The sequence below is a fragment of the Geotrypetes seraphini genome, chromosome 4 (genome assembly GCF_902459505.1).
Source record: "Geotrypetes seraphini chromosome 4, aGeoSer1.1, whole genome shotgun sequence".
Taxonomy (NCBI): Eukaryota; Metazoa; Chordata; class Amphibia; order Gymnophiona; family Dermophiidae; genus Geotrypetes; species Geotrypetes seraphini.
In genome coordinates, this window is record NC_047087.1 from 7,279,321 (window position 1) to 7,398,173 (window position 118,853).

At 45.4% G+C, this 118,853-nt stretch overlaps 1 protein-coding gene across 1 annotated transcript; it reads right to left on the minus strand.

Annotated features, from left to right (window-relative positions):
- Positions 1-15,033: 15,033 nt before the first annotated feature.
- DPEP1 (dipeptidase 1) lies at positions 15,034-77,871 on the minus strand. The gene is made up of 10 exons (XM_033943738.1): positions 77,495-77,871; positions 68,531-68,657; positions 67,766-67,898; positions 65,852-66,002; positions 63,792-63,861; positions 50,627-50,803; positions 44,867-44,951; positions 44,688-44,763; positions 18,953-19,088; positions 15,034-15,233 (listed from the first exon to the last, which is right to left on the minus strand). Exons 1-10 carry the CDS (start codon positions 77,611-77,613, stop codon positions 15,063-15,065), a joined length of 1,245 nt encoding a protein of 414 aa, XP_033799629.1. The 5' UTR covers positions 77,614-77,871; the 3' UTR covers positions 15,034-15,062.
- Positions 77,872-118,853: the final 40,982 nt, after the last annotated feature.

Sequence of the window (118,853 nt, forward strand, 5' to 3'; positions counted from 1 at the left end):
TCCCTCCCCCAACTAACCTTTCAATGTTGGTCAGCTGGATGGGTCTTGCTGCCGTCCAGCTGATGGGTCTGCCTCGTGGAAATGAGACGGCACGCCCCTTCCCGGCCCATCCCCGCTAAATCTAAGGCCTGATTGGCCCAGGCTAGGCACCTTGGCCAATCAGGCCTTAGGATTAGTGGGGATGGGCGGACCCACTATGCCTAAGGCCTGATTGGTCCAGGCTTCTACAGCCTGAGCCAATCAGGCCTTAGATTTAGCGGGGATGGGCCGGGAAGGGGCGTGCCGTCTCATTTCCACGAGGCAGACCCGTCGGCTGGACGGCAGCAAGACCCGTCCAGCTGACCAACATTGAAAGGTTAGTTGGGGGAGGGAGATTAGTTGGGGCGGGGGGTCGTTGGGCTTTCCGGCAGGAGGAGTTGGGCATCCTCCTGTCGGCGATTACGAGTTTGGGGGGGGAGGGGGTTCCGGGGTTCCGACAGGAGGAGTTGGGCATCCTCCTGTCGGCGATTACGAGTTTGGGGGGGGAGGGGGTTCCGGGGTTCCGACAGGAGGAGTTGGGCATCCTCCTGTCGGCGATTACGAGTTTGGGGGGGAGGGGGTTCCGGGGTTCGGGGTTCCGACAGGAGGAGTTGCGCATTCTCCTGTCGGTGATGGGACAGGTGGCCGCTATACTTTATTGCAGCAGGGAGATCCCTTGCCGCGATCAGTATAGCGGCCACGTCTACTTACAATGTAGACCAGCATTTTGCTGGCCTACATTTTAAGCGTCTCTTCCTCTACTAGGGAGACGCGTAGGGCCGCCTAAGTTCGCCTAAGGCCTGTAGGCGAGCTTAGGCATCTTGTGGGTCTCCCTAGGCTCCCGGAGGCGCCTTCAGGCCTGCCTGGGGAGCATTTTTTTAAAAAAAACGTGCATCCCGATTGGCTGATTAGACAGCTGTAGGACGTCTACAGCTGCCTAAAATCGGGACGCGCTTTTGGAGAATCAGGGCCACAGTGTACAAACTGTTTAACTGTTAACATCCTTCAAAGAAGTCTCAAATGCAGCTGATGGTATTCACTACCTTTCCAAGCAAACTATGGACAACCTGAGAGACTGTCCCTTGTCACACACTTTCAAATGTATATATTAGATTTCCAGTGTTTGTGGATTTTTGAGAGAAAAACAAATTTCCATGCTTTATGAATCAACCCTTGGCATATCTGGACAAGTTCCCTGATAAGGTATTGTGTCTTTGCATTATATTCTTAATCCTATAAATAAATAATGGAAAGATTGCTGGATTCTAGATGTAATTTACTTAGATTTCAGGAAAGCCTTTGATACGGTTCCTCATAGGAGGCTGTTGAACAAACTTGAAGGGCTGCAGTTAAGACCCAAAGTGGTGAACTGGGTCAGAAACTGGCTGTCGGACAGACGCCAGAGGGTGGTGGTTAATGGAAGTCGCTCGCAGGAAGGAAAGGTGAGTAGTGGAGTCCCTCAGGGTTCAGTGCTGGGGCCGATCCTGTTCAATATGTTTGTGAGTGACATTGCTGAAGGGTTAGAAGGAAAAGTGTGCCTTTTTGCAGATGATACCAAGATTTGTAACAGAGTAGACACCAAAGAGGGAGTGGAAAATATGAAAAAGGATCTGCAAAAGTTAGAGGAATGGTCTAATGCCTGGCAACTAAAATTCAATGCAAAGAAATACAGAGTAATGCATTTCGGGATTAATAATCGGAAGGAACCGTATATGCTGGGAGGTAAGAAGCTGATATGCACGGATCGGGAGAGGGACCTTGGGGTGATAGTGTCCGAAGATCTAAAGGTGAAAAAACAGTGTGACAAGGCAGTGGCTGCTGCCAGAAGGATGCTGGGCTCTATAAAGAGAGATGTAGTCAGTAGAAGGAAGAAGGTATTGATGCCCCTGTACAGGTCATTGGTAAGGCCCCACTTGGAGTATTGTGTTCAGTTTTGGAGACGTATCTGGCGAAGGACATAAGAAGACTTGAGGCTGTCCAGAGGAGGGCGACGAAAATGATAGGAGGCTTGCACAAGAAGACGTATGAGGAGAGACTGGAAGCCTAGAGGAAAGGAGAGACAGGGGAGATATTATTCAGACCTTCAAATACTTGAAGGGTATTAACGTAGAACAAAATCTTTTCCAGAGAAAGGAAAATGGACCAGAGGACATAATTTGAGGTTGAGGGGTGGTAGATTCAAGAGCAATATTTGAAAATTCTACTTTACGGAGAGGGTGGTGGATGCCTGGAAAGTGCTCCCAAGAGAGGTGGTGGAGAGGAAAACGGTGACTGAGTTCAAAGAAGTGTGGGATGAACACAGAGGATCTAGAATCAGAAAATAATATCAAATATTGAAGAACTAAGGCCTGTACTGGGCAGACTTGCATGGTCTGTGTCTGTATATGGCCGTTTGGGGGAGGATGGGCTGGAGAGGGCTTCAATGGCTGGGAGGGTTTAGATGGGCTGGAGTAAGTCTTAACAGAGATTTCGGCAATTTGAACCCAAGCACAGTACCGGGTAGAGCTTTGGATTCTTGCCCAGAAATAGCTAAGAAGAAAAAAATGTAAAAAAATGAAATTGAATCAGGTTAGGCAGACTGGATGGACCATTCAGGTCTTTATCTGCCGTCATCTACTATGTTAAAAGCCTTACTGGAGACCCAGGCTACCTAAACATTCAGGGAGGTGGTTTGGGGTAGGTCTGAGAATTCCTATCAAGGATAAGCATTTATGCCCTTTGGGGTCAAATCCGTAATAGCAGCTGAGGACAGGTGGTAGAAGCCTGAGATGCACTGGGAGGGGCCTAAATACCATTAGCCAATCAGCACTCAGATGCACCAAGCAGAGCTGCCATTTTGAAGAGGTGGGTCTTCAGGCCAGAGGGAGTGGGCATCCCTCCTGCCGATCCTGTTCTGTGAGGGTGCTTGGTGGAAGGGGAGACAGAGTTGCTTTTGTGTATCACATAGGGTTCGTGGTGGCTGTTACAATGATCGGTAGCAGCCATGGAGAACTTTTCTGCATCAGGAGGACTGCTTTCTGTGCCAGTAAGAGTGCTTTTGTGCATCAGAACCTGATTTGCAAAAGATATTGGTATTGTATATTTTTTTTTTATTTCTAGCTCTGGACTCCGCCCCCCTTGCTGGTACATGCACTATAAAAACATCCACTTTGCGGCGCACGCTATCTATCACTGAAGGCTTGGACACCTTGCACAGCACTTTTAGTTGTTATTATTTTAACTACTAAGTTACTTTTATCATTTTTATTGAAGTTATTTTACCTATGTTTTAATTGTTTTCTCCTACAGTTCCTTCCAAGACCCTTCTGCCGCCGCGCAGCGATGGCCCGCTCTGGACTCCGCCCCCCTTGCTGGTACATGCACTATAAAAACATCCACTTTGCGGCGCACGCCAAAGGAGCGCGCTTAAGGAGCATTTAATGCTCCTTAATGCGCTCCTTTGTGCGCTACTACAGTGCGCTTTTTTGAACCCTAAGACATCATCACTTTGGTCCACTGATTCTATTTACTTTCCTAAAACATTTCCCCTATCTTTAAGACCAAAGTCTACCTCTACTTTTGCTATTAATCATTTGGTCCCTGACTTAACTTTAATCAAAATGGACAATCTTATCTCTCCTATATCTGTTTTATGGGGTCACAGACCCTATAATACAGTCAATCTTTCAACAAATCCCCACTATCCTGAACTTAAGACAATTCCTTTAACTTTACCCAAAAACACTGTTTCTGACCATATTTCTCCTCCAACAGCTTCAAAAAGTTTGTTATTCAATATAGGATTAATTAATGTCCGATCAGTAAAAACCAAACACCATTTAATTAAAGATGTAATTTCTCAATACTCCTTTGACGTTCTATGCCTAACAAAAACTTGGCTCAAGGAAGGTGAGGAAGCCTACCTTTCTTATTGCTGCCCCACCGGATTCTCATATCTATTCAATCACCGTCATTACAAACGCGGCGGAGGATTAGCTGTTATTTTCCGTACATCTTTACTAATTGGTATTGATTATTCCTCTTCTAGCTCTCCCATTGAATACTTACAATTTTCCTTTCAAACCAAGCCTAAGCTTGATGTTTTACTTCTGTATTTGCCCCCCCCCCAGTCAATAGTGAAAACATAACACAATTACAATCTCTCCTATTTGACTTCGGTTCTTCCACTTTGAACCCTTTAATTTTAGGTGATTTCAATATCCATTTTGATGATCCCAATAACACTCAAACTAAAAATATTCTATCACACATTGATCATTTAGATTTGTTCCCTCTTATATTAGCTCCAACTCACTATTTAGGACACTCCATTGACATGGCACTTATTCCAATACTCCAAACAGACAACTACTCTTTTAATTTCAGCCAATCAGTTCCTTGGTCGGATCATTACTTGATATCAATATCTTATTTTCTCAGAGCTATAAAACCTCAAATTTATAAAAAAAACAATTAAATTTAGAGATCTCGATAAACTCTCGTTCGAGACTATTTCCACTGCATATTCTTCAGATTTTTCTGTCTTTTTCTCCTCTTCATTGGATGATTCTCTTCAACTTTGGACTGCGAACATTTGTCGTCTTTTAGATACAGTTGCACCTCTTCAAACTAAAACAATTCCAGCAAGGAAATCTACCAACCCTTGGTACACAGCAGAACTCAAACTCATTAAACAACAATTAAGATCTCTTGAACGAAAATGGAGAAAAAATAAATCATTGTGTAATTTAGAATTATTTAAAGATCATTCTAAATTTTATAAATCAAAAATAAATCAGGCTAAAACAAAATTTTATTCGGGATTGATTCAAAAAGCTACTAATTCTTCTACTCTCTATCGTATACTAAATTCTATCACATACTTTAACAAACGGAAAAATCATGAAGGTGAACTTAACCTCTCCGCTCAGGAACTAGCTACTTATTTTACCGAGAAAATTGATAAGATCAGATCCACTTTTACTTTAAATTCACCTGATCAAACGCAAATTGAGTCTAGTGTACTATCCTCAAAATGCTCCACTTTTAACATTCCTAATCTAACAGAGATAAAATCCACTATTAACTCTATTAATATAAAAGGTTCTCAAATCGACTCAGTTCCTCCTTTTTTTCTTAAGCGATTTTTTAGGATCCTCGGTCCTGCAATTCTTACCTTGGTTAGTGAAAGTCTAAAACAAGGCATCGTCCCCAAAATTTGGAAACATTCTATCATCTATCCTATTATTAAAAACCACAAAACTAGTGCAGAAGACAGGTCAAATTACAGACCTATTGCCAACCTACCATTTTTGTCAAAATTAACTGAGAAGATAGTATTTAATCAGATTTCAGACTTCATTGAAAAAACTAATATTCTCCACCCAAACCAAACTGGCTTCAGACAACATCACTCTACCGAACACTCACTAATAGGCATGTCTACTATAATTCATTATTTCTTAGACCATCATCAGTCTGTTCTGTTAATCTCATTAGATCTTTCATCTGCCTTCGACACGATCGATCATGAATTATTACTACATAGACTTCAATCAATAGGAATCACAGACCAAGTGCTCTCTTGGTTTCAATCATATTTTTCAGATCGTTCCTCTTCAGTTTGTTTTAATAACACTACTTCTAATACTTTCACTTCTGTAAATGGCGTCCCACAAGGCTCCATACTATCTCCACTTTTATTTAATATATTTCTTGCTCCATTATTAACTCTATGCCAATCAATTGGCTTTAATGTCTTCGCTTACGCTGATGACATTCAACTTTTACACCCCATAGATATTGATAACCCTTTAGATACTTCAGAGATTAATGCAAAATTAGAGAAAATACATTTTTGGTTAAATAATAACAGGCTTGCATTAAACATTAATAAATCCAATGTATTACTGTTTCCTTGGAAAGATAATCCAAAGCTTAAATTTCCGATCTCTATCAAGGACCATCCCTTACAAGAGGTAGACAATATTAAAATATTAGGCGTCATCTTTGACCATAAACTATCCTTTCATAACCATATCAGCAATGTCATAAAGTCATCTTTCTTTAGGCTTCGTCAAATCCGATCTGTTGCACAATTCCTTAACAATAATTCTCTTAATATTCTTATCCACTCTCTCATTATTTCAAAGATTGATTACTGTAATGCACTTTTTAAAGGCATAGCTCAAAAGGAAATCAAACGTTTACAGATCATACAAAATACTTCTATTAAGCTCATTTTCAAAGCCAAAAAATTTGACCATGTTACTCCACTCCTTAAGGAAGCCCATTGGCTTCCTGTTGTTCATAGAATCATATATAAACTTAGTTTGCTCACTTTTAAATCTCTTTCTTTTAAAACTCCGGCTTTTATTTATAAATTATTAATCCCTTACACAACGAATAGAACACTAAGATCTACTGAACAACATTTGTTGACAATTCCATCTCTTAAAATCATAAATACACGACGCCAATATATTTTTTCTGTTACTGCACCCCAAACCTGGAATTCCTTACCCTACCATTTGAGACAAGAAACCAACTTAGAAAAATTTAAAAGTAACCTGAAAACTTTTTTATTCATTGACGCCTTTATAAGTCAACAATAATTTCATTATAAAATAATTCCAAAACTTTGTTTTACCCCTGCCTTATGTACCTTCCCTAAATGTTTTCCCCATCTTTATATTATAATGTAACTTCTAACCCTTCTCTTTCCTAAGTGTTTCCAGTATTGTCAAATTTGTCATTAGTTTAGTCAATATTCTTTAATGTATCACTTTTTAATTTGTAATTTTATTATGTACATCGCTTTGAATTAAGATAAAGCGATTAATCAAATCTGAATAAACTTGAAACTTGATAGTATTTTCATGGGTTGGTCTCCAATAGTGCTCTGGATTGCAACAAGTTCTTTTTAAATCTGCTAACTCTTTAGTATGCCATGGAGATCGATGTGTATCGGATTTGGCTTTGCTGGAGCATCTGCTGTAGAACATACCAGTAATAAGGGATACCAATTGTCGAAAACAAAGGAACAATTGAATTCCAAAATATATAAGAATCAATCCTTTTCTGTATTAATCTAACATATATACATGTAACATTTGAAAGGCTATGTGCTTGAACATGAGCCTCACTATGTTCTTTGTATGGCTGAATACCGGGAGGCAGATTAGTGGGTCTCTGTTGGCCAATAATGGGCCATTCACAGGAACAATATCAATCCTAAAGAACAACTCTATTCTCTTCTGAAGGGGTTCAAATCCTTGCCTAATGCAGGTATAAAGTGGAGAAAAAAAGACCTCAGTAGCTACAGTTCAATGCTCAATTCGAGCAGAAGCTTGAAGTAGTCAAACACACATCCTTGAAAATAAGCGGAACCAGAAGACAGGATATGTTTTCGGTTATAGCACCTTTTCTCTGGAACGCCATTCCTCAATTTATTAGAAACGAAAAAGACCTTGTCTCCTTTAAAAAATCCCTAAAAACTTATCTCTTCAAAGACGCTTTTAATCTATGATTTCCTCAGCCAAATTTTTTTTTTCTCTCTCTTAACTGTTTAACTTACTATTTTAAAGTCCTATTTCCCCTTATGTTATTTTCCCTTTTATGTTTTTCAACTCCTTAAACAAAATTGTAACTTTTTCCTTCTTTCCTTCCCGACTCATGTATAGTCTTATTTAGTTTATCCTTTATTTGTTATTTTATTAGTTGTTATATTTTAATTTGTATTGTACATCGCTTAGGAAATTAAATAAGGAATTTATCAAGCATTAATAAAACTTGAAACTTGAACTTGAAACCTTAATCATAGGCCAAAAAAACCTCCAACTCTTTGACATTCTTTTCACAAGGCAGAAATTTGAACCTTCCACGAGGAACTTTGGTCAAAAACTCTCTCAACTCTACCAGTGTGGCAAAATATTATCCAAAAGTGCAAATAAAGCAGAGCACGATAGTATGAAGGGTCCCAACACGTTGTGATAAAAACATCACACCCAAAATGAGGCAATCCCAAAAAGAAATTTTCCAGTTCTGCTTTTTTCAAGCACAAAAATAAAACATTTCTGCACAAGCAAAATGCTACCAAATGCATACTCCTCTTATCCGTGTGTCTGTCCTGCAGGTTCCACACCCAACAACGTGCCACAATCCTCCAACAGCTTCAGCCTCACAAGCGTGTATACGAGCACTCTCCTCCAATGTCACCCAACCAGTCTCTGCGCTGCACCCCACAAAAACTCCAGCAATAGCCACACCAGCTTGACCAACTCCCTACAGCAGGACTGCCCAAGTCCAGTCCTCGAGATCTACTTGCAGGCCATCCACCATAAACATGCATGAGAGAGATTTGCATATCAAGAAGGCAGTGCAGGCAAATTTCTCTCATGCATATTCATTGTGGATATCCTGAAAACCGGGCCTGCCACTAGATCTCAAGGACCAGACTTGAGCAGCCCTGCCCTACAGGCTTCAGGGGAGAATTAATTAGAAAAAATACTAACGTGGCTGCTAACACTCACAGGAACCTCAACTTGATCTGGATGCTACTCTGGGATAATGAGAATTTTCATTTGTACTGTTACTCAAACTTTATAATATCAAAAGCTCTTCATGAAACCACAGAATCGCAGGAGTATGCACAACTCATTTGGGCTCCCTTCAACTGTTTTGGGAATATTCAGGAATTGACCCTTTGTGGGAAGCTTAAAGGAAGCTTACATTAGAATATGGGTCTCAGAGATGGATTACTGCACAAAGTGACTCAGTGATGGAGGTGCCTACCCACCCCTTCCTTAGGCCTTAGCGTATACAAGGGGTGGTCCTCACTAAAGAGTTTTCTAAGCAAGGACCACGTCAGGCCTGTTCAGTAGATTTCAACTACTGGAAAAGGAGGCAGGCACTAGGAAAGGTCCCCTCTTTTTTCTCCTGCCCCCAATCTAAAACATTTGTAATGAAACTCTTATGATATTGTAATGTAATGTAATTTATCCCAGGACAAGCAGGCAGCATATTCTTGACTGATGGGTGACGGCACCGACGGAGCCCCGGTACGGACAATTTTAGAGTGATTACACTCTAAGAACTTGGAAAGTTCAAGCAGGCCGCACCGCGCACGCGCGAGTGCCTTCCCGCCCGATAGAGGCGCACAGTCCCCAGTTTCTTAGTTTCCGCGGAGCTAAGAAGACGCACTTTCAACGGCTGTTGAAAACTTTTTTCTCATTCGCCTTCCCGCTCGCGTAAACCTTTTCGGAATTTGTATTTCCCTTTTTTCTTTTCTTTTTTTAATAATAAAAAAAAAAAAGAATTTTCTTTTTTTTTTCCTCTCTTTTTCGGGTTCGCCCCGGCGGGGCCTGCTGCCACCATCGAGGCCTCGGCCTTCGATTTGGCAGAAGCCGTTTTCACGTTCATGCCCCCCCAACCCGGTTTTAAGAAGTGCCAGCGGTGCGCAAGGCCCATTTCCCTCACTGACCCGCACAACTGGTGCTTACAGTGCCTGGGTCCTGACCATCGGGCGTCCACCTGCACCCGCTGTGCCACTCTCAAAAAGAGAACGTTAAAAAACCGCCAGATCCAACAGCAACTTTTATTTGGTACCGAGATGTCGGATTCGGCGGCACCGGTCCCGACTTCGGCCCCGACACAGTCGGCACCTACCTCATCGATGCCACGCGACACCGTGCCGGCGTCGCATCCCTCAGGTAAGCCGGCTAAGAAGCCTTCCCCGCTGGAGCGTCCTCCGGTCTCAGTGGCAGCGAGCCCAATCCTGCCGACCTCGAGGCGCCCGCGGATGCGCTCCGCTCCGATTGAGGTTAGCCCTTCGACCTCGGGTTCCTCTTCGGAGTGTAGAGCGGCACCAAAGGTACCGCAGAAGAAAAAAGCGGTACCGGTGCCTTCGCTGGACAAGCGAATTGCCGCCGTCCTGCAAATACAGCTCAAAGAGCAATTGCAGCAGCTCCTGCCTGCTCTTCTGACACCGAGCCTTCCAGTCCCGGTCCGGTCTGAGCTACCGGTACCGGCAGTGGAACAGCCTCTTTTATCGGCATCCACTTTGTCGGTACCGGTACAAACAGCTTCCTCGGTATCCATGCCATTTTAGCTCCGGAACCGAGGTCTTTACACCAGGCGGTGCAAACTTCGGCACCGGCACGCCCGATGACATCTCCCGGTACCGTTTCTCAGAGGTCTGGTAAGTCAACTCACAAAACTCGACACCTAGAACCCTCCACACCGGAGTCACGGGACCGTAGCTTTCAAGTGAGGGACCCTGATCTGTGGGGTGATTCAGAGGAGCCTTTCCTCTCTGAGGGAGAGTGTTTGTCAGGGGACGAGGATCCTTCTGGTTTAGATCCATCCTCCAAACCTGATGCAACTTCTTTCACCTCTTTTCTCAAAGAGATGTGCGACTCTCTCTCTATTCCCTTGGAGGCTGAATCCAAAAAATCCAAGGCATTTCTCGATGCACTGGACTTTGACCAGCCTCCAAGGGAATTCTTAAAATTGCCTCTCCATGATATTTTGCGAGAGACTTTCTATAAAAATCTAGAGACACCTTTGACCATTCCAGGAGCTCCTCGCAAACTGGACTCCTTATATAAGGTCATACCTATTCCGGGCTTTGACAAACCGCAACTCCCCCATGAGTCTTTACTGGTAGAATCTACTTTAAAGAAATCCACGGGGGCTAGTGTGTACGCCTCTGTCCCTCCTGGCAGAGAAGGTAAGGCCATGGATAAGTTTGGCAAACGGTTGTATCAGAATGCGATGCTAGCTAATAGATCTGGGAACTATGCTTTCTATTTTTCGTTCTACCTTAAGCATCTCATTCAGACTTTGTCAACTTTTGAGAAATACCTCCCTGACCGTAAAAAATCTGCCTTTCGCCAAACTTCTTCATCGCTCTTACAACTTCGTAAGTTCATGGTCAGATCAATCTATGATACCTTTGAGCTGACCTCTAGGGCCACGGCTATGTCAGTGGCCATGCGGCGACTGGCCTGGCTTAGAGTTTCAGAACTCGATGTCAATCACCAAGATCGCCTGGCCAATGCACCTTGCTTGGGGGATGAGCTGTTTGGAGAATCCATGGACTCCACTACCCAAAAGCTCTCAGCTCATGAGACTCGGTGGGACACTCTCCTTAAAACAAAAAAGAAAACCCCACCTACCAGGCCTTTTCGCCAACAGTCGGCCTACCAGCGTAATTTGTGGCTCTTCCTTTACCACAGGCCCCGCAGCAACCCAGGCGTCAGAGGCAACAACAGAGGCAAGCTGCTAGACCAGCACAGCAGCAACAACAGGTGAAGCCTCCCCCTTCACAAAAATCCACTCAACCCTTTTGACGTGGTTCTCCAGGACATAGCCAGTCTCCATCCTGCCGCCCACCTTCCGCAGCCCATAGGACGACGCCTTACTCTTTTCATAAGCCGTTGGGAAACCATCACCTCGGATCAGTGGGTCCTCAACATCATCCGCCACGGCTACTCTCTCAACTTTCAGACACTTCCTGCCCAAAGTCTGCCAAGAGAGTCTGCTTTGAACACTCCTCAGGTTTCACTCCTTCTTCAGGAGGTTCAATCCCTCCTCCTTCTGAACACCACAGAGGAAGTTCCTCTAGATCAAAAGGGGCAGGAATTCTACTCCCGTTATTTTCTAGTTCCCAAAAAAACAGGAGATCTCAGATCCATCCTAGATCTTCGCGATCTCAACAAATGCTTGGTCAAAGAGAAATTCAGAATGCTCTCTTTACCCTCTTCTCAATCAAGGCGAATGGCTATGTTCCCTCGATCTCAAAGAAGCATACACTCACATACCGATCAATCTGGCCTCCAGACAGTACCTACGCTTCATGATCAATCGTTGTCATTACCAGTACAAGGTGCTACCCTTCGGTCTTGCCTCCTCTCCAAGAGTGTTTACCAAATGTCTGATTGTGGTGGCTGCTTTTCTACGTTCCCACCACCTTCAGGTGTTTCCTTACCTGGACGATTGGTTAATAAAGGCCAATTCATCTCAGACAGTACTCCAGGCCACCAACCAGACCATTCTATTTCTATGTTTGCTGGGGTTCGAGATCAATCTACCCAAATCTCATCTCATCCCCACTCGGAGACTTCAATTCATTGGAGCAATCTTGGACACAGTCCTCATGAGAGCGTTTCTGCCGTCCAACCGTCTTCAAACGTTTCAATCTCTATGTCAGCAGGTGCTTCCACAACGTTCCATCTCTGCCAAGCAAATGATGATACTCTTGGGTCACATGGCCTCCACAGTTCATGTCACACCACTTGCACGTCTTCACCTGCGCACTCCTCAATGGACCCCTAGCTACCCAGTGGTCCCAAGCGATGGATCCTTGCTCACGTCACATATCTGTAACATCATCTCTTCGTCAGTCTCTACAATGGTGGTTGATATCCTCAAATCTCTCCAGAGGTCTTCTGTTCCATCTACCTCCTCATCAACTTGTCCTCACCACCGACGCCTCCCCTTATGCCTGGGGAGCTCATTTGAACGAGTTCCAAACTCAAGGACTTTGGACAGCTCAGGAAATGAAGCATCACATCAATTTCCTGGAACTCAGAGCAATGTTTTATGCCCTCAAGGCCTTCCAGCATCTTCTCTTTCCTCAAGTCCTCCTGCTGTGCACAGACAATCAAGTTGTGATGTACTACATCAACAAGTAGGGTGGGACAGGCTCTTGCCTCTTGTGCCAAGAAGCCCAGAAGATTTGGGCTTGGGCCACAGATCACCATCTATTCCTGAAAGCTATCTACATTCAGGGAGAACAGAATTCCTTGGCGGACAAGCTCAGCAGAATTCTCCAGCCTCACGAGTGGACACTCGATCCTTTAACTCTACAGTCCATCTTCGCTCAGTGGGGCACTCCTCAGATAGACCTCTTTGCAGCTCCTCACAATCACCAGCTGCCCCTATTCTGCTCCAGACTCTACTCTCCCCACCGTCTGGCAGCAGATGCATTTCTCCTCGATTGGTCCAATCTGTTCCTGTACGCTTTCCCTCCTCTGCCTCTCATGTTAAGAACCTTGTTCAAGCTCAAGAGGGAACGAGCCACCATGATTCTGATTGCTCCATGGTGGCCCAGGCAACATTGGTTCTCCCTTCTACTTCAACTCAGTTCCAGGGAACCTTTTCTTCTTCCACTGTTTCCTTCTCTGCTTACACAACAGCAGGAGACCCTTCTACATCCCAACCTCCAGTCTCTGCACCTGACAGCTTGGTATCTCTCGGGCTGACTTCGACTGATACTCTTTGTCTCAGCCCGTTCGCTCCATTCTGGACGCATCCAGGAAACCGGCCACTCTGCAATGTTACCTTCAGAAGTGGACTCGATTTTCTTCCTGGTGTCTTCTTCATCATTTTGATCCCACTTCCCTTGCAGTGGAGACGTTGTTGGATTATCTTTTTTCTTTGTCTGACTCTGGCCTCAAGTCTACTTCCATCAGAGTCCACCTTAGTGCTATTGCTGCTTTTCATGAGCCAGTCCATGGAAAACTCCTCTCAGCTCATCCCTTGGTGTCCAGATTCATGCGGGGTCTTTTCAATGTGAAACCACCTCTTAAAGCCCATCCTGTTATCTGGGATCTCAATATAGTTCTTTCCGCCTTAATGAAGCCTCCATTTGAACCTTTGGCTACCGCTTCTTTCAAGTTTCTCACTTGGAAGGTACTTTTCCTTATTGCTCTTACCTCTGCCAGGAGGGTCAGTGAGCTACATGCACTAGTTGCGGATCCACCTTTTACAGTCTTCCATCATGACAAGGTGGTTCTGCGTACACATCCAAAGTTTCTCCCTAAGGTTGTCTCTGAATTCCATCTCAACCAATCTATTGTTCTGCCTGTCTTCTTTCCAAAACCTCACTCGCATTCTGGAGAACAGGCTCTGCATACTTTGGACTGTAAGCGGGCTCTAGCTTACTATTTAGAGCGTACTAAGCCCCACAGATCATCTCCCCAACTCTTTCTGTCCTTTGATCCGAATAAATTAGGACGTCCTGTTACTAAACGTACGTTGTCAAATTGGCTTGCAGCGTGCATTTCATTTTGTTATGCTCAATCCGGACTGACACTGGAAGGTTCTGTCACGGCCCATAGAGTTAGAGCTATGGCAGCATCTGTGGCTTTCCTCCGTTCCACGCCTATTGAGGAAATCTGCAAGGCTGCTACATGGTCCTCAGTTCACACTTTTACATCTCACTATTGTCTGGATGCATTCTCCAGACGGGATGGACACTTCGGCCAATCTGTTTTGCAAAATTTGTTTTCCTAATGGCCAACCTACCTTCCATCCCTCTTTTTGTTAGCTTGGAGGTCACCCATCAGTCAAGAATATGCTGCCTGCTTGTCCTGGGATAAAGCACAGTTACTTACCGTAACAGGTGTTATCCAGGGACAGCAGGCAGATATTCTTGCGTCCCACCCACCTCCCCGGGTTGGCTTCTTAGCTGGCTTATCCTAACTGGGGACCGCGCGCCTCTGTCGGGCGGGAAGGCACTCGCGCGTGCGCGATGCGGCCTGCTAGAACTTTCCAAGTTCTTAGAGTGCAATCACTCTAAAATTGTCCGTACCGGGGCTCCGTCGGTGCCGTCACCCATCAGTCAAGAATATCTGCCTGCTGTCCCTGGATAACACCTGTTACGGTAAGTAACTGTGCTTTATTTCTTATATATCGCTAATCCGTTAGGTTCTAAGCGATTTACAGAAAATATACATTAGGGTGCATTAAAATTATAAGTAAGAAAGATACTTAGAAATTCCCTTACTGTCCCGAAGGCTCACAATCTAACTAACGTACCTGGAGAATAATAAAGAAGTGAAAAATAGAGATAGAGGAAAAAATAAGAAAATAAACATTCTAACAAGACTACATTGATCTAAAGTACTTTGGAAGGTTGAAGAGAGGAGAGAAAGGAATAGACGCAGAAGGGAGGAGCCGTTGAACAACAGAATGTCTTGCCCACAATGGTTAAAAGACTGGTAAACAGCATGGAGTCTATGACTGACAAGGTATTGGTCAACCAAAATGTTGCAAATGCTTTATTTTAAAATGAGGAGAATGTACAGGAGTGAGATTATGGGAAAAGTAGGCAGGTCATGTAAGCTCTTCCCTCCATCATTGTATCCATAGGAGGTTCGACATGACCCCTTGATTTGTTCATAGGAGATGGGTTCATCAGCGGCTGTGGTGTTGGCCAAGTCATTCTTCACCTATAAAAGAAATGAGAGTATTTGAGAGACTAATAAGAGATTGCAGGCATGCTGGAAAAAAAAAAAAAGTCTGTATTTCACACATCCAAAAAGGTAGTATGGTTTAATAGGAGGAAGACATGATCAAAGCCTCTTTTAGCAAATGGAAAGCAGACCCAAATGAAGAAAATAAGGATGAACAAGTTAGATGTTAAACAGTGGTAAGATAGGCTCAGAGAGACTCTGAAAAGCAACTTGCGTAAGGACACAAAAGTCGCTGATTCTCTATAGGATACCCAGTCTTTGCAGCCACCTAAGCGGCTTTTCAGAATCACACACAGGCATCCTATTATAGAAGTGCTTAACTCCGCTTAACCACCCCAATTCTCTAACTGGCATCCATGTCACAGATTGCAACTAGGGAATTTCCCTGCCATGATCAGTTGAGTGTCAGTGGCAGGGAACCCCTGAACCCCACGGCATGTCAGCTGGCAGAAGGGATGCCCAACCTCCCATTGCCACCCCTGAACCCCCCTCCCCCCCACACTGTCTGTGGCAGGAAGGATGCCCACTCCCTCCTGCTGGCACACCCAGACCCCCCATACCTTTAACAGGAAGGCTGGCCAAAGGGATGTCTACTCCCTCCGGCTGGCAGGCCTGCCTCTTCAGAATGGTGGGCCTTCCCCTTCCTGGCGCATCCTGGGATGCACTGGGGAGGGGCCTAAAGCCCTAATTGGCCCAGGCACCTGGCCAACCGGAGTCTTAGGGCCTCTTTCCAGTGCATTCTGGGATGCACTGGGAGTGGCCTAAGACTCCGATTGGTGAGATCCCTAAGGCCACTCCTTTCACTTTTCCTGCAATGACTTTAATCCCTTTGAAAAGAATTCTTCTGTTTGACCTTCAAACCAGGATGTCATAGCTTTCTTGACACCTTCATCACTTGAAAACTGCTGTCCTGGAGAGATTTTTTCAAAACTCGAAACAGGAAATAATACAAGGGAGCCAGGTCAGGACTGTAGGCTGGATGGTTCAGCTGCTGAAACCCACGTTCTCGGATGGCAAAGTGATCATTGTGTTGACATGTGGTTACGGTTGAATTGTGAGGCTTGAACTCCAGGAGCAAAAGTCCTTCATCATCCCAGAAGACAGTTGCCATTACTTTGCTTGCAGATTTTTCAGTCTTGAATTTTTTGGAGGTGGAGGGTGACTTGTGGTTCGACTGCATTGATTCCATTTGGACTCAAGATCTCTGTGGTAGACCCGTCTCGTTTCCAGTCACCAAACGATGAAAAAAGTTCACTTAGTCTCCAAGTCCTCCTGACAGCACTAGTGCCTCATGGCCTTCAGACATGGCATCAGCATTCTTGGAACCCATCTTGCACAAACCTTGGATATGCCCAACTTTCCATGAATTATTCTCCAAACCGTACCTGCCGAGATGCCCATTTCTTCAGCTATTTGGGAAACCTTAATTCATCTGTCTGACAAAATTAAATCCTCGACTTTCTTGCACATTTCTGTGGAAGTTGCTTCCACAGGCTATCCGGTGTGAGGGTCATCTTCAATTAACTCTCTACCCCACTTAAGCTGCTTGCTCCAAAATTTTACTTTGTAGGATAATGGGGACCATAAACTGCAGTCATACATTCATGGATTTCCTTTGGCTTTTTCCCTTCTTTTGTGAGAAATTTTATCACTGAACAGTGTTCCAAATCTAGCAGTTTCTTACTTGATTTGCATGCAGACTCTCCTGACATCCTCTCTCTTGGAATGTTAAGACTTGCACTGAGTCACAGCTATAATGCATGAGTAACCTTGAGACATGTCACAACATGCACAGACTTGTTTCAATATGCTTGCTACTTTCATACTAGAGAGCTGCACGGGAACGGGGATGACGGGAATCCCGCGGTTTCCCCCTTTGGGTCATGGGGATCCTGTGGGGACGCCCCCTAGGGTCGCAGGGATCCCGTGGGAACGCCCCTCGTGCTCTCAGGGATCCCGCGGGGTTCAATGCCTTTCCTATCTGCCCTGCTGCAAGGCCTCATCTTCCATTTTCTGCCTGCCCTGCTGCAGCACACATAGCCAATCGGAAGTCTTCCCCAATGTCAGCGCTGACGTCGGAGGGAGGGCTTAAGCAAAGCCCTCCCTTCATCCGACATCAGTGCTGACAACGGGAAGACTTTCGGTCGGCTGTGTGCGGCAGGGCAGGTAGGGAGAAGGCAGTGGCGTACCAAAGCGGGGGGCGGTCCGCCCCGGGTGCAGCCATGGGAGGGGGGGAGTGTGCACAGCCGGTCAGGTCCCCTTACCCTTGTGGCGCTTCCCCCGATTGACCGACAACAGGCTCGGCTGACAAACCTCCCTGTCCTGTCCGACCGGGCCTGTTCTGTTGTTGGTCGGGTGGGGAAGCGCCACAAAGGTAAGGGGCAGGGAGGGAGAAAGGGAGGAAAGGTGGAGTGGAGAAGAAAAGACGCTTAAGGGAAATGGGTAAAACTGAGGGGGGAGAAGGACGCTGAAAGTACTGGGGAAGACAAAGGGGTGGAGAAGGATGCTGAAAGGACATGGGGAGGACGGGAGGGGGGAGAAGGACGCTGAAAGCACATGGGGAAGACAGAAGGGGGAGAATGACCCTGAAAGGACATGGGGAAGAAGGACGCTGAAAGGACATGGGGAAGACAAAGGGGTGGAGAAGGACGCTAAAAGGACATGGGGAAGACAGGGGGGAGAAGGACACTGAAAACACATGTGGAAGACAGAGGGGGGAGAAGGATGCTGATAGGAAATGGGGAAGATGGGGGGGAGAAGGACACTGAAAGGAAATGGGGAAGAGAGAGTGGGGAGAAGACGCTGGCAGGGAAGAAGACAGAGATGCCAGACTATGGGGGGAGTGGAGGGAAGAAGATGGGTGCCAGACCAATTTGGAAGGGGGGAGAAAGGGAGAGGCACAGTAACAGAGCAAATGGAAGACGCAGAGAGAAGAGACAGTGGATGGAAGGAATTGAATGAGAACATGAGGAAAGCAGAAACCAGGCAACAAAGGTAGGAAATTTTTTTTTTTTTTTTTTTGCTTCAGGATAAAGTAGTATATTAGTTGTGTTGATAAAAATTTATAAACATTAGAGGCTCTGATAGAAACCCGTTTACAAAGTATGTATTCTTCCCAATTAATATTTCCAAATTAATAAAGTCTTTTTGCTTATTTTTAAATGGGTTTCTACCAGAGCCTTTAATTCAGTAGCATAATTAACTGAAATAACTATTTATGAAGTTTATAGGGATTGGCGGGGACGGAGGGGATTCCTCGCGGGGACGGGTGGAAGTCCTCACGGGGATGGGTGGGAGTCCTCACGGGGACGGGTGGAGACGAGTGGGATTTCTGTCCCCACGCAAATCTCTATTTCATACTCAGGTTGATAAATTATTGAACACCTCTCATACATATATGTTATACATTTATTTTTATGTTACCAATAAATTGTAACATATTTCCAGAATGTGGTCCTTGTTTGCCTCTATTACCAGGACTACAAGAGTCTAAGGAACACTTATGTGCAAATCATCCTCTAGACAAACTAGTTAGCCTATAACAAATAATTTGGGTAATTATATGTCCTCAAAGTTCCTACATAAGGGATTTTGCCTGGGATATTTAGTTCTCATTAGAAAGGTTTCCCTATAATGCCCACAGTGGCAAGCTGACCTGCTTTTTGTGACCCAAAAGCGATGATCGTACTGCTCACCTTCTCCACTGCCTCAAAGACACGAAGCAGGTTTAAGGCCAGAGCACCTTTGACTTCTTCTTCTGACCAGTTCCTACTGAGTAATTCTGCCACTAGATCGGGGTATTTGGAAACATCTTCCAGGCCCTCAGGAACACTGAAAAAAATTACACAGCCGCATCATAGAAACTACAGTTTAACAGTTTTATATACTGCAGATCAATAATCTTAGCATTTCACAGAAAGAATTAACTGTGAAGTGGAGGAGACCTTTTATTTACTAAACTCGATGGCTCACTGCACTGGGTAGCTTGAAGCAAGTAGCAAAATTAAAAAATACTATTAAACATCCAACTTATAATACCCACCTCTCACATCTCAATAGCATAAAGGGAATGGTAAAACCAGAGGACATAAATTGAGGTTGCGGAGTGGTAGACTTAGAAATAATGTTAGGAAATACCTGGAATGCCCTCCTGAGGATGGTGGTAGAGATGAAGATGATGTCAGAATTCAAAAAAATTTGGGGATGAACATAGAGGATCTCTAATTAGAAAATGAATTGATTAACATTAATTGAATAACAAGGGCCGTTACTAGGCAGACTTGCACAGTCTGTGCCCCGTATATGGCAATTTGGTTTAGGATGTGTTTTTCACTGCTGCTCCCGGTGTTATCTTCTGGCTGGCTCCCTCCTCCTCACTGACGCAGTGTGTACAAAGCCGCGGGCGATGGCTCCTCGCGCATCATCCAGAAGTATTCCCTCTGACACAACATCAGAGAGAAGGCTTCCAGTTCAGGCGTAGGATATGTGTAGGAGCCGCCACCCACAGCTTTGTACACACTGTGGCAGTGAGAAGGAGGGAGCCGGTCAGAAGATAACACCAGTGGTGACAATGAAAACACCGCATCGCACCGTGGGCCACATAAAACAGCCAGGCGGGCTGGATGAGTTTGACACCTGTGTCATAAAGCCTCATTCCACCAATGCCTAAGAGCCAACCTCATCAGTGATGTCATAATGGCTTCATTGTCCTATACTTGGCTAACATAAGAATTCACACTGTGCCCAATTCACTCTGTGCCCAACGGGACCCGTTTCGCCTTAGTAATGGCTTCTTCAGGGGTCTGAGGCTTCTATAAACACAGAGAATAATAATTTACTTCTACTTGCTAACATAAACATTTGCAAAACATTTTTAAAATTAGGTTTACTCACTGTGCTGTTCATACAGCGTCTTTGACAAAATGGCGTTAGCAAATGTAAGACACCATGCATGCGCTATAAAGATGCTTCAATTAAATAACATCTGTGAATCTTAAAGGGACATGTGTCAAATCAACATAATGTAACAGTTATTATAAGATCTAAAAGAAAGCACTCCAATCCATATAGCAATGTTACTTACCGTAACAGTTGTTATCCAGGGACAGCAGGCAGCTATTCTCACTAGTGGGTGATGTCATCCGACAGAGCCCCGATACGGACATCTTGAAAGCATGTCTTGCTTGAAGAAACTTAGAAGTTTCGAGATGCCCGCACCGCGCATGCGCCAGTGCCTTCCCACCCGATGTACCGGGCGTGTCTCCTCAGTTCAGGTAGCTAGCCTGAGAAGCCAACCCAGGGGAGGTGGGTGGGACGTGAGAATAGCTGCCTGCTGTCCCTGGATAACAACTGTTACGGTAAGTAACATTGCTTTATCCCAGGACAAGCAGGCAGGTATTCTCACTAGTGGGTGACCTCCAAGCTAACCCCAATGGGATGGTGGGAGAGTTGGCAACTTAAGAAAACAAATTTTGTAATACAGTTTGGCCAAACTGTCCATCCCGTCTGGAGAAAGTATCCAGACAATAATGAGAGGTGAAGGTATGAACCGAGGACCAAGTGGCAGCCTTACAAATCTCCTCAATCGGTGTCGATCTGAGGAAGGCTACAGAGGCTGCCATTGCTCTGACCTTGTGGGCTGTGACCTTACAGGGAAGGGATAATCCAGCCTGGGCATAGCAGGAAGAGATACAAGCCGCCATCCAGTTAGAGATGGTGCGCTTCGATACAGGTCGTCCCAACTTGCTTGGATCAAAGGAGACGAAAAGTTGAGGTGCAGTTCTGTGTGGCTTTGTGCGATCCAAGTAGAAAGCCAGAGCACGTTTACAGTCCAGAGTGTGCAAAGCAGATTCTCCAGGATGAGAATGAGGCTTTGGAAAAAACACTGGAAGCACGATGGATTGATTGATGTGAAATTCAGAGACCACTTTAGGTAAGAATTTTGGATGAGTACGGAGAACCACCTTGTCATGATGGAATACAGTGAAGGGTGGATCTGCCACTAGGGCCTGAAGCTCACTGACTCGGCGAGCTGACGTGAGGGCCACCAGGAAAACCACCTTCCAGGTGAGATACTTAAGAGGAGCCGTTTTGAGAGGTTCAAACGGAGGCTTCATAAGATGAGACAGGACAACATTGAGATCCCAAACCACAGGAGGAGGTTTGATAGGAGGATTGACATGAAAAAGTCCTTTCATAAATTTGGAAACCACAGGATGAGCAGACAAAGGTTTCCCCTGTAGAGGCTGATGGAAAGCCGCAATAGCACTCAGGTGGACTCGTATAGAAGTAGACTTGAGACCAGACTGGGACAGGTGTAGAAGATAGTCCAATACAGACGATAGAGAAGCTTTCTGAGGTTCTGTAGCATTGGAAATACACCAGGTCGAGAATCTCGTCCATTTTTGGGAATAGCATTGTCGAGTAGCAGGCTTCCTGGAAGCCTCCAAGACCTCCCTCACAGCCTGAGAGAACTGGTGAGGGGTTATGTTGAAAGGAACCAAGCTGTCAGGTGGAGAGACTGCAGGTTGGGATGAAGCAGTGAACCTTGATGTTGAGTAAGCAGTGAAGGAAACACTGGAAGAAGTATTGGTTCCCTGCTGCTGAGTTGAAGTAGAAGGGAGAACCAAGGTTGTCTGGGCCACCGAGGAACAATCAGGATCATGGTGGCACGGTCTGATCTTAACTTGACCAGAGTCTTCTGAATGAGAGGAAAGGGAGGAAACGCATAAAGGAAGCGATTCCCCCACTCCAGTAGAAAGGCGTCTGCCTCGAGGCGGAGAGGAGTGTAGATCCTGGAGCAAAACTGAGGCAGCTTGAAGTTGTGGGGGGCTGCAAAGAGGTCTATCTGAGGTGTCCCCCATTGTGCAAATATCTGATGAAGGGGTTTGGAATTGAGCGTCCATTCGTGAGGTTGGAGAAGACGGCTCAATTTGTCTGCCAAGACATTGTCCTTCCCCTGAATGTAGACAGCCCTGAGGAAGGTGTTGTGGCGGACCGCCCAATCCCAGACTCGAAGAGCTTCCTGGCAAAGGGAGGCCGAGCCCGTGCCTCCTTGCTTGTTTACATAATACATGGCGACCTGATTGTCGGTGCGAATTAGGACCACCATGTCGTGAAGGAGATGTTGAAAAGCCTGAAGAGCATTGAAGATGGCTCTGAGCTCCAGAAGATTGATTTGATGGAGTCGTTCCGCACTGGTCCAGAACCCCTGAGTGCGAAGACCATCCAGATGAGCTCCCCATGCATAGTTCGATGAATCGGTCGTGAGAACCTTCTGGTGGGGAGGAGAGTGAAACAGCAAACCTCTGGATAGATTCGAAGAGGTCATCCACCAAAGAAGAGACTGCCGTAGAGCAGGAGTGACTACAATGTGTCGGGACAATGGGTCGGAGACCTGAGTCCACTGAGATGCCAAGGTCCATTGAGGAATTCTGAGATGTAGTCTGGCAAAAGGCGTCACATGAACTGTGGATGCCATGTGACCCAAGAGGACCATCATGTGTCTCGCTGAGATGGACGGGCGAGAAGACACCGACTGGCAGAGTAGAAGAAGAGCATCCATGCGCTGAGGAGGGAGGAACGCTCGAAGTTGGATGGTATCCAGGACCGCCCCGATGAAGGGGAGAGTCTGGGTGGGCTGAAGATGTGACTTGGGAAAGTTGATCTCGAAGCCCAAGCTCTGCAGAAAACAAATCGTGGTCAAGGTCGCCAAAATGACCTCTGGGGCCGACGGGGCCTTGATGAGCCAGTCGTCGAGGTATGGAAACACCTGAAGACCCATGTTCCGGAGTGCAGCGGCCACCACCACCAGACACTTCGTGAAGACTCTGGGCGAAGAGGAAAGGCCAAATGGAAGCACTCGATACTGCAGATGTAGATGTCCCACCCGAAATCTGAGGAACTTGCGGGAGGCCGGATGAATCGGGATGTGAGTGTAGGCCTCCTTGAGGTCCAGAGAGCATAACCAATCGTTCTGCTCGAGTAGGGGGTAGAGAGAGGCAAGGGTCAGCATGCGGAACCGCTCCTTGACCAAAAACTTGTTGAGGACTCGAAGGTCCAAAATGGGACGCAGATCGCCCGTCTTCTTCGGAACCAAGAAATACCGGGAGTAGAACCCCCGGTTTTGCTGATCTACTGGCACCGGCTCGACGGCTCGAAGCCGAAGCAGAGCCTGCGCCTCCTGTAGAAGAAGAGCGGTCTGCATCGAGTTGGAAGGATACTCTCTTGGAGGGTGGTCCGGGGGGACCCGTTGGAAATGAAGAGAGTATCCCTCTCTTACGATGGTAAGGACCCAAAGGTCCGAGGTGATCGACTCCCATTGATGATAAAAATGGTGGAGTCGACCCCCGATGGGAAAAACAAGGGAAGACAGAACGTCGGTTATGCTCCCTGGAAGAGAGTCAAAAGGGCTGAGTGGCCTTGGGTGCAGCCGGCATCTGAGGCTTCTGCTGAGACTTCTGTGGAGGCTGCCTCTTCGCAGGCTGTCTCGCTAGGGGAGCCTGTCTTGGTTGATAACGCCTCTGGTAGATTTGAGGCGGTCTAGATGGACGAGACTGTTGAGGCTTAGGCTTAGGACGCAGAATGGATTGAAAAGACTTCTCGTGGTCCGAAAGCTTTTTAGTGACAGTCTCGATAGACTCATCGAATAGATCCGCTCCCGCACAAGGCACATTAGCCAATCTGTCTTGGAGGTTTGGATCCATATCAATAGTGCGAAGCCAGGCCAGGCGACGCATGGCGACTGAGCAGGCCGCAGCACGTGCCGAGAGCTCGAAGGCATCGTATGAGGATTGCATCAGCTGCAGCCGCAACTGGGACAGGGTTGCCACCACCTCCTCAAACTGGAAACGAGCTTCAGCATCGATGAAAGGGACGAACTTGCGGAGGACCGGCAAGAAGAAATCCAAATAAGAAGAGAAGAAGAAATTGTAATTGAGCACTCGAGTCGCCATCATCGAATTTTGGTAAACTCGTCTACCAAACTTGTCCATCGTTCTCCCCTCCCTGCCCGGAGGCACAGAAGCGTAGACCTGGGAAGGGTGAGAACGCTTGAGAGAAGACTCGACCAGCAGAGACTGATGAGAAAGTTGAGCTCCCTCAAACCCCTTGTGGTGAACGATGCGGTATCGAGCATCCAGCTTGCTGGGAACCGCAGGGATAGAATACGGTGTCTCAAAACAGCGCATGAAAGTCTGGTCCAGCAATTTATGCAAAGGAAGCCGAAGAGTCTCCGCCGGAGGGTGAGGCAAATGCATCGTATCCAAATACTCTTTAGAATATTTAGATCCAGTATCCAAAGTCACATCTAAGTCATCCGCCATCTGTCGGAGAAAAGATGAGAAAGACAATTGGTCCGCCAAGGCCGGCCGCCGAGACGGACTAGACGAAGTGGAAGCCTCCGGGTCTAGGGAGAGCTGAGACCGGCATGGAGAATAAGAGGTAGATGGTTCCTCATACTCTGGTCCCTCCGGTTGGGAAACATCGGACGATGAGTATCCCAAACGTTGCATCTTTTTCTGTGGGGACACTTCCGAATGACGTGAGGAGTGTCGAGATGAATGACGAGAACGATGCCCCTCCCGGTGCCGGGATGGGGAGCGAGAACTTCTGTGCATCGCACGATCCCCCGAAGCCTCTAAGGAATGGATGGGGCTCGAAGCGGTGGATCGCAGAGGTGGCAAGGACGCGGACTCACGCAGCGCCACCCAAGTCTGGTATGGAGTGCGGAAGAACTCTTCCTGCGATGCAGTATGCCCAGGACTCCGAATATCAGGGACCGTCCCAGCGCCCTGTTGCCTTGGAGGAGTAATGGGCTCTAAAGGTGGCATATCAGGAAGGGAAGCCCTCCTGGAGGCATCCGCCGCCCTCCGCCGATCCCCCTCGTCGAGCAGCGAGATCGAACGGCGAGGGGGAGGGGGAGGGGGCGGACCGCCCTCAGGGACCGGTGCTCGGACTTCACCCTGAATGTTGGCGATAAGCCGGGGTCCCATAGTTTGCATAAGCTCGACAAACTGAGCTTCCAGCAGGGATCGAAGCGAAGCCGATATGGAGGGATCCGCACCGAAAGGGGGTCCTCCTGCACGGTCTTCGCGCTCCTTCGCGGCCAAGTGCTTCTGCTTAGTAGCTTTGGGCACCTTGATGACCACGGGAGGGACAGTGGAAGGCGGTACCTGAACCGAAGAGACAGAGGCAGGCGCCGCAGCGGAACTGGAAGCCGCAGCTGGTGTAAACGATGCTGGCTTCACGATGCCGGATGCGGAAGTCGTCGATGCAGGTTTCGAGCGAATCGGTGAAACCTCAGCAGATGTAGAAGCAGACAGATCCTTGGCAGTCTCCATCTTGAACATCGACTCCCAAAGTAAGCAACGCCGCTTAAACGAGCGCGCAGTGAGCGTGGAACAAGGCCTGCACGATTTCGGAACGTGGTCCGGACCAAGACGCTGAAGGCAGCGTCGATGCGGGTCCGTCAACGAAATCGCACGCTGGCACTTGCTGCACTTTTTAAAACCGGTGATTGGCCGTGACATAGGCCGGAAAATCGACGCTGCAATGTCGAAAGAGGTAGGCCGCAGCCACGAGGCCGGGCCGGCCGAACCGCCGGAAGAAATAATTTTGAACTTTTTTTTTTATTTTTTTTAAATAAAGTAAAATAAAGTGAATTCAAAGAAATAAACCAAAACGCGGGTCAAAGAAGGCAAAGAAAAACTGAAATTCAGTCAGCGCAGATTGAAGATAACTTCTCAGCTCCGCGGAAAGAAAAGAACTGAGGAGACACGCCCGGTACATCGGGCGGGAAGGCACTGGCGCATGCGCGGTGCGGGCATCTCGAAACTTCTAAGCTTCTTCAAGCAAGACATGCTTTCAAGATGTCCGTATCGGGGCTCTGTTGGATGACATCACCCACTAGTGAGAATACCTGCCTGCTTGTCCTGGGATAATTGCATTTAGGCCTCCCGGTTTTAACGATCCTAAGTGAAAAATCCAGCGGGACTCTTTTTGTAATAAATTTCTCTGTCTATCACCGCCGCATGAGTTTGGAATTACACGATCTATTGCAAAACATTTGAGTTCCCTAAAGCTGTGTTGTAACTGATTGCAATGTTCTACTATGGGTGCTGTACTTCTCATGCATTTTTTTTTTTTTTTTTTTAAAGTTCTTTATTCATTTTAAATTTCTTACATCAAGTGATAAATATATAATACATATAATTTTCAATATACACTTGAATATCCATCAATATATATTTTAATACAAACATATATAAAAACCCCTTTTGCAATAAATTATATATCATCTGTTATTATAATATTGTACCCACCCTAACCCCTATTATATGATCTATCATTGTGCTATGATATCTGATCTTTAGAAAAAAGAGCCAATGGTCCCCAGATTTTATTAAATTTTTTAATATAACCATGTTGTAACGCTATTGCTTTTTCCATCTTATATATATGGCAAATAGAATTCCACCAAAAAGTGAAATTTAATTTTGTATGATCTTTCCAGTTTTGAGTAATTTGTTGTATGGCGACCCCTGTTAATATCAATAAAAGTTTATTATTATTTGCTGATATTGGACTCTGTGTTCTCATTGCTGTTCCAAATAAAATTGTGTCATATGTAAGTCCAACATGATTTTCTAATAATATATTAATTTGGGGCCAAATTGTTTTCCAAAAGGCATTTATACAGGGACAAAAATAGATTAAATGATCTAATGTCCCAATTTCTACCTTACAATGCCAGCATCTATTAGATTTAGAACTATCTATTTTTTGTAACCGAGTAGGGGTCCATAAAACTCTATGTAATAAAAATAACCATGTTTGACTCATAGATGCTGACATTGTAGTATGTATTCTCCAGGACCAAAATTTTTGCCATTGAGTTGCAGAAATTGTCTGTCCTATCTCAATACTCCAAATGTCCCTAAGTCCTGTTCTTTTTTTTTTATTTAAAAATCCATATAATAATTTATACCATTTTGCGGCTTGGTGTCCCAAAAAATCTGCCTGAAAGCAAAGGATTTGCAAACTATATTGAGTATTAAGATTTTTCCATTCAGGGAACCCTTCCTGGATGGCTTGCTTCAATTGCATCCATTTAAAATATTGTGTTATGTTCAATCCAAATTTCTGTTGCAATTGTGAAAAACTAAGCATGGATCCATTTACTATAACATCATTTAAAGACCGTATACCTGCAATTATCCATTGCTTCCATATTATTTTGAATCCACCAATTTTGATCCTGGAGTTTACCCAAATGGATTGATGTAACGATTTAGTTATTGGATCTGTTGTAATATTACTAATAAATCTTATTGTTTTCCATGTATCTAATAAAATTCTGTGATCTTTATATCTCTTGGGCATTGTTATACTTATAAGATGTTCCGGATATAATGGAAACAGGAGTCGCCATTCTAAATATAACCAGTCTGGTACATTCTCCATGAGGTCTGGGAGGATCCAATACATACCCTGTCTTAAAATATAGGCTTGATGATACCTATAAAAATTTGGAAAATTTACCCCTCCCTCTCTAATTGTTTTTTGTAATGTTGCTAAAGCGATTCTTGGCCTTTTCCCAAACCAAACAAATTTTGTAAGTATTTTATTTAATTTTTTATAAAATGACCCCTGAAAAAATATCGGAATCATACTCATTTGATAACAAACCACAGGTAAGATCATCATTTTTATTGTTTGAACTCTTCCCCACCATGAAAGATGTAAAGGATTCCATTGCTCGCACATTTCTGTTATTTTTTTTAATAAAATTTTTTCATTTTCTGTTACTGTATCATCAATTGTATTTTTAATAACAATTCCTAAATATTTTATTCCTTCCTCTTTCCATTGGAATGAATATGAATCAAATAATCCTTTGGTACAATGGACATTAATTGGAAGAACTTCAGATTTTTCCCAATTTATTTTGTATCCAGAAAATTTACCAAATTTATCTAATAAATTTAATAAACATGGAATGGTATCTTCCGGTTTCCTCAAATATAAAAGAATATCATCTGCATATGCAGATAATTTATATTCCCAATTTGAAAATGTGATCCCCTTTATTCCCTTAGTTTGATTTATTGCAATTAATAAGGGTTCAAGAACAATATCAAAAAGTAAGGGAGATAAAGGACAACCTTGTCTAACCCCCCGTAACAAGTTAAATCTTTCTGAAATGTTATTATTTATATTTAATCTTGCTCCAGGAGAGCTATACAATGTTTGAATCATTTTAATAAAAAAGGGACCTATTCCAAACCATTTTAAAGCTTGATACATAAATTTCCACTCCACTCTATCAAATGCTTTCTCTGCATCTAACGATATTAAGAAAGCTGGTTCATTCATAGTTTTCGCTAAGTTTAAAGAATGAAGTGCCAGTCTGGTATTATGTGAGGAATGTCTTTTAGCAACGAATCCTGTTTGGTGTACATCTATAATACTTTTTATTATATAATATATTATAATATAATATAATATAATATAATATAATAATAATATTTCAATACACAGGTCATTTTGTCTTCTTCCATAATTTGTTCATTCCTTGTACATTTGTTTAAAAGCCAATCCCTATGATAATATTTTGCCCTTTTATACGCTCTTTTTAGGATATTGTTAGGATATCCTCGACACTCAAGCTTTTGCATTAACGTTTTAGATCGCTGGTTGAATCTTTTAATAGTAGAGCAATTTCTTTTTAGGCGCAAAAATTGTGAGAATGGCAAGTTCTTCTTTAAATTTACTGGATGACAACTGTGGTAAGACAGAAATGAATTTCTGTCTGTTTCTTTTATGAAAACATCAAATTCAAAAAATCCATCTTTTTGGATAATCATCACATCTAAATAATTTAGACTTTGCTGAGAATATTGAATCGTGAAAAAAATGTTAGAATCACAGCTGTTCAACCAGGAAAGAAACAGTAAAAGTTCTCTTTCATCACCTGTCCACAACATCAAAACATCATCTATATATCTAAACCAACTATGTATTTTAGATGAAAAAGGCGAGTGGTCAATCCATGTAGATTCAAAGTCTGCCATATAAACATAGAAACATAGAAAAAGACGGCAGAAAAGGGCTATAGCCCACCAAGTCTGCCCACTCCAAATACCCGCCCTCTGAAGGTTGGCCACCGATGGTGCAAAGATAGAACCCATAGCTACTCCTACTTTTTGTTTAAAGATTTCTTTGTTGAACATGAAAAAATTATCTTTCATCGCTATTCTTGATAAATGTAGGAGAAATTCTGAAGGAATCATGTGAGGTCTACTCCTCATATCAAAAGTTTTCTTAATTACATTCAAGGCATCTTCCTGGGGTATCGATGTATTGAAATACTCAGTGTATGGCAACAGCATCGCCAACATCCTGAAGAATAATTGGAAAATTATGAGAACCAACTCCACTTTTCAAAAGACTGATTTACGCATTGCCTTTGCCCGAGACAAAAATCTTAAAGAAATACTTTCACCAGCAAATTTTCAAAAAGTAAAATCAAGAGATGAAAATTTGTTACCAAAAGGTTTTTATAAATGTGGCAAATGCAGCGTTTGTGAGAATATGATTCAACTGAAGGAATTCACTAGCCCAAAAGATGAGAAAGTTTATTCTATAAATCATTTTCTTACCTGTTCCTCAGACTATATAGTCTATGTTATCATGTGTCCATGCAAAAAATGGTATGTTGGAAAATCTATCAGATCGTTAAAGACGAGAATTATTGAACATAAATCCAACATTAAATGCATGAGAAGTACAGCACCCATAGTAGAACATTGCAATCAGTTACAACACAGCTTTAGGGAACTCAAATGTTTTGCAATAGATCGTGTAATTCCAAACTCACGCGGCGGTGATAGACAGAGAAATTTATTACAAAAAGAGTCCCGCTGGATTTTTCACTTAGGATCGTTAAAACCGGGAGGCCTAAATGCAAATATGGATTGGAGTGCTTTCTTTTAGATCTTATAATAACTGTTACATTATGTTGATTTGACACATGTCCCTTTAAGATTCACAGATGTTATTTAATTGAAACATCTTTATAGCGCATGCATGGCGTCTTACATTTGCTAACGCCATTTTGTCAAAGACGCTGTATGAACAGCACAGTGAGTAAACCTAATTTTAAAAATGTTTTGCAAATGTTTATGTTAGCAAGTAGAAGTAAATTATTATTCTCTGTGTTTATAGAAGCCTCAGACCCGTGAAGAAGCCCTTACTAAGGCGAAACGGGTCCCGTTGGGCACAGTGTGAATTTGGCATGACACAAAAGCCACCACGTAAAGATAAGTGCTTTATTTAAAGTTGATTATATTTACACTTTATAGCAATAAAAAACAAGTGGAGCTCAATGATTGATACTCATACCTATAAAAGCCGTTTGAACAATCGTATATGATTTGACGGTGTAGGTATCTGAGAACTCCACGGGTATAAACATTTGATACATCAGTCTATATTTTTTGTCTGTTTCCAGATTTATGAGACTGAGAGCCATTATATTTTGATTGAGTGCTAACATAAGAATTGCCATACTGGGACAGATCGAAGGTCCATCAAGCCCAGTATCCTGTTTCCAACAGTGGCCAACCTAGATCCCAAATAGTAAGAGAGATTTTATACTGCTTATCCTAAGAATAAGATGCATACTAAGTAAACTAAACTTACTTATTTTTCGCTCCATAAGATGCACTTTTTTCCACCCAAAAGTGGGTGGAAATCTCGGTGCGTCTTATGTAGCGAAGATACAAAATTTGTACTCTCCCTAGCATTGTAAAACACCCTCCTGCCGCCGCTGCACTTTTTCAAAACACCCCACTCTCTGCCGTTGCCGTTACCTTTTATAAATAGCATGGTGGTCCAGCGGTATCCCTCCCTTGCTAGATGCTCTCGTACTCAGGTCAGGAGCATAGGTGTCAGGAGCAAGCTTTACGCGCTCCCGTTTGGGCCCACTGCTACTTTCTGAATGGCTGGCATCAGTTCTCGTGGGACTCGCGAGAACTGATGCCAACCATTCAGAAAATAGCGCGGGGCCAGGCAGGAACGCAGAAAGCTCACACCTCACTTCTGCGCTACTGACCTGTGTGCCGCTGAGTACGAGAGCTGTCTAGTGAGGGATATAAAAAAAGGTACGGGGGGTATGATTTAAAAGGTATGGATTTAAAAAAAAAAAAAAAGGTACGGGGGTATGTGGAGGGATGATTTTAGGTACTGGGGGGTACATGGGGGGGTATGATTTAAGGTACTGGAGTGTATGTGGGAGGTATGGGGCCTGCCTGACTGCCTGCCCTGTCCCGGCCTACCACTAGACCACCAGAAGGGGGACAGGGTACAGAGCCTGGCAGGGAGGGGGAACAGGGTGCAGAGCCTAGCAAGGAGTGTGGGGTAGGTTGCAGAGCCTGGCAGGGAGAATTTGGTTCAGAAAGTTTTTTTCTTGTTTTTCCTCCTCTAAATCTATGGTCAGGTATGTCTTATGGAACAAAAAATAAAGTACTTAAAAGTCAAATTATAAAACCATGTTTCCAATTTCATTTTAAAAGATGAATAAGTTTGAAATTGTTGCAAGTCACTGTAAAAACTCACATACTGATGCATATTGATACCACCCAGGGCTGTAAGAAGGCCTTTTTATGGAAGAACTGAATTCTTGTCGATTCATAATACATTGATAAAAAAACTTTTTAAAAATAAAGGGGATTCCCAATCATAAAACATTAATATCAAACATATTGCTTAGGTGCCCTTTTCTAAACTGTGCTAGTAAATGGATTAGCGTGTCCTTGTGGGGGACTTTCCCATGCGCTAAGTCAATTTCTTTTTTCTATTATTAAATCAGGAACCATTGATGCCTCCTTTTTAGGACGTACTGAGGGTCCCCTTCCTCCCCCATAATAAATACCACTCACTGAACACATGCAAATGGCAGAACTAACATAGAACGTCTTGTGTTGGTCCATTTTTCCTGCATTAAGCCCCCTAAATTGGTCTCCAATGCAAGACCATTAAAAGACAGCTAATGCGATTGTAAGACTTTTTTGTATTCAGCAAAAGACTGAAATTTTTTAAGCTGATACTTCGGAAAACTGCAGTATAGAAACATGACAGAAGATAAAGGCCAAATGGCCCACCCAGTCTGCCCATCCGCAGTAACCATTATCTCTTTCTCTCTCCAAAAGACCCACGTGCCTATCCCAGGCCCTCTCGAATTCAGACACAGTCTGTCTCCACCACCTCTTCCAGGAGACTGTTCCACGCATCTACCAACCTTTCTGTAAAAAAGTATTTACTGTATTTTTCGCTCCATAAGATGCACTTTTTGGTGCGTCTTATGGAACGAAGGTCCAATTTTGAACCCTTCCCGGCCGCCGCACCGTGAGCAAAGCACAGCCCGGCCCCGCTCCCACCAGGCGGGACATGGCGCTGCCGGTTAGAGAGACCACCCACATCACCCCCAGCATTCCATGACGTGTATGTATTGCCTGGGCTCAACTGGCACATTGAGTCACGCAGCACTACAGTGTCACACGCTGTTAAAGTGAAATTCTGGCCTGGGCAGCTGTAAAAGGCAGACATGTAACGAAGCACTCTTATGCTTCATGGGGGATCCGATCTGGGAAGGGAGGAAGAGAATTGGCTTGGGGGTAATAATGATGATGAGGTAAGGAAAGGGGGAGAGGAATAAGATGGAGAAAAAGGAAAAAGCAATGAAGTAGGGGAAAGGAAAAACCAGGATAAAGGGTCAGATAAGGAGAAATGAGGAAGGGATGAGAAATTAGATAGTGAAGCTGAAGGAAAAGGCAGAAATGGAACTAGGAGACAGCAATGGAAAAACTAGAAGGAGGGGGAAAAACTGAATAGGATAGTGGAAGGAAGATGGTCTGGTAAGAATATTAAAAGAATGGAGACAGGCAACAGGAAATGCATTTTTAGAAGGAGAAAAGAATGTAATTGCAGAGAGGTGGGAGGAGAAGAAAGAATGGAAACTAAGAGTTGAACCCGGAAAGAGAGACAAGAATGAAATAAAAAATAAAAAGATCAATTAAAGGGCTGCTGCTGGATAAGGTGAGCAGTGATGGAGGACACAGGGGAGGTAAAAGGAAGGGAGAAAGGGTGGTGGTGGTGGACAGCCAAGGAAAAAAAAAAAGAAAGACAGAAATACAGAAAGCGGCTAAGGAGAGAGAAAAAGAAATAAAGCCACACACACACACATATTCATGAAATATAAAAAAATCCAAGAAGAGGAGAGCAGAAAGGACTACAGGGTGAAACTGAAAGAAGCCAAGAGAGAGATATGTTTGGCGAAGGCACAGGCGGAAGAACAAATGGCTAAAAATGTAAAAAAGGGAGATAAAAATTTTTTCAGATATATTAGTGAAAGGAGGAAGATAAAAAATGGAATTGCTCGGCTAAAAGATGCTGGGAACAAATATGTGGAGAGTGATGAGGAGAAAGCAAATGTGCTAAACAAATACTTCTGTTCTGTGTTCACAGAAGAAAATCCTGGAGGAGGACCGAGATTGTCTGGCAAAATTACACGAGAAAATGGAGTAGATTCTGCGCCGTTCACGGAGGAGGGTGTTTATGAGCAACTTGAAAAACTGAAGGTAGACAAAGCGATGGGACCAGATGGGATCCATCCCAGGATACTAAGGGAGCTCAGAGAGGTTCTGGCAAGTCCTATTAAAGACTTGTTCAACAAATCTCTGGAGACGGGAGTGATTCCTGGGGATTGGAGGAGAGCGGATGTGGTCCCTATTCATAAAAGTGGTCACAGGGATGAAGCAGGAAACTACAGGCCGGTGAGCCTCACTTCAGTTGTTGGAAAAATAATGGAAGTGTTGCTGAAAGAAAGGATAGTGTACTTCCTTGAATCTAATGGGTTACAGGATCCAAGGCAACATGGCTTTACAAAAGGTAAATCGTGCCAAACGAACCTGATTGAATTTTTTGATTGGGTGACCAGAGAGCTGGATCGAGGACATATGCTAGATGTAATTTACTTGGATTTCAGCAAAGCCTTTGATACAGTTCCTCATAGGAGGCTGTTGAACAAACTTGAAGAGCTGAAGTTAGGACCCAAAGTGGTGAACTGGGTCGGAAACTGGCTGTCGGACAGACGCCAGAGGGTGGTGGTTAATGGAAGTCGCTCAAAGGAAGGAAAGGTGACTAGTGGAGTCCCTCAGGGTTCGGTGCTGGGGCCAATCCTGTTCAATATGTATGTGAGTGACATTGCTGAAGGGTTAGAAGGAAAAGTGTGCCTTTTTGCAGATGATACCAAGATTTGTAACAGAGTAGACACCGAAGAGGGAGTGGAAAATATGAAAAAGGATCTGCAAAAGTTAGAGGAATGGTCTAATGACTGGCAACTAAAATTCAATGCAAAGAAATGCAGAGTAATGCATTTGGGGATTAATAATAGGAAGGAACCGTATATGCTGGGAGGAGAGAAGCTGATATGCACGGACGGGGAGAGGGACCTTGGGGTGATAGTGTCCGAAGATCTAAAGGCGAAAAAACAGTGTGACAAGGCAGTGGCTGCTGCCAGAAGGATGCTGGGCTGTATAAAGAGAGGCGTGGTCAGTAGAAGGAAGAAGGTGTTGATGCCCCTGTACAAGTCATTGGTGAGGCCCCACTTGGAGTATTGTGTTCAGTTTTGGAGACCGTATCTGGCGAAAGACGTAAGAAGACTTGAGGCGGTCCAGAGGAGGGCGACGAAAATGATAGGAGGCTTGCGCCTGAAGACGTATGAGGAGAGACTGGAAGCCCTGAATATGTATACCCTAGAGGAAAGGAGAGACAGGGGAGATATGATTCAGATGTTCAAATACTTGAAGGGTATTAACGTAGAACAAAATATTTTCCAGAGAAAGGAAAATGGTAAAACCAGAGGACATAATTTGAGGTTGAGGGGTGGTAGATTCAGGGGCAATGTTAGGAAATTCTACTTTACGGAGAGGGTGGTGGATGCCTGGAATGCGCTCCCGAGAGAGGTGGTGGAGAGTAAAACTGTGACTGAGTTCAAAGAAGCGTGGGATAAACACAGAAGATTTAGAATCGGAAAATAATATTAAATATTGAACTAGGCCAGTTACTGGGCAGACTTGCACGGTCTGTGTCTGTGTATGGCCGATTGGTGAAGGATGGGCAGGGGAGGGCTTCAATGGCTGGGAGAGTGTAGATGGGCTGGAGTAAGTCTTAACAGAGATTTTGGCAGTTGGAACCCAAGCACAGTACCGGGTAGAGCTTTGGATTCTTGCCCAGAAATAGCTAAGAAGAAAAAAATTTAAATTGAATCAGGTTGGGCAGACTGGATGGACCATTCGGGTCTTTATCTGCCGTCATCTACTATGTTACTATGTTATATATTCTAGCACCTGTTAATGTAACGGGCTATAAGACTAGTTATTTAATAACAGGGATATTCAGATAGATTCTTCAAATACCAGAAACTAGCCTTATAAGGCTAAAAAAAACACAAAACAAAAAAATCCCCTCCCCCATATGTGTTTACCTTGAATGTTTCTTTGCTTTTAAAAATTGTAGTTCTTCCCTTTCTTTCCGTTTGTTTCTTGTAAGTCAGTGTCAATATTAGTATTGTTTATATGTTTTCTTTGTAAATTACTATTTTAATATTTGTAATGTAAATCGCTTAGAAATTATATAAGCGTTTAATCAAATTTTTAATAAAACTTGGAAACTTGCTTAGCCATTAAAGTTAAGCTCTGGAGCCAAAAGGAGCCTCTGGTCCCCCCAGCAAGCAGCCTCTGGGTGGGCAGGAGAGAAGGAATCGCACCCCCAAGCACCGATGGGAGCTGAGAGTTCTCCTACTGCACTGGAACTGCAGCTAGGGTTACCAGATGTCTGGGTTTTGAAAAGCTTCTGAGTGTCTGACTGTGACCTGGGTCTCTATCATCTCTGACATCATCTGCTCTCCGCAGGTGTGCTTAGGAAGTGGATTTCTTTTTTTTTTTAAGCTTAAGCAGCTTTATTATCAGTCCAGGGAATAAAATTAAATCAGACAGCATCAGATTTTATTTTTTTAAATCAATGCCTGGGAGTTGCAGGGGAAGAAACATCCAAACTGGGTGTATGGATAAATGAGGGGCAGTAGCATAGGAACCCATGTTCTTCAGCAGGGTCCGGTGGAGCCAAGCCAAATGTCCTCACCCAGTGGACACCAAAAGATAGACTGGGGAGGGAGCAGAGCGAAACTCTGTTCTCGACTAGGTCCAGTCGTTAGATCAGGTAACCTGAAAGCGGGCATTAGACACAACCTCACTGTACGGCTTCAGCCAGCAGAGTGGGGAGCCAGGCCAGAGACCAGGAGCGTCAGCCTAAATGACATACCATCTACTAGAGGTAGAGAAAAATACTGGAACTTTCCCAGAGCACCAGCAGGTTGTACTGGTGAGTTCACTAGAAAACCCTAGCTTGTTCTCTACCTCTATCTGCTGGTAGGAAGGGATAACCTCATTTAGAAAATTGTACAATTCTGCAGACCACATCTTAAAAATATAAAAAGTATGGCGTCAGTCCAGAGGACGGCTACAAAAATGGTGTGTGGTCTTTATGATAAGGCGTATAGGGACAGACTTAAAGATCTCAATCTGTATACTTTGGAGGAAAGGCGGGAGAGGGGAGATATGATAGGGCACGTCATCCCATACACCACTCTTGTTTCACATGTTGTCAAAGAGCGCAATTTCACCACTGTGGAAAATGTGCAGCTTGCGATGTTATGCAAGAGGGTATGGCTGCACAATCCCAGGCAGAAGAGCGGTGAAATTGTGCTCTTTGACAACATGTGAAACAAGAGGAGCAGTGTATGGGATGACGTGCCCTTGCGGGTTAACTTACTTTGGTCACACTGCCAGATGTTTCAAGACTCGGTTATTTGAACACCGATCCAATATTGGCCACAAAAAAGAAGTTGACATCTTGACCCGCCATTGTGCAAAAGAACGGCACAATTTTGATGATTTTGTGTGTTTTGTGTTGGAACACATTCCTGTTACCCCACGGAGGGGCAATGTGAAGAGGCTTTTGTACCAGCATGAACAGCGCTGGATTTTCTTTTTGGACACTATATGGCCCAATGGCCTTAATCAGCGGGTGAAGTTGGTGGCATTTTTTGGATGAGTGGCAGTTTGAAGAGTGGATGGCAGTTGTGTGGATGAATGGCAGCCGGTTTTTGGGCTGCTATGATGACGTCGCAACCCGGAAGTGCCACCGGAAGTCGGATCTTGCAGTTCTTTTTAGCAATGGGCGTTTCTTGTGCCTGTGTGCACGGAAGAGGAGCAAAGTTTTTCAGCTGACATATTCCCTGATGAAGCCTTTGAGAGGCGAAACAAGGCACTTGTTGGAGGATTGGGCATGGATTCTGGACTGTACATCTGACTGGTGCCTTGGCGTTTCCATCGACAGTCTGGCCAGACATTCTCTATTTATACAGCACGGCGTTTCAGACCATGGTCCCAAGCTAAACATCTTTTGATTTTGCTTTTCCTGTGCAGTGATGGGTATATTACCCTTTTGATAATCACATTTCAGTGGTTACATTACATTACATTAGGGACTTCTATTCCGCCTATACCTTGCAGTTCAAGGCGGATTACAAAAGAGCTAACTGGACATTTCCAGTGAAGTTACAACAGTTTTGGGGTTTTTTTTTTTTTTTTTGGTTACAAGGGAGGAGAGGTACCTGGATTAATTCTGGAAGAACTTGCAAATTGGATATTAAATTGAGGCTTTTTCTCCACTTTGTTGCGAAATGGTTATCGAGGGTGTGTAGCTCATCTCTGGCGAGTAATATTTTGTAGATTAATTTTTGGGATTTTTTTCCTATTACTCTTAGTTTTTTCTCTTGAGAGATGTTTAAATACCTACGTAATATAAATTTGCCTGAGTCGAGTCTCTTTCATTTGAAAGGAAACTCTGCAATGAGAGGGCATTGGATGAAGTTAAGAGGTGAGAGGCTCCGGAGTAATCTAAGGACATACTTTTTTACAGAAAGGGTGGTAGATGCGTGGAACAGTCTCCCGGTACAGGTGGTGGAGACAGACTGTGTTTGAATTCAAGAAAGCCTGGGATAATCACAAGCCTGGGATAGTCACATGGGATCTGTTATACAGAGGGAAAGATAATGGTTACTATGGATGGGTCATTTGGCCTTTATCTGCCATCATGTTTCTATAACACCCACATGTCAGAATGGTTCAACCTTAGATGACAAGGAAGGAGAAATTAGGTTCTTACCTGCTAATTTACTTTCTTTTAGCTTCTCCAGACCAGTAGAGGTTAACTTTACGATTGGGTATATATCTAATCATGACCAGCAGGTGGAGACTGAAAACAAAACTTTGGGACAGTATATCCTAGCCCCTCCTCTCTATTTCCCTCAGTCTGCCGAATAGCCAAGCAGAACCAAGAACTGGAAAACAACAGAGAGAAAAAACAATACTCCGAAAGGAGTAACAAATAACATACCCAAAAATGCTGTTGGAAAATGCAGAGGAGAAATTCCCGAAGGAAGAAGGTCCCCACAGCTCGCCAGCTAAGCCAGCCGAGCCACAGCCGCTGTTCTTTAATTCTCCCCGGCCCTAGAAAAATACTAGAACCCGCAGCAAAAACCAAAAACTGCCCGCGCAACAGCCCCAACAACAACAACAACAGACAGGGTGGGGACCTCTACTGGTCTGGAGAAGCTAAAAGAAAGTAAATTAGCAGGTAAGAACCTAATTTCTCCTTCTTTAGCACTCTCCAGACCAGTAGAGGTTAACTTTACGATTGGGACGTACCAAAGCAGTCCCTCTCACGGGCGGGACCCCCGAAGGGCCGATACCAGAACACGCTCACCGAACACCGCGTCCCGACGCGCCTGAACATCTACCCGATAATGCCGAACAAATGAATGCAAGGAGGACCAAACCGCAGCCTTACAAATATCCACCGGAGGCACGAGCGACGACTCAGCCCAAGAAGCCGCCTGACCCCTAGTGGAATGAGCCTTGAGAAACTCCGGAACCGGCTTCTGACTCAGAAGATAAGCGGAAGCAATCATCTCCTTGATCCAACGCGCAATAGTAGCCTTAGAAGCGCCAGCCCCCCGACGAGGACCCGCCAGAAGCACAAAGAGATGATCGGAGCTCCGAAAATCCCGGGTCCGCTGCACATAAGCATGGAGGACCCGACCGACATCCAACTTGCGCAGCTGTTGTTGCTCAGAAGAACCCTCCCGACTACCCAAGACCGGGAGGACCACCGATTGATTGACATGAAAAGGAGAAACTACCTTCGGCAGAAAGGAAGGAACAGGCCGCAAAACAACCCGCTCCTTCGAAAACTCCAAGAAGGGAGCCCTACAAGAGAAAGCCTGTAGCTCAGACACCCGTCTAGCAGAAGTAATGGCCACCAAAAAGACCGACTTCAGCGTAAGGTCCTTCAACGAACAGCCATCCAACGGCTCGAAAGGAGGGCGCACTAGAACAGAGAGAACCAGATTGAGATCCCAAGAGGGAATCGAGGGCCTTATGGGAGGCCTGATCAACTTGGCCGCCCTAAGAAAGCGAATCACATCAGGAATGGCTGACCAACGCTGACCTGTCACCAGCCCCCGAAAAGCCGACAGGGCCGCCAGATGAACCCGAAGAGAAGACCAGGCCAGGCCCCTATCCAGGCCATCCTGCAAAAACTCTAGAATGTTAGGCAGAGAAGCGCGAAAGGAGACCACTCCCCGCGCTCGGCACCATTCCTCAAAAAGACGCCAAACCCGTACATAAGCCCGAGAGGTAGAAAGCCTCCGGGACCCCAAAAGTGTAGAGATCGCCTTGTCGGAATATCCCTTCTTACTCAGGCGGCCCCTTTCAAGAGCCAAGCCGTAAGACAAAAGGGAGACGGGTCGAACATGGGAATGGGACCCTGCGTCAGAAGATCGCACTCGAGAGGCAGAGGAAGAGGATCCGCCACCAGATGCCTCACCAGATCCGCATACCACGGACGACGAGGCCAATCCGGAGCCACCAAGACCACCAGCCCCGGATGGCGAACAATGCGAAGCAGTACTCTGCCCACTAATGGCCAAGGAGGGAACACATACAACAGCCCCTCCGTTGGCCACGGTTGGACCAGAGCATCCAGACCCTCGGCCAGACCGTCCCTGCGACGACTGAAGAAGCGGGGTACTTTGGCGTTGCCACTTGTAGCCATCAGATCCATCAGGGGCTGCCCCCAAGCACGCACTAGCAACTGAAACGCCTCGGCGCCGAGACACCACTCTCCCGGATCCAAGAAGTGACGACTGAGGAAGTCCGCCTGAACGTTTTCTACCCCGGCAATGTGAGAGGCCGAGAGGTCCAGAAGATGCGACTCCGCCCAAACCATGAGCCGAGCCGCCTCCTGCGCCACCAGAGTGCTCTTGGTGCCCCCCTGACGATTGACATAAGCCACCGCCGTGGCATTGTCCGACAGGACTCTGACCGACTTGCCCAACAAAAGGGAGTGGAAAGCCAACAGCGCCAGCCGGACCGCCCTGGTCTCCAACACGTTGATCGACCAGGAGGCCTCCTCCGTGGACCAGGTTCCCTGAGCTGAGTGACCCAGACACTGGGCCCCCCAACCCAGGAGACTCGCATCCGTAAGGAGCACCGTCCACTGCGGAAGATCCAGACCCACCCCCTGAACTAGGTGAGGGGTCCGGAGCCACCAACGCAGACTGCAGCGCGCCAAGCCTCGCAGGGGAACCGGAACATCCATCCCGTGCCTCTGGGGAGACCACCTCCGGAGCAGAGCATACTGGAGAGGACGCATGTGGGCTCGCGCCCACCTCACCACGTCCAGGGACGCCGCCATCGACCCCAGGACCTGGAGGAAATCTCGCGCCCGAGGACACCGGGACGCCAAAAGCAGGCGAATCTGAGACTGCAATTTGCTCACCCGGGCCTCTGGGAGGAAGACCCTCCCCAAGGAGGTGTCGAACAGCACCCCGAGGTACTCCAGACGCTGAGCCGGAACCAACCGACTCTTGGAAAGGTTGACCACCCAGCCCAGCGACCGGAGAAACTCCACCACCCGAGCCGTAACCCGGGAGCTTTCCTGCAACGACTTGGCCCGAATTAACCAGTCGTCCAGGTAAGGGTGTACCAGGATGCCCTCCGACCGCAAGGCTGCCGCGACGACCACCATCACCTTGGTGAACGTCCGGGGAGCCGTGGCCAGCCCAAAGGGAAGCGCACAGAACTGATAGTGCCGACCCAAGATCGCAAAGCGCAGGAAACGCTGATGAGAGGTCCGAATAGGAACATGCAAGTAGGCCTCCGTCAGATCGAGAGAAGTGAGAAACTCCCCCGGCTGAACCGCCAGAATGACCGACCGCAGCGTTTCCATACGGAAAGAGGGAACCTTGAGAGCCCTGTTGACCCCTTTCAAATCGAGGATGGGCCGAAAAGTCCCCTCCTTCTTGGGCACCACAAAGTAAATGGAGTACCTGCCCGTGCCCCACTCCAGGGGGGGCACTGGAACTACTGCCCTGAGATCTAGCAAGCGCTGAAGGGTCTGGCGAAACGCCAGCGTCTTCCCAGGAGTCTGACACGGAGAAGCGAGGAAAAAATCCGGCAGAGAGCGGGCGAACTCCAGGGCATAACCGTCCCGCACCACCTCCAGGACCCACTGATCGGACGTGATCTCGGCCCATTTGGGAAAAAAGTCGCGCAGCCGGGCCCCCACCGGAACCAAGGGGGGCGCCGGCAAGGCGTCATTGTGCAGGACGGGAAGCGGGGGAACCGGCGGAGGGATTCCCTGCCCCCCGACGGGCCCCCCGAAAGGGCTGCATGCGCTGGAAGAACCGACCCCGGGAAAACCCCGGAGACTGGAAAGAAGCAGCCCCACGCCCAGGGCGATACTTGCGAAATTCCCGCAAACGCCCCCGGGCCGCACCACCCCGAGACGCCGGGCGGGCACGGTCCTCCGGCAAACGGGGAACTTTCGAGTCCGACAGAGTCTGAATCAACTTATCCAAGTCCTCTCCAAATAAAAACGACCCCCGAAAGGGAAATTTAGTAAGCTTAGCTTTGGACGCAGCATCCGCCGCCCAAGCGCGCAGCCACAACACACGCCTTGCGGCCACGCCAAAAGCCATGGACTTAGCCGAGATCCGCACCAAGTCATACAGAGCATCCGAGAGGAATGAGGCAGCCATCTCAATCTTCGCTACCTCCTGATCCACCAGAGACCAGTCGTCAGACTCTCGATCCAAGACCCGCTCCGCCCACCGAAACACGGCGCGAGCGACCAGTCCCCCACAAATAGCCGCCTGGACCCCAAAGGCAGAGACTTGAAAATTTTGCTTAAGGATGGTCTCCAATTTGCGCTCCTCAGAGTCCCGCAAGGCAGAACCGCCCTCAACAGGCACGGTATGCCGCTTGGAAATAGCCGAGACCACCGCATCCACGACTGGCGAAGCTAACGTAGCCCGTTCCCCTTCAGGAATGGGATACAGGCGAGCCATGCTGCGCGCCAGCCGAAACGGCGTCTCCGGCGTTTTCCACTGCTCAAGAATAATATCCCGAATATCCTGATGCATAGGAAAAGAGCGGGAAACGGAACGGATCCCTCGTAACAGAGGGTCCCCCACACGCGGAGTCTCCGGCGGCGCGTTCTCAAAACGCAAAGCCGAAGAAACCTGTTGAATAAGGTCAGGCAGCTCATCTCTCTGAAAAAGGCGCACCACGGACGCCTCGTCACTGGAGAACGGGAAACCCGACAACCCGCCGCCAGCTTCCGTCCCCTCCAGAGGGTCCTGGAATTCCTCAGAAGGGTCCAGGTCCTCCTCCAGACCGACACGTTCCTCCGACCACAAATCCTCGTCCCACGACACCCGCGGACGCTTGGACAAGAGAGGCGGCGGAGGGGACGTCACATCAGACGAGAGAGGCAAAGCCGCAGGGAGCGCGGAGGAAACCCCACCCCCCGAGACCCCCTGGGCGCAACCGGGACCCCCAGCCGCCTGAAAATAGGCTTTGCATAATGAAAAGAAAAAATCAGGGGAAAAACCCCCCGAGGGTCCCAAGGGACTCCCTGCCACAGCAGGGGACCCAGCAGAAACCTGCCCCTGCTTAGCCAAAACAGGGGGAAGGTCACCTGAGGTGGAAGACAAAATGGAGGGGCCAGACAGAGAAGATGGCGGTTTTCCCGCCAAAAAAGCTCCCTCCATAGCCTGAAGCGGCTGAGAAACCTGAATAGTCTCAGCCGCTAAAGCAGGCAAGCCGGCATCAGCTGTCAAAAAATCAGCTGAGAGGGAAACCTTCGGGGAATCCCTCCGTGGGCGGTTGTGGAAGACCGGGCTTCCCCACTGCTCCAAGCCGACTCGCGAGGCACCATCGGCGGGGAGCTCTGGGCGCCTGCAGCCGCTGCCGACGGAGCTCCACCACCTCACCGACCCAAACCGCCGAGTTCAGGCCGGCCGCGAATGCCTCGCGGCTGGACTAAAATTGTGGCCTACTCCCCCGGAGAAGGGCACAATTGCTCCATACGCGACCTAGGTATAAAAAAGTGCTGGTTACATGAAAAAATACAGTAAAATACAGTTTTCTTAAAGGGAAACAACCCTTCAGACCAGCACTACCTCAGGATTTTTTTATTTATTTTTTTTTTTTTTACAGAACAGACTCCACAGGCTCTCGAAGCAATATGCCTTGCTTGATTTAGGGGGCAAGGCTTACTGCTGAGGCTCCTCTAAAAAAATGTGGGGAGGTGGAGGAAGTGGGGGGAGGGACCCCGCTCGTGACCCGCCGGGTTTAACACCCCCGAGGTCGGACGAACCCCCAAACAGAGTCCGTCCAAGCTCCGTCCGGCTAAAAACAGGGACAATAAACCTCTAAACAAATTCCAACAGCCCTACCAAGGGAGATGGGTACAGATCACTCAACACCTGCTGGAGACTGAAAGAAGACTGAGGGAAATAGAGAGGAGGGGCTAGGATATACTGTCCCAAAGTTTTGTTTTCAGTCTCCACCTGCTGGTCATGATTAGATATATACCCAATCGTAAAGTTAACCTCTACTGGTCTGGAGAGTGCTAAAGAATGAAGGCTTTAAAAGGTACCAGGGGGGTGGAAGAGTGGAGCTGAAAGACCCAATCACCTGTGGGGGAGAGAGAGATACTGGGCAGGGGGTAGGGTTGTCATACCCACCCAAAATTGAATATCTGGCTACACCCCTGATTACAATATAATCTTGAAAGAACAAATTCACTATAATTAGAAAACTAGTCCATGGAGAAAGAGCAAAGTATTATTAAAGAAAGCCACAGTTCATGCAGACTAGCACAAATTGATTCTGGTAAACTATGTTAGTGTCTATTAACCTTCCAGCTTTTCTGCCTCTCGCCCCCTGTAGAACTTACTTGGGCACACCGTCATAATCTCCACCAAATCCAACGGCTTCATGGCCTGCGATCTTCTTAATATGGTCAAAGTGATCTGCAGAAGTGAATCCCAAAAATAACAATATTCTGTCATACCGAGTTACTGGAAGGCACAGAAAAACTTCCATTACAACCCAACAAGTGTTTGCATTGCTGACCTGCTACTTGAGTCAGGTTAGCCTTTGAATTGCAGGACACATAATCGTTATAGAAGTTCACCATCACCAGACCACGTTTTTCCTTCTGTAGGAAGAAGAAAACAGATGTAAAGACACTCCAGAAAGTTCACTCGACTTTTTCCCTAAGTGCTGGCACTAACATTTCACTGTATGCTACCAGTTCTCAGCATGAATATTGATACACATCCCTCTCCCAAATGGTTCCGACTGTTACTGATTACTGGTGGTGACAAACCAGAAATTTGATGGCCAAAGTGCCAGGCTTGGCTCTAAGAGTTTTTCAACAAGTCTTTTTATAGCCCTTCAACTTGCTGGTGGCTATGTTCACAACTTTTTTTTGCTCTGCTTCCTCTTATGGCCTTGGTCTTCAATCTCAAACCCTAATGAATATGCATGTGAGCAGTGGCATAGCGAAGGAGGGTGACACCTGGCATCGTCACGCCATGCGTCCCCCTACTGTTTCTCGCTGCTCAAGCACCTCAATGCACTGGTTCCCTTCTGATGTCATGTCCTGGTCCCATGACCAGGACGTGATGTCAGAGGAGAGCTGAGGCCAGTGTGAGCAGGAAGAAGCTGCTTGCATTGGCAAACATTTCAAGAGGTACGCAGGGGAGCAGAGAGGAGGAGAGGCCAAGATGGAACCCAGGGCAGTCCATCCCCACCCCCCTTACTATAAGTGGAGTGGAAAGGGTAGATGTTGACTCGCTTGTTTACTCTTTCCAAAAATACTAGGACTAGGGGGCATGCGATGAAGGTACTAAGTTGTAGATTTAAAACAAACTGGAGAAAATATTTCTTCACACAACATGTAATTAAACTCTGGAATTTGTTGCTGGAGAATGTGGTGAAATCAGTTAGCTTAGCGGGATTTTAAAAAAGGTACTTGGGATCTGGGTTGGCTACTGTTGGAAATAGGATACTGGGCTTTATGGATCTTCAGTCTGTCCCAGTATGGCCATTCTTATGTTCTTACGAGAGATATCTGTAAGGACTGTCTCTAGGGTTTGTGTACAGAGTTGCATACATCTAGTGGAGCTCTAAAAGTGATAAGTAGTAGCAGCAACAATGTACACACACAGACATTAGAACATAGTTAGAAAGCAAAACACACAAGAGACTTGTCTTGTTAAGGGGTGGTAATATGGTGAACTCTACTGGATTTTTCTTTAATTTGACTCACTCTTGATGCTTAATTCAGGTTTCTTTTTCTTAGTAGTTTAAGAAGGGATTTTTTTGTTCATTTTTTAAATTGAACCTTGTAAACTGCTTTTCTGGGTTTGGACTCATTGGGGGCAGTCCTAGGTGCCCCAATGCCGCATGGGGAGAGCATAACCCAGTGTCAGTGCATCTAACATTTCAGTATCCACAATTATATCTAGGGATGTAGCTACGGGTGGGCCTGGTCCACCTAAGACAATTCAACAATGGCAGCCTTTCTCCCCTCTCTCTCACACCTGGATCTGGCATTTGTCCCCAATCACTGACCCATAGCTTGGCAATGCTTCCTCTCTCTAAACCTCCCCCTTCCTGAACCTTATCATCTTTGAAGGCAGGAGCAGTGATGCATATTCATTTCCTGCTCTGACCCCGCAGACTTCCCTCTGCTGTGTCCTGCCAGAAAGAAAACAGGAAGTGACATCAGTGAGGGCGGTGCACAGCAGAGGGAAGCCTGCAGGGTCAGCACAAGTAGCAGATGCATGTCACCACCACCACTGCCCAAGAACTGAGGTACACGGGAAGGGGGGGGAGGTGTTGCTGCAGATTGCAGATTAGGGGGCAGAAGGAGAAGGGGCAAGATACAGGATTATGTAGCGGGGGAGGGGGGCAGTTTGGGAAGGCCCATCCAACGTAACGTAACCCAAAATAATAGGTCTGGCTACATCAGCCATAGACTTGGTGAAATTGTTGATACCCAGTGCAGCAAAAACATGTTACTGCAGCCTAGTCCATGCCCTTCCCCCACTCCACCCTTTGCATTGCGCTGTATCACTCATGTGCCCCCTTGCAAAATAGCGCTTAGTTACTTTACTGCCATTTAGAAGTGTAAGTGTTCACTTGCCCAAGAAAATAACAAAATTCCTTATGCACGCGAGTGATGCATTAATGTGGAAGCCTCATTATAGAATTAGAGAAGGGGGTGAGTCTTCTTTGGTTTTGATTACCGTATTTTCACGCAAATAACACGCACCCGTATAAAACGCGCACACGTGTATAGCGCGCAGAAATCACGATGATAAGCGCAAAAACTTTGGTATAACGCGCTCACGATTATACCGCGCATGCTGCCCGACTCTCCGTTCACCCCCCTGACTTCCGTGCACTGCCCCGCCTCTCCGTGCGCTGTCCCGACTCTCCGTTCACCCCCCCTGACTTCCGTGCACTGCCCCGACTTTCCGTGCGCTGTCCCGACTCTCCGTTCACCCCCCCCTGACTTCCGTGCACTGCCCCGACTTTCCGTGCGCTGTCCCGACTCTCCGTTCACCCCCCCTGACTTCCGTGCACTGTCCCCCCTTGAAGGTCTGTCCCCATCCTGAAAGCCTGATGCCCCCCCCCCCCCCCCGACGTCCGATACATCCCTCCCCCCGAAGGACCGCCGATTCCCCAACAATATCGGGCCAGGAGGGAGCCCAAATCCTCCTGGCCACGGCGACCCCCTAACCCCACCCCGCACTACATTACGGGCAGGAGGGATCCCAGGTCGGGTTGGGCCCATGTGCCTCAGGCCGCGCCCCCAGGTGGGACCTAAGGCTCCAGGGCCTATTCTGATTGGCCCACGCGCCTTAGGCCCCACCAGTAGGCGGAGCTTTAGGATGGATGGGCCAATACGGCCTCATTCCTTCGTTGGCTGCCTGCCGGACAGGCGGGTTTGGCTCCCGTCTGTCCGGCCAACTACCAAAGGTACGGGGAAGGGGGGTGGGGGGGTCGTGGGGGTCGCCAGGGGGATCGCGGGTCGGCTGGGGGGCGGTCGGAGGTTCTTGGGGGGGGACGGTCGTTGGGGGGGAGGGGGGTTTGCGTCGAGGGCAGGAGGGCCTGGGATCCCTCCTGCCCGTAATGTAGTGCGGGGTGGGGTTAGGGGGTCGCCGTGGCCAGGAGGGTTTGGGCTCCCTTCTGGCCCGATATTGTCGGGAAGTCGGCGGTCCTTCGGGGTGGGGGTGCGAGTGGTCCTGCCGGGGGGGGGGGATGTATCGGACGTCGGGGAGTCGGCCGGGCAAGAGGGCTTGGGCTCCCTCTTGCTCCGATCGTGGATGCGGGTGCGGGTGGGAGCGCGTGCGAGCGGTCGTTCGGGGTGGGGGTGCGAGTGGTCCTGCCGGGGGGGGGGGATGTATCGGACGTCGGGGAGTCGGCCGGGCAAGAGGGCTTGGGCTCCCTCTTGCTCCGATCGTGGGTGCGGGTGGGAGCGCGTGCGAGCGGTCGTTCGGGGTGGGGGTGCGAGTGGTCCTGCCGGGGGGGGGGGATGTATCGGACGTCGGGGAGTCGGCCGGGCAAGAGGGCTTGGGCTCCCTCTTGCTCCGATCGTGGATGCGGGTGCGGGTGGGAGCGCGTGCGAGTGGTCGTTCGGGGTGGGGGTGCGAGTGGTCCTGCTGGGAGGGTGAATCGGGCGTCGGGCGGGGTGGGGAACTATGTTTTAAAACTTTTGTATACCGCGCTCACGCATATAACGCGCGAGGGGTATGCGCGGTAGGTAAAAACGCGTATAACGCGCGCGTTATATGCGTGAAAATACGGTACTATTTCTTAACAAATCAATAAGTATTCAAAGCAATTTAAGTGGGCAGAAAAGGTTCCTACATGCTTAGATCACATCCATTAATATTCTGGAGCACTGAACTGGGCAGTACCACTGGATGCTGACACTAACCAGGCAGAAGGGGGCAGTACGGGGATGGAGGCAGGACAGAGCTAGTAGTTAAGTGATATTCAGTGCCAGGGCCCGCACAGCTAAATGAACACCTTGGACCGCACAAAAAGCAGTCTTAACTATACCCACTTGGCTGTGCAGGTGCTGGCCCTGATTGAATATCAGCTAGCACCCATCTTGCTTCCAGGTGCTCCTCTGCCTCTATAACAAGGTCTAACTCCTCTCGCATGACCCAAATCACTTCTCACTCCTCAGAATGATATGACCTTCCTCCTACACCCCATCAAAAATGGAATCTTTCCCAAGCCCCATCACTGGAAAAGGCCCCCTCCAAGCCTACCTGTTGGGCTAGTGAGTCTTCAAAGCAGGAACAAACTCCACTTGCTCCTGCCCCTGATGGCTGCAGAGTAGAGAATGACACGGTGACAAAATTCATCACCGTTCCCGTCCCCGCGGATAACCGCAGTAAACCATCTTCATGTCAGTCTTTGAGGGAAGAATCAGAGTATGAATGGCCACAACCACTGATCCGCAAGCTTTGCTTTGAAGAATGCTGGTGTAGAAGGACCGAGATTGAAATAGACACTAGAAAATGACATGGGATTATTTCCCGCGGTTATCCGCGGGGACAGGAACGGTGATGGTGATGAATTTTGTCACCGTGTCATTCTCTACTGCAGAGTGACAGCTATGACCTCTAGTGGTGGTCTTATAGTACTACCTCTAGAGGCTGAACCCAAGCGATAATACTGCAGGACTACCACTAGTATGGTGGCCATTTTGCATCTATAGCCACTAGAGGCTGGAGCAAATGGACCAATAGCCCACTGGGGATGTCCAGGCAGCTCTCAAGGACACTTTCCAATAGATTTGTTCTAACCTATAATAGTTCTAGGAAGACGATCTAATAGAATTAAGCAGGTACCTTCTGTGTCTTTGGACCTTCCCCTGGTTTTTTTACTTTTATTTTTTTAGAATTGTATTTATGTCAATTGCTGTCAACCGCCTCCCTCCTTACATATATTAAATGTATTACTGTATTAGTAGTGAATGTTATGTTTGTCGGTTTTTATTATTTTACTTAATTTTTGAACTTATGTAAATCGCATTGGATTTGGATTATGCGAATTAATCAAAGAAATTAAATAAACTTGAAACTCTGGAGGGGGCCATGTCGAGTTCCAGCTGATATTCAGCCATGACCTCCATAGGTAAGTGGGTCTCTGAATATTGCCAGGGAGCCAGAACCCGTTGGATCAGACCTGGATATGGAGATTTAGTGCCTGTTCTCAGATATGGCCCAGCATGGAATAGCTAGGCTTAACTGTCTACCACATGTGAGACAGTTTTCAGTTTAGTGGGTGGTTTGTTGGTGAGTAGTGGGATGGGGGGAGAGAAGGGGTTTGTGCTAAACTAACCTGCAGCTGTTCTTTTGCTGGTTTCTAATGTTGTTTGTTGAACTGCTAATAAACATATTTAAACATAAAAAAAGAATGCTGATTGCTGGTGGCTCAATATTAACAAAAACATTAAAAAAAAAAAAAAATCCCCCCAACTCAATGTTGCTTAAAAGAGCCAATCTCGCACATACAGAGCAGGATGTGCTTTTCTGTACCCGACTTCCTGTGCAACTTTAGATAGATAAGATTCTTATCTATGTTTCATCTTTGCTTACACCGTGTCGTACCTTGTACTGTTATTTGAAAATTTTTACTGCTGTTTACTGCTGCTGTGTTTGACTTATTCATTTCTTGCAAAAGGTGGTAAATATTTAATATTTATATTAAATATAAATAAAAGCCTACAGCTTGTAACGAATGAGCAAGCCAGAAGTCTAGTTCAAGCCTCAGTACTTGTTACTCTGGAGCATTAGCACTTACCACCATCCTGAGCACCTCATCGGGCACATTCCGTCGATGTTGACAGATGGAATACGCAGAAGAGTGGCTGAAGATCACGGGAGCCTTAGAGGTGGCCAGAGCATCTTTCATTGTTGCCACAGAGACATGAGCTAGGTCAACGATCATTCCCAGTCGGTTCATCTCCAATATGACTTTCTGTAGAAATCAGTCATGGTTGTCGTGTCACTTCACTTGGTTGTGTGGAATTGAGGGTCAAACATGTTGCAGACGAGACTTTTTTATTCTTTTCAACCCACAGAAAGTTGGAAAAGAATTATGCAACTAGAGTTGTGGAAAGTGTCTGGAGGCAATATAACTCACTAAAATATATCAGAATGAGACACAACTAGGAATGGGGAAAAAGCAGTAGAAAGATGCATCAAGTTTAAAATAGGTCAGATTGAACTGTGTTCCAGAGATATGAGCCCCCCCCCCCACCAAAAAAAAAAAGCTCTATGCATTTCTGTGGGAAGAGTTTCAGCTTCTGTACAATGAAACTCCTCCTTCCACACTACCTCTCCCTACCCTCCAAATTAATTCACTTCCACTCCATATAACTAGGGTTACCAGATGTCCTGGAAAACCCAGACATGTCCTGTTCTAGAGGACTGTCTGAGTTCCTGGATGGACTTTCCAAAACCCGCAGTTTGTCCAGGTTTTGTAAAGCCCTGAGCTCTGGACACATCTGGAGGGCCTTCAACAAGCATGCGCGGATGTCATCACATGTATCCACACGGTCTGGAGGTTGGAAAAAAAAAAGAGACGAGGCTTTGGAGGGGGGCTGGAGGTGGAACAGGGTGGGGCTATAGGCAAAACAAGGCAGGGCGGGGCTGGGGGCAAAATGGGGCGAGGCCATGCGTCTAGCTGTGTTCATTGTTAAATATGGTAACCCTACACCCCCTGCTCCACCCATTCTACCTCTTGGCCTCACCCCCTGACATACCTCAGCTGCTGCTCGGCCAGTAACAGATGCCTTGCTAAGACATCATCTCCTGCTGCCTTAGGATCGGTCTCATGATAAGAATGGAAACGTTTCACAGGCAGCAGGAAATAATGTTTTGCTAGCGACGGGGGGTGGGGGGGGGGGGCAGATGACCTGCCAAAGCAGCAGTCTCCTGCTCAATGCGGGAGACTTGGCAGCTCTGTGTTAGTTTAAAATTGCCCAAAGTGGCCACATTTCACCCACTTCTGGACTTTGTCAGGTGCTAAAACAATCCAGGGACAAACAAGCACCTGCATGAAGACTTTGGCCCCCAAACTCCTTGAGGCTACTTTGCTGTTGCAGCTTCTGGTCTGAAGAAGCAGATGCAGAAGGAGAAACAGAGGCCGGGGATTGGTGGGGGACAAAGATGTGACATGGGAGGGGGTGAAGAGAGAGAGGTGAAGCTGGTTCGAAAGGGGAGAGAGAGAAGGAATCACACCCCCAAGCACCGATGGGAGCTGAGAGTTCACTTATTGCACTGGAACTGCAGCAGGAGAGAAAGTAAAAATGTTAAACATGGCCACCACTCCCAATGCCTGAACTCATTGGTGACATGCAGGAATATGACCAGAATTTGGCAGAGATCCCAACACCTGAGGGAACAAAAACTGTCCCAGAAAATCAACATGATATCAAGCACCATCCAACCAAAGATCCAAGCTGGCCCCACTACCGCTGACCCCTGCACAGCAGACCAAGTCTGGAGCAGCTTCATACCCCAGAGGAAGTGTTTCCCCAACTACAAGAGCAGCCTACTAGAATATGCCCATCTCACCAAGAACTCAATTGCTGGCTGACTTTGATGATCAACAACCTCCTACAGAAAGGCCAGCTCCCATCCTTAATAGTTCACATTACTCTCACTCCCATCCCAAAAACCAAGAAGCTGACCATCCTCACCCTCAAACTTCAGACCCATAGCTGGACTACCTCTACTCACCAAACTATTTGAAAGACTCATCTGTAAGCATCTCACAGACTAGCTGGTCAAATTCTCCTGTCTACACTCCTCCCAATACGGCTTTAGAGCCAAACTCAGCATAGAACCTTTACTAAAAAAATCAAACAGATGCTCAGCAAGGGGCACTGCAGTTACGGACTCTGTAACTTGCAAGACTCAGAATCTCTCCAACAGGGCTAATCACAGAAATACCTGAAATTGCCTACCAAATGAGCTTCCCTTCTCTGTCTTAATTGTTAAATCTCAACATGCTTCTCCTGCTTCTTTGGATTTGGTAGATTTCTTTGTGTTCTTTTATGGCTCTAACTCAATCAGAACTGACCTGGAATCAGGTGCTGGGAGCCTCATTCACAACTACCTGGGGTTTCTATCCCAATTTTCTGTTCCTCTCTTAATTGGCTCAATTTGGCCATTATGATAAGGATCTTTGGTCAGAGGTGACGCGGTACCTTCCAGAGTATATAATCTTGAACTTTTGTGGGGTAAGGCCAAAGGGTCGGGGGGGGGGGGGCTGTTTTCACTATGTACCCTCCTCTCCCAAAACTTATGGATTCCCTTTTCCTCCAAACTATATGTTTTGGCTCCAGAGTGAACCTCCTCACTTCTGCGTCTCTCACCTCTTTTGTCCTTGTGACTTCTGCTCTTGCAATTTCCCAGTTCCTCCTGTCTCCAACTCTCTGCACGCTTCTGCCTTTTTTCAGTGCTTCCTGCCTTGCAACCTCTCCTGGATCTTTTGGTTCCCATGCATCTCTCTCTCGACCCTCCTATTCACTGGAATTCATGGCTTCTGCTCTCCTCTTAACCCCTTTTTCCACCTCATACTCTCCTCCTATTCCTATTAATGATTATGAGAGCGCTACCAGGTGCATGCAGCACTGCAGGGTCACAAAGCAGACAGTCCCTACTTACAAATCTAAACAATCAAGACAGACAAACCTTCCTCAGTCAGGACCTCAGGGTGCTTGCTTCGTCCTGCTGTCCTTCCACTTCTCTGAAGCCTTCCTTGATTGCTGAGCAGGAGGCAGTTAGCACAGTGGCTTCCTCAGCTGGAAAATGCTCACTGGCCCTGCCTCTTTTTAATTTTCATGCAGATGGGACTAGGAATCCATTTGGGCTACAAGTGGGCATGGGGTGTCTAGACAGTTTCCCATTACAAAAAGTAACTTGAAAAACTGAAGGTGGACAAAGCGATGGGACCAGACGGGATCCATCCCAGGATACTAAGGGAGCTCAGAGAGGTTCTGGTGAGTCCTATTAAAGATTTGTTCAACAAATCTCTGGAGACGGGAGTGATTCCTGGGGATTGGAGGAGAGCGGATGTGGTCCCTATTCATAAAAGTGATCACAGGGATGAAGCAGGAAACTACAGGCTGGTGAGCCTCACTTCAGTTGTTGGAAAAATAATGGAAGTGTTGCTGAAAGAAAGGATAGTGTACTTCCTTGAATCTAATGGGTTACAGGATCCGAGGCATCATGGCTTTACAAAAGGTAAATCGTGCCAAACGAACCTGATTGAATTTTTTGATTGGGTGACCAGAGAGCTGGATCGAGGACATATGCTAGATGTAATTTACTTGGATTTCAGCAAATCTTTTGATACAGTTCCTCATAGGAGGCTGTTGAACAAACTTGAAGGGCTGAAGTTAGGACCCAAAGTGGTGAACTGGGTCAGAAACTGGCTGTCGGACAGACGCCAGAGGGTGGTGGTTAATGGAAGTTGCTCGAAGGAAGGAAAGGTGACTAGTGAAGTCCCTCAGGGTTCGGTGCTGGGGCCAATCCTGTTCAATATGTATGTAAGTGACATTGCTGAAGGGTTAGAAGGAAAAGTGTGCCTTTTTGCAGATGATACCAAGATTTGTAACAGAGTAGACACCGAAGAGGGAGTGGAAAATATGAAAAAGGATCTGCAAAAGTTAGAGGAATGGTCTAATGCCTGGCAACTAAAATTCAATGCAAAGAAATGCAGAGTAATGCATTTGGGGATTAATAATAGGAAGGAACCGTATATGGTGGGAGGAGAGAAGCTGATATGCACGGACGGGGAGAGGGACCTTGGGGTGATAGTGTCCGAAGATCTAAAGGCGAAAAAACAGTGTGACAAGGCAGTGGCTGCTGCCAGAAGGATGCTGGGCTGTATAAAGAGAGGCGTGGTCAGTAGAAGGAAGAAGGTGTTGATGCCCCTGTACAGGTCATTGGTAAGGCCCCACTTGGAGTATTATGTTCAGTTTTGGAGACTGTATCTGGCGAAGGACGTAAGAAGACTTGAAGTGGTCCAGAGGAGGGCGACGAAAATGATAGGAGGCTTGTGCCAGAAGACATATGAGGAGAGACTGGAAGCCTTGAATATGTTTACCCTAGAGGAAAGGAGAGACAGGGGAGATATGATTCAGACGTTCAAATACTTGAAGGGTATTAACGTAGAACAAAATCTTTTCCAGAGAAAGGAAAATGGAGCAGAGGACATAATTTGAGGTTGAGGGGTGGTAGATTCAAGAGCAATATTTGGAAATTCTACTTTACAGAGAGGGTGGTGGATGCCTGGAATGCGCTCCCGAGAGAGGTGGTGGAAAGTAAAACTGTGACTGAGTTCAAAGAAGCGTGGGATGAACACAGAAGATTTAGAATCAGAAAATAATATTAAATATTGAACTAGGCCAGTTACTGGGCAGACTTGCACAGTCTGTGTCTGTATATAGCTGTTTGGTGGAGGATGGGCAGGGGAGGGCTTCAATGGCTGGGAGGGTGTAGATGGGCTGGAGTAAGTCTTAACAGAGATTTCGGCACTTGGAACCCAAGCACAGTACCGGGTAGAGCTTTGGATTCTTGCCCAGAAATAGCTAAGAAGAAAAAAATTTAAATTGAATCAGGTTGGGCAGACTGGATGGACCATTCGGGTCTTTATCTGCCGTCATCTACTATGTTACTATGTAACAACGACAAAAATACTAGGAGTATTATTAGACCAAGAACTTTCTTTCATGATCAGATTAGTTCCGTAGTTAAAAACTGTTTCTATAAGCTACGTCTCATTAGATCTTTATCCAAAGTCTTCAAACCAAAAGCCCTTAATATTCTAATTCATTCTTTGGTTATTTCCAGGCTGGATTACTGCAATACATTGTATCATAGAGACTGACTCCCTCAATAAAGCCAACATATGAGAAGGACAAGCACTGCTATCTTCAGAGCTCAGAGACTTGTAACTCTGAAGAGGGGAAATTAATCCTCTCTTAGGATAAGAGTTTTTCATCCAATCATAGCTAGAGATGCAGTGAACAAGTCCAACTTAAGAAGGCAATTGTTTGTAATACTTGCAACGCTAATATATGAGTAAATTCTTTTTGTCTCAAAAATTAGGAGATTGCATTCAGGTTGTACAGAGAATGAACTTATCTTATAAGCATGAAGATATATTCAGGGTCCCGACGCGGCCCCGTTTCGGCGTCTGCTTCAGGAGACCCCGCCACACACTGAAAAATGCTTGCATAAGAGTCACACTGATAATGGAGTTCAAACTACGGTCTGAAATACAAAAACCAATAAACAAATTGAAATGCTACAGATACAGCCACCGACACTCAAAAAGCTGCTGGACCTGTGCAAATTTCATAAAAATTAACGGCTGAAGTACATGAAAGGCACAAAAAGCATACATACCAGTCAAACAATAGAAAACTTCTGTGCAACAAGGAACGCCGCCTCCCGCTCCGATATTTAAAAGCAGGAGGGGGAGGGGTGCTCCAAGCGCACGGCCGTGATGACGTCATCAGTTCACAGCTGATGCATGAAAAAACTGTCAAACGCAATGCACAAACAGCTGTTGTCAAAGAAAAGCGGCCCATTCGATTTCGCCATTAAGGCCATGAGGGTGCAAAGTGTTTAGATTGAAGATCCACTTCTGTTCTCTCCTCCACAAAAATCGAGCGATGTCACCACCCCTAGGGCACTCAATACTGTCCAAAACTGTAAAAGTCAGATCTTCCAATGCATGGTGTGCTTGTTGCCAGTGTTGAACTAAAGGGGCCTCCTGCACCCCTGTTCGAATGCGACTCATGTGCTCCCCAATCCGTAATTTTAGTCTACGTGTAGTACATCCAACATACACCAGTTGACACGGACATGAAATCGCATACACTACATGGTGTGAGTTACAGTTAGTGCTGAGATGGGTATACTTCAATTGAGGAGGTAGTAACATTTGATGAATTGATACACTGAACACGCATACCCTGCAATGTCCACACGGAGAATGATGTCCCAGAGGAGGTAGCTGAGAGGGTTGACTCAAAAACTGAGAATGGGTCAATCTCTGTTTGAGATTCATGGCTTTAGAAAATGCAAACATGGGAATCTCATGAAAGGCATCATGAAACTGCAAAATGGGCCAATGACTTTTAATGATCTTTTTAATATGGAACGCATGTATAGAATATGGTAAAACACACACCAAAGGACGTGATGATGGAGCAGGATGTGACTGTAGCAATAGAGAACGATTGGCGTACAAACCTCGCTTGTAGGCCTTCTTAAGGACTGATGATGGATAACCCTTCTGTAAAAATCTGTTCCTGACTTCTTCAGCCCTATACACATATTCTTCCACTGACGAGCATAATCTCCTAAGACGCAAGAACTGTCCAGTAGGGATGTTGTCTCTCAAGTGCTTAGGATGAAAACTATCATACTGGAGTAAATTGTTTCTGTCCGTAGGTTTACGGTAGATAGATGTCTGGAAAGTACCTTGATGTAGAGCAACAGTAATATCCAAAAAAGCAACCTGAAAACAGTCCCTGGTCATGGTGAACTGGAGATTCGAGTCACATTTGTTAAGCCATTCAACAAAAGAGGAAAGTTCAAGCTCTGTGCCAATCCAGACCGCAAAGACATCATCGATGTATCTTTTCCAAAATAAAAAATGCTGCCAATGCTCTGAAGGGTACAAAAAATTATGCTCGTCAGTGGAAGAATATGTGTATAGGGCTGAAGAAGTCAGGAACAGATTTTTACAGAAGGGTTATCCATCATCAGTCCTTAAGAAGGCCTACAAGCGAGGTTTGTACGCCAATCGTTCTCTATTGCTACAGTCACATCCTGCTCCATCATCACGTCCTTTGGTGTGTGTTTTACCATATTCTATACATGCGTTCCATATTAAAAAGATCATTAAAAGTCATTGGCCCATTTTGCAGTTTCATGATGCCTTTCATGAGATTCCCATGTTTGCATTTTCTAAAGCCATGAATCTCAAACAGAGATTGACCCATTCTCAGTTTTTGAGTCAACCCTCTCAGCTACCTCCTCTGGGACATCATTCTCCGTGTGGACATTGCAGGGTATGCGTGTTCAGTGTATCAATTCATCAAATGTTACTACCTCCTCAATTGAAGTATACCCATCTCAGCACTAACTGTAACTCACACCATGTAGTGTATGCGATTTCATGTCCGTGTCAACTGGTGTATGTTGGATGTACTACACGTAGACTAAAATTACGGATTGGGGAGCACATGAGTCGCATTCGAACAGGGGTGCAGGAGGCCCCTTTAGTTCAACACTGGCAACAAGCACACCATGCATTGGAAGATCTGACTTTTACAGTTTTGGACAGTATTGAGTGCCCTAGGGGTGGTGACATCGCTCGATTTTTGTGGAGGAGAGAACAGAAGTGGATCTTCAATCTAAACACTTTGCACCCTCATGGCCTTAATGGCGAAATCGAATGGGCCGCTTTTCTTTGACAACAGCTGTTTGTGCATTGCGTTTGACAGTTTTTTCATGCATCAGCTGTGAACTGATGACGTCATCACGTCCGTGCGCTCGGAGCACCCCTCCCCCTCCTGCTTTTAAATATCGGAGCGGGAGGCGGCGTTCCTTGTTGCACAGAAGTTTTCTATTGTTTGACTGGTATGTATGCTTTTTGTGCCTTTCATGTACTTCAGCCGTTAATTTTTATGAAATTTGCACAGGTCCAGCAGCTTTTTGAGTGTCGGTGGCTGTATCTGTAGCATTTCAATTTGTTTATTGGTTTTTGTATTTCAGACCGTAGTTTGAACTCCATTATCAGTGTGACTCTTATGCAAGCATTTTTCAGTGTGTGGCGGGGTCTCCTGAAGCAGACGCCGAAACGGGGCCGCGTCGGGACCCTGAATATATCTTCATGCTTATAAGATAAGCTCAAGCAGGAATATCCCCACTGAGACGTAACAAAAATATAACATGGAGGGCTATGTACGTCAACGCACACAGTTTAGGAAACAAGATCCTGGAATTGGAAACAGAAATAAGGAATGCCGACCTGGATGTGGTGGCGATATCCGAAACCTGGCTCACAGACTCCCACGGGTGGGACATGGTCATACCAGGTTACAACTTGCTTCGCCGGGACAGAGAGGGTAGGATGGGAGGGGGTGTAGCATTATATACTAAAGATGACATTAAGGTCACGAGAATCTCAGATGTCCAGTATACTGGGGAATCCCTTTGGGTTAATTTGGCCAGAGGGAAGGACAAATGCTTGTATCTTGGCGTAATTTACAGACCCCCAAGACAACAGGATGACCTGGATATGGAAATAATCGAAGATATAGAAAATATCACCTTGCGTGGGGACACAGTACTGCTAGGTGACTTCAACATGCCTGATGTGGATTGGGTTACACTTACCTCTGCTTCCGGCAGCAGCAGGAGGCTATTAAACTCTATGAAAGGAGCAAGCCTCAGGCAACTGGTGTTGGAACCGACAAGGGATCAGGCAATACTGGATCTGATACTTACCAATGGAGAAAGTGTCACAGAGGTCTCGGTGGGCGACACATTGGCCTCCAGTGACCACAACATGGTATGGTTCAATATCAGGAAAGGTTTCACTAAATCTACTACACTAACCAAAGTCCTCAAATTCAAGGACACAAATTTCAAAGATATGGGAGACTTCGTTCACCAGGCGCTACAAAGCCAAGAAGAAACCGATAACGTGGAAGACATGTGGTCGACTTTGAAGGCAACCATACAAGAAGCAACAAACCGCTATGTAAAATCAGTAAGTAAACGGAGAAGGAACAATAAGCCACAGTGGTTTACTGCGGAGATCTCAGACCTGATCAAGGAGAAGAAAAAAGCATTCATCTCTTACAAACAATCAGGGAAGCAGGACTCTAGAGCAGACTACCTGACCAAATCAAAAGCCGTCAAAACAGCAGTCAGGGAGGCTAAATTCCTCATGGAGGAGTCTCTAGCAAAGAACATCCAGAAGGGAGATAAATCCTTCTTCAGGTATATCAGTGATAGAAGAAAAAACTCAGGCGGGATTGTACGTCTTAGGACTCCAGATGGAGACTATGTGGAAAAGGATTCGGAAAAAGCCCAACTATTAAATGAATACTTCTGCTCAGTCTTCACCCGAGAAGCACCAGGGCTCGGCCCTCAGCTACAGGCAAGGGTTGGCTCAGTTGACCCGTTTAGTAACTTTGAGTTTACGCCCAGCAGTGTCTACGGTGAGCTGTCAAAGCTCAAGGTTAACAAAGCAATGGGGCCGGACAACCTGCACCCCAGGGTGCTTAGGGAGCTGAGTGATGTCTTGGCGGAGCCACTGTCCGCGCTCTTCAACCTCTCCCTTAGTACAGGCAGCGTCCCGTTGGACTGGAGGACGGCTAACGTCATTCCACTGCACAAGAAAGGCTCAAAGATGGAGACAGCAAACTACAGACCAGTGAGTCTAACATCGATAGTGAGCAAACTAATGGAAACTCTAATCAAACACCAATTAGATAAGATCCTGGAGGAGGAGAATCTACGGGATCCCCGACAACATGGATTTACTAAGGGGAGATCCTGCCAATCCAACCTGATCAGCTTCTTTGATTGGGTGACAGGGAAGCTGGATATTGGGGAGTCCCTGGACATCGTGTACCTGGACTTTAGCAAAGCATTCGATAGCGTACCACACCGCAGGTTACTGAGCAAGATGAGTTCTATAGGATTAGGTAACACATTGACGAAATGGGTTGGGAGCTGGCTTGGAGGTAGGCTCCAAAGGGTGGTGGTGAACGGCACCCCCTCCGAAATGACGGAGGTGATTAGTGGAGTACCACAGGGCTCAGTCTTGGGCCCAATCCTATTCAACATCTTTATAAGAGACTTGGCAGAAGGGCTTCGAGGTAAAATAACATTATTCGCCGATGACGCCAAACTGAGTAATGTAGTGGGCAAATGCACAACAGACGAAGATTCAATGCCTGACAACATGATGCACGACCTACTCCTACTGGAGCGATGGTCTAGGACATGGCAACTCAACTTCAATGCCAAAAAATGCAAAGTTATGCACCTGGGCAGCCAGAATCCATGCAAGTCTTATACCCTTAATGGCGAGATCCTAGCAAAAACGGTAGCAGAACGAGACTTGGGGGTAATCGTCAGTGAGGACATGAAGTCTGCCAATCAAGTGGAGCAGGCTTCGTCCAAGGCAAGACAAATCATGGGCTGCATACGAAGGGGTTTCGTCAGTCGTAAGGCGGAAGTCATTATGCCATTGTATAGATCCATGGTGAGGCCCCACCTGGAATACTGTGTGCAATTCTGGAGGCCGCATTATCGCAAGGATGTGCTGAGACTGGAGTCGGTGCAAAGAATGGCCACCCGGATGGTCTCGGGACTCAAGGATCTACCATACGAAAAACGGCTTGACAAATTACAGCTATACTCGCTCGAGGAGCGCAGAGAGAGGGGAGACATGATTGAGACGTTCAAGTATCTTACGGGCCGCATCGAGGCGGAGGAAGATATCTTCTTTTTCAAGGGTCCCACGACAACAAGAGGGCATCCGTTGAAAATCAGGGGCGGGAAACTACGAGGTGACACCAGGAAATTCTTTTTCACTGAAAGAGTGGTTGATCGTTGGAATAGTCTTCCACTACAGGTGATTGAGGCCAGCAGCGTGCCTGATTTTAAGGCCAAATGGGATCGGCACATGGGATCTATTCACAGGGCAAAGGTAGGGGAGGGACATTAAGGTGGGCAGACTAGATGGGCCGTGGGCCCTTATCTGCCGTCTGTTTCTATGTTTCTATGTTTCTATATTCTCTGTACAACCTGAATGCAATCTCCTAATTTTTGAGACAAAAAGAATTTACTCATATATTAGCGTTGCAAGTATTACAAACAATTGCCTTCTTAAGTTGGACTTGTTCACTGCATCTCTAGCTATGATTGGATGAAAAACTCTTATCCTAAGAGAGGATTAATTTCCCCTCTTCAGAGTTACAAGTCTCTGAGCTCTGAAGATAGCAGTGCTTGTCCTTCTCATATGTTGGCTTTATTGAGGGAGTCAGTCTCTATTTTGCTATTCAATAATTTTTCTGACTCTGTTGATACATAGTCCCTGCTGTTGTGGATACATTGTATCATGGCATAACTCAGAAAGAAATAAGAAGGCTACAAATTATACAAAATACAGCAATAAAAATTATTACCAACTCCAAAAAATACGATCATGTCACTCCTCTTCTACGAAAAGCACACTGGCTACCAATTTCACACAGAATAATCTGATAGCCTTCAAAATCCAACAAACCAACACATCGTTTTCTGATCCCACACTCTCCAGCCAGGACTCTAAGATCAATGCAACAGCATTTGCTGACTATCCCTTCTTTAAAAATAATAGGTACCAGAAGAGCTACAATTTTTTCAGTCATAGCACCCCAGCTTTGGAACAATTTACCAATCTATTTGCGTGGAGAAACCTCATTAGAAAAATTTAAAAGCACATTAAAATGCTACCTGTACAAAGACGCATTTGAGTCATAGATAGGATAATTTTTCTATCATCAATCCCAGGCTCAAATACCTAAATTTAACCAGACCTTATGTATAGGTCACAACCTCCCCCATTCTCTTTTTAGGCTTAGCCATATTTATAAAACATTTTTCATTACCCTCCTGATGTTTTTTTTCCTTAAATGTATCTCTACTTTCCTTAAAAATTGTAATTCACCCCTCTTCCCTTATGTATCGCTAATTATTTGTGTACATACATTGTATGTTTACTTGTACAAATTGGCATGATGACTTCCCAACCAGGACGCGGGAAGTCATCATGCCATTGTATCGAGCGATGGTGCGTCCACATCTGGAATACTGCGTTCAGTATTGGTCGCCGCACCTCAAGAAGGACATGGCGGTACTTGAGAGAGTCCAAAGGAGAGCAACGAAACTGGTAAGAGGGCTGGAACACTGCCCATACGCCGAGAGGTTGGATAGGCTGGGGCTCTTCTCTCTGGAAAAAAGGAGGCTCAGGGGAGATATGATAGAGACCTTCAAGATCATGAGGGGCATAGAGAGGGTGGATAGGGACAGATTCTTCAGACTGAAGGGGACAACAAGTACGAGGGGGCATTCGGAGAAACTGAAGGGAGATAGGTTCAAAACAAATGCAAGGAAGTTTTTTTCACCCAAAGGGTCGTGGACACTTGGAATGCGCTACCGGAGGAAGTGATCAGGCAGAGTACGGTACAAGGATTCAAACAGGGATTGGACGGATTCCTGAAGGATAAAGGGATCGTGGGATACTGAGAGAGGTGCTGGGATGTAACACAGGTATAGAAAGCTAACCAGGTAATAAGTATAGAAACCCAACCAGGTTGTGCATGTGCAAGACCGGAGGGTTAGAACTTTGATGGGAAGATAGGACTTCAATGAGAAACCAAGGTGGCAAGGGAGCCCCTTCTGGTGATTCAGACAGGTCGTGACCTGTTTGGGCCGCCGCGGGAGCGGACTGCCGGGCAGGATGGACCTATGGTCTGACCCGGCGGAGGCACTGCTTATGTTCTTATGTCTCCCAAAAATGTTATTGTCATACGCATTGAAATTATTTGACATTGCGTGTATAGCAAATTTTTAATAAACTTGAAACTTGTGAGCCCATGACCCTCCATTTCCAGCATGACAGACCCTGAATCTAGTTATTTGGTCTTGCTATGGAATAAAGGATGTGACTCTTTTCCCTGCCCATGTGGCTATGATGATGTCTCAGAAGCATCTGAAGCCCATAAACTTTTCTCATGAGCAACTGAAGTGAATCCCGTCTGCAACGTTACTCTAAACATCTGTACTTCAGTCCAAATCTGACAATGTGGAATGTTTCCTTAACTTTAAGCTGCTAGAGGGAAGGAGACCTGCAGAAAATGTTTTCACCAGCTTACCATCCCAAAAGGAGAGATTCCATGACTGAGAGCTGCTTCCTGGTCTGTGTCCACCTTCCAATTATCCACCCTGAAAAAAGAAACATGCGAAAGTGGGTTGGGGTCTGCATCTTAGATCAAGGATTACTGAAAAGCAGGTGATTTTTTCCAATGTTGTGGGCAACTGCCCAGTGTTACGAGATATTTCTATAGTGCTGCGGGAGTAGCATCAGTAGAAGACTGGGAGAGGAGACCTTGCAAGGGGTTATCCCCAGTAGTGTAGTAAGGGTGGGGGAGGGGGAGGACTGCCCCAGGTGCTATCGTGGTGGGGGCGCCAGCACCTCTTTGCCCCCCCCCATGCCATGCTCTTGACCTCCCTTCCTTCTAGCATGAGCAACTTTTCTAGACTGCTGCTTGTGCTGGCCTGGCTCCCCTCTGAAATCACTTCAGGGTCATGAGGCCAGGAAGTGACATCGGAAGGAAAACCAATGCCAACGAAAGCAGCTGGCAAAGATTTAAAGAGGTGCAGGGGGAAGGGAGGGCACGAATGTGACATGGAGGGCAAGGGACGATACCACTTCCCCGGGTATCTCCTACCCTAGCTATGACATTCAAAGCAATTTAAGCAGGCAGGAGAGGCTGCTTAACCCCCGATATACTCAGTGCCACTCAATATCGCCTCCGACAGATGACACTTCATAATGCAGGTGCCAGCAGCTACGTAACGTTTTTGCTTTAACTCCTACATTCCTTGACAAAGTCCCCTCCTTCCCTTTCCTCAGCCCGTTGTCATGATCAGGGTCCCCCATCCCCCAGAATGCCCACTCTGGGCCTACTACTACTATTTATTATTTCTATAGCGCTGAAAGGTGTACGCAGCACTGTACATTCTAACACACAATAGACTGTCCCTGCTCAGAAGAGCTTACAATCTAATTTAGACAGGACATTTCAGGGTTGGGGAAATTATAGTGGGTCTAGGTATCTGACAGCAGTGAGCGCAAGTTAAGGGTTGAAAGCAGTTTCAAGAAAGTGGGCCTTTAGCAGATATTGCAGACCCACAAGTAATTAAATGGCCTCCAGGAGCCTAAATGAAAAGCAGATAATCTGGTCGATGTTCAGCCAGCATTCTTAAGTGCTGACTGTCACTGGCTCCAGATATTAATTTTCACAATGCTAACCACCAGGGCTTATGCAGGTCCCAACCGATATTCAGCCAGGATCCATGTAACATTATTGCGCATTACCCTCCCCTCCCCCCCCCCCGATCGCCTGACAAAGCCTCATCCTTCTCTCTCTCCCAGTCAGCTGCCATGATCAAGGCCCCCACCCCCAGGCTTTCCTGATATCTCTGGGTCGTTGGGCGCAGGAACAAAGCCATCTTCTCCTGCCCCCAAAGACCACCAGAGATATGAGGTAGGCCTGGGAGGGAACCTTGATCATGGCAGCTGGCTGGGAGAGAGAGAAGGATGAGGCTTTGTCAGGCGATTGGGGGGAGGGGAGGGTAATGACAATAATGTTACATGGATCCTGGCTGAATTATATCAGTTGGGACCTGCATAAGCCCTGGTGGTCATAATTGTGAAAATTAATATCTGGAGCCAGTGACAGTCAGCACTTCAGAATGCTGGCTGAACATCGACCAGATTATCTGCTTTTCATTTAGGCTTCTGAAGGCCATTTGACTACTTCTGGGTCTGCTTTGGGATGTAAGATCTGCCAGCAAATGGAACCAGAGAAAAACAGCTCAGAGCTGCCTTCACTCCTCTCTGTAGGAGGCTGGTGCCACCTTCAGTTCTCAATATCCTCTATCAAGGCTAAGACTAGGTTTGGGGTTTCTATTACTGCCCCCAATACTCTTTCCACTTTTTTCATTCATCAGCTCCACTATAATTCTACATGATTCGATTCTTCCTCTTATAATGCTCCAGCAAAGCATAGGCAGCCCTAGATGCACTCAGATCTGAACCACAAGCAGGAACAGCCCAAGATCAGAGTGTTTTAAACACTCTTATTGGGAACTTATATTGCTCGGGTGCCGTGGAGAGACCTAGATCGTTGCAAGCCTTTTTCACTCTTACCATGGTGTGTTACAGCTGTGTGTGAGGGTCATGTACCTGACCCCCAGCTCATACAGCATGCGCAGGGTGGCCAGGCTACTGTCCATGGAGTGTCCACCTTCCACACCAATCAGGCTGGCCACCTTCTTTTTTTCAAAGGCCTGTTTAATCTCTGAGAAAAGAAACAAGGAAACATTAAGACAACCATTTTCCCCAAGTATTCTACAGCAAAGGAGTGGTCAGGTGGAGAAAAAGGCCATTCGAGAAATATGTAAAAATTAAGGGGCTGATTCTGGATGTGGCAAGCACCAACCAAATGGGAGCCGGCCATGTGTCAGTGAGAGACTTGCAGTGAGCAGGGACTAGGGTTACAAATTTTAGAAAGAAAAATCTGGACACATGGTCCCTAGAGAATGACAGGGGGACAAATTTTTCCCCATCCCCGTGGGAACTCATTTTTCCATCCTGTTGAGTTCTTTTCCTGTCCCTGCCCCATTCCTGGAAGCTCCGTCCTCATCTGCACAAGCCTCAAACACTTTAAAATCATGTGTTCAAGGCTTGTGCGGTTAAAGCAGAGCTTACAGGAATGGGACAGGGACAGGGATAGCAATAAAACTGGCGGGGAAGGGGCAGGGAAATTGAGATCCTGCAGCGATGGGGACAAATTTGTCCCCGTGTCATTCTCGAAATTATCCCTCAGTATACCCATGATGACAAGACTCCTACTTTTGCAGGAGCCATGTGCGTTTGGGAGTGGTAGTTTGGGTATGGCACAGGTGGACTCACATTGCACGTAGGCCTTGATTTGATAAATGTTGCCTTGCTGATTTCCATGCTGAACTCAACCTTTTTAATTGGCACAATAATTGAAAATGGCATTACAAGCCAGTTAAAAAGTGATTAATTTAAGTTCTGTGTGGAAATCAGTGCAGTGCCTAAGCCAAAGCACCTACATGAAAAGTAGGTAGGGTTAGGGGCAGAGTCTGAGCATGGAAAGCATTAGGTGTCAGTATTTTAGGACTGGAAATCCCAGGCTAAGTTGTAGACGCCAAGAGGTGCAATTCCATAAACGGCGCCTAAATGGGGTTGACATGCGGTAGGTACAGTTGCCCAAGGCCAGAGTGTTTAAAATATAAGTGCCTATAGACACCAACTCCAAAAGAGGTTCATTGCAGCCATGGTTATTACAGGTTTTGAGAGGTGATTTTATAACACACACACCTGCTTAATTGTCAAATTGTCTTTCACCCTGGCACCAGAACAGGAACACGCAGCCTGCTCAGAGAACCATATGCGGGCCACTGAAAAGTTCTCAACCCAACCAACAAGGTTGGGGCAATCTCCATCGAGAGCTCCACACTTAGTCCAGCAATTTTCCACTTTTTTTGGTTCCTTTGGAAAACTATGGAACAAAAAAAGTGGAAACCTTGTTGGTTGGGCTGAGAACTTTCCAGTGGCTCAGCATTGTTCAAAAGCTTCTGTGGAAGGGACTAGAAAAATAAAAGAACAAGAGGTCATTCGGAAAAGTTGAAAGGGGACAGATTCAAAACGAATGCTAGGAAGTTCTTCTTTACCCAACGAGTGGTGGACACCTGGAATGCGCTTCCAGAGGGCGTAATAGGGCAGAGTACGGTACTGGGGTTCAAGAAAGGATTGGACAATCTCCTGCTGGAAAGGGGGATAGAGGGGTATAGATAAGAGGATTACTGCACAGGTCCTGGACCTGTTGGGCCGCCGTGTGAGTGGACTGCTGGGCACGATGGACCTCAGGTCTGACCCAGCGGAGGCATTGCTTATATACTTAGATGCATTTTTATCAAGAAGAGATGGAGTGTGATACATTTAGCATCTCCCAGACATATCTGCCCACCACTCCTCCACTAACCCGAGCAGATCTCCCAGCTGTACCTGCCCATCCTTTCCTCCCATACTCACCTGTGCTGGTCGTAGCACAGGCAAACACATCAGGATATTTTGCACACATCCGCCAAACGATGTCAATCTGTTCCAGGGTGCGCTTTACTGCATCTTTATTTTGAGTCTCACAGGGCACATAAGCAGCCCAAAACTGCACCAAGAGAGCACAGGATATGTCAGAGACAGAAGGTGCAGTGAAAGCACAGGAGCAAGAATTATGGGTAGGTCTCACAGCTCCTGAATAATGTGTGGCCCTCTGTTCCAAGTTACTACTGTCCCTCCCTTACACAGTGCTTTGGGGTACTGTCTCTCCTCTCTCTTATGTCTGTAGTCTATATACTGTCGCTCATACAGTGCTTGAGGTCTCTTTTCTCTCATGTCTGTAGACCCTGTAGTGTGTGGCACAGTGGTTAAAGCTACAGCCTCAGCACCCTGAGGTTGTGTGGGTTCAAACCCCACACTGCTCACTTAATCCTCCCATTGCTCCAGGTACATTAGATAGAGTGTGAGCCCACTGGGACAGGCGGAAAAATGCTTGAGTACCTGAATAAATTAATGTAAATCGTTCTGAGCTCCCCTGGGAGAATGGTATAGAAAATTGAATGAATGAATGAATACAGTGTACAGTGCTTTGGGTCTCTTCTCTCTCAAGTCTGTAATCTCTATGAACTGTCTCTCTTGTGTTGTATGTATAATCCTGACCTTCCTGTACAGCTCTATGGCTCACAGTTCCTCCAATCCCATGTATTGACTTGGTCTTTGTAGCCCAGCTGTGATACATACCTGCCCTCCCACATATCCTGTCTTCAGTTTGGGGATGTTGGTGTGAGTTGTGTTGAGATTGTACAGGTCCACCTCACTCAACTTGTTATTAAACTGAGACAGCAGCTGCCAAGGGAGGTCGTTGTGTCTGTGAAAGAAAGACACCAAACACAGGAGACTTTGAATCCCTATACGGCTCAGAACCTGCCAGCCCTTGGCATTCTGAGACTGGTAGTCCTGCTCCCTCTCTAAATGGCCATATATTCCTTGTACATGTTGGGCAGTAACATCAAGGGACAATATCAGGCTTGTGAGAGGAGAAATTGACTATTTTAACCTCACTGAGAGCAACTTTCAAAGCCCTCAGGTAAATTGTCCTGTCTGAAAATTACCCTCCCTTGTCATGCTAAACACGTGTTGTCTTCCATAGTGCTTGCATTTAAGACTAGATTCATCAAACCTTTTACAAAACGTCCTAAGCGGAAATTAGATGTTCAAAGCTAGACCTGATTTAGAAGCAAAGGTACCCAAACTGACCAGATGACTACTGGACAAATGAAGGTATGACCCCCCTGCACACACTCCCCCAATGCTCACAGACACCCTCACACCCCCAAATATCTGAATGAAAGAGTACATATCTGTCTCTAGAACAGCAGCATCTGATATGGGAAAGCCTAGTAAAGCACCACACAGGCGGGTTAAATAACCTGGTGGATGGGCTAGTGAGCACAAAAGTAGGGTTGCCAGATTTTACTATAGTAAAATCCGGAACCCTAGACCTGCCCCCAGACCCACCCAGTACTAACCATCCATGCCCTGTTACGCCCCAGTCCCGCTCCCAATCCCACCCTAGCCCTGCCCCCGCCTCGTCGGGCAGGAGGAAATCTACGCATGTGCGGATTTCCACCTGCCTGACGCGATTTAGACGAAGTGTCAGGTTTTGAAAAGCTGTCCGGACCCCCCAGACATGTCCTTGAAAAGGAGGACATGTCCGTGGAAATCCGGACGTCGGGTAGCCCTATCCATAAGCCACTCTAACCACTACATTTATGGTGGAAAGTTCGATTCCAGCAAAACCTTGTTCTACTGCCTTATAGGTGCCACCTGCAGCCATGAGGGCTATTGGAGTGGTAGACAGGTGGGTCTAGTAGGTTTTGGGGGAGTTTTGGAGGACTCACTATAAATTATACAGGGTAAATGGTGAGATGTATAAGTGAAGTTCACTGCTGTTGGGATGTCTATGTGGCCAGTCAATTACAATGCTGGCCCATCCCACATCTAAATGGTGCTGATTTGGGGTCAAAAATGATGAATAAAGTTAGAGGTCCCGACAGTCTAGATGTTTTGGCAACCAAGATGTCAAAGTAGGTGATTTTTTGCGAATAAAAATATGGATGTCCCATTCAAAAATGGACATTTCTGTGCTTCCGGACTTAGACTTCATTTTTGAAATTGGTCCTCAAAATCACAGCTCTGGATTATACGGCGAAGATTACCTGTATCTTCACAATATGTGACTCAAAGATCATATCTCAAGCAATGTGTGTGCAAAAAAACCAGGTCTTCAACATTTTCTTAAACTGTAAAGTACGTTGAACATGTTCTGGTAAATGATTCCACAAATTGAAATGCACTCGCTATTGTTTCTGCAAACTGAACATCAATCAATCTGATCTAGTATCAATGCCCTTTTGTCTGTGTCCAATGTCAGCTGTCCTGCTGGTTTTTACAGTTGAATTGTTTGTTTCAAATACCATGGTACCGTCAAGAATGAACACTGATAGATTTGCACCAGGAATTAATTGGTAACCAATTCAATTGCTTCAACTTTGCCATCCAGACCCAGTGAACTGACAAGCAGAATGCCTTGCCTTCAAGTCAAGACAGTCAAACAGAAAAAAGGCAAGGAAGGTGTCTTTTCAACCAATGATAAAATCTTTATTAAGCAAGTAATGGTCCCAACAAGGATCCCTGTTTCGGCTTGTAAAAACGCCTTCTTCAGGGTACACAGACAGTCAAACGCTGGCGTCTACAATCGCATAAGCAGTCTGGAAACAGCATACAAACCACACGATTCTAGACGCCAGTGTTTAACTGTCTGTGTACCCTGAAGAAGGCGTTTTTACACGCCAAAACAGGGATCCTTGTTGGGACCATTACTTGCTTAATAAAGATTTTATCATTGGTTGAAAGACACCTTCCTTGCCTTTTTTCCATCCAGACCCAGTATCATTCTGGCTGCAGAAGTCTGTATACACTTCTCTCTCCGTATTCGCGGTTTTAGCATTTGTGGTTTCGATTATTCATGGTTTTTAGCTTTCTGGCTCCTCCCCCCAAATTACATCAGCTTGCATAGAGAAATCGCTGATTCCCAGCACTTTCTTCACCGTGTTTTGCCTCTCCTTTAGGAACAGGCCAGGTCTCCCACCATGTTATTCGCGGTTTCACCATATTCACGATGGTTTTTAACAGAAAACAGCGAATAATATATGAAAAAGTTATTTGCGGTTCTGTTAATCCCCTATCGCAGCAAATACGGAGGGAGAAGTGTAATCTGTAATGCTTTGCAACCCCCAGATATATCAAATTGCGATAATCAAGTCTACTAAGTATCAGAGATCGCACCATAATCCTAAAATCACAAGCAGACAGCACGGGTCTTAATTTACAATACTCAGAAATAACCACAACATGACCTCACAACCTGCCCAATCTGTGCACAAAAAGAAGCAGGAACCTAACAAGCCAGGTGGACCTTTTTATGTTTGTAGAATCTAGACGATCATTACTCTATTTGTTTGCATAAAGGGCCCCTAGGAACATAAGTACATTGGGCCCCCTTCCCCGCCCCCATTTATTTCCTTCTTTATTTCCATTTGTATTTCTCTTTTTCAAAACAAACAAAGATTATCATAGCAGTGCCAGTGTACAGCAACCCCCAAACATCTCTGAACAAATCCCCCTTCCTTCTCTTCCCACCTGAACCCCTTCCATACGTATACACAAGTGTACTGCTCCTAAATGTCTCCTGTGAACAAACAGACACAGCTTTTTTTCCTTGCATGACTATTTAATTAGTACATTTGAAGAACTTCTATCCTGTATCCAGTGAGGTGACTTCTAAATTTCCTACACATCATTCCAATGTATATCTTCCCTCTGCATCTCTATCTATCCTGTCTAGCATCTTCCCTCTGCGTCCTTCTCCCTTTGTGCCCTTGTGTACTCATCCCCTCCCCATCCAGCATTCTCCCTCTGTGTCTATCCCTATGCTCCATGCACAATATCTCTTCTCTGGGCATCATCTCTCTATTCTTTTCTGGCCGCAGCCCCCACCCTATGGCTTGTATGCCTTGCTCTCACCTTCATTATTGTTTTATATTATATTCTTTTAAATCTTTGTTAACCGATTCAAGTCCTTGCTGGAATGATCCGGTATATAAGATGGAAATTAGATTAGATCTCTCCCTCCCTGAGTCCAGTGTCCCCTTCCACCAATTAATTATCTTTGCTCCCTTCTCCAATGCGCTCCCCCCAGTCCAGCAACATCTCTGCTTCTGCCTCCATCCTTCCAGGTCCAGCAGCAGCTCTCCCTTCACCATCCTCCATGTCCAGTACAGTATGGCAATTCTTTTCCCTGACCAGAAGAAGCAGTGCCTCCTTCCCCCCAACCAGCTCTAGCTCCCCCTTCTCCTTTCACCCCTAACATCAGCAGGTCCCCTTTCATCATCATCCATTTCCAGTCCAGTGTGGCACCTCTCTATTCCACCCAGTGGCGTACCAAGGGGGGGGGGGGCCGTGCGCCCCAGGTGCCAGCCCTGAGGGGGTGCTCCCAGCCTTGCCGTTCAGTCCCCCCCACCCCCGAAGGACCGCTCGCCCCACTGACCTTCCTGCACCACCTGTGAAGCAGGATCGCGACATCAGCGATCCCTGAGCTGCTTGGGTGCTGCTTCCTGCGCCACGGTCCCGCCCCTCCTCTGACATCAGAGGAGGGGCGGGACCGTGGCGCAGGAAGCAGCACCCAAGCAGCGCAGAGAACGCTGACGTCGCGACCCTGCTGCGGCTGCTTCATAGGTGGTGCAGGGAGGCCAGGGGGGGCGAGCGGTCCTTCGGGGTGGGTCGGGGCATCAGGCCTTCAGGGTGGGGCGGGCGGGCAGGCAGGCTTTCAAGGGTGAGGGGGGGACAGGCAGGCAGGCAGGCCTTCAAGGGGGGACAGGCCTTCAAGGGGGGGGACAGGCCTTCGGGGGGGGGGTGCAGACCTTCAAGGGGTGCAGGCCTTCAAGGGGGAGGGACAGGCCTTCAAGGGGGGGGCCAGCCAGAATTGACGTCGGGTGGCAAGAGATTTTTGGCCCTGCGCTTCACTGGGGAAGCAGGGAGAACTCAGCGGCGGTCTGTTCCCAGATGGTGGCAGTGGTGGCCTATTCCCCGGCGTCAGTGGCTTGCGGGAGGACAGGGAGGAAGGGAAGCAGGTTGGGCATGAGCCGCAAGCCGTACTCAAGTGGCTAAAGAGCCGCATGCAGCTCGAGAGCCGCAGTTTGCTGACCACTGCCCTAGAAAAAAGGAGGCCAACAATAAGGCAAAACTAGTCAGTCAGTTCAGAGAGTGGTAACTCAATGACCGAACTCCTCCGTAAGCACAACACAAAATATTGCGTATAAATAGTAAAGAAATAATAAATGTGAATGTGTTAGGGTGCCCTCAGTGTGAAGGAAAAGCGAGTGGAGTAATACTCCAGCGCTTCACATTAACAGACAGAGGCAACTGTGCCCCCGCCTACACACCATCATCGAGCACACCTGTGTGTGCTTTAAATATCTATTATAATAATAAAATGCAACGCGCACATGCACACTCTCACCGCGTGTTCCCTGAGCTATGATCTGTCGGGATGTGCCGGCAAGAGTGTGCATGCGTGCTTACTACGTCACCAAGGGCCACAACTCCTCAGCACTGAAAAGTTGCAATTGGCTGCATGTCCGTCCCTGCCCAGGAGGGAGGGGGCAGCCCCAGCACCAAGGGCAGCGGGCACTCTCCTTAGACAGAGCAGGTCCTGGGGAAAGGCTTCCGAGCGACTGAGGAGGGAGCGAGACCCTCCCCCCAACACATAAACCACCAGCACCCCCTGCCCTCTCCGTCACGGCCCAAGAGAGACGTGGCAGTGCGAGGCCTGGACGTCACCACTGCACGACACGATGCCTGCACACTGCACACAGAAGAAAGCGCTGCGGCTCGCCTGGGCGGACATGGCGGTGGCGGCTGTGGAAGAGGAAATGGGAGGATGCTCAAAGCTGTCTTTGTAGAAAGTGCTTCTGTCCAAGGGTTGAAGGCGATTGGACAAAGATGACGGGAAGCGTAGAGGAGTGAGACAGAAGATCAGTAGGGACTCTAGAGAGATTGGAGGAAGTGGCTAGAAGTGAAGATCACTGGAGATTTCTTTATCTATAATAATAAAATGCTATGCGCGCATGCACACTCTCACTGTGTGTTCCCTGAGATCTGATCTGTCGGGATGTGCCGGCAAGAGTGCGCATGCGTGCTTACTATGTCACCACAGGCGGCGGAGGGAGCGAATGCGGAGTCCTACCGTCGCCTTTCCGAGCCTGCTTCTTACCATTATGATGCGTCCCGGGCCCGTAGCGCGGAGGAAACAAGAGCGGAGTGAAACGGGAGGTGGAAAAAACAGCGGACTTCCCCCCTCCCCTCAGAGCAGGCCGCACCGCGCCGTCCCTTCACAACGCCAGCCACAAGAGTGATGTCCATTGGCTGGCTCGGCGGTGGGTTGGTGTGACAGCGGCATTGGCTGTGCCCGCCTAGCACCGCAGAGCGGCAGAGACCAAGGCGGCCGCCAATTGGCTGGGGCGACGGTGCTCAGAAGCCCCTGCTGGGAGCACGAGACCGGCAGGTTGGCGGGCGCTGTGGCTGTCCGGGGATGGGAGGCGAGGCCATTAGAGTGACGAAGACCCAGCTGGGCGCCGTGACGGCCCTGAGAGAGGTGGTCGTGCGCAGGGAGGAGGAGCCAACCGAGTCATTCGTTTGCCTGCGGTGCTGGCATCGGTTTTGAGTCACGGCGAACGCAGCATGCTGATATTGACGCGGCGCCTGTCGCCGGGAGCGGCCGCGTGACGAGGAGCTGGCCCGGGCGATGCAAGGTCCATGCCTGAACCCGGCTCTGCCTAGCTCCGCCCAACCCCCGGACTCCCCGCCATCCCGTGCACCACGGCCTCCTCCTCCTCTCGCAGATTTGAAAAAAATACAGAAATACTGAAACAGGCTAAGCACAGAGAGAGAAAGAAATAAATACAGACACACACACACACATATTCTAGCACCCGTTAGAGACTGAAAGAAAGACAGACAGGCAGAGAGACAGAAAGAAATACAGAAAGAAAGAAAGGGGGCAGGGAGAGAGAAAGAAAGATAGAAAGAAAGAAAGACAGACAGACAGACAGTGGGCAGGGAGAGAGACAGAAAGAAAGACAGACAGGGGGAGAGCGACAGAAAGAAAGACAGACAGGGGCCAGGGAAAGAGACAGACAGAAAGAAAGGGGGCAGGGAGAGAGACAGAAACAAAGAAAGAAAGAAATGCCTAAGTCTACACATCTATTCTAGCACCTGTTAATGTAACGGGCTAAAAAACTAGTAAATAAATAAAACTGTGTATCAACTTCAAGATAACAGTGAATACAGGAGAAATCAATCAGTGAGACCACTCTGAGAACCCCCCCAGCTAACTCACAAAAATCAAAAGGCAGCGGACTTAGCTTAAAGGTCCTTTCAAATCAACCAGGAAGCCCAGGGGCAAACAATAACACCCCATTGGAAGTCAGGGACCAGCCGCAGGGAGCCAGCTCACCTAAGGAAGACAGTCTATCCGAAGAGGTAGACTCGTTCTCCCGGGAGGCTTCGTTGAGCCAGGCTTCAGAAGACACCGTGCTTGCGGAAGAAACAGCATTGGAGCAGATAAAAGGACAAGGTGGAAGAGAGAGAAATCCTGGGACTGAGGAAATTCAGTCAATACAATCAGGTACTTTTTCCTTTTCAAAACCCAACAATGTAACCCTGAATTCCCTTTGGGACCTAGTCATAAGTTTGGAGCTCCACAAATAAAGGAATTGGAAAAAAGAATGTTGGAGCAAAAAGAAGAATTAAAAAATTTTAAACAAGACACTTCCATAATGAAAAATAAGGTAGAAAATATTGAGAAAGAGTTGTTAGAAGTGAAGCAAGTGCAGTCTACCCTTATTAGGGATAACACTAACCTGAGAAGGAAAACTGAAAATTTGGAAAATAATTTCCGTTCTAGTAACCTTAGATTATTGAATTTTCCAAAAATCTCAATAATTTCTGCAAAAGAAATGTTAAAAAAATATCTCATTGAAATACTGAATATTTCGGAAGATATGCTCCCTCCTTTTGCACAAGTATTCTACTTACCAATGAAAGAACATAAGAACATAAGCAGTGCCTCTGCTGGGTCAGACTAGGGGTCCATCATGCCCAGCAGTCCATTCACGCGGCGGCCCATCAAGTCCAGGACCTGTTAGTAACCCTCTATCTATACCCTTCTATCCTCTTTTCCTTCAGGAAATTGTCCAATCCCTTCTTGAACTCCAATACCATACCCTGTCCTATCACTCCCTCTGGAAGCGCATTCCAGGTGCCCACCACCCGTTGGGTGAAGAAGAACTTCCTAGCATTGGTTCCGAATCTGTCCCCTTTTAATTTTTCCGAATGCCCTCTCGTTCATAATACCTAATTCCACCAATGCCTAAGAGTCAACCTCAGCAGTGATGTCACAATGGCTTCATTGTCCTGTACTCAACTCACATAAGAACATAAGAATAGCCGTACTGGGACAGACCGAAGGTCCATCAAGCCCAGTATCCTGTTTCCCACAGTGGCCAACCCAGGTCCCAAGAACTTGTCAGAAACCCAAAGAGTAGCAACATTCCAGAGCTGAGACTGTGATGTCATAATGCCTCATTCCACCAATGCCTACGAGCCAACCTCAGCAGTGATGTCACAATGGCTTCAGCTCACATAAGAACATAAGAATAGCCGTACTGGGACAGACCGAAGGTCCATCAAGCCCAGTATCCTGTTTCCCACAGTGGCCAACCCAGGTCCCAAGTACCTGTCAGAAACCCAAAGAGTAGCAACATTCCAGAGCTGAGACTGTGATGTCATAATGCCTCATTCCACCAATGCCTAAGAGCCAACCTCAGCAGTGATGTCACAATGGCTTCAGCTCACATAAGAACATAAGAATAGCCGTACTGGGACAGACCGAAGGTCCATCAAGCCCAGTCTCCTGTTTCCCACAATGGCCAACCCAGGTCCCAAGTAACTGTCAGAAACCCAAAGAGTAGCAACATTCCAGAGCTGAGACTGTGATGTCATAATGCCTCATTCCACCAATGCCTAAGAGCCAACCTCAGCAGTGATGTCACAATGGCTTCAGCTCACATAAGAATAGCCGTACTGGGACAGACCGAAGGTCCATCAAGCCCAGTATCCTGTTTCCCACAGTGGCCAACCCAGGTCCCAAGTACTTGTCAGAAACCCAAAGAGTAGCAACATTCCAGAGCTGAGACTATGATGTCATAATGCCTCATTCCACCAATGCCTGAGGGCCAAACTCAGCAGTGATGTCACAATGGCTTCAGCTCACATAAGAATAGCAGTACTGGGACAGACCGAAGGTCCATCAAGCCCAGTCTCCTGTTTCCCACAGTGGCCAACCCAGGTCTCAAGTACCTGTCAGAAACCCAAAGAGTAGCAACATTCCAGAGCTGAGACTATGATGTCATAATGCCTCATTCCACCAATGCCTGAGGGCCAACCTCAGCAGTGACGTCACAACGGCTTCAGCTCCCATAAGAATTGCCCGGAGGTTGTGGGATCAAATCCCAGGGCTTCTCCTGGTGCCCCTCCCCTCCCCTCCAACGTATGGCTTCATGTTTTGTTGGGGGCTTGACTTACCCATCTATGACAGGGGTGGTGCTCATGATCCTCTCCGCTTTCTCTCGCAAAGTCTCCCCAGAGCCGCCCGTGAAAGAGGCAAAGAGGAGGACGAGGACGAGGAGCCGAAGAGCCGACATGGGGGCGATGAAACTCCCTCCGTCCGTCACCTGCCTTTGCTGTCCCCCCTGTTGCTGTTGCCCTGAGCAGCTCGTGGCCACGGACTCATTATCTTCTCTCCGGGCGCGGCGTTAATCAGTAACTGGGCGCAACAGCTCCGCCTCTCGCCTTCCCTTCCACCTCTCTTCAGTTGAGGTCTCGCTGGACTGGGAGGCGGGAAGGAGAAAGCACGCGACCGGCCCTTGCTCACGTCACGCGTAGCCCCCGAAGGGCTCCTCGCGCCGTCCGCGCCTACGTCGCAAGCCTCAGAGAGAAGGCTAACCGCGCAGGCGCGGAGCGCGCGAGGAGCCGCCGCTTTCAACGGAAAGGCTGAAATGCTGCTGCTGCTGCTGCACAGGGGGGGGGGGGGGGAGAGAAAGAAAAGCAGATACCAGACCATGGAGGGGGAGGGAAGACATGGAAAAGTAGATTTTGAGAAGAAAGCATAGTTAAAAGCACAGAAAAATAAAGTCACCAGACAACAAAGGTAGGGAAAATGATTTTATGTTCAATATAGTGATTGAAATGCGTCAGTTCTGAGAAAGGAAAGATGTTAAACTTTAACTGTGAGGGTCACAGAAAAAATAGTTAATGTCTTATTAAACAAATGACAATTTTGCATGAGGTGAAACTCTTATAAATCTTTCCTAACTCTTATTTTGATTTTAGAAAATTGCTAAAGACCCATCCCTTTGATAGGTTGACGCCTTAATACCTTCCTTGTTTTTACAAAAAAAAAATCTCATGTTTTCACTGATCTATTCCAATTTTATTTGCTTATTTCACCTCTTATGTTATTTCTATTCACACTGTATGTATTAACTTTCCTTGTAAACCGCTTTGAACTTTTTGATATAGCGGTATATAAAAAATAAATTATTATTATTTTACCTCATGCAAAATTGTCATTTCTTTAATAAGACATTAACTATTTTTTCTGCAGTCCTCCAAGTACCGACAAATCCAAAATATGGCCCTGCAAAGGGTTTGAGTTTGAGAATGAGACACAGAGGCTTAACTTTGACTATACGGGAGATAATGCAGTGGCCAGAACTCAAGGTCCTGTGGATGATCAACCATCCTTTCCTCCAGACCAGCCTCTTTTGGCTCCTCAGTGAAGGGCAAGATTGTAATCATTACACAATTCTAATCAAGTAATCAGAGAGATGGCGATTGTAAAGGGAAGAACTGGCAGTACAAACCTGTGCTAACTTCAGATAACAAAGTCCCCATATCTCACTTAATGATTACATTACACTGGAAAAGATTACTGATTCCTGATAATGCCAAATAACTCATTCACCAGAGAGACACTCTCCCTGCTAACCCCATCCCATCCACCAGAGAGAGAGACTTTCGCTGCTAAACCAGTCCAAAAAGAAGAGCGGATCCCAAATCATGTAAAAGATGATCTTTATTTCAATCAGCTAAAAAAATCACCTGACATGGGCCATGTTTCACCCCAAACGGGGTGCATCAGGGGTTACGTTCTAAAAATACTATTTAAAAGGGATCAAAAAACATAAACAAAAACACGTACAAGGATTAAACATAGAAACATAGAAAGTGATGGCAGAAAAAGGCCGAGGCCCATCGAGTCTGCCCACACCACTGACCCACCCCCCTAGTTAATCGCTCTCTGAAGACCTTTCCCTCGTAGAGATCCGACATGAGCATCCCATCTGTTCTTAAAATCCGGCCGCTGCTGGCCTCGATTACCTGTACTGGGAGCTTATTCCAGCTGTCAACCACTCTTTCGGTGAAGAAGTATTTCCTGGTGTCGTCATGAAACTTCCCGCCCTTTATTTTCAGCGGGTATCCTCTTGTGGCGGAGGATCCTTTAAGAAGGAAAATATCATCTTCTACCTCGATACGACCAGTGACATACTTAAACGTTTCAATCATGTCTCCTCTCTCCCTGCGTTCTTCGAGAGAGTATAGCTGCAATTCGTTCAGCCTTTCTTCGTATGATAGATCTTTAAGCCCCGAGACCATCCTGGTGGCCATCCACTGTACCGACTCGACTCTCAGTACATCTTTTCGGTAATGTGGCCTCCAGAATTGTACGCAGTACTCCAGATGAGGCCTCACCATGGTTCGGTACAAGGGCATTAGGACGTCGGGCTTCCGACTAACAAAGCTTCTTTGGATACAACCCAGCATTTGCCTAGCCCTGGATGAGGCCTTCTCCACTTGATTGGCCGTTTTCATGTCTTCACTGATGATCACCCCCAAATCCCATTCTGCTGTAGTCCTTGCTAAGGTTTCACCATTTAATGTGTACGTTCTGCACGGATTATTGTTGCCCAGGTGCATGACCTTGCATTTGTTAGCGTTGAAGCTAAGCTGCCAGGTCGAGGACCAAAGTTCCAATAATAAAAATAACATGAAACGTTTTGCTCAATGATATGTTCTTGCTTAAAATTCATATAAAAAGAAAAAAAACATTATAAAAGTAAGAAAAAGCGCTACTGTCACGCACTCTAACAAAGCACGCAAATACTCAGTATAGCTGCAAGATTAAAAATCCCATTTGGTATCATTACAAACATGATAAGCATAGGACAAATTAAAGGCTGAATCCACTTCAATCTTTACTATCTAAAAGCATCTAGTTCATGATAAAGTACTAAACTTACTTATCTATCTTCTATCTATATATATAAAATCGGAGGTATGTATGTGTGTATGTATGTATGTGCCGCGATCACGCAAAAACGGCTTGACCGATTTGAACGAAACTTGGTATGCAGATCCCTCACTACCTGGGGTGATATGTTCTGGGGGTCTCGCGGCCCACCTCCACACGTGGACGGAGCTACAAACAGAAAATCAGATTTCACCCATTCATGTCAATGGAAAAAATGTAAAAACTGCCTCCGCATAACCGGCTTGCCCGATTTGAACGAAACTTGGTATGCGGATCCCTCACTACCTGGAGTGATATGTTCTGGGGGTCTCACGGCCCACCTGCACATGTGGGCGGAGCTACAAACATAAAATCAGATTTCACCCATTCATGTCAATGGAAAAAATGTAAAAAGCTGCCATTCTCACAGTAATTCCAACTATAAAACACCTTATATGACACTATAACCACTAGGGACATCGTTTCTATTCTACCACAGACACCATACATATAGAGTTTGTAGGTTCTAACTGTGTTTGTAACTGTTTCCTTCATGCACCCCAGTTCATAATGCTATTACATTACATGAGTACTCACATATGCTGAACTAGGAACACAGGTTCCATTCAGAACCGGGAACAAACTGCATGGAGTTTCTTGGGAACAAACTGCATGGAGTTTCTTTTCAACCTGAGTTTCCACATATTGAGTTGTTTAAATCAATACTGAAACTTTTGGATGCCACTTATTCCAACAGATCTTCCTTTTCAGTTTAAGAGATTGCTAATTCCAGTGAGACTTGCATTCATTCACCACTATAAAGTATCTTTATTTGAATCCATTTACAGTGTTATTGCTATAATTAAATACCCGTGCAACGCCGGGGCATCAGCTAGTAATTAATAAATTTAAAAACTTCATGCTTCTTCAAATGTTAACTGGCATCTGCTAAATTGTATTTTGAACACTAATCTCACTAGCCAAAGATTTCAGACCCAGCCCACTCAGTAACTACAGGCCGCCAGCAGCAGTTTGTAAATGCTACCGGTGCCTGACCCAGAAGTCTTTCCTCTGATGCATTTGCATTTCGTGTCAGAGGGAAGGCTTCTGAGTCAGCCACCGGCAATGTGTAGGAACCGCTGCCAGTGACCTGAAGAAATGGTACACGGGCTGGGGGAGCATCCCTCCTCCCTCTACAAAACAGGCAGTTACATGATGAGGGGAGGAAGGAGAAGGGAAGCCGGCAGCAACACACACTGTGTTAGAGCCCCTTGGCAGCAGCAAGAGAGAGGGCGGCAAGTGAGTCAAAGGGAGGGAAGCTTACATCACCTCACCAGGCAGTTGGGGGGGCCCTTGTAGCTGTGGGACCCAAGAGGAAGAGAAGAATTTGACAATGGGACCGTAGGGGGCTCCTTACCATGGGTGGCTCACTGAGCATTCCTCGAGCTTCGGGGCGGGCAGGTAGATATTTATTTAATTAACAATTTAATATATCACCTGGAGTCAACGATTTCCAAATAAACATACATAGATCACAAACAAAAACAATACAAATCATTCTTCAAAATAATATCGACACATGGAGACTTTTTGGTTGTCTTCTGTATATTTTCTGGAGGGGGACCCCCCGGGGGGATATTGTTTTGGGAGTTCTTGGGGGTTGGGTGGGGGGTGGGGTGTTGGGGGGATGGGTTTGCTCCATTGGGTGTTTCTGAAAATTGTGTATTGTTGGTTGTTGATTCCTTTGCTCTTGTATCTTTTTTTGATCTTTTGTATTTTTCACATTCGCAATAAAAAAAGATTTGAACTTATAATGTCAACACATATGAAAACAAAACCTACAAATTCTTCAGTAATGTATTAAAAAAATGTTACAAAAATGCCCAAACGTTAGGAAAGACAGATCAAAAATATGCGTCTACGTGTTAGGAGCAGCCCATTTGCTCCCATTGCAACAGCATAATTACTGGGGCAGAGATGGGGAGGCAGTTGGAACCTGGACCACAAAAGCACTTGAGAGGGGAGTAGCTGACTCAGGAGAGATTTAATGCAAATGCATGAGATGCGAATCAGTCTCGTATGCTTATTCTAAATAGCTGCCCTCTTGGGTGGGCCCTGCAGGGGGTGCCACATGCCAGAGTCATGCTGGGGGAAAGGAAAAAAAGAGTGGGACAGCCTGGAGTATTGGGAGAGAAACAAGTGATGCTGAATATAGGGGAGGGGGAGGAAAGACAGACAGGGTAATGCTGGGATGAAAGACAAAAAGGCATGGTAGATGGGGAAGAAATAGAGAAGATGGATTGTGGGGGCATAAGAAAGGGAGAGACAGAAAAGATCCTGGATGGCTGTAGTGGAGAAGAGGATGGAGGAGAGATTCTGGGTGGAAGGGGGAAATTGAGACATGGCATGGAAAAGGGGCAACACTGATTGGAAGAGCAGAGAGAGAGTGGAAATAGTGGATGAATGGTGGAGACGCTGGTTGGGAAAGAGAAGGAGGAGACGCTGGATGGAATAGGAGGACAGAGAGGATATAAGGAAGAGAAGACAGTTAATGAAATTCTGAGAAATAAGAGGAAGGGGAGGTCCAGGGTGAGGGAAAGAGATGGAGACCTTTAGGCAGATGTAGTAAAAAGAGGAAAATTGAAGACTGGTTAGTAGTAATGAAATCTAGACAGAGGCAGAAAAATAAATGGAAAGAAGAAAGGAAAAGATCAGTGCTGGCGATTAATGTAATGGAGGAACTGAAAAAGACGAGAGAAAAATGACAAATGGACAGGAAACCGAGAGAAAAATGACAAATGGACAGGAAACCCTGGTAAGACAGAGGAAGGCAGAAACTGGTGACTGGAATAAACACAAATAGAAAAATTAAATGATCAAACTGCACAGGTAGAAAAAATAATTTTGTTTTAATTTAGAATAAAGTAGTGTTATAATTGTGTTATTCCGTTCTAAAGGTTAATAGGTAAAAATACAACATATGTAGATGAAAATTAGATGGAACACTGCACACAATGCAGAAAGAGAAACAGTGACTTGTATTCTCTTGTACTGTGGAAAATATGAAAATAGCAAGAGTAAATTTTGAAAACTGACATATTACAAACAGTGCAATATAAATTAAATCTAGATAAAAAGGAGTAAGTTACTACATTTTTCAGAGACACAGTAGAAGGGTCCTTCCCTGCTATGTTCAAAAATGACCCTATTGTATCTTTACTGTTGACATAGGTGTTACCTCCATCCATAAAGAATTAAACTATAATTGTAGTATGTGTATTAGCAATGGTGGAAGGATAAGGGGGGGGCTTCTTAATTTCTTCCTTGGGCCCCACAGTGTCTACAACTGGCTTTGGCTTAAGGATAAGGTTGTCAGCAACTCCCCCTTGGAGCTGCATTGGGCAGCACTGATGTGGGCTCTATGGCCAACGTCTCCGAGAAGTGAGAAACCAGTGGGAGACAGAGCTCTGATTCTATTGGTAGTAAGAGTCGATGGACACCTGTACAGTCTTTGCTGGTAAAATCTATGGAGTTGAAAGGACTGTTTCATTGAGAAGTGAGAAGTGGGTCCCTGAGCACCATGGGAGCCAGAGTCTTTGTAGAGCGGAAACCTGGGGTTGGGCGTTATCTTTTGATCAAAACAGGAAAAGTGCCAAATGTCACTGTGTGGGCTGTATGTAGTGAATGTTTGTGGTTCTCAATTACCTAACCTTTTTCACAGGAGACCAATTTTTCTTCCCTATGAGTCATGCAACCTGAAAACAGCATCTACTTCACTGCAAGAAAAATCCCTTGTGGCCAGAGACTTTTATGGAAATTCTACAGATTGTGGTCAACCTAATTAGAAGAATCCACGTTTGGCTTTATTGGTTGTTTTTCACATTAAAAAATATTTTTTAAAATTCCATCATTTCAAAACAGTCAGGACGTTAAGTCCCTATTCAGAGGGAAACACTCAGTGGCCTGAGAGAAAGTGCATTAAGAATGTTTCACCAATGTGTGAGAGAGACTGCATTAAGAGTGTTTCCATGAGATAGAGAGACTGTATATTAAGAGTGTCTCACTGATGTGAGGGAGACACAGTGGTAAGACTGTCTCACTGATGTGTTGAAAGCACTACAATTATTACAATCAAGACTATTATTGATATCAGAGGTGAGTGACGGAAAGACTGCAGTAAGAATGCCTGAATTAGAGGGTCTCACCTATGTGCAGAAGAGACTGCTGTAAGAGTCTCTCACTGGTGTTTAGGAGAGACTGTTTTAAGAGTGTGTCATTAATGTGAGGGGGGGGGGGGGTCATAAGAACAGCCTTACTGGTCAGACCAATGCTCCATCAAGCCCAGTAGCCTGTTCTCACAGTGGCCAATCCAGGTCACTAGTACTTGGCTAAAACCCAAGGAGTAGCAATATTCCATGCTACCGATCCAGGGCAAGCAGTGGCTTCCTCCATGTCTTTCTCAATAACAGACTATGGACTTTTCCTCCAGGAACTTGTCCAAACCTTTCTTAAAAAGTTACGCTATCCGCTCTTACCACAACCTCTGGCAATGCATTCCAGAGCTTAACTATTCTCCGAGTGAAATTTTTTTTCCTCCTATTGGTTTTAAAAGTATTTCCCTATAACTTCATCGAGTGTCCCCTAATCTTTGTAATTTTTACAGAGGAAAAAATTGATCCACTTTTACCCATTCTACTCCACTCAGGATTTTGTAGACTTTAATCATATCTTCCCTCAGCTGTCTCTTTTCCAAGCTGAAGAGCCCTAACCTTTTTAGTCTTTCCTCATACGCCCTAACCTTTTTAGTTTTTCCTCATACGAGAGGAGTTCCATCCCTCATACGAGAGGAGTTCCATCCCCTTTATCATCTTGGTCTCTCTTCTTTGAACCTTTTCTAGTGCCACTATATCTTTCTTGAGATAAGGAGACCAGAATTGAATGCAATTCTCCAGGTGAAGTCACACCATGGAGTGATACAGGGGCATTATAACATTCTTAGTCTTGTTAACCATCAGTTTTAAAATAATTCCTAGCATCCTGTTGCTTTTTTGGCCGCTGCTGCACATTGGATGGAAGGTTTCATCGTATTGTGTACAATGACACCTAGATCCTTTTCTTGGGCACTAACCCACTTGTTGGACCCTAGCATCCGGTAACTGTGATTTGGGTTATTCTTCCCAATGTGCATCACTTTGCATTTATCCACATTAAATTTCATCTGTCACTTGGGTACCCAGTCTTCCAATTTCCTAAGGTCTGCTTGCAATTTTTCGCAATCTGCATGCATTTGACAACTTTGAACAGTTTAGTGTCATGTGCAAATTTAATCACCTCACTTGTCGTTCCAATTTTATATAATTTATAAATAAGTTAAATAGCACAGGTCCCAGTATAGATCCCTGTGGCACTCCACTGTTTACTCTCCTCCATTGAGAAAAATGACCATTTAACCCTACCCTTTGTTTTCTATCTGATAACCAATTCCTAATCCACAACTGAACTTTGCCACCTATTCCACGACTTTAATTTTCTCAGGAGCCTCTCATGAGAACTTTATTAAAAGCTTTCTGAAAATCTAGATATACTACATCAACTGGCTCACCTTTATCAACATGTTTATTCACACCTTCAAAGAAGTCAAGCAAATTTGTGAGGCAAGATCTCCCTCGGCTGAACCCATGCTGACTTTGTCTCATTAAATCATGTTTGTCTACGTGTTCCACAATTTTATTTTTTTTTTTTTTTTTTTTTTTTTTGAAATTTAATATTTTATTGAGCAAAATGATAACAATACACAGGCAGCATTCCAACAATTCAAGTATAATGCCCATAAGAATCAACATAATCCCCCCCACCCCCCACCGAGTGAAACAATATAAACCAGAAACCTTAGGAAAATGAAAATACAAGTGGCAACAGCTCAAAGAAGACCCCGCCAAAGGCCATAACGTGACCACTGGCGATGAAACGTGCCACAGGAATCATTATTTAAAGCAGTCAATTTAGACATCAGGTAGATTTGGTCTATTTTATGTAACAATTCAGTACGAGAAGGCAGCGTGTCGCGCTTCCAGTACGCAGCCACAGTAAGTCTAGCTGCCGTTGCAACTAGGGCCACAAAGTGATTCTGATCTACATCCAAGCTCCCCAACGGAAAGTTAAGTAAAAATATTTCCATATGCAATAGAATGGGTAGATGTAGTACATCAGTAAGCAGTCGTTGAACCATCTTCCAAAAGGGTACAATCTTAACACAATCCCACCAGATATGTCCAAAGGTGCCCAAACACCCACATTTACGCCAGCAGTGGCCATCTCCACAGTGATAAAATCGGTGTATCTTTTCTGGTGTAAGATACCACTGAAATAACATCTTATAGCCCTGTTCAACTAAGGGGGATGCTAAGGAAACTCTTAACAATGTATTATAAAGGGAGTCCCATTGCTGAAATTCAAAAGCCTTCCCCAGCAAGAGTTCCCAACGATGTTCATATGTGCGGGCTTGTGGCCTAGTGTATAGAAGTGCCCTATAAAGTCGTGAGATAAGGCCCACCCCAGATCCCATCCTAAACACTTGAAGGAAAGCAGAGTCTGCCCCCTCCCACTCAGGGATCACCCTCCTCACCATAAAATCTCGAAGCTGGATATAGGCAAAAAAATCTGTCGAGGGGAGGTCATATATAGATTGTAAGGCAGCAAAGGGTATCAGTTGTCCACCCACTATCAGTTGACCCAGGACCCGAAGTCCCTCCATCTCCCAACGCCTAAAAATCACAGTATCTCTAGCAGGCAAAAAATCAGGGGCAAATCTAATGGGAGTGGCATAGAAATAACGCTGTCGTGGAAACCAAGCTCGTCGAACCCGGCTCCACGCCAGCAGAGTACATGTCATTCCATAAGACGTTCCAGTCTGCTGATCCCGAAGGATATCCAGAGACAGCCAAGGCAGCGCCGCTAAAGGGTAGGTAGGTTGTAGAGCCTGTTCCAGAGAAACCCAGCGCTGGGAGGGATATGCCCAATGAAACAGCCCTTGCAGTTGGGATGCAAAATAATATGTAGAGAAATCAGGGACTCCCATTCCCCCGTGTAACCTGTCCCAGTACATACGTTCCCTCCTTACCCTAGGGGGTTTACGAGTCCAAATATAAGCAAAGGCCCGTCGTTGTAGCCTAAGCAGAAAACGCTTAGGAATTGAGAGAGGTAGGCAGGAGAACAAATACAGAAAGCGAGGCAGCACATTCATACGCAAAGCACTAATCCTACCCATCCAAGACAATCGCAATCCCTCCCATCGATCTAAATCCGCAAACACAGTTCGTAACAGCGGAGGGTAATTCAATTCAAAAAGGTCAGAAAGTTTGCGGGAAACGCGTACACCGAGGTATTTGATAGATTTAGCCGCCCATCGAAATGAAAATGTTGCACGTAGATCCGTTACTAGCGAGTCCGGGAGGGAAATATTAAGCAACTCAGATTTGTCAATATTAATTTTAAAGCCAGCCACCGTACCAAATTCAGTCAGAACACGAAGCACCTCCGTTAAGGAATGGTGCGGTTGGGTCAAGGTAAATAAAATATCATCAGCGTACAATAAGATCTTATGTTCTTCATCACCCACCGCAATCCCTCGAATATCAGCATTCGCACGTATAGCTACTGCTAAAGGTTCCATGACCAATGCGAAAATCAACGGTGACAGAGGGCACCCTTGCCTAGTTCCTCTACGAATCAAAAAATTGGCAGTATATCTTCCATTAACCCTCAAACAAGCCTCCGGTGCAGCATATAATAAAGTCACCCAATGCAGAAAGGCACCCGATATTCCCATCTTCTTCAAAGCTGCTAACATGAACGGCCAGTAAACCCTATCAAAGGCTTTTTCAGCGTCTACTGATAACAAGACAGCCGGAATAGAGTGTTGATGGGCTACTCCAATAAGATCTAACACCCTTCGTATATTATCACCGGGTTGCCTCCCTGAAATAAAACCACATTGATCATTATGGACTAGGAAAGGCAAAAAACGTTGCAAGCGGACTGCCAAAATACGGGTAAACAGCTTATAATCAACTCCTAACAGCGAGATAGGGCGGTAAGACCCACAGAGGAGGGGATCTCTCCCAGGTTTAAGAAGAAGAGAGACCGCTGCTTGACGAAATGAGTACGGTAAACAATCCCCCTCCAAAAAAGAATTAAACAATCGAGTCAAAGGAGCAACTATAAGGGCTTCCATTTTCTTGTAAAACAAGGGCGAAAAACCATCAACACCCGGTGCTTTGGAAGCAGCTAGATGATGTATAGCTGCCACCACCTCAGCAGGCTGAATAGGGGAAGATAGCCACTCCGCATCCACCTCCGCCAAACAAGGCAAGGTGACATTAGACAGAAAAGCATCTATCTCCCCCTTTGTGATTTCAATTTCCGGAGTGTACAGAGTCTGGTAAAAGGACAAAAAAGCCTGGTGAATAGCCCCATCATCCGCACATAGCTGTCCCGATTCAGTACGAATACGAGTAATGGAATGGCGTGCCTGAGATTGTTTAATCTGTGTAGCTAACAAGCGACCCGCCTTACCACCCCATTCAAAAAATCGCTGTTGACGCCTCTGTAGGGCCCAGGCCATGCCCTCTAGGTCAAGTTCCTGTAAATCCCTCCGACACTCCGTCAGGGCTACCCCCCCAGCCTTCGATGGGGCTCTCTTATGAGCAGTCTCCAGGCGTCGAAGGAGGGACAGCAACTTCAATCTACGAGCCACTCGACATTGGTTGCGATATGACCCTCTTGAAATACAACAACCCCGAAGGGTGGCCTTAAAACTTTCCCACAGAGTGTCAACACTAATGTCATCCACATCATTAAAGAGAAAAAATTCCTTGACATCAGACTCTAGTAGAACCAAGGTAGCGGGGTCTTTCAACAGAGAGTCGTTCATACGCCACAAACAACGACCTTCTTTAACCTGTCCGACCTGTAACTCCAGGGACAGGGGGGCATGATCTGACCATACCCGGGGCTCAATACTAGAGGTTAAAACTCGAGGCAGAGCAAATCGAGGCAGCAACCACATATCAATTCTAGTATAGGAATCATGTTTCGAGGAGTAGAAGGTATAATCTCGCGTGTCAGGGTGTAAGAAACGCCACACATCTATCAAATCCTGCCTACGCAAGAAGCGCAGAAAGATCTTTCTATCGCCTCTAGCATAGCGGATGGATGAATTGGAATTATCCTCCTGAGGGTAGCAAGTAAGATTAAAGTCTCCACCTACAAGGAGAGTACCTTCAACATGATCTAACAACACTTGTTCCAACAGTGTGAAGAAGGCCCCCTGCCCAACGTTTGGGGCATAGACATTCAGTAGACTATATAATATACCATCCAACTCAGCTTTGACCATTATATAGCGGCCCTCGACATCCCGCACTACCTCTCTCAATACCACCTGGACACGTTTATGGATTAAAATACCCACCCCCTGGGTCTTTTTTCTGACCTTATTTGAAGAAAGGTAAACATGTGGGTAGTTATGGTGTGTAAGCAATTTCTCATAATGAGATAGAAAATGAGTCTCCTGAATAAATCCAATAGCACTATTCAGACGGCTCAGTTCCTTAAATAATAAGCGCCGCTTTTGCGGTGAATTCAGACCATGTACATTATAAGACAGCAAAGTAAGCTTATCCATTTATATCAGAGAAGAGAAAGCACTGCGTCGCCAAATCTATGCCAAGTCCCGAAGCAAGCAAACCTAATAACCCCTGCAAGTGCAACCTTAAGAAAAACAATAGATAAACATTCTCCCATACCACCATACAAAGAAACACTCGGTCACAACCCTTCCCCTCCCTTCCACCCCCCCCACCCCCCAACCCCCCAACATCACCCCACATGGTCCAGCTACCAAGGCACCTGGCAACCACGGTACAGGAAGTGTAGAGCAACAGTTCACAAATGGACCCCCAGAACCAGCCCTGTAGTAATAACCTTCGCGACTGAGGCCGCTCTGTAAAGGAAAAAGAAAAAGAAAATGTACATAGCAGAACTGTTCAGGAACACATCACTCAAATACTACAGGTCAATGGGATGAGGACGTGGCCGCTTCCAGAGGGCGACGGGCAGCAGCCGACCGGACTACTCGCTGCCATCCTAGTCCTCGTCCCGATTTGGGCACGGGAGACCTCTGAGGCAGAGGAGCCATCTCCGAAGCTGTCATCAAACCTGCTTCCACCATACGAGACTGAACATCAGCCACAGAAATTGCAGTGTAGTTCTTGCCGGCATGCGTAAAAGCCAATCCAATAGGATAAATCCACCTATATCGAACACTGCGCTCCTGGAGTATACGGGTACAGTCTCTATACATGCGACGGCGGGCCAGGGTTGCTGGGGCCACATCAGGATAAACATCAATATCCGCCTCCTCCCATTTAACGGTTCCCCCAGAGCGTCTCACCGCCCTGAGCACATGTTCCTTATCCATATAGCGATGGAAACAAGCCACAACATCTCGGGGGCGGTTCATATCACGAGGGCCAGGGATGCGGTGTGCCCTATCCAGCAATGGCTTACCCACCTCCACAGGCAAGCCAGCAGTCTCCAGTGCCTGTATGCATATATGATCAATCACCTCCATACAGCGAGGGTCAGATACAGTGTCAGGGACGCCCCGAAAGCGAAGGTTGCAGCGTCTGGAGCGATTCTCCAGGTCCTCCAGCTTTAGGGTGCTCACATCTGCTTTTTCCTCCAGTGCTGCAATCTTATTTTTCAGCTGTGTTAATTCAGTGCCATGTGCTTCCACTGCTACTTCCGTCTCCCCCACCCGACTCCCGAGGTCACCCACCTCTCTTTTCAGCTCAGCAACTACAGTATGGATATCAGCCCGAACTGCAGAAATCTCAGTTTTTAATTCCTGGAACCAGCCTCGCATCTCCATCTGCAGATTCGGCAGTGTTGCATCACCAGGTGAGCCCTCCGCAGCCGCGCCCGGATCGGGCGCCATTTTAGGGCCAGTTTTAGGAGGCCCATTCGGGATCGGGGAGGAGAACGTTTTAATGTCCGTTTGTTTTTTTCGCGTCGCCATCGAGATTTAGCCACGCAGCTTCACAGACAGGCAGAAGAAGGCAGATAGTGCAGGCACGCGAAATCGCGCGAATATCGCCGAAATTAGCCCGGGGGTCCGCGGAGCTATCGCTCTAGGCTGCCATCAGCCACGATGACGTCACTTCCTTCCCACAATTTTATTTTTTATAATTGTTTCTACCATTTTGCCCAGCACTGAAGTGAGGCTTACTGGTCTGTAATTTCCTGGATCTCCCCTGGAGCCCTTTTTAAAAATTGGCATAACATTGGCCACCCTCCAATCTTCAGGTACAACAGATGATTTTAGATACCCTGGGATGTATACCATCTAGAAATTTGAAAGAAGTACTATGCCCCTCACAACTCCCCCATAGACGAGAAAAAGAGATTGAAGAAAATTTGGGTCATGATAAATGTGGGGATTGCCAAATGTGCGCAATAATGGAATGTACTACCACTTTTCAGAATTCAGGAGACAAAAAAGAATGTGTCTTGAAACACACCTCAAACTGTAAAACACAAGGGGTTATTTATGCCTTGAAATGTCCATGTAATTTAATCTATATAGGACAAACATCTCGTAGATTTAATGTCCGTCTTACGGAACATAAAAGCACTATTAAAAATCATAACATGGGTGCTCCATTAGCTCGACATTGTGTAGCTAATAACCATGACTTTTTGACACTACGTGCTACTATTATAGAAGTACTTAAACCAAACATCAGAGGAGGTGATTTTCGTAGATCCTTAGCCCAGCATGAACAACGTTGGATTAGTCGTTTAAATACTTTGTATCCCAACAGGTTGAATAAACAAATGGAATGGCAACATTTTTATTAACTGTTCCGATTTGTTTCAATATGGCAACTAGTTACGTTCGGGCTGACGTCATTACACTGTTTAGCTCTTTAAAAAGAGGCTGTCGCCATTTTCAGTGTTGCAGAGACTGCTGTCAGTTTGTTGCAGAAAAGTAAGTAAAATTCTGTTTTAACATGTAATTTTTAGTAAGTTATCTGGCACTAAACTTTATATTTTCATTATATTTTCAGTGACTTGGTACGTGTAATAAATGGCCCTGAAGCAGTGGACAAAAGTTGAAGTCCACGAAACGCTGGCCACGTTGGTTTTTCCGATACACAAGCACTGTTAAAAGCTAAGTGATTTTTCAACTACTAGAATGTTTGGCGATAGCTAATCCAGACTTGCTAGGAACTTGGTGCTAGCTGAGTCTTAATTGAGTAAAACCGTATTGGTTATAAATAAAAAAAAGTTTTTGTCAGTCTAGTCTCAACCCTATGAAAGAGTGTATATATAGAAAAAAAAGAAAGAAAACAAGACACTGTGTAGATACACGAAAACAAGACACTAATGTTAGAAAAATGCTAATGAGATAAAATGAGATAAAGCGTTAAGGAATTATTTATTGTACATGATATTAACTAGAATATTCAATTTTCATTTAAGATTTATTCACTAAATACTGGTAGAGTACATAAAAGAAAAACTTAGAAGATGGCCGATGATTGGAGTTAAGGAGCAGCACAACCACGCCGAATACCTCAGTCTGTGAACACGACTGTGCGTGGGCTCCGTTACTGAGGCCTCTTCTTACACATATTCTCCAGTAAAAAGTGATACACTTTTTCTTACATATATATGGCATTATTTCTAATGCCTCAGCATTAGACATCAATTTTATAATTCTTACTGTCTGCTCTGATTTCATTCACAATTTGGTTTGTGTTGTGGCTGAGGATTCCATGAGGCATTTAACCTTTTCCTGTCTCTTCAACTGTGATTTCAAGTTGATTCCTTCAATAATGGAGTCTCACGGCAGGAGCAGTTTTCTCTTTTGGGCTCTTTTGACATTGTTTAAGGGATTTCTTGTACATTTGGTGCTGGTCTTCTTTGATGAGGTCACTTCAGAATCTATTTCCAAGGAAGAGAAACTTTTTCCCTTTCACTCCCTCCTTCCTTGTGTGAGCCGGGAACACGCGGTCCCCGCAGCCCCCACCCGCACACTGGCTCGATCGTTTAACCAGCTTCCTCTCTCCACCTCACCTTAGTTTGCCGGCTTTCTTTTTCGGCGACCGGCACGCTTTCAAAGAGCCTTGCATGCGCAGCTGCTCAAAGTTCAATCTTCTGCTTTGCTGCAACTTCCTGTTTCCGGTTGGGTCAGAGCAGAAGATTGAATATTGAGCAGCCGCGCATGCATGGCTCTTTGAAAGCGTGCCGGTCGCCGAAAAAGAAAGCCGGCAAACTAAGGTAAGGTGGAGAGAGGAAGCTGGTTAAATGATCGAGCCGGCGTGCAGGTAGGGGCTGCGGGGACTGCGCAATCCTTGATGCCTCACTGCGGGACAAGACCATTCACCACTCCATGGGGCGGTGAATGGCCTTGTCCCCGTCCCCGCAGAGGCTGCTGTTTTTCATTCCCCGTTTTGGCGGGTTACCCGCGGCTAAACGCGGTAGCCACGGGTAAACCGCCACCGTGTCATTCTCTAGTTATGAACCCAACATCAATGGTCCTAGATAAACTAGCCCCAACAAAAAAGAAAGCTAATTTGTGGTTCTCAGTACTGCTATTAGCATTAATAACAAAGGAGCTTGGAGGAAATGCCAAACCCATGAGTGCTATATCTGATGGAGAAAGAAATTAACCAATACAAGTCAGCGATATGCATGATTTGTGAAAGAATAGGATTTTAGTCACAGATGCAGGACAGTGGGCATGCAGGAGCATGGGAAGCAAATTCTAGGTCAAAGCATCTAGAGCAGTATATCACAAAGTGTGTGCTGTGGCATGCGAGATTCCGGATGTACCGGGAAATGCTGGTAAGGAGAGGTGCTGGCTGACTGCCTACAGGATGTGCCTCTTGTGGCGAGTCAGCTGACACCCACACCTCTTGTCCTTACCGGCGCATCTCCTGCTCCGGTGTCCCCCACTGGTGGCTCAGGGCCCCGTCTGGAGGGCCTTTACGCAAGTGCATGTGCAGATATGTTGATGTGATGATGTCACATATGCGGGTGACATCATCACATCAACATCCGCGCATTTCCGGGTGCCCACCAGCTGCAGCCTGGAGTTTACTGTGCCACCGAGTAAAAAAGTTTGCAGGACACTGGTCTAGAGCAGAGGAAAGCAGTGTTGTAGAAAAACATCTCTGCCATCGATATGTGAGAAATTCTGTGCAACAGATTGTAAGATCATCTCACAGATCTCAATGAAGTTAGAAACCAATACCACGTAAGAAAATTTGATTGTTGATTAATCCTGTATTGATTATAATGTGGTTTAGCTACCTTGTTGGTCAGACTTCTGGATTGGAAAGGTCTTTATGTGCACAATGGAAGAGTACAGTCTGCTCGTTTAGTTGCTCTACAAATCGCTATTTCCAGTTGTTATCCATATGGTACCTTAGTATGTGACACTTTCTAGGACCTCCGAGGAAGGAGTGTTTCTTTGAAACATGGACCATAGGTTAGATACAAACTGTTTTTTGTTTATTTTTATGTTTATTGATTAAAGTCTTGGCATCTTGTACACCATTCCTGCATTTTTTTTTTTCGTTGTTCGACACATCACTGCAGTTCTGTTGGATTTTTTGCTTGTGTTTGCCATCATTTACAATGTTACTGTGATAAATTGCTTATCATAGCCATTTCTCTTTCACCCAATCAGAATTTGAGTCCATATATTAGGTAGAGTCTTCAATAAACAAACTCATAGCAGGAGCTTCAATCCCCATCTCATTCCTCACAGAGCTTTAATCCTTCACTGCAGATCAGTTACAGTAACTACCTCCAAATGCAGTCCATCTGACAACTTGTCCCAAAGCTTGGCCACTATCACTACAGGAAGAAATAGAGCCTGAAGTGAACATAGAGGTCTTCTGGAGACATTTCGCTAACCCCTTAGACTGCTTTGTGACTCTTGTTTGAAATCTTTTCCTACTGACAATTTCTCAGATAAATTATGGAGAACTGTCCAAAACTATGGCATCTAATTTGCTCTTTTTTGCTTGCCAGCTTTCTAAAATCCTCTAGCCAGATTTATCAGGGTTTCTATTTGGCTTTAAATGCAACTGCTCAAGATTTCTGAAGAAATACATTACCAGCTGGAAGCTAGCTCTGATAGCTTTACTGGTTTCTGGCCTCCAAATCTCCGCTGCTCCCACCATCACTACTGCACATGGCTTAGGACAGGCAACCTTTGCCCATTAATGGAAATAAGAGATATACAATCACGAAATGCCATCTAGTTAACAATCTGCCTTATTGCTGCTATTAAGGATATTGACAGATGCAATAAAGATATGAGGAAGATGGTGGAGAACAACAACAACAAAAAATATGACATGCACTTTATGATGGATAATTTCAGATGCTTAAGAGGACTATGTCCTGCCAACGGAAGATTATCCTCAACCAATGGGAAGCAAATATCATTAGCTGATGAGAAGAAAGGTCATTTGGTGTTTTTGCTGCCTGAGTGATAAAACTTCCACTCTATAACAGTGATAAGGCCCCGGATTGAAGCAGTATTTGAGTTCTCAGCTGTGGTTTGGATGGTTGAAGGTTATGACCAGAGAGACTATTACCGTATTTCCCCGCATATAGGCCACAAAAATGCCTATACATGTTATAAAACTCTTAGATAAGCCGCTCCATGTTACAAGCTGTGGCTTATCTAAGAGTTTTAAAACCACATGGGGCGGCCTATACATCCCTACTCCCACTGTATATGTTCCTCTCCCCCCCTCCCGGTAAATACCATACCTCCACTGGCTGCCTCCTGTCTCCTGCAATGTCATGGCTGGGTGCAGGGCAGGAGCAATCTTTTCAGCGTCCAGCCACCCCATGCTGCTTCTCAATGCCTGAATCAGTTTTCGCGGGACTCACGGATCTCGCAAGAACTGACGCAGGCACTGAGGAAGCAACGTGGGGCCAGCTGAACACTGAAAAGATTGCTCCTCCCCTGCACCGCAGCCGTGACATTGCAGGAGGCATGAGACCAGCGAGGGAGCTACATTATTTAAAAAGGTACGGAAGAGATCTACTAATAGGGCGGCTTAGCTACGAAGTCTTTAGATAGGCCGTTCCATTTAAGGAAGCCGCACCCACTGTTTGGGAAATATGGTACAGTTACTCAGTAAGGGCCTGATTCTAAATTTAGCACCAACTAGAAAAATGCTTAGTATGATTCCATAAAAGGGATGCACACCTTATTGAATCATACTTAGTGGCAGTGCAATAAGTTTTAGGTGCGCCCAATTAGGCCAAGGAAAATCAGGCTTAAATACCTGCGCCTAAGCTGTGCATGGATTGGGCATAATCTACAAAGGATCTTCAAAAGGTTTGAACAAAATGACACTGATCTGTCTGTGTTGCTGGAGGCAAAGAAGGAATACAAAATGGATGGGGAAGTTTCCATTTCTCAAGAAACGAAACTTTCAGTGCTGGACACTGGATTTTATCTACAAATGATTTCATATGTCTTTGGCTGACAGCTCAGACTGGAATGGACTTGCTATAAAGAGCACCGTCTACAGAGGTAGAGGAAAGAAGAAAGAAAAAGGAGGTATTACGTTATATGGTCAAGGAGGCAACCCTTGTTCATGAGGCCTGGGGGGAGGGGGGAGGCAGAAACAGTATCTGTTTAGGGTAAAGTTAGTAATAATTTGCAAGGAACCAGGTGATTCTCTAGTGACTTCATTAAAAGTACAGTGATACCTTGGAATCTGAACACCCCAGTACTTGAACAACTTGGAATCCGAACAAAAAATTTGAGCAAATTTTGCCCTGGAATCCGAACGCTGCTTTGGAATCTGAACGCCCGGCACGTTGTTCGTGTGTGTTTTTTGCGTATGTTTCCCCAGCACTCGGGCCACCCATAAGTCGTTCAGTTCATTGTCAGAAGCTGTAGTGAAAGCATCTCGTGTGATTTTCGCCTTTGTGTAATATAGTGAGGAAAATGCTGTACTGTACTATTATTATTTAATATTTTACCTTAAAATCCAGTGTATTTACTGTTAAAATTTGAGCTTGTGAGACCAAGGAATGGATTAATCCAGTTTCTATTATTTTAAATGGGAAAAATTGTCTTGGAACTCAAATAGGGTTCTGGAACGGATTAAGTTTGGATTCCAAGGTATAACTGTATAAGAATGTGGAGAATGCAGTTTGGGCTCTGAGAGACATTTTCTACACCAGGGTTTCTCAACCTGTGGAACGTGTACCCTATGGGGTATGCAGACCGCCTGTTGGGGGTACGCGGGCTGACCGCTCCTGCCTGGCGCTGCTGCTTGCCACCCGCTCTATTTAATTACCCCCAGCCCCACTGCTGCCGCAACTCCAAAAGGGCCAGGCGCGTGCAGCTATTGCACGCCACTGGTCCATAAGCCTCTCCCCCCCGCCCCCCCCCCCCCCGACTTCAAAGAAGGTCCGGTTCAGCCAAGTAGCTAATGATCTGATCAAAGTGACTCTGTGAAAATTAATGCCTTCTGACTCAAAGGACTGGCTGTGCGCAATAGGGTGTTCCAATCCTCTGGATTTCTGACCACTCCTTACCAACTTTGTACTGGCTGCTTGCCTCTAGTCCCAATGTTTCAACAACCAGGACGGTGGGTGTTGCCTCAATTAATTTCAGATTTTGTTGTTTCTTTGCAGACCTCAATCCGTCTCTTGGAAAAGTTCTGCAAAAACAGCAGCAGGGCCCCCAACATTTGGACCTACAAGTTCTGCACAGGACAAAGTGTCTACAAGCCAAACTTTACCAAACAGAATTGGAAACAGCTTCCATTTACAAGACCTTACATCGTACAGGAAGTATTCCCTTTTGCTGTTCACCTTAAAGAGCATTCCACCCTGGTATACTGTAGAGACATTAAACCAGCCCTGAGCACTCATGACACGGTGGTCTGAACCTATTATCTTTTTTTCCCTTTTTATTTGTCCATTATTTCTTATCTGTGTCTTGCGGTACTGCCTTGAATTTTGTATTGAGAAATATACTAGGCAATCCCCTACTGTTGTTCAGAACATACAGTTGCGTACCATATCTTAATAGCCAGAGGGAAATATGGCAAATTGATATCTTTGCTTTTTCTTTTTTACAACTGGTTTTGCAGCCCCCATACTATCTGCTTCTATGTTTACCCCACATACTAATTTGTATGTAGATTACCTCACTAACATGACAGCGGATTTGGGATGAGACTACATTGATGCCCTCGCCTGCCACCTCTTCCAGTCCTGTTAATATTACATGGTCACAGGCCTCTTCCTAAATGATAGTGCCAGGTTACATGCTTTTTCACACCCTTCTGCCCCATAATGCATCAACTGTACAGTTGGCTCAACCCCCATAGGGGGTTCTTCATGCTCTGACCGGACTTGGTACAATAGAACGCAAGCTGGATCACTCTTCCCTTTTGATGATTTCTGTTACGGCCTCAGTTGTACCTGTCTGAAATTCCTCTTGCCAGGTATAAACTCAGGCCTCTTGTCCTTTGGACACTGCTGTCTATTATATGTTTCCCTGGCAAGGCCCCTTTCATAGTAACATAGTAACATAGTAGATGACGGCAGATAAAGACCCGAATGGTCCATCCAGTCTGCCCAACCTGATTCAATTAAAATTTTTTTTTTTTTTTCTTCTTAGCTATTTCTGGGCGAGAATCCAAAGCTTTACCCGGTACTGTGCTTGGGTTCCAACTGCCAAAATCTCTGTTAAGACTTACTCCAGCCCATCTACACCCTCCCAGCCATTGAAGCCCTCCCCTGCCCATCCTCCTCCAAACTGCCATACACAGACGTAATTATTCCTACTGTGGAACCCCTATGGTAAAGACTAAATCTTAATGGGCTCCACACTAGAGAGTTGCACGGAGGCAGAAATCACACCCATCCCCGCCAAAATCCCATCTGTCCCCACCCATCCCCACAAGGAATCCCTCCGTCCCCACCTGTCCCCGCGAGGAATCCCTCCGTCCCTACCCGTCCTTGTGAGGAATCCCCTATGTCCCCACCCATCCTTGCCCATTGCCCCATAAAAGTTACCTGTCTCCATAAAAAGCAGCAATTACTTCAGAAAGTTGTGATTTTTTTAAAGCCTTAGTTTATTTAAACCAACAATAAAATACAATCATTTTTTAACACCCCCCTCCTTTTTTTAATACCCCCTCCTCTCTATAAAAATATATTTTTAATAATAATCCCTGAGTCACAAAGCAAGGGTGCACCTAGGAAAAGGGAGCATCATAAGTTGCATCTATCTATATCCCCCAATCCCCGTATCCTTCAGGAATTTATCCAATCCTTCTTTGAAACCCGGAGTATACTACCGGGTTTCAAAGAAGGATTGGATAAATTCCTGAAGGATACGGGGATTGAGGGATATAGATAGAGGTAGAGATAGGTTAAGATAGAAGGACAAGGGAGATTAAATGATTTAGACAAGGATCACCTTACAGGTCATGGACCTGATGGGCCGCTTCGGGAGCAGACTGCTGGGCGCAATGGACCTCTGGTCTGACCCAGCGGAGGCAACTTCTTATTTTCTTATGTTCTTATAAACACTGCAGTGAGCATTAGAACATCAATATACCCATTGTTAAACTGAAGCCAGATTAATATAGATCGATCCTGCACAGTTGACGCTAAAAGAAAACAGAACACAACCTCCCTACTCCTCACACTGGCCCACTTGCTTCCTTGTCACCATCACCACACTCTCCCTACCCCTGATCCTGTCACCATCATTTCTGTACCCCCTTATGCCTGTTTCTGTCACCAGATTCTCTTCCTTCCCCTTCACCCCATCCAGCCTGCCACAACACTCTCCCTACCTCTCTCTCTGCCCAAGGTGGAAGGTTATCACCTTGGCTGGCCTGTCTGCCGCCTTATTCTCTAGCCACCTGTAATCCCATGCTCCATGTCACCATTGCCTCATTCTCCTCATGATGGTCGTCACCTGTCCCTTTTGCTAGTTCTCATATTAGCTATACTGTCTGCTTACTTGTCTCTTCTATCTTGTGCCCCCCCTCTCCCTGTCACCTCACTCTCTCCCTTCATGCTAGCTCTCACTCTTTCTTCTCCTTACCCTGGCCTGCCTGTCACTTCCCTCTCCCTTCCCCCTAGCTATCCCCCCACAATCCCAAGCCTACCCCTGCCTAACCTGTGGGCCAAATTGACTCTCCTCCTCCCCTACCTGTCACATGCAGGCCAAGTCCCAGCACCCACCATGCCTTCCCCCTCCCCCATCCCCACTAACCTGACCTCAGCAGCACCAGCCAGCCCCTGCCAAGTGGTTTGGCAAGGGGAGTAGACCCTCTCCCAGCCAGCCACCCCAGTGCCCAGGAGCTGCAGCCACTTTCACAGCAGGGAGCCATGGAGGGGAAGGTGCAGGATTCTGGCCTGATCCGCCCTGCCCTCCGAGGTCCTTCCCTTCTCCAGACCCAGTGCCCACACTTATCCCGTGCAACTTTGGCCAGCTCAGGTGGGGGCAGGGCAGAACACAGCTGGGAGCCAGAGAGCCATCCTGCTCATCGCTCGGGCGGCTGCACAAAGGCAACGAAAAGTGAAACACTGCAGCTTCCCAGAAGCAGCAACTCGGTCGCTGGCTCTCCCTCTTCTGGAGCTCATCAGGTAGGCAGTAAGCTCAACACAGGCACACATTGGTTCAGCTGCAGCACAATGGGTCAATCACAAATGACCTTAGAACTCTGAGGTTGTTTGTGATTGGCCCATTGTGCTGCAGCTGAACCAATGTGTGCCTGTGCTGAGCTTACTGCCTACGTGATGAGCTCCATGCCTATGTGACATGCTGCTGATTCATCGGGAGCTCAGCCCAGCACCGGACCAGAAATAAGGTAGGCCTCGAGTCAAGATAGGAAGGAACCCCAGTTCCATCCCCGTGGGAGTCCCGTCGGCTTTGGAGGGGTCCCCATGGGAGTCCCAGGGGCCTGGGAGGGGTCCCCGTGGGAGTCCCATTGACCTAGGTGGGATCCCTGCGGGATTCCCGTGATCCCCGTTCCCGTGCAGACCTCTACTCCACACTCATGCCACACATAAGCATCTCAGCTTCTGGATTGAATCCAGTTTGTGCAAGCCTGTGACTTAAGCAACTCCAGCCATATGCAGGATTTGATCTCCCAATCTCTGAAAGTCTCCCATTAGCTTCTGTTAGTTATCTCAATGTGCAGTGTATTGCCCTATCCTATAAACAATGTAGGTTGCGGGTGTATGAAGTTTAAAGCATATGCAATCATGGTTTAAGTTTTTTTCTTTTCTGTTTTGTTCCCTTTATTTTTCTATGAGGTGATCAGAGGGGAATGACCCCAATAAAGACTAGGTTGCCTGTCAACAAAATAATAAATTATCCCTTTATTGTGTGATAATGCTTTTTCTTCCTTGTATCGTCTTGTTATCAAATGTAAGATTTGTAAGGAAATAAGACTTTATGTATACAGATTAACAATGAAATTTCTTAGAATGCTATCAGGGCTCATATGGATTTGTAAATGAGCTCAATTGTTCATACTAACCAAGTTGGTAGTATTTAAGACAAGAATTAAAATTAAATTATGAAATATATATTTAAAGAAAATAATTTTCAGATACTGCATTTTGGGGTGTTTGCTATACCGATATGCTGCAGATGGTTATGATGACTGAATTTTGCTGTTTGCACTTTTGCTCTTTGATAGAATCATTTTTTTAACATTTGTTGAGGGATATCCAGAGGGGGAATGAGTTCTTCCACAAATAAAAGACTGAAAGAGACCTAACAACTGCCTGAGGTTTTGGAAGGACTGTCCATGGCTGAGTACTGCGGCCTAACATGGATTGACTCAACGCACTGGGACTTTCTTCGTTTGCCAATAGACTAATTGCCTGATTTATTATTGCTCCTGTGGTTATCGGCCTGAACTTTAAAAATTTTAGTTTGATTTGTTTAGTTTTCTTTGCAAATGTGGACTTGTTAATTTGCATTTTAGCCTCTTTATGGACTTATGCAGTATTAGTTTATGTGTTTGCAATAATAAGGCCTATCACTAGATTCATGTGCTTTGCCTGATTGCATCTTTTAGGTACCGCCTAAGAGCATGACCTGATAATGTTTGCAGTCAACCAGGTCTGCACCGTTCTGAGCTTGACATAATCTAGCATGCAGTTGAACAATTTTATTATTTTATTCCCTTAGAGGGGTAGCTGCCTAGATATTAGCATGCTTAATGTTTGTTTTCTTTTGCTCTTATGTATTATTGTCATACACATGTTTATCATGAGTCCTAATGAAGCTGGTGTCATATTAGATTAGGGGTGGAAGTGATAGTTGTCTTCTTAATTTTACTAAGCTTAATTCCTGTCCTCCTTTCCTCTTCCTGGATGTGGATGACTTCGTGTGAGCAACAAACCTGATCTATGCCTTGATCTAGAGGTGAAGCCTCCTTAAGGCTTCAAGAGGGATGAAGCCTTCTTTGGCTACAAGAGGGGAATCAGGAAGAATCAGGAATAACGCCTGCATGAAAATGTAGGCAATGAGGAAGAATCGGGAATAAGACCTGCATGAAAATGTAGGCAAAGACCCCTGGGACCCCAAAAAAATAAAGTTATACTTCTAAGAGAGACATTGTGCTTATGAATTCAAACTTCTGGACATTCATATTTCTCTCTGTCAGCAAGAGGAAATATGCACTATGAGAGATTCACCTTTGCTCTAGTAACTAGCAAAGATCTACTGACTGTGACATCATTGGATATGCTCAAGCAACGGTACAGGATAAAATGTCCTACCAAAGAATTATCAGAACTATTGACAAAACTACAATCAAGCTCAGGACAGAGGAGGCCTGTCCTCAGCCAATTATTGCCTTAGTAATTAAGAATGCAGTGTCAGGGAAATAGAAAGGTCAGTTTTGACACTAGGTGATGTCATGCTTCAATATGGCTCCATGATAAGTGTATAGACCATATAGCCAATAGAAATGATGCATGTGACAAACAATGGAAAGTGAGTATGTAATCTGTAACTATGTGATACCCTAGGCTACTGAACTAAAAGTATATAAGTGGCTGGCATAGCCCGGAGAGGCGGGGGGAAGGAGAGAGGGAGAACGGATCTATGAACAGAAGCTGGACACTTTGTATGTATGTTATCCTTTTAGCCCAATGTGCTGTACTTTGTTGTTTCATGTGAGCTGCCTTTTGTTTATTGCTAAGAAACCTAAATTATAACAGCAATTGTATTGTTGCGAGGTCAGTTTGGTTATGATAAGATCTGCAGCCAATCTTATCATTAGACTTCCTTTCCCCTGTTTTCAATATACTATAACAGCGGTATGATGATCATAAGACAGTCCCGTTTACTATGTATATGGGATATCAGAATGACCCACGGAGTAAATTAGCTCCTTAGAATTCCTCATTCATCCCAGATTAATACATGTTCATTATTGTTCATGATCTCTTATAAATAAGTATAATTAATATAAATAACTTAGCTTTTTTAATATATGGAGTAATGTCATTTCACGTTTTTATCTCCAGCATTGAAGCTTTTGGAAAAATGCTTCAGCGTTCAACCAACGCTCCCCTTGCCAACGCGTTTCGCCACACTTTATCAAGGCTGGGGGTACTAGAGAAAGCAATAACAAAAAAAGTCAAAACATTTTAGGATTGCAATTATTATAAACTCAAAAAGTTGAACAAATCATGCCTGCATCAATTTACATAGCTGTCTACAAAGCCGTCGGCATCCAAAAGATGGCCGCGGCGTTTTTACACCCGCTGAAATATCCCCCATCCCTGATGTCGCATCCGGGAGCCGAAAAAATCAGCTGAGTGATTCTAACTCGCTCAAAACTAAACTACGGGGAAGCACAATAAAGTTCTACAGATCAACTTGGGCTAGCCAGTCAGATGTCTCATTAAGTCCCTCCGGGGTCATAGTTTTTAACATAAACATTAGAGAATGACACGGTGACAAAATTCATCACCGTTCCCGTCCCCGCGGATAACCGCGGGAAACCATCTTCATGTCATTCTTTAAGGAGAGAGGAAAGAATCAGAGTATAATTGGGCACAACCACTGACCCGCAAGCTTTGCTTTGAAGAATGCTGGTGTAGAAGGACCGAGGTTGAAATAGACACTAGAAAATGACATGGGATTATTTCCCGCGGTTATCCGCGGGGACGGGAACGGTGATGAATTTTGTCACCGTGTCATTCTCTAATAAACATCCAACGAAGTTCTTTTTGATTTAAGTTTCTTTCCCCTGTTTTGACACTGGTAAAGAGGCCCTGCTGGGTCATTATTTTCTTTATGGTGATTATCTCTTACGCCAGCTGCTCCCCCACAATTGGACTGGTATTTGAAACCTTACACTACTGTTATCCGGAAGAAAAGGGATTTATCTGTACCCTGTGCTACAGAGGATTGTGAGGATGATGCCACAACTGAAGCTGCCTATAAATATGTACATAACCCCTTCTTACCATCCCCTCCCTAACCCCAGATCCTACTTTTCCCTCTCTTGGAAACCTTCTCTGATCTAACGTTGTAACCCTTCTTCCATAACTCTTTTTGTAATCCGCTTTAACCGAAAGGTAATGGCGGAATAGAAATCTGTAATGTAATGTAATAATACCTACCCTATGACAAAGGTTAGATTAGATGCTCTATCTTCCACTGCCTGGCTTCCATTTGAAGGTTTTGCTGTGGCAACTGAGCATGGCATAGCAATTAGACGTTAGCAGAGTTTGTTTCATATTCAAGCCAAAGCTTATAAAGATGTTTTTGGAACCATGCAACAACAATTGGATGATGTATCTCATGGCATCTCAGAATAGATGCGCTTTAGATTACATGCTTGCTGCACAAGGAGGAGTTTGATAAGATTTATGCTTTAGCTAAGCTGTCAATAGAGGATTATCAAGGGGGTTTGCAGATAGATGGGTAGTGGAACACATTCTCTTCTTGGTTCTCTGGCCTAGGTGCATGGGTCCTTAGCAATTGGTTTCATCGTACTCCTGGTGATCTTTGTAGCAGCTGTATGTGCGTCTGCGCCATCACCAAGCGTGCCATTGCTAAGGGCACTACTAGCTTGATGTTTCATCAGTCTCCCAGAATGACAGCCCCTTCAACGCTGTCTCGGGCCCATCAAGAGGGGACTGAACAGAATGACACTGATCTGTTTGTGTTACTGGAGGCAAAGAAGGCATACAAAATGGTGCAGACTGAAACCTAAGCCTACAAATGGATGGGGAAGTTTCCATTTCTCAGGAAACAAAACTTTCAGTGCTGGACACAACTTTATCTACAAATGACTTCATATGTCCTTGGCTGACAGCTCAGACCAAGCAGACTGGAATAGACTGGCTATAGAGAAAAGAGCACTGTAAAGCGCCAAGAAAAAAATAACTTCATTCATATATTCAAAGATTAAAAAAACAGAAAGAAGAAGGAACCCCAGAGAGATGTAGAGAACCAAGGAAAGTGAAGCAGAGTGGTTACATTGTAGAGAAAAAGACAGACTAGTAAATCTAACAAGATAAATATAAATTACTATATCAGGCAGGAGAAAAGAAATAGGAAAAATAAAATAAGAGAAACCCAGCAAAATAAAATTGAAATAAGGTATGAATAGATCATTCAGGCCTCTTTGGAGCTCTCACTCCACTTTGAGAAGCCGTCTATTGAATGCGTGACCTATTTTCTGTTCTATTGTATTTTGTGCCTACCTTGAGTTAAGTTGGGAAGGAGAATGGGAGGGGGGATTGGATTGGAGTTGTTTCTTGTGCTTATCTATTAAAAAGTTGTATTGTCATTGTTGTTTTGTTTGCACTTTGTTCTAATAAATACATTTCAACATAAGGTATGAATAGTCAGAGAGAGAAATTGCAGTTCAAGTTTCAATTTTATTAAAAAACATTTTTATACCGCTTAATCAAATTTCTAGGTGGTGTACAGAAATAAAAAGTATCTTAAAAACAAGTTAAAGTTAAATTACTAAACAGAACCAGGTTAGGTTAGTAAACACTGTGACAGGGAAGCCCCTGTCCCAGCCAAAAGAACTACTAAACCCAGCATGCACCCAGCCCGGGTCCCTGGAAAACCTGGTCTAGAGCCCCGGCAGCCGGCACAGCTAGGAAGGGAAAGGAAAAGGCAGGTCATAGCCCAGCCCAAGAGCCAGAGGGGGAGGGCACTAGAACCTAATTCTTCCCCCTATTACTCCTTTCCTCCAGCTCTGAAACCTAGAACCCACCCAGGAGTGGGTGGAGTTAGCCCTCAGGGTGTGCAGGTCAGACAGCCTCAAATATGAAACAGGGAGAGTCAGCAGGGGAGCTCAGCTGGTGCTAATCACAATCAGCCAGCCACCAGCAGGGAGTGCAGCTTCCAAGGAGTTCCTGTTCTCCAGCCCCGTATGCTATCCAGGAGACAGCCCAGCAAGCGGGAGATTGAAATCCCTGGACGCTATCTTGCCTTGCCAGACAAACCCTGGGAGGGTGGACCAAAAGACTGGCCTTGGAGAGGACAGGTTAGCAAGGAGCTAACACGCAGGCAAGGAGGGGGTTGGGAAGAACCACCTGGGGTCACAGGGTGGAGAAGCAGCCGTGGCTATGAGTCTAATGACTGGGAGATGAACAGCCTTCCTGGGGAGAGTGAGCCCGGGGAAGACATGGATATAGGGGAGAGTGAGATATGAGAGGTCTTGCTAGTCCTACCCGAAATCCAGTCGAGGTTAATTGAAACCCTGGACACAAGCAGTGCTTGGAGCAGAGCCGGGGCAGGCCTGTCCAATTGAGAAAAGTCATTATCAGATGTTTTGAGTTGCCTTATCGCTGGCGAACTTGTGTAAGAAACCCCTGGAAGTTAGCCCAGGTAAGGACGGGCTACGTCCAGTAACTAAGGACGCATTCTGAGTACAGGGATTGAGAATTCAAACTTTCTTTTTTTTTCTGTTTTGGGTTTGTGAATTAACTTGCTCTGTTTAGTGGACCTGGAAGCTCCAGGCAGGGCACAAGGACTGGAGCACATGGTATGCTTTGCAGAGAATGTGAAAGGCTTCCTATATGTTCCAACGTGGTTGGGTTTTTTTTTTTAAACTTTAATAAACCTGAGTTCAGTTCCTAGAGAATCCGTCTTCCGGGTTTTCATTCATCCAGCCATATAAAAGGCGCTACAATAAATCTGCCTGTGGTCCGAGCCTGGCTTCCCACCTATTCAGGAACCGGCCCGGTCACAACACATACAAACATATATACTAACTAAACACAATTAGGAAAGAAGGGCGAGAACTACAATCTTTGAGAAAAAGAGCACAATTAAGGGAAAAACAATAGGTAAGGATAAAAAGCTATAAAACTTCTTTTAGTCCTTAAAAGGACAGTTGTTATCCAAAAGCATCTTGGAACAAGAATGTTTTTAATTTTGCTTTAAATTGCTTTAAACGGATTCAATTTGTAAATGATTAGGCAGCGAATTCCAGAGAGAAGGTGCAGTGACAGCGAAATTGTTGGATCCCAGCGTGTTGATTAATTTCAATGATGGTATGACAAGGAGATTCTGTGACGTGGAATGAAGCGATTTAGTGGGACTATAAGGAATTAGGAGTATATCAATGAACTCTGGTTGATTGTTTGAGCGAGTTGTAAAAGTTAGTGGGAGGTACTCGTTTGCGGATTATGGAGAGTATCGCATAGAGTTCCATAGTGTTGATGAAATAGAATTGATTTCAGTAGTTTTGGGAAGAAGAAGTAGGATGTTTCCTCGATGTCGTGAAGCATGGAGTTCCAAAGGTTAGGCCCTGCATATGAGAAAGCTCTCTTTCTAGTTTGTAGGTTTTTTTTTAGTTCAATATTTTTTACTGTACAAATTGAATAAAATACATTCAAGGTTTCAAGGTTTATTAAATATTTGATGAATCGCTATATCATTATACAAAGCGATGTACAAAATTATAAAAATGGATAGAATTAAAAATACATACAAAATACATAAACATTAAGGTTGGGACAAGACAGACAACAATTGGAAGGGAAGGAGGGTAAAAAGATACATCCGTTATATAAAGAAAAACATAAAAGGGAAAAACAAAAGGGGAGTGGGTAATTTAAAAAAAAAAGAAATTCATAAAATAGAGAAAGTTTAATATTAAAAGCATCTTTAAAAAGGTATGTTTTCAGAGATTTTTTAAAGGAAGATATATCTTTTTCATTTTTTATATGTTGGGGCAATGAATTCCACCATTGGGGACCAATTACGGAGAACATATCTGATCGTCGTGTGCCTATTATTTTTAGAGAGGGAACAACTAGTAAATTTTGAGAGGATGATCTAAGTGCACGCGCAGAGCTGTGGGGGATTAGCATTTTTGATATAAACTGGGGTTCATTGAAAACCAGGGTTTTAAATATAAGTAGCAAAACCTTAAACCGTATGCGATGGCTAATAGGGAGCCAATGAGCATCAATGAGTAATGGTGTTACGTGGTCAAATTTCCTGGCGTCATAAATTAATTTAATAGCGGTGTTTTGGATGATTTGCAATCGTCGTTTTTCTTTTTGAGTAATGTTGAGCAGCAAAGAATTACAATAGTCTATTTTTGATATTACTAATGAATGAATTAAAATATTGCATGATTTGGGTTCAAGAAATTTGGTTATGGATCGTATTAAACGTAGTTTATAAAAGCATATTTTAACTATATTATTGATATGATCTTTGAATTCTAATTTCTCATCGATTACAACTCCTAAGATTTTTAATTTTGAAACAATTTCAATTGGAGTATTGTTAAGGAGAAATGACGACTTCAAACTGATATCTTTTTTCCAGGTAAAGATAATTGCCTTTGTTTTATTTATGTTTGTTAAGCCAATTTTGAACTAATTCAAGCTTTTTGTTTAATGAATTAATGTCTTCATGATTTTAAGGATTGAGTGGATGAGTCAGTTGGATGTCATCTGCGTATGAGAAAACAGTAAAGCCAATAGATTGGCAAAGGTTCAATAGTGGTGAAAGAAAGATATTAAACAACAGAGGTGATAAAATAGATCCTTGAGGAATCCCAAAAGACGTTGAATAAGCATTGGAGTATTCTTTATTAAATTTAACGCATGAAGTTCGGTCAGAGAGGTATGAGATGAACCAATTAAGAACTTGGTCGCAGATGCCAATTGATTCTAGTCGATTGAGAAGGAGGTCATGGTCTATTGTATCAAATGCGGCGGAAATATCAAGGGAAAAAAGGACAACAGATTTATGATGATCTAGAAAGTAATGAATATTGTTCGTTAGGCCAATCAGGGAATGTTCCGTATTATGATATTTGCGAAAGCCTGTTTGATTGGGGTGCATAACATTAGTTGATTCAATGAAATCGGAAACCTGGTATAGGAGCACACTATAGTCATGGGGAGTCCGAGACAGGTTCAAGCTTTAGCTCTGGGTCTATGGAGTGTAAGAGACAGGCGAATAATGCTAGGGAGTGTAAGAGACATGCAAATAATGCTAATGGGGTCTTAGTTGATAAAGAGGGATCGTCCCCACTGAGATACAACAAACACACAACGTGGAGGGCTATGTACGTCAACGCCCACAGTCTGGGAAATAAGATCCTAGACTTGGAAACAGAAATGAGGAATGCCGACCTGGATGTAGTGGCGATATCTGAGACCTGGCTCACAGACTCCCACGGGTGGGACATGGTCATACCAGGTTACAACTTGCTTCGCCGGGACAGGGAGGGTAAAATGGGAGGTGGTGTAGCATTATATACTACAGATGACATTAAGGTCACCAGAATCACGGATGTAGTACACTGGGGAATCCCTTTGGGTAAATTTGGCCAGAGGGAAGGACAAATGCCTGTATCTTGGCGTAGTATACAGACCCCCAAGACATCAAGATGACCTAGATAAGGAATTAATCGGAGATATAGAGAATATCACCTTGCGGGGTGACACAGTACTGGTAGGTGACTTCAACATGCCTGATGTTGCTTGGGTCACACTTTCCTCTGCTTCTGGCAACAGCAGGAAGCTATTAAACTCTTTGAATGGAGCAAGACTCAGGCAACTGGTATCTGAACCAACAAGGGATCAGGCAATACTGGACCTAGTACTTACCAATGGGGAAAGTATCACAGAGGTCTCGGTGGGTGAAACCTTGGCCTCCAGTGACCACAATATGATATGGTTCAATCTCAGGAAAGGTTTCACGAAATCTACCACAATGACCAAGGTTCTCAAATTCAAAGACACAAACTTCCAAGACATGGGAGACTTCGTTCACCAGGCGCTACAAAGCCAAGCAGACACCGACAGCATGGAAGAAATGTGGTCAACTCTGAAAGCCACCATACAGGAAGCAACAAACCGCTATGTTAAATCAGTAAGCAAACGGAGTAGGAACAACAAGCCACAGTGGTTCTCTACGGAGATCTCGGACATCATCAAAGAGAAGAAAAAAGCATTCATCTCTTACAAACAATCAGGGACACAGGACTCTAGAGTAAAATATCTGGCCAAGTCAAGGGCCGTCAAAGCAGCAGTTAGAGAGGCCAAATTCTGCATGGAGGAGTCTCTAGCAAAGAACATCCAGAAAGGAGATAAATCTTTCTTCAGGTATATCAGTGATAGAAATAAGAACTCGGGCGGGATAGTACGTCTCAGAAAACCAGACGGAGACTATGTAGAAACGGACTCGGAAAAAGCCCAACTGTTAAATAAATACTTCTGCTCAGTCTTCACCCGCGAGGCGCCGGGAATCGGCCCTCAGCCACAGACAAGGGTTAAATCAGTTGACCCGTTTAGTAATTTCAAGTTTACACCCAGCAGTGTCTATTGCGAGCTGTCAAAAATCAAGGTCAACAAGGCAATGGGGCCTGACAACCTACACCCTAGGGTGCTCAGGGAGTTGGGTGATGTCCTAGCGGAACCGCTATCCGCGCTCTTCAATCTCTCCCTTAGTACAGGTAACGTCCCGATGGACTGGAAGACAGCTAACGTTATCCCACTCCACAAGAAAGGCTCCAAGATGGAGATGGCAAATTACAGACCAGTGGGTCTCACATTGATAGTGAGCAAACTAATGGAAACCCTAATCAAACACCAATTGGATAGAATCATGGACGAGGAGAAACTACGGGATCCCTGCCAACATGGATTTACTAAGGGGAGATCCTGCCAATCCAACCTGATCAGCTTCTTTGACTGGGTGACGAGGAAGCTGGATGCTGGTGAGTCCCTGGACATCGTCTATCTGGATTTCAGCAAAGCATTTGATAGCGTACCACACCGCAGGTTGCTAAGCAAGATGAGTTCTTTAGGTTTGGGCGACACATTGACAAATTGGGTTGGGAACTGGCTTGGAGGTAGGCTTCAGAGGGTAGTGGTGAATGGCACCCCCTCCGAAATGTCAGAGGTGATAAGTGGAGTGCCACAGGGCTCTGTCCTGGGCCCGATCTTGTTCAACATCTACATAAGAGACTTGACAGAAGGGCTCCGAGGAAGAATAACATTATTTGCCGATAATGCCAAGCTAAGCAATGTAGTGAACAAGAGCACAACAGACAATAATTCAATGGCAGATGATATGATGCATGACCTACTTCTACTGGAGCACTGGTCTAGGTCCTGGCAACTCAGTTTCAATGCCAAAAAATGCAAAGTCATGCACCTGGGAAGCCGAAATCCATGCAAGATTTACACCCTAAATGGCGAGATCTTGACAAAAACTGAAGCAGAAAGAGACTTAGGGGTGATTGTCAGGGAAGACATGAAGTCTGCAAATCAAGTTGAGCAAGCTTCATCCAAAGCAAGGCAAATCATAGGTTGCATACGCAGGAGTTTCGTCAGCCGTAAACCTGAAGTCATTATGCCACTGTATAGATCCATGGTGAGACCGCACCTGGAGTACTGTGTGCAATTTTGGAAGCCACATTACCGCAAGGATGTGCTGAGAGTGGAATCGGTCCAGAGAATGGCCACCAGGATGGTCTCGGGACTCAAGGAGCTCCCATACGAGTAGCGGTTAGGGAAGTTGCAGCTCTACTCACTCGAGGAACGTAGAGAGAGGGGAGATATGATTGAGACATTCAAGTACCTCACAGGTCGCATCGAGGTGGAAGAGGATATCTTCTTTTTCAAGGGTCCCGCGGCAACAAGGGGGCATCAGTGGAAAATCAGGGGCGGGAAACTGCACGGTGACACTAGGAAGTTCTTCTTCACCGAAAGGGTGGTTGATCGCTGGAATAGTCTTCCACTTCAGGTTATTGAGGCCAGAAGCGTCCCAGATTTTAAGGCCAAATGGGACAAACATGTGGGATCTATCCGCAAAGATAGATAGGGAGGGTCATTGGAGTGGGCAGACTTGATGGGCCGTGGCCCTTATCTGCCGTCTATTTCTATGTTTCTATGAACTAACAATGAAAGGTTAGAGGTCCAAGTATGAAGGGTTTTTAGAGGGCTTAGAGTGCCAGAGATGGAATAGGTATCAGATTTTTGAGAATAGCCAGGTCTTCAGATGTTTGCGGAAAAGTTGGAGAGAGCTCAGGTTTTCCCTTCCTTTTACCTCCCCCCTATCTAGCAGCACCTCTTCCCTGCTCCCCCTGTCCAGCAGCACCCCTTCTGGCCCACCTGCACGAACCTCATGTCCATCTCTCCCTCTCTTACTTCCTCTGTCCATATCTCTCCCTCCCCCTTCTGTCCCCTCCCTGAATCTCTCTCCCTCTCCCCATCTTGCCTCCTCCACATCCATTTCTCCCTTCCCCTGCTTCCCTCACTCTGTGACGTACCCCTGCTGACATCTACTCCTCCCCCCTCCTCCCTCCCACCTGCTTACCCGCCTGCCATGTTTAACTTCAAAGAAAAGTGCTGCGCCGCGCTGTTGCTGGCCTTGGCGTCTTCTGTCTACTGCAGCCAGCCCTAGCAGAAACAGTGGAGAAAAGATGGCGAGGCCAGCGGCAACACAGCGCAGCGCTTTTCTAAGAAGCTAAACGCGGCGGGTGGGTGAGCAGGCGAGAGGGAGGAGGGTGAGAAGTAGATGTGGCCTGTGCCCCCCCCCATTCCGACACCTATGGAATCAGTGGCGGCAGTGGTTTCTCTGGTGGTGAGTGAGGACGGGAGGGGGGAGTCGCCGGCGTGGTCCCTGCCTCCGTGTTCAAAAATGGAATTCTGCACGGTCGCAGGGAACACGCCGTCCTAAGTGCGCATGCGCGCTTAGGGTTTTATTATAGAGGACTATATGGCTCCAGAAAAAGGAGGATGGATTCAGACATCCAAGTTTTACTTTCACTGAAAGCAATGGAAATAAAACCCAGATGTCTCAATCTGTTCTCTTTTTTCCGGAGCCGTATGGTAACCCTAAAGAATATCTCAAAACAGAATGAAGGGTGTGACTAAACTCTGTTAATCTAGTGCTTTTCATAAGGAAATTTCTTTTTCTCTTTCAAGTGCTCGTTTAATGAGCAACCTCCTGATTTAATTGTTATTTTATATACATCACATACTGAAATCTGTGGGTTTTCCGACATGCATCACACATGGATTCTCGCTCCTCTGTCTTAGTAGAAATGCTTTAATTTTCCACCTTTCTCTGACTTTAAGTTAGAAAACCTTCAGAGTTTCTCTTCTTCATTCACAAGAATAAGTTTCCCTAGGACAAACCAGAGAACTACAGACCCCTTCCTGCCATTTTCCAGATGTTCAAGAGCAATTTGAAACAGGAACAGTCGCATATCTACTTCTCAAAAGCTCAAAAGTGCTCATATTTGGGGTAACCTGAAGAAACTGAACATCCAAGGGACCACAGAGCCATGATTCCTCTCATCTCCTCTACAAGGTACCATAATGGTGTTGAACCTGAAGATAGGCCCAGAAATGAGTATTAGGGAGCCCCCACCTATCCCGCACTTGGGCAAAAGAAGGATAGATCCCCCACCCACATCACGCAAAGCCTGCAAAGTGCCACACCTCTCTGCTCCCACTCCTGCAAGACTGGTGGAAACTTCGCATTACCCAGTACCTCCAGCAATAAAGACACTTCCGGCACTTTCCCCTGCTTCCTGCGCCACCAGCGCCATGCCTTTCTAATTGAGAATAAAAGTTGAAGCTTCGCACCCCCCCCTCCCCCGGAAAGGCTGTGGCCAGTAAATATAACATTCATGAAGGAATGGGGCGAGCTCCATGAGGTCCACCACCCACTTGGCAAATATTTGAAATTACCCGTCCAACCCTCATGAATAAAACGAAGTAAGGCCGCCACGTTGTACAGCCTGAGATCTGGCAAATTCTCCAGTACTAACTTAGCATAACCAATACGGGCCCCCTTGCCCCACTAGATGAAAGATGCAATAGTGGATCTAAAAGTCTTTTCATCTCTATTCAGTAACCATAAAGGTAAAGTCTGAAGTGGATAAAGTATCTTGGGTAATAAAACCATTTTTGTTAAAGCAATCCTACCCCACAATCCCAGGGGCAAATCCTTCCACTGAATACACAAGGTTCTAATGTTCTCAAGATTGCGGAGAACATTGTACTGATACATGAGCTTGACGTTCAGGCTAGGATAAACCCCCAAATATCGCATCGGTTTCTTAACTGGTGGTATGGTCAACTGATCCTGCCAGGCGGCCCTCCCTGTAGAGTCCAGCAGTAATAGTTCAGATTTGGCACAATTAACCCGAAGGCCTGATATACAACCAAAATGCCGCACAAAATCCAGAACTTTGTTCAAGTGCTGAGGAGCGTGCTCTACATAAAGAAGAATATTGTCCACAAAGAGGTTAATATGGCTCTCCCGATCCCCTATTCTAATACCAACGATGCCAGAATCCCCTCTAATTTTCTGGGTCAAGGGTTCCAGCACCAGAACAAAAAGAAGCGGAGACAAAGGGCATCCATGTTGGGTCCCTCGGGCTAGCGAAAATGGGTCCGTCAGCTGACCATTCACTAAAAGGCGTGCTTGAGGATTGATATATAAACTATGAAGGGGTTCCTGTGATTCTCTTAATTTGTTGGATATTTGGAGGGTATTGCATCCTTTAGATAGGGATTATACACATTGTTCTAGGGTACATAATACTCATTCTAGAATTGATTATATTCTTTGTTCTGACACACTTTTTTCGAAGATACATGAGACGGGTATTGGGTCCACAGAGATATCAGACCATGTTTGGATTATTTTAACTTTAACATCTGATTCTATGTATACACCACAATGGAGGTTTCCTTTAGATTTATATAATGATGAAAAATTTAAGGAGCATATATTTAGATGTTGGAATAATTATCAAATTAATAATGAACAACATAGGGAAAATCCAACTTTGTTTTGGGAAGCTGCTAAAGCGATTATGAGGGAGGAAATTATTGCATTCTCAAGTCAGAAAAAGAAAGCAAGAGACAGATATTTTGAGATTAGAAAAACAATTAATACAGATTAGATGTCGTCATGCTAGAAATCCTACGGAGGATAATAATGCAAATTTATTGGCAATCCAACAACAATTGAATGAACTTTTATATCAACGTACTATTAAATCAGTCAAATATTATCAATATAAATTATATAAATATGGTAACAAGACTGGTGCATTATTGGCTCATTTAGTTAAAGGTGCTAGTAGTAATAATAGAATTTTACAAATTCAAACATCACAAGGTCAAATTTATTCTAAAGAATCAGATATATGTAAAAAATTCCAAAATTATTATTCTTCCTTGTTTGCTTCTAGTCATGATAATGGTCTATTTAGTGATACGTATTTATCTAGTTTAACATTACCTTGTATAGGGGAAAATGATCAAAGAAATTTAAATTGTCCAATAGGGGAAGATGAACTATTACTAGCTATTCAGCAAAGTCCATTGGGTAAAGCACCGGGATTGGATGGATATAGGGCCGAATTTTATAAGATAATGGGGGAAAATATTTCATCCTCTTTAGTTTCTATGTTTAATAATCAAATTAAAGAAAAATTGTTATCACCAACTTTACGACAATCACAAATTATTGTTTTTCCAAAACCTGGAAAGGACCCTAAGAGAGTTGAATTTCCCTTTTATGTTATGAGGCAAAATTGTTAGCCAAAATTTTGGGTAATAGATTAGCAAAAATATTACCAGATTTAATTGCCGAACCTCAGGTAGGGTTTGTTAAAGGAAGAACGGCGGTTAAAAATATTAGATCAATTTTGTCTTCTTTGGAATGGGTACATCTTAAAAACATTCCTTCCTTACTTATTAGTTTTGACGCTGAAAAAGCATTTGATAGGGTTAGATGGGAATTTTTATTTGCAGTTTTAACTAAATATGGAATTACAGGATTTTTTCAAGAAGCCATAAAAACTTTATATTCAGATACACAAAGCTAGAGTTTTTGTAAATGGGATTTCTTCAGATTTTTTCCCAGTAAGTCAAGGAACGAGGCAAGGCTGCCCTTTATCCCCTTTATTATTTATTTTAACGTTGGATCCTTTAATTAGAGATATTATTTTAACTGATGATATTAAAGGGGTAAATATAGGGGCTTTTACTTTTAAAATTGCTGCATTTGCAGATGATATTCTAGTACATTTAACTAATCCTCATTTTTCTTTGCAAACATTATTAGAATGTATTAAAGAATATGGAGATTTCTCTGGTTTTAAATTAAATATGGATAAATATGAAGCATTAGCGACCAATGATAAATTAAATAGAGAATGGGGTCCAGATTTTCCTTTAAAGTGGACAGAAAAGTATTTTAAATATTTAGGTATTTATTTGCCGGGGAATCCTAAATGGTTATATGAGGTTAATATTCCAACTTTGCTTAATTATACTAAACTAAAATTACAAAAATGGCAGAATTTACCTTTATCTTTGGGGGGTAGGATTGCTTTATTTAAAATGATAATTTTTCCAAAATGGTTATTTGTTTTCCAGATGATCCTTTTGGTATTGAATAATGGTGATTGGCGGAAATTAAAAACTTTAAGTATAAAATTTTGTTGGGCAGCTAAAAAACCTAAATTGTCTTTTGATTTTTTATTGGGTCCGGGTATAAAAGGAGGTTTAGGGTTTCCAGATATTCGTATTTATAATTGGGCTTGCTTATTACGACATATAAGGGATTGGGTTCTAGAGCAGTGGTTCCCAACCCTGTCCTGGAGAAACACCAGGCCAATTGGGTTTTCAGGCTAGCCCTAATGAATATGCATGAAGCAAATTTGCATGCCTATCACTTCCATCATATGCAAATCTCTCTCATGCATATTCATTAGGGCTAGCCTGAAAACCCGATTGGCCTGGTGTTCCTCCAGGACAGGGTTGGGAATCACTGTTCTAGAGGATGATTCATTTACCCCTTTGTCATATGAAAAAGCATTTTTTCACCCTTACCATTTAATATTTTTGATTCAAGTATCAATGTCAAAGATTACCAGATTATTTAAAATGAAATTCTATTTTGATTCCATTAAGATTAGTATGGAATAAATTATTGAAATTTTGGGAATATCATCAAATTGTTACTGATTTTTTACCTATTCAAGGAAATAGTGATTTTTCTCCGAGTATGACTAATGTTACTTTTAGACATTGGGCAAATAAAGGGATTAAATTTATTGCTCAGCTTTTAGATGAGTCTGGGAGATTGTGTAGATTTCCAGAACTTTCCTTAATTGTTGGAAGTGGTCTAGGGGCATTGTATGGATATATGCAAGTACAACATTATGTTAATCAAATCATAAGAGGGGGGATTTCATTGGGTGTACACGATAGGATTTAAAATTTTTTTAAACAATGTAATGATAGTCCTATTTCGGTATCTTTATTACATAAATTGTGGTGGAGTTTGATTCCAAATAGAACATATGACAATATTATACAAAAGTGGAGTGATGAAATGGGAATTCAATTATCACTTCAAGATTTCAGTCAAGCTATTCATCGTTTGGAGAGAATGTACATATAGCACAGTTACTTACCGTAACAGGTGTTATCCAGGGACAGCAGGCAGATATTCTCACATATGGATGACGTCATCTACGGAGCCCCAGCACGGACAGCTTTTCAAGCAAACTTGATTGAAGTTTCAAGTTTGCTATGCTGCACCACGCATGTGCATGCCTTCTTGCCCACTAGAGGGCGCATCCCCACCTCGTGGTCCTCAGTTCCATAGCCAGCAAAGAAGCCATCCCCGGGGAGGAGGGCGGGTTGTGAGAATATCTGCCTGCTGTCCCTGGATAACACCTGTTACGGTAAGTAACTGTGCTTTATCCCAGGACAAGCAGGCAGCATATTCTCACTTGTGGGTGACCTCCAAGCCAACCAAAAAAGGGCAGGTGGGAGGATGGCAATTTAGGAAAACAGATTACGCAAAACCGACTGGCCAAACCGGCCGTCGCTTCTGGACAACGTATCCAGACAGTAGTGGGAGGTGAAAGTATGAACCGAAGACCAAGTGGCAGCCTTGCAGATGTCCTCCACCGGAGTAGACCGGAGGAAAGCGACAGAAGC

Bases quoted from the DNA above. Each gene is read 5' to 3' on its own strand.
- DPEP1 (XM_033943738.1), bottom strand. From the start codon at position 77,613: ATGTCGGCTCTTCGGCTCCTCGTCCTCGTCCTCCTCTTTGCCTCTTTC. The intron at 66,003-67,765 runs GTGAGTATGGGA...TTCTTTTCTCAG, and splicing joins CTGTGCTACGACCAGCACAG to AGATTAAACAGGCCTTTGAA. The intron at 15,234-18,952 runs GTGAGCAGTACG...TTTCTTTTATAG, and splicing joins TCTTTGAGGCAGTGGAGAAG to GTGAAGAATGACTTGGCCAA.